The sequence below is a fragment of the Panthera tigris genome, chromosome C1 (assembly GCF_018350195.1).
Source record: "Panthera tigris isolate Pti1 chromosome C1, P.tigris_Pti1_mat1.1, whole genome shotgun sequence".
NCBI classification, from domain to species: Eukaryota; Metazoa; Chordata; class Mammalia; order Carnivora; family Felidae; genus Panthera; species Panthera tigris.
The window spans coordinates 15,592,156-15,708,597 of NC_056667.1; the positions used below are offsets into that span (position 1 = coordinate 15,592,156).

At 48.9% G+C, this 116,442-nt stretch overlaps 2 protein-coding genes and 2 long non-coding RNA genes across 8 annotated transcripts; 1 reads left to right on the forward strand and 3 right to left on the reverse strand.

Annotated features, from left to right (window-relative positions):
* Positions 1–12,424: 12,424 nt before the first annotated feature.
* Positions 12,425–110,145, forward strand: ALPL (alkaline phosphatase, biomineralization associated). 5 transcript variants are annotated; one of them, XM_042996281.1, is made up of 13 exons: positions 79,227–79,291; positions 90,325–90,489; positions 94,372–94,491; positions 94,820–94,935; positions 96,106–96,280; positions 97,052–97,227; positions 101,155–101,298; positions 103,235–103,304; positions 105,618–105,752; positions 107,706–107,897; positions 108,335–108,454; positions 109,182–109,382; positions 109,774–110,145. In XM_042996281.1, exons 2-13 carry the CDS (start codon positions 90,429–90,431, stop codon positions 109,830–109,832), a joined length of 1,569 nt encoding a protein of 522 aa, XP_042852215.1. In that variant the 5' UTR covers positions 79,227–79,291; positions 90,325–90,428; the 3' UTR covers positions 109,833–110,145. The 5 variants fall into 5 exon arrangements, with proteins under 5 accessions (XP_042852216.1, XP_007083789.1, XP_007083790.1 ...); XM_042996282.1 differs by lacking the exon at positions 79,227–79,291 and adding an exon at positions 12,425–12,501 and having other exon boundaries at positions 109,182–110,145; XM_007083727.3 differs by lacking the exon at positions 79,227–79,291 and adding an exon at positions 52,366–52,452 and having other exon boundaries at positions 109,182–110,145.
* LOC122241148 lies at positions 45,037–53,123 on the reverse strand. Its single transcript, XR_006221138.1, has 2 exons — positions 52,856–53,123; positions 45,037–45,252 (listed from the first exon to the last, which is right to left on the reverse strand). It is a non-coding gene; the product is annotated as an uncharacterized LOC122241148 (long non-coding RNA).
* On the reverse strand, positions 60,522–61,038 carry LOC122241146 (ATP synthase membrane subunit K, mitochondrial-like). The gene has a single exon (XM_042996283.1). The coding sequence runs from the start codon at positions 61,036–61,038 to the stop codon at positions 60,862–60,864; it is 177 nt and encodes a 58-aa protein (XP_042852217.1). The 3' UTR covers positions 60,522–60,861.
* On the reverse strand, positions 61,285–62,190 carry LOC122241147. Its single transcript, XR_006221137.1, has 2 exons — positions 61,955–62,190; positions 61,285–61,523 (listed from the first exon to the last, which is right to left on the reverse strand). It is a non-coding gene; the product is annotated as an uncharacterized LOC122241147 (long non-coding RNA).
* Positions 110,146–116,442: the final 6,297 nt, after the last annotated feature.

Sequence of the window (116,442 nt, forward strand, 5' to 3'; positions counted from 1 at the left end):
GTGTCGATAGTTTGTTCCTTTTTATTGCCGGCTAGTATTCTGTGGATGTGGATTTTTTATCCATTCATTCACCTCTTTGACTTCTGGATTGCCTCTAGTTTTTGTCTGCAGAATCGTGCCCCTGTGAACATTTGCGTACAAGTCTCTGTGTGGACAGATACTTCATTTCCCTCGGCTGAAATGTACACACCTGTGGGCGGAGTTGCTGGGTTATACGCTAAGCGTATGTTCACCTTCTTCAGAGACTACCCGACTGTTTTCCCAAGTGGCCGTATCACTTTACATTCCCACCAGCAATGCATGAAGTGGCACCACGTCTTTTTATTTACCAAACTATCCCCAGGATGTAGCCTGAGTACCTGCCACATAGTAAGTGCTCAATAAAATGAATAAAATAAATGTCGGCTGAATCGGCGTGTGGTTGGGCCCCTACTAGGAGCCCAACATTGTGCTACTTCACAGCTCTTGGGAGGCTGTGTGAGGCACCAAGTGGCTGTCCTCCTCTGGGAATGACATTAAACTAGCAGAACACTGGATACCACGGCCAGATTGGTGGAACCCCCATCCTCATCCCCAAGAAGGACCCTTAAAGAATGATGTCTTAAGACATCACAATGCCCTTGGCTCTCTGGAAGATGGTGGAGGAATGAACTCCACCCAGAACAGAGCTGCTCCGCGTTGTCCATAAAAGTCTGCTAAAGAGATCGTCCCAAACATAGATCCACATGGCACCTATGTTACAAATCTGTCTTGTACTTTAAGGCCGGGGTAGAGCATCTTTTCCAGCTGAAATGGCCTTCATTCCTCAATCACGAATCAGAGACAATACATTGTTTCCTTTCTTGCCTTGGCAGACAGGATGCTCTGAGCAACATCAGGTTGACTGTGAACTCCTGAAGGGCAGGTACCAGGGCCTGTTTGCTTCCAGCTCCCTGGAGCCCAGCACAGTCCTATCCCAGGGTGCTTTCTCAGCAAATGTTTGCTGGGTAGAATGAAATGGAAAAACAGTAACTTGACTTAGAATATTTGTATCGAATATTTCCAGTGGTCCGTGTATTTTTTTTTTTAACAGTCTGTATGTGTGGTTTACTGTCGATGCTGTAAATGTTGCTTGGTGGCGTATAAATTAGGAAAGAATAATAGTGAAGAAAATAGTTTTTGGTATGAAAATGTTTACATCTGGAGGGCAAGATAAATCTCACACAAATGTCTGCAGAGGAAATGAGGGCATGATGGGTGCCATACAGGAGTCATTAGGGGTTGTGGGAGTTCACTGGCCAGGAGAAAGGGGCAGGAGAGGTTAGGGTATAACATCGGGTGAGATTTCCAGAGGCCAATGCTTTTAAGGACCTAAGCAGGCTAGAGTTGAGGGAAACAGGCCCTCTTACCCCTGTAGGAGGTGGAAGGTAGTGGAAGGAACAGCTGGTTCAAGAATTCTCAAAAAGAAGGGGTCCCTGGGTGGCCCAGTAGGTTAAGCGTCCGACTTCAGCTCAGGTCATGATCTTGCAGTTTGTGAGTTCAAGCCCTGCGTTGGGCTCTGGGCTTATAGTTCAGAGCCTGGAGTCTGCCTTGGATTCTGTGTCTCCCTCTCTGCCCCTCCCCTCCCCCATTCTCAAAAATAAGTAAACACAAAAAATTTTTTTAAAAAAAATTCTCAAAAAGAAAAAAGAGGAAAAAAAAAAAGAATTCTCAGGGAAGCTGGTCTTGAAAACACATATCCCTTTGATCCAGAAGTTCTACCTTTAGGAATTTCTCCTACAGAAATAATTAAAAAATATGCACAAAAATGCAGCTGTAAAGATATTCCCTTGCAGAGTAGATTTTAATAGAAGCTAATTATGCCCATCATAATTATGCTGAGAAGGTTTTGGCAGAATCTCTTTAGCCATTAAAAATATATCGATGCAGGATATTTATTGGAATGGAAAAGTGTTCATGATTTGTGGCTGAATTAAGCAAAAAGAAGGTTATGACATTGCATGTACCCGGCAACTCAGCAATTCTTTTTTGGGTATTTATCCCAGAGAGATCTGTATTCCTTCCCATACACAAGAAGACTTGTAACCAGAATGTTCTGTAGCATGGTTTGCAAAAGTAATCATCAGTGGAGTAAGGAAAGAAACTGGTTGGCTCATCCCCCAGAACTGGGGATGGCAATATGAATGAACAAACTAGGGTGTCAGGGAGCAGCACGAACACAACTCTAGAACATAATGCTATAAAGTCAGAGGCAAGTTGCAGAAGGAATGTAAGCAGAATTCTGCTGTTCATCGGAAGTAACAATATCCACAGTGTGCATGAGAATAAACCCCAAACGTGTGAGAGAGACTGACTTGGGGTGGAGGGGGTACCTGGGAGGAATGGGAAAGGACCACCCAGGGGGCTTCAACCATATCTGTTAGGTGTTTTTTTTAAGGGGGGGGGTGAGGTAAACATGCTAAAAATGTTAAGATTCGTCAAAACTCAGTTAATATAAATAAATACATGGGTAGGGGCGCCTGGCTGGCTCAGTGGATAGAGCACACGACTCTCGATTTCAGGGTTGTGAGTTTGAGCCCCATGTTAGGTGTAGAGGTTACTTGAAAATGAAATCTCTTTAGCGGCGCCTAGGTGGCTCAGTGGGTTAAGAGTCCGACTCTTGGTTTTGGCTCAGGTCATGATCTCATGGTTTGTGAGTTCGAGCCTTGCATCGGGGTCTGTGCTGGCAGCGTGGAGCCTGCTTGGGATTCTCTCTCCCTCTCTCTCTGCCCTTCCCCTGCTTGTGCTCTCTCTAAATAAATAAATAAATAAATAAACATTAAAAACATATGCGGAGAACTAAAATTTAAAGAGTATTGTATGTATATAGCAAATAATCAGTGAATCACAAGAATTTCTGTGTTAACAAGATCATAGATTATTTTTATTCTCCTATGTCTGTATTTTCTGATTTTCCTATAATGAACATGTATCACCTGTGCAATGGTTTAAAACCTTGAAGCAAGTAAGAGTCTAAGAACCTGCAGGCAGCTGTAGATGCCACTCTTGGTTCAGTAAGGAAGCCAGTTGGATCCCACCGACTCTCAGCTCTGAACCAAGACCCAAATGGATAGGAAGTTCCAAAGACTCACAATGAGAAAGACGTGATGTTGGACTCTTGCTTCATTGTCTTCTTAGGACTCTACTTCTCACCCGTAGATACACGCACCAGACAGAACGCTCCTAGCTCTCCACGGGCCACCCACCTCAGACCTTCCCAAGTTGTTGCTCCGTGAAGCATGAAATATCCAAGGGCAGGGGGGCCAAATATAGATACATATGCAATTCACCTATATACGCACACGTCTGTAATCACAACCTCAAGAGGAACAGAAGGTACAACACCTGAGGTTTGGCTTGCGTCGGGTGCCTATGTCTGAACGAATCACCGGGATCTCAGAAGGGCTTTCCCGTGAGAAAAAAATGGTGGTGGTATTGTAACAAAAGGAAGAAAAGAAACTACTGTGTAGACTACAAATAATAAAAATGAAAATGAAAATGAAAAAATAATAGAAAACTCTCACAGTCCTTAATTAATTAATTAATTAATTTTAAAAACTGCAGGGAGAGATGCCTGGGTGGCTCAGTCGGTTAAGCGTCAGACTTCGGCTCAGGTCATGATCCCATAGCTTGTGAGTTCAAGCCCCGTGTCGGGCTCTGTGTTGACAGCTCGGAGCCTGGAGCCTGCTTCCCATTCTGTGTCTCCCTCTCTCTCTGCCCCTCCCCCACTCACACTCTGTCTCTCTCTCTCTCTCAAAAATAAAAATAAACATTAAAAAAAAATTATTGAAGAGGGCATCTTTTGGGATGAGCACTGGGTGTTGTATGGAAACCAATCTGACAATAAGTTTCATATATTAAAATAAAATAAAAAAATAAAGTTTCCAGATCTGAAAAATAAATAAATAAATAAATAAATAAATAAATAAATAAATAAATAGAATTAAAAAAAAAAAAACTGCAGGGAGGGCCTTCTGGGCAGAGACAAGAGTAGGGCCAAAGGCCGGCCGTGGAGAAGCTCCTAGCACATTTGAGTAGCAGGCAAGGGAGGGATGGGCAGAAGAGCCTCTGGAAGGCACGACCCGTACAACACGCGGGACTCACGTGGGACGTGGGGCCTCACCGCGGGCTCTCTGGCCCTTGGGAGCCTCGGGTATAGTCCCAGGAATCTGGCTCCAGTAGGAGTTTAGTGATAATGTCAAAATGAGTATAAGCATAGTGTGAGTCCCCCACGTGACCCGGGCCTCATGGCCCAGGGCCACCAGCCCTACTCCAGCACCCGTGTGGGGCTGTGCTCCGGGTCTGGTTTGTGCCAACAACGCTACTTTAATTGTCTCAGGCTGATGAGGAAAGAAAGACACAGGCCTCAGCCTGGCCAGTTTATTTTCCAGCACCATGAGCTCAGCCCTTGGGCCTGGGACAATTCCAGGGGCCTAGGAGATCTTCAGACCCGAAAAATAAATTTTATTGACTCTAAAATAAGAACAGAAAGAACCGAAATAACACACACACACACACACGCGCGCGCACACACACACACACACACACACACACCCTATTAACTGAAATAATTTCAACTGTAGAATTATAAAAATAAATTCCTTTTTATTATTTTTTAAAGTTTATTTATTTATTTGGGGGGAGGGACAGAGAGAGAGAAGGAGAAAGAATCCCAACCAGGCGGGGGCGTCTGGGTGGTTCAGTCAGTTAAACATCTGACTTGAGCTCAGGTCATGAGCTCACAGTTCGTGAGTTTGAGCCCCACGTTGGGCTCTCTGCTGTCAGCACAGAGCCTGCTTCAGATTCTCTGTCCTCCTCTCTCTCTGCCCCTCTGCCACTTGCTCTCTCTCTGTCTCTCTCAAAATAAATAAACTTAAAAAAAAAAAAAAAAAGAATCCCAAGCAGGCTCTGTGTTGTTAGCATGGAACCCAAAGCAGGGTTCCATCCCACGAACCGTGAGATCATGCCCTGAACCAAAATCAAGATTTGGATGCCCAACTGACTGAGCCACCCAGGTGCCCCCAAAATAAATTCTTTTTTAAAACAATAACAAAAAATAACATTTGTTGTGGAGTGTGGGTACATTTTAGTATGTTTGACGAGGGGTGCGGTAGAGCCTCCCAAGGTAAGAATGCCGGGGCCCGGGAAGGTCCTTAAAACAGTCCCGGTTAAAGCTTAAAACGTACAAGGACAGCACGCCCACAGCAAGGGAGGCCAATGATGAGCCCATGTGCTCACTTCCTGAGAGGTCTCCCCAGGCCCAAAGGGGAAAGAGGTGGCCAAATTGAGTCAGCCCACATAGCATTGTAGAAGCTCCAAAGTTAGAGTGCCTGGGTGGCTCAGTTAAGCATCTGATTCTTGGTCTCAGCTCGAGGCTTGATCTCTGAATACAAACCAAAAAAAAAAAAAAAAAAAAAAAGTTTGTAGAAGCTCCAAAGTAAAAACAAAAGTGAACAAAAAGCCCAACGCACTAGCAGAGTCTGTAAAACCCTCCTAATTCCACAAGGGTGATTTTGATTCCACGAAACATCATCATCCGGTACATGATATGAATGGCGTTCATCTGAATGTTATGGGTTTTGCAGCTGTGTTTGTGATTCAGTTTTAACTTGGTTTCATGGCAGGAGTTTGTGTGTAGCTTTACGTTGTAAGGAACAGTGTGAGGAAAACGACTCCACTCCGTGTCTGGCGGGGAGGATCTTCTTCCTCTGGGAGAGCCTGTTCGCATCTCACTCGAGTCTGGGAAACACTGGGAAGGGCACAGGCTGCGAGGGCTGGATGAGCTGGTGGGAGCACGACTTCGGGGAGATGAATGGGGAGCGTGGCGAGTGACCAGCAGCAGTGAGAACAGAGCCGGAGTGAGGCTTGAATACCAGAGGCCAGGGCAAGGGTCTTCTTTGAGCTGCCACAGTGCCGAGGCTGGGATCTGGAAAGCCACAGGAACTTGACAAAGACTGGCCACCACCCTGAAACTTCCTGCGGTGGGGAGTCCAGGGTCTCCAGGCTGAAGGCAGAAAATATGTCTGTCCTGGTTCCACGGGGTCCCCTGGGTCAAACCAGCACATGGAGGTCTGCACGTTCAGGGCCAGAAGGGAGAAGTGGTTTCTCCTTCTTCATACCTTGCATCCGATCCACGGTTAGTCATTTTGCTCTACCTCCAGAGGATGTCCAGACTCAGCCTCTCCTCCTCGCCTCCACCATCCTTCACCGGGACTGTGTCAGGGGGGTCCTCACCGGTCCCCCTGCTCTGCCCTTGTCCCCCGAGAGCCTCTTCTCTACACAAAGAGGGGGATTTTTAGAGTCTAAATGCTCTGCTTTAGTGGCTTCTCACCAAGTTCAGAATTAGGTTCAAACTCTTCATGGCAGCCTCCCAAGGCCTGCGTGACCCACCTCCACCCACCTCTGCCACCTCCTCTCCTCCCCTCTCCCTCGTGCTCACTTAGCTCCAGCCACAGTGCTCTTAATGTTCCCAGAAAACGCCAAACTCGTCAGGTCTCAGGATGTTTGCTCCTGCTGTCCCTGCACTTGGGATGCCCAGCCTCAGGTCTCAGTGGGGAGGCTCCTCCTTCCCTATTTCCTACCACCGATGTCACTGTCTCAGAGAGGCCCTTACGCTGATCCCCTAGAAGATGGAGGGGCCACCATTGCCCCTCCCCTGCCATCCATTAGTCTGTTTCCAATGTTCATAGCACTTACTGCTTCCTGAACTTGTCAACGTATTCATTGCTCTTTCATATTCAAATCTAAAGTGGATTTTGAGCCCCCGTGAGGGCGGGACCATCTCTGTCCTGTTCGCCTGGCATACAGTAGGTGTTTGGTAAAAGTTGACTGAGTGAACAATGAGGTAACCTTTCATACTGCTGGTATGGCTATAATAAAAAAAGTGAGGGTGTAGAGAAATGAGAGCTTTGATACATTGCTGGTGAGAGTGTGAAAAATGGTACAGTAGGAGTTTGTCAGTTCCTCAAAAAACTTTAACGTGGAGTTACCATATGATCCAGCAATCCCACTCCTAGGTACATGGGCGAGAGATACGAAAACATACGCCCGCATAAAACCTTGTTCACGAATGTTCAGCGCAGCACCGTTCCTGATTGCCAAAGAGTGAAAACAGCCCAAATGTCTACCAGCTGACAAACACGTAAAGAAAATGTGGGATGCCATTACAATGCAATATTATTTAGCAACAAAAAGAAATGAAGTAATGATTCATGCTATAACATGAACAAACCTCAAAAATATATAGTACTAAATACACGGAACCAGACAGGAAAGGCCACATATTACATGATTTCATTTATATGAAATGTCTAGAACAGGAAAATACATAGAGACAGACAGAAAGTAGATTAGTGGTTTCTAGGGTCTGGTGGGGTGTGATGGGGTGTGACCGCTAATGAGTATGTGGTCTTCTGGGGGATGCTGAAGCGCTCTGAAATTAGATAGTGGTGATGGTTGCACAACCTCGTGAATATACTAAGAACCACTGAATTGTTTTCTTTAAAAAGGTGGACTTTAGAATATGTGAATTATACCTCATTTAAAACAAATCTGTACACAAATTTTGATAGCAGCATTATTCATAGTTGCCAAAAAGTAGGGGGGAAACCAAATGTCCATTACCTGATGAAGCTATTTTATTTTTTTTTTTAATTTTTTTTTCAACGTTTTTTATTTATTTTTGGCACAGAGAGAGACAGAGCATGAACGGGGGAGGGGCAGAGAGAGAGGGAGACACAGAATCGGAAACAGGCTCCAGGCTCTGAGCCATCAGCCCAGAGCCTGACGCGGGGCTCGAACTCACGGACCGCGAGATCGTGACCTGGCTGAAGTCGGACGCTTAGCCGACTGCGCCACCCAGGCACCCCCTGATGAAGCTATTTTAAAAGTTTATTGAGGGGCGCCTGGGTGGCTCAGTCAGTTGAGTGTCAGACTCTTGATTTCAACTCGAGTTGTGATCTCAGAGTTGTGGGATAGAGCCCTACGTTGGGCTCCATGCTGAATGTGAAGCCTGCCGAAGATTCTCTCTCTCTCTCTCTCTCTCTCTCTCTCTCTCTCTCTCTCTCTCTCAGATTATAAAATAAAAAAAAGTTTGGAGCACCTGGGTGGCTCAGTCAGTTGTCGATTCAGTGTTCAACTTCAGCTCCGGCCATGGCTCAGGTCACGATCTCACAGTTCATGAGTTCAAGCACCTCATGACATTCTGTACTGTCAGAGGGGAGCCTGCTCCGGACCCTCTGTCCTCCTCTCTCTCTGTACCTCCCCCATTTGCACATTCTCTCTCTCAAAAATAAACATTAAAAAAAAAAGTTTAGGGTCACCTGGGTCGCTCAGTCAGTTGAGCATCTGACTCTTGATTCCTCAGTCATGATCTAATGGTTCATGGGATCGAGCCCCACATCTGGCTCTGTGCTCACAGCACAGAGCCTGCTTGGACTCTCGCTCTCCCTCTCTCTCTGCCCCTCCCCTGCTCACACTTTCTGTCTCAAAATCAATAAACTTAAAAAAAAATTTTTAACTAAAAATTTAAAAAACGTTTATTGAATGAATGAATGATAAAGTAGAGGAGGAAGATATGGGAGGAAAATCAACTGAGAAACTCTTCCCTATGTCTGGGCAGAGCTGATTCCCTCGCTGTGGAGCCCAGGGCACCTGTTAGTGCCCTTCTCTCCCCTCTTCTGCTTCTCACCTGCACCTCCTCTCCCCGCCCTCCAAGTCGGAGATTCTGGTGGAAAGAGGCCCTTGCTGGGCTGGCAAGGGAACGGGCTGAGACGGAGCACAGCTGCCCCCTGGTGGTGGCCTGAAGGGAGCACTTGGGAATGCGGCAGAGGGGACGGCCTTGGGAAAGGAGCCAGCATTAGCCAGCCAGGGAGGCCTCAGGGACAGGCTGGGGGTGGAAGAAACTTCCCAAATGCCCGGAGGCAGGGACTTCTATGGATGGCGCCTAGGACACTTTGTTAAGTTTCTGCGGCTGACATCAGGATTCATAATTATTACTGGACTTTTCTGTTTGTTTCCTCCTCCTCCCAAAGTGATGTGGGCACCAGGAGTGCGGGAATGTGTCTGCTGCTTCACTCTGCTTCCCCAGCTTCCAGCACGGTCCCTGGCACTTAGTAGGTACCCAACCAAAGTGCGCATGCTGTAGTTTGTTGTAGCAGAAAGAACAGATGGAGAAGCCAGGCTGTGAACCCAGCATCTACCTTGTTCACCCAGGGACTTTGGGTACGGCACGAGACCTCAGTAGGGATGGTGGGGGGTGCCCTCTGCAGGGTCTACAGACCTGGGGTGAGATCCCAGAGCTCCACTGACTCGCTGGGTGACAGCGGGCAAGGCCCTTGACATTTCAGCCCTCTGCCGTACCCCCTTTAAAAATTGGGAGAGTAAAACTTTCACCTCTGCTCCTTTGACCCCTTTAATGAAGATGTACTCAGAACCTACCGCATGTCAGGTGTTGTGCAAGTGCTGGGTTCACAGCAAACAAAGAGCCGTATCTGTCTCTGCTCTCAGGGAGCTTGTATTCCGGCGAATGGAGCCAACAACAGTCAATTATCACACGGCTAACATATTCCAGATGGAGCCTGCAGGTTATAAAGCACAGGTAGCTGTAGGAGAGGACAGAGGGAGACGGCACCCAGGATTAGGTCAGAGAAAGCTGCTCTGGAGAAGGACGTTCAAACTGAGACCCAAGGAAGGTCTCAGGACCCAAGGAGGCTTGCTGAGAAGAATGTTCCAGAGATGTGGGAAGGTATTCAGGAGAATAGCAGCTCCACCTCGCATCACAGGGAGTCACATGGAAGCCAGGGCTGTCCCGGCCCAGAGGAAAGGAAGGCAGGAGAGGCGGGCAAGGGGCCTGGTGGGCAACCTTCAAGATTTGGATTTCATCCTAAGTGCAACAAAAGGGCATAAAGTAAAGAAATGAAAATCATGGGCCACCTGGGTGGTTCAGTCAGTTAAGATTCTGACTCTTGATTTCAGCTCAGGTCGTGATCTCACAGTGATCTCTCGAGTTCAAGCCCCACATCGGGCTCTTCACTGACAGCACGGAGCCTGCTTCGGATTCTCTGTCTCCCTCTCTCTCTGGCTCCCTCTCTCTCCCACTGGCTCTCTCTCAAAAATAAATAAGCATTAAAGAAAAAAAAAAAGCAAAAATGAAAATCATGCTTCCCCCACCCAATGCCTCACCCTCCCAGATCCAGTCAATATTGACTTAACTCTGGAGAAGAGACCAAGTTGAGTGAGACGGCAGTTTGGCAGTATGGCTCGATCATCTTTATCAGTGTACAAGACCACCCTGAGAATCAGCTTTCTGAAATAATCTAGAACATTTGCTAGGGCAGGCATAAGATTCTAATTGCTGCACAAAAGATATAACAAAGTGTTGGATCCTCCCTTTGTGGCAAAAAATATAGAGGATTTGGTTCAATCAGTGGTTCCCAGCCCTGGTGTGCCTGTCAGAATCTCCAGGGGAAAATTTTAAAGTAGCATTACCTTAGGGTGCCTGGGTGGCTCAGTTGGTTAAGCATCTGACCTCAGCTCAGGTCATGATCTCACAGTCGGTGAGTTCAAGCCCTGCATCAGGCTCTGTGCTGACAGCTCAGAGCCTGGAGCCTCCTTCGGATTCTGTGTCTCCCTCGCTCTCTGCCCCTCCCCCACTCACACTCTGTCTCTCAAAAAAATAAATGTTTAAATAGATAGATAGATAAAAGTAGCAATACCTGGGACCCACATCAGAATCTCCTGAGTGTAGAGTTTGAAATCTGTATCTTAACATGCTTCCCAGATGTTCTAATGCAGCAGGCCCACTGAGAGAAAATCTATGCTCTTTACATATAATGGGATATTTTGCCGAAAAAACAATATTACAGAAATATACCTTCTGAGGCCTACTGGTCATGTTTTATTGCTTAGGATAAAAAGTAGTTTGCAAAATAGTATAGGAGTATATCTTCCTTGTTTTGTTTTTGTATTCTCTGGTTTTCCACAATAAGCATTGATTGCTTTGGTAAAAGGCAATGAAATATAAGAAGGAATGGAAAGGAAAAAAAAGAAGAAGAAGGAGAAGGAATGGAAGCAAAGCCTTACAGGGCCGGAAATGGGATAACTCAAATACTTCTTGGTGTGATCATTGTGTGTTTAGGTGGAAAGATTGGATTTCACTCACTCTATCCTTCAAAGGTTGTATTGACCCCCTCTATGCGCCCTGCCTGAATTAGGGGCTGGTGCGCAGGCACAGATGCGGTCTCACTCTAGTGGGCACAGAGTCAAGTCAAGAGACAGACATTAATCAAGTCATTGTGTGAATGAGCAGAATTACAGCCTAGACTAAATTTCTGGCAGGAAAGAAACATGGGGTTTTTTTTAGAGAGTTTACCATAAGACTTGACCTAGACTCCAGGGTCTCCAGGGTCATGTAGGATCTCACTGAGGAGGTGATCTCTGAGGTGAGATCTAAAGGGTGAAGAGTAGTTAACTAGGTGAAGGAGTGGAGGTGGAAAGGAGAGCAGTCCAGACAGAGCAGGAACAGCATATGCAAGGGCCCAGGGGTGGGAGGGAGTCCAGTGGATTTGAAGAACTGAAAAATAGGGCCAGAGTGCAAAGAAGTGTGTAAGTAGGGGCCCTAAGAGAGGCTGGGGAATTACCAGGGGCCAGAACATGAAGGCCTTGCAGGCTGTGTTAAGGTTTGGGGTCTTGGTCCAAAGAGCAACGGGAAGCCATCAGTGTTTCAAATGTGGAGATGTCCTAATCAGATCTGCATTGTGACGTGACCACCCTGACTGCTGTGTGGCGAAAAGCCTGGAGGGGGTCCCTGAGACAACGCCGGGAGACCACACAGGATGGTTACGGTCATGTTTCTTCATAAAAGCCTAGGCCGGAGATGATGGTACCTGGAGTAGTGTTGGATAGAGGTTGATAGAATGGGCGGTACCTGGCGATGGACTGCATATTGAGGTGAGCGCGAGAGAGGTTTCCAGGATGACTCGCAGGCTGATGGTGGGAAGGATCCTTAGACAATCAGGTTGGGGGAGATTACGAGTCGGATTGGACAGGCTGGGTTTGAGGTATGCTTGAGACACCCAGGTGGAGATGTGGTACAAGTGGCTGGATGTACTGACCTGGGGTTCAGAGGAGGAGCTAGGTTAGAATGGGGTCCTCAGTCTTGGCATTGCTGACAGTTGAGGCTGGGTAATTGTCACGAGGGCTGTCGTGTTCACTGCGGGATGTTTAACGGCATCCCTGGCCTCTGCCCACTAGATGGCAGCACCTTCCCGAGCTGTGGCAACCCCCCAAGTCTCCAGACGTTTCGCTGAAGGTCCCTTGGAGCATCCAGTCACCGGGGTTGAGACACCCTTGGCTAGAGGTGTTCGGGAGTCATCAGCACCTACGGGGGTGTGGCCACGATTGCCCAGGGCGAGAGTGCGAGACGGAAGAAGAGGGTCCAGGACCCAGTGCTGAGGAGTGCCGGCCGCAGGCGCAGGAGGCCAGGTCAGGAGGTGGGAAGAGGACCGCAAGGCAAAAAACTCTCAAGTGAGGGAGTGCTTCCAGAAGGAGCGTGTAGCCTACAGTGTTATGTGCTGCTGAGGGAGCGTGAGTGCCCTGAGCCTGAGCCGTGTCCACTGAGCTTGGTGACTTGGACAGTGTGGTGACCTCAGGGTGCTTTGGTGGAGCTGAACCCAAATGGCCAGGCCACAGAAGATAGAGGAGGAAGCAGGGAAATGAGTGCAGTGAGAGCAGACAGCTCTTCCGGAACTGTTGCCAGGAGGAGAAATAGTGGGGAGAAACAGGAGGGTGGCTTGAGTTGAGGGCTGGGAGTGGGGGAGGTGGAGGTTGTTTGCAGGTACTTTTAAGATGAGAAAGACTTAAGCATGTCAGACATGCGGGGACAGTCCGGCTCAGAGGGCAGAATGTGCTGCACAGAGGCAATAATTAGATGAAGACAGGAAGGAATGGGACCAGGGGGCTGGGCCGACTGGCCAGTGGTGGGCGGTGGGAGGGGGAGCCGGGGAAGGCGGCAGGGGTGGGGAGTTTTGCCTATTTTGTGGGTGATGTGAGGGTCCCCAGCTGAGGGGGCAGGCCTGCAGGCTGTGTTTGTGGAAGGAGTGCTGAAGACGTGGGGCAAATGGAGAACCTTGATAGGGTGGATACCAGGTTGCGGAAAGTGGGAGAGAGGGTTTAAGGAGACATATTTAAAGAGCCGGTGCAGTTCTGGATCCTGAGGAAGGGGCAGGTTATGAGCTGCTCTCCTTGTTATCCATTGTCTGGGGTCCAAAACTGGCTCTACCCTTTAGTTCAGTGGCATACCGTCTCAGTGTCTTAGTTTCCAATCTGTAAAATGGGGATGATACCAGAACCTACCCCGTAAGTTTGTGGTGAAGATTCGATTCGATAAAGTGCGTCGAGTTCCTACAACTTGAAAGAGCACCAGGGGTGACCCCATTGGCATCCCTGGGCCTGGAAAACCCAGCAGGTGTTACAACAGACTGACCAGCAAGGGGCAGCATGTCCATGCAGGAAAGCACTGGGAGCTTGCCTTTAGGTCAAGGCACCTAAGCCAGCAACGACGCAGGCCCAGGCTAGCATGGATCCCCATCTGGTGGGGAAGAAGGTTAGAGTGTGGTGGGGTGCCCCAGCTCAGGTGGGATGGGGAGCAAGCAGTGTGAGGGCTCACGGAGTGTCTCTGGGAAGAGGAAGGACAGCTTTGTGGGCAGAAAGGAGCAATAGCCTTGATGCGCCAAAAGGAAAACAGACGAATTCATACTGGCTGTTTTCCTGTGCCCAAAGCCAGACTATGCTGGGTGACCACGGATGTTCTGGGCAGAACAGGATGAAGAACGCAGTCTAGCTTAAGAAGTAGCCTTGCTGGATATCTGGCTGGCTCGGTCGGTGAAGCATGTGACACTTGATCTCAAGGTTGTGGGTTTCAGCCCCACATTGGGTGTAAAGATTATTTAAAAATAAAATCGAAGCGGAAGGAGGAAGGAGGAAGGAGGAAGGAGGAAGGAGGAAGAAGGAAGAGGAGGAGGAGGAGGAAGGAGGAAGGAGGAAGGAGGAAGAAGGAAGAAGAAGAGGAGGAGGAGGAGGAGGAGGAAGGGGGAAGGAGGAAGAAGGAAGACGAAGAGGAGGTGGAGGAGGAGGAGGAGGAGGAAGAAAAGGAGGAAAAGGAGTTCAGCTGAGCCTGGGGACGGGAAGGGAACTATGCTGACTTGAAGAGGGCAGAGTTCAGCCTGGGAGTTGGGGAGTGAAATGGCTGTCAGGGATTTGCAAGCTAGGAGTTAGAAAGCAGAGTGGGAACATGAGACAGAGAAGCCAGATTTGGGGGCCGGGGGCGGGGGGAGGGGTGGTGGTCTAACAGAGGAAGGATGGAGAGAACCAATCAGACTCCGGGAGGCCCAGGGCCCCAGACACAACCTTCTGGCAGAGTCTCAGACCCAGTAGCCAGAGAGCCAGGCTGAGCAGGCCTCACCTGGCCTGAAGTCCTCCCCTGCTTTAATGAAGCCTCTGTAGAGCCAGGGAGGTCCTGGGTGGGGCCGCTGCCCTCCAGGCTTGATTCCCCTGCCAGGAAGTAGTAAGGCGGCCTCTTCTTTTTCCTGGTCCTTCTCCCAGGTCCTTTTGCTCCCCTGCCTGTTGTCACAGGGGACATACCACCCAGAGCCTATTCTCTCAGATATGGGGATCCATACCAGGGTGCAAACTCAGCCAAGGCTGGGATTATAAACAAGGCCAAGGCTACCCGCGTGGACCATACTCCCACCTGGTTACTCCTCTTTACCGGATTCCATTTGTGCCTGGCCTAAAACCCTAGGAGGGTGCCTGAGAATGAGATGGCCTCAACTGTTTGGGACAGGGCAGTCCTCAGGGCTGCCTGATCCCATGCCCTCATTTTACAGGGGAAGAAACCAATGCACAAGATCACAGAGGCAAAGTCTTGTGGCAAAGCAAAGACTCAAACCTGAGACCGCAGTGTTCTTTACCCTGATTGGTAGAGCTAAGAACAGATAGCCATGCAGTGCCTGGAGAACTCCTGACAGAGGAGCCCAGGCTGGGTGTCATGTCCAAGAGGGATCTTTTTCAGGACAGAGCATGTCCCTAGCCCCCTGTGTGATCTTTGTCAAATCCATCCCTCTCTCTGGGTATCAGAGCCTCAACTCTAAAGTAGGAGGATCAGAAGAAAGGTGGGGGACAACTGTTTAACACATTTTATTACGTGGTATAATCTTACTTTCAAAATTGGAAAAACGAACAAGAAAAGAAAATTACAGGTTGATTTTACCTATGAACATGAAGATACAAATCCTAAATAAAATACTGGCTGATTGAATCCTTTTTTTTTTTTTTTTTAAATCATGGCCAAATGGGGTTTATTAGAGATAAGAAAGGAGAATTAACAATCAGAAAATTCATCCATTAGGGGCACCTGGGTGGCTCAGTGGGTCCAAATCTTGATTTCGACTCAGGTCATGACCTCTCGTTCATGAAATCAAGCCCCATGATGGGCCCTGAGCTGACAGCATGGAGCCTGCCTGGGATTCTCTCTCTCCCTATCTCTCTCTGTCCCTCCCCCTGAGCCACCCAGTCACTCCTAGGGCAAATACAGTCTTAATGGACAAACTTTAGGTGCCTCTAGGATCACAGACAACGCAAAGATAACTTGGTTTCACAGCTACTATTAATTTAGCCCTGGGGTTGTAGCTGAAATTACAAAGAAAAAGAAAAGAAGTGGGAGAACTGGAAGATAAGAGGTAACACTGTCATTATGTACAGAGTATATAGTCATCTACAAAAAAAAAATGCAATAATTACACAATAAAAGACTTACCTATAAGAATTCATAGCATTTTTCCATATCAGCAATAACCAACTGGAAAATATAAAGGAAAATAAAATACCTAAGTATCTAGGGAATTTGCTTCTTCTTCCTTTTTTTTCTTTTCCCTTTCCTTCCCAAAAAATCCAGCCCTAGAGCCATTAGATGGGGCACAAGGTGACATCTGTGCAGAGGGGTGGCCTATTGCGGTCTTGGGGCCCAAGTGGGGCAAGGAGGATCCAGCATGGGGGAAGCTTGGCATGAGATGTCAGAGCCTGAGCAGAGTGAAGAGAATGACATATATTCTCTTGTTCTCTCCACTGAGGGCGGGGAGGGGGGGGGCCGGGGAGGGGGAGGGCAATAATACTCCAGTAGCAATGAGCACTCCTAGTACTCAGATCTTGGCTTCTAAAGATCATTCTCCACTAGGGGCACCTGGGCGGCTCCATCGGTTAGGTGTCCAACTTCGGCTCAGGTCATGATCTCACAGTTGGTGAGTTCGAGCCCCATGTCGGACACTGTGCTGACAGCTCAGAGACTGGAGCCTGCTTCACATTCTGTGTCTCTCTCTTGCCCCTGACCCACTTATGCATGCTCTGTCTGTCTGTCTCTCTCTCTCCTCCCCAAAAATAAACATAAAAAAATATTTAAACATAGGGGCACCTGGGTGGCTCAGCCATGAGCCACCTGGGTGAGATCAGTCATGATCTCACGGGTTTGTGAGTACGAGCTCTGCTTCGGGCTCTGCACTGACAGTGTGGAGCCTGCTTGGAATTCTCTCTCTCTCTCTCTCTCTCTCTCTCTCTCTCTCTCTCTCTCTCTCTCACGTGTGCATGTGTTCCCTCTCTCTCTGCCCCTCCTGTGCTCTCTCTCTCTCAACATAAACTTAAAAACAATTTTTTAAACATCTTTAAACATAAATAAATAAATATCATTCTCCACTAACAGGAACCAGGTCTCCTTGGATGAATGACTGATTTCAGGATTGGGGCAAAGAAAGTAGAAAATAAACATAGCTCATGTTGTCATAAGAGAAAGCAAGGAAGTGCTCAGAGAATGATGAGACGTGTCAAACGGACATGTCCAACCTGGAAGGGCTCCCCCACAAAAATGAGACAATTTGAAAGCAAAATAAGTATTAGTGATACACTGAATAAAATAGAAAACCCATGACTCTATATTGCTACAACTAAATACATGAATAAATTGAAAGTTTGGTAAAAATAGAATATATATGGGCACCTGGGTGGCTCAGTCGGTTAAGTGTCAGACTCAATTTTGCTCAGGTCATGATCTCGCGGTTTCATGGGTTCAAGCCCCACATCAGGCTGTGTGCTGACAGTGCACAGCCTGCTTGAGATTCTCTCTCTCCCTCTCTCTTTCTGCCTCTCCCCTATTCATGCTCTCTCTCAAAATAAATAAACTTTAAAAAAGAATATATATTTTTTATTTATTTAAAAGTTTACTTATTTATTTTGAGAGAGACAGAGATAGCATGAGTGGGGAGGGGCAGGAGGAGAGAGAGAGAGAGACAGAGAGAGAGAGAAAGAGACAGAGAGAGATCCTAAGCAGGCTCCAAGCTGCCAGTGCAGAGCTGGACTTGGGGCTTGAACTCACTAAACTATGAGATCGTTTCCTGGGCTGAAACCAAGAGTTGTATCCTCAACCGACTGAGCCACCCAAATGTCCCAAGAATATTCATATACTTGAAAGAAAAATTTTTTTAATGTTTATTTTTTATGTTTAAGAGAGAGAGAGCGAGCGAGCAGGGGAGGGGCAGAGAGAGAGACACACACACAGAATCCGAAGCAGTCTCCAGGCTCTGAACTGTCAGCACAGAGCCCAATGCGGGAGCTCGAACTCACGAACTGTGAGATCATGACCTCAGCTGAAGTTGGATACTCAACCAATTTAGCCACCCAGGAGCCCCTAGAATATTTATATACTTTTAAAGAACCACTCCACAAAATACTTTCAATTACAAAGGGAAAAAGAACAGCTTGCCAGTGGCAACACCTGGCAGATACCGCCTTAATCAGATGATCAAAGTAAACACCGTTAGCAATGGGACAAATCGAAATTGTGTGCCATCTGATAGGATGCCATGGGAAGGATACAGCATTGTTACTGTGATGTTCCTGCCAAAGATGCACAATCTGAATCTAATTGTGAGGAAATATCAGACAAACCTAAATTCAGGGACATTCTGTGAAATAATGTGAAAAAACAAACTTGTCTGTGCTCTCCAAAAGTATCAGGGTCATGTAAGTTAAAGAAAGACTGAGGAACTGTTCCAAACCAAAGGAAATTAAAAAGACATAAAAACCAAACTCAAGGTGTGGTCTGAACACGTGATTCCTTTCACCATGAAGAATGTTATTGAGGGGGGCACTGGGGTGGCTCAGTCGGTTGAGCACCCGACCCTTGATTTCAGCTCAGATCATGATCCCAGGGTTGTGGGATGGAGCCCCGCCTTGGGCTTCAACCTGAGCATGGAGCCTGCTTAAGATCCTCTCTCTCTTTAACAAAAAAAAAAAAAAAAAAAAAAAAAAAAAAAAAAAAAAAAAAAAAAAAAAGAAAAGAAAAGAAAGAAGCAAGCAAGCAAGCGAGGGAGGGGCACCTGGGAGGTGGCTCAGGTGGTTGAGCATCTGACTTCAGCTCAGGTCATGATTTCACGGTTCTTGAGTTCAAGCCCCACTGACAGCTAACAGCAGCTTCAGATCCTATATCTCCCTCTCTCTGACTCACCCCCATTCTTGCTCTCTCTCTCAAAAATAAAACAGGGGAGCCTGGGGGGCTCAGTCGCTTAAGCATCTGACTTCAACTCGGGTCATGATCTCAGGGTTCATGAGTTTGAGCCCCACATTGCGATCTGTGCTGATAGCTCAGAGCCTGGAGTCTGCTTTGGTTTCTGTGTCTCCCTCTCTCTCTGCCCCTCCCCTGCTCGTGGGTTATCTTTCTCACTCTCAAAATTTCAAAAATTAATAAACATTAAAAGATAATTTAAAAATAAATAAAACATTAAAAAAAAAAGATTCTCTCTCTACCTCTTCCCCTCTTCCCTGCTTGTACTCTCTCTAAAAAAAAAAAAAAAAAAAAAGGGAGAGAGAGATTGAGAGAGAGAGAGAGAGAGAGGCACCTGAGTGGCTCAGTCAGTAGCGCATCTGACTGTTGGTTTCAGCTCAGGTCATGATCTCACAGTTCATGGGTTTGAGCCCCACGTCTGGCTCTGCTTAGCCTACCAAAGCCTGGTTGGGATTCTCTCTCTCTCTCTCTCTCTTTCTGCCCTTCCCCATGCTTGTGCTGTCTCTGTCTCTCTCAAAATAAATAAATAAAACTTTAAAAAAATGTTACTAAGATTATTGTTGAAACTTGAATAAGGTCTCAGGATGAGATGGAGATGGTAGTAATGTTTCAATGTCAATTTCCCAATTTTGATAGTTACATTGTGGCTACATGAGATTGTCCTTGTTTATAAGTACTCAATATTAAGTATGTGGGAATGATGGGGCATCAGATTGGCAACCTCAAATAGTTTACAAAGAAAACCTCTTTGTATTTTTCTTGCAACTTTCCTGTATAATTTAAATTGTTTCTAAAATTTTTAAAACCTAAACCTGACATTAAAATATCTAAAAGTTGGGGCACCTGGGTGGCTCAGTTGGTTAAGTGTCCGACTCTTGGTTCTGGCTCAAGTCATGATCTCTTGGTTCTTGGGTTCAAGCCCTGCTTCAGGTTCTGTGCTAACAATGTGGAGCCTGCTTGGGATTCTCTCTCTCTCTCTCTCTCTCTCTCTCTCTCTCTCTCTCTCTCTCTCCCTCTCTCTCTCTCTCTGCCCCTTCCTAACATGCACGTGCTCTCTCTCTCTCTCAAAATAAATAAACTTTAAAAAAATCCTTAATATCTAAAAATTAATTAAAAAAATTTTTTTTTAACATTTATTCATTTTTTGAGAGTGAGAGACATAGATCATGAGCAGGGGAGGGGCAGAGAGAGAGGGAGACACAGAATCCGAAGCAGGCTCCAGGCTCTGAGCTGTCAGCACAGGGCCCTACGCAGGGCTCGAACCCACAGACTGCGAGATCATGACCTGAGCTGAAGTCAGACGCTCAACCGACTGAGCCACCCAGGCACCCCTAAAAATTAATTTAAGGAATGGAAAAGATCCCTAGGGTGAAAGTTTTAAAATTCTATTAAAGAGGAGAGCGCCTAGGTGGTTCAGTTGGTAGAACATGCAACTCCTGGCCTTGGGGTTGTGTTCAAGCCCCACATTGGGTATAGAGATTACTTGAAAGAAAGAAAGAAAGAAAGAAAGAAAGAAAGAAAGAAAGAAAGAAAGAAAGAAAGAACTTAAAAGAAAATTCTATCAAAGGACATAAAAGAAGACATAAATTGGTACCTAATTCCATTTAGGGAGACGTAACATCATAAAGTTACTGGATCCTCTCAAATTCATCTACAAATCCAGTACCATCCCAAGCAAAATTCTACATGGACTTTGTTTAGGAGAAAACAAATGAGATTATTCTAAATTATATAGGGAAGAATGAAGCCCAGAAAGAGTCAATCTGTAAAAAAAAAAAAAAAAAAAAAAAAAAAGAACTAAATGGGAGAGGTTGTATTTCATCAGATATATAAATATAGAAAGATGGATACACAGATTATAGATATAAAGACAGATAATAGATGATAGAAAGGTAGGCAGGCAGGTAGGTAGATAGATCTGCTATAAAACAAGGATAGCACTGGGAATGCAAGCTGGTGCAGCCACTCTGGAAAACAGTGTGGAGATTTCTCAAAAAACTAAAAATAGAGCTACCCTGCAACCCAGCAATTGCACTACTAGGCATTTATCCATGGGATACAGGTGTGCTGTTTCGAAGGGACACATGCACCCCCATGTTTATAGCAGCACTATCGACAACAGCCAAAATATGGAAAGAGTCCAAACGTCCATCGATGGATGAATGGATAAAGAAGATGTGGTATATACATACAATGGAGTATTACTCGGCAATCAAAAAGAATGAAATCTTGCCATTTGCAACTACGGGGATGGAACTGGAGGGCATTATACTAAGTGAAATTAGTCAGAGAAAGACAAATATCATATGACTTCACTCATATGAGGACTTTAAGAGACAAAACAGATGAACATAAGGGAAGGGAAACAAAAATAATATAAAAACAGGGAGGGGGACAAAACAGAAGAGACTCATAAATATGGAGAACAAACTGAGGGTTACTGGAGGGGTTGTGGGAGGGGGGATGGGCTAAATGGGTAAGGGGCATTAAGGAATCTACTCTTGAAATCATTGTTGCACTATATGCTAACTAATTGGGATGTAAATTTTAAAAAATAAAAAATAAAAAATAAAATAAAAAAAAAAAAACAAGGGTAGCACCATAAATCGAAGAAGGAAGGAGCACACTTTTTAGTAGATGGCATTGGGGAAACTGGCTCACTATATTGGAAACAATGAAACAAAACTGGCTTCATACCTTTACCCACCACAAATGTAGATTTCAGATGTATGGAAGCCCTAAATGTGAATATCTTTATGATCTAGAGATGGGAAAAGTATTTCTTAAATTAGACCCAAAGCACAAGCCATAAGACAAGAAATACTGTATTTGATTATATCAAAGATTTTTGCTCAGTGAAGGACCATAAAAACAAAATTAACAGATAGAAAACTGGTAAGAGATTTTGCTATGTCTGAGGCTGACAACGGATGAATACTTAGAGTGTACATGGAACTCTTGCAAATCAACAAGAAAAGGAACTAAAACATTGGGGAAAATGAGCAAAGGATATGAATAGGCAACTCACAGAAGGGAAATCCAAATGACTAACAAGATGTGAAGAGATGCTTAGATGCATACATAATCAGAGACACACAAAGTAAAGCATCAGTGAGATGCCATTTCACATCCATCAGGCTGGCAAAAACAACAGAGCTGGACAATGCCGATCATTGGGGAAGACTTAGGGAAACACCCACCCTTGTGAATTGCGAGTGGGAATAGAGAACAATCAGGTAGTATGCAAGTGAAATTAAGCATGCATGTACCCCAATGACCCAATACTGAGTTGATATCTGTGTAGATGGAATAATGGTCCCAATTTTTCACCCCACGTCCTTGTCATAGCCTCAAGATGGGCAAAGAATTTCCCCAGCCCTTGATGTTGGGCTTGGCCATGTGAATTGCTTTGACCAATAATGTGTTAGCAAGTGAGACACATGTGGATGCATGAAAAAGACTTATGCATTTGAGCTTGTGCTTTTACACTTGTGCCATCACCATGGGAACACTGGAGTAGCCCCCTGCCCTTCCAGCCTAGGCTGGAGACGTGCCTGAGAATTAAATGAATATAAGAAGAAGAGAAAACACATGAAGAGCCACTGCTGCAACTCCATTTGGACACGTAGGGTCAACAGTGCTTTGCGCACAGAACTCAGAACTTTGCACAGAGCCAGAACTCACTCTGGGATTTTCACTTATGCAAACAAAAGGTCTCTGCTTAAGGCAATATGATTTTGGCTCTTCTGTCACTAAAACAGAGTCCAGATGAATTCATCTCCCTTTGCAGTATTTTAACTACAACCAAACTGAATTACTTATTATTCCTTAAATATTCAGCGTCTCTTTGCTCTCACTCAAATTCAATGTAACTAATACTTTTATGAGCATATATCAGTTCAAAGATAGAAGTTTCTAGAAATAGATACTACCAAGAGCAACTGGCTGGCTCAGTCAGTGGAGCATGCAACTCTTGATCTTGGGGTTATGGGTTCGAGTCCCAGGTTGGGTGCAGAGATTACTTAAAAAAATAAATAGAAATAAGAACTTAAAAAAAAAAAAAAAAAGGTTCTACCTGGCACATGTTCTGTCATGATCTAGCCTATGGTAGATATGACCTACTCAATTTTATTAATTCTTTCAAAGAACCAATTAGCATTGTTGATTTGCATTTCTGCTCTTTACTATTATTTTCTTTAGTTGATTATTCTTAGACTTTTTTAATATTGGATATTGTTCTTTTTTTAATTTTATTTTTTAAATTTACATCCAAATTAGTTAGCATATAGTGCAACAATGATTTCAAGAGTAGATTCCTTAATGCCCCTTACCCATTTAGCCCATCCCCCCTCCCACAACCCTTCCAGTAACCCTCTGTTTGTTCTCCATATTTAAGAGTCTCTTATGTTTTGTCCCTCTCCCTGTTTTTATATTATTTTTGCTTCCTTTCCCTTATGTTCATCTGTTCTGTGTCTTAAAGTCCTCATATGAGTGAAGTCATATGATATTTGTCTTTCTCTGACTGACTAATTTCGCTTAGCATGATACCCTCTAGTTCCATCCATGTAGTTGCAAATGGCAAGATTTCATTCTTTTTGATTGCTGGGTGGTAATACTCCATTGTGTGTGTGTGTGTGTGTGTGTGTGTGTGTGTGTATACACACCACATCTTCTTTATCCATTCATCTATCAATAGACATTTGGGCTCTTTCCATACTTTGGCTGTTGTCGATAGTGCTGCTATAAACATGGGGGTGCATGTGTCCCTTCGAAACAGCATAACTGTATCCCTTGGATAAATACCAAGTAGTGCAATTGCTGGGCCGCAGGGTAGTCTATTTTTAACTTTTTGAGGAACCTCCATACTGTTTTCCAGAGTGGCTGCACCAGCTTGCGTTCCCACCAACAATGCAAAAGAGATCCTCTTACTCTGCATCCTTGCCAACATCTGTTGTTGCCTGAGTTGTTCATGTTAGCCATTCTGACAGGTGTGAGGTGGTATCTCATTGTGGTTTTGATTTGTATTTCCTTGACAATGACTGATGTTGAGCATTTTTTCATGTGTCGGTTGGCCATCTGGATGTCTTCTTTGGAGAAGTGTCTATTCATGTCTTTTGCCCATTTTTTCACTGGATTATTTGGTTTTTGGGTGTTGAGCTTGATAAGTTCTTTATAGATTTTGGATACTAACCCCTTATCTGATATGTCATTTGCAAACATCTTCTCCCATTCCGTCATTTGCCTTTTAGCTTTGCTGATTGTTTCCTTTGCTGTGCAGAAGATTTTTATTTTGATGAGGTCCCAGTAGTTCACCTTTGCCTTTTGTCTCCCTTGCCTCTGGAGACCTGTTGAGTAAGAAGTTGCTGCGGCCAAGATCAAAGACGTTTTTGCCTGCTTTCTCCTCGAGGGTTTTGATGGCTTCCTGTCTTACGTTTAGGTCTTTCATCCATTTTGAGTTTATTTTTGTGTCTGGTGTAAGAAAGTGGTCCAGGTTCATTCTTCTGCATGTCGCTGTCCAGTTTTCCTAGCACAGCTTGCTGAAGAGACTGTCTTTATTCCATTGGATATTATTTCCTACTTTGTCAAAGATTAGTTGGCCATACGTTTGTGGGTCCCTTTCTGGGTTCTCTATTCTGCTCCATTGATCTGAGTGTCTGCTTTTGTGCCACTATTATTTTCTTTTTTCCGTAGGCTTGATTTGCTGTTTATTTCAGCCTCTTGAGATGGACACTTTAATCATTATTTTTCAAGCCTTTCTCCTTTTCTAGCATATACATTTTAAGGCTACAAATTTTCCCCTAACAGTTGTGGTAGCTACATCCCACACGTTTTGGTATGTCGTATCTTTTTTTTTCTTTTAAAGTTTTTTGTTTTTGTTTTCTTTTCTTTTTGAGCAGGGGAGGGGCAGAGAGAGAGGGAGAGAGAGAATCCCAAGCAGGCTCCATGCTGTCAGCACAGAGCCCAAGGTGGGGCTTGAACTCATGAACTGTGAGATCATGACCTGAGCCGAAATCAAGAGTCGGACACTTAACCAGCTGAGCCACCCAGGCACCCCAGTATGTCATATCTTCATTATCATTTAGTTCAAATGTTTTTTTTCTTTTTAATTTCCATTTTGATTTCTTCTTTGACCAGTGTAATGTTTAACTCCAGGCAATTGGGGATTTTCTATTTTTCTTTTGCTGTTGATTATAATTTTGTTCCCTTTATGACTACAGAATATAGTCTGAATAATTCCAATCTTTTGAAATGTGTTGTCTTTTTTTATAGCCCAGTTTATGGTTGATTTGGATAAATGTTGCATGCCTACTTGAAAATGCGTGAATTTTGAGTTCTCAGGCCAAATTCGTTTAGCAGACATCACTAATTGATCACAGCCCTTCTACCATTATATCTCAGAGACAACGTCAGAATCCTTCTTGATGCAGGGCTCCAAGCAGTCACTATCAATTGATAGGAATAGGCACTCCATATGGAACCTATTTCCTGCCTGTACAGTGTCGGGATTAGCGGCAAGGTGTCAGTGCTTGTCTTCAAATCCCAGCTCCTCCGCCTTCTAGCTGTGTGATCTCGGGCAAGTTGACCTAACCTCTTTGATTCTTAGAGTCTGGTCTGAAAAATGCTAATAGCTCCCTTGCTACCTGCAGCTGTGAAATGAAATGAGAATGAAGTGTTTCGCTCAGTGCAGATCATCTCGTAAACACCCTCTAGCCAGACATATCGGTGCCTGCCCAGATTCTAAACTCTTCCACCTTTCCAGCTGGGGTTCTGCTCACTCTTCAAGGCCCTGGTAGAATCAATCCCTCCTCTGGGAAGCTGTTGATACTGAGCCTCTGCTCATTCTTGTTTTGGCTGTCTGGCAAGTAAACTCTGGTTCCTATTCTAGAGGAATCCCTTCCTTAGGAGTCATGGCAGGAAATGGAAATGCCTCTCATTTTAAAGGCAAAAATCTTTAGATGTGTGTTTTCCCAGCGTCCTTTGCAGATTGGGCATTGTCATGGGACGCTGATTCTGCCAATCAGACATTCCTGCTTGGAATTCAAAGCAGAGACAGAAAGACAGTGCCCCGTGGGTTGCAGCAGCAGCTGGGAGGAAATGGCCTTTGTCATCTGGTGTCCTTTGTGGATGAGGATTAACACTGCAGGCTGTGGCTTTGGGGCTGGGCTGTTACTCACCTGACCACTTCCATGGGTGATTTTGGTGGTGAAGGGGTTCAAGACAGCCCATCTGCTCCTGAATGTGCCACTTTGGCAGTGGATTATTTAGAGCTGAAGGCACTTGAGACCCTGCAGGCTGAAAAGAAACTTGTCCCTCCTGTAGCCACATAGAAGAATCTAAATTGGGGGTCTTTCCTAGAATAAGGATTTTAACAAAGATAGATGTAATCTCAGTGACCCATCTGTATGGCACCGCAAACATCTAATTACCAAACATCTACTCTTCTCACTGCCCTGGAAAGGGCATTACCCTTTGAGCCGAGATCCCAGACTTCTACTCCCTTCTCCTTAGTTCAGAACGACAAGTATATCTCATTCCGCCTGTTTTTGGAATTTCCGTGTCTGTGTGGTTTCCCTGTACGTAGTCTATTCTTTCTCCTGTTAATCTGTTTCATGTCAATTTGATTCTTAGTCCAGCTGGAAGGGCTCTTGAAGGAGGACAGGAATTCTTGATTCCCGACAGTGGCTTCTTGGCCCAGAGGTCTGTAAGCCTGGTTCTCCCACATACCAATACCCTGGAACAAACCCAACACCCTTCCAACAAGTTCCCTTGCTGCCAGAGTCAGTTTCTGTCATAACCAAGATCCCCTCTGCTAGGCCTTCCTTCCTCCTCCTTTTCTCTCACCTCTAAGGCTCCTGTGGCACCAAGGGTTTCCCCACTCCCTGCAGCCAGGAAGCCCTGGCTTTGACCACAGCCATGTCATTTTATGCCCCTACAACAAGCTCAAAGTCCTCTATCCAAAACTCGATGGGCCAGAGGTCATTCAGAATTCAAAAACTTTCAGATTTTAGAAAGGTGATTTGGTGCTTATTCTGGGGCCAAATCCAGTATGTTCATAATAAATGGCTTATCCCACTAAGATTATAAATAGCTTGGTGTCAGTTCAGATTAGGTTTTTGCTATCAATGACTTTTGATTGCAAACTTACAAAAACACTTTGGAGTTTTCAGAGCTATATAAATTTCAGACTGCAGATTAAGGGATTGTAGATATGTAGAAAAAAAAACTTAAAAAACAAAAACTCTACCAACGAAACTTAAAGATCTAATTTGCTTTATTAAATGATTCATGAACCATGCAGCATCCTATCCGGCAAGTAGAAGAGTGCTCCAAGGAGTTTTACAAAATATAACTTTTTTGCAGGAAGCAAAGGGGCAAGAAAGTTGTAAGCAGAAGAAAAGAAAGGTTTATTCCAGCAAGATCACCTTCCCTTAGGAAAAAGAGCAGGAGGGGGTTACTTATCATGCAGATTACCTCTTCAGCCTTTGGGGAAAGGAGAGGGCCCAGGTGATAGGTAACTTCAAGAGTGCTTATCAGAAAATTCCTGATTGATAGGTTAAGATTTATTTTTCAGGGGGAAGTTGAAAGTGCAATTAGGTTAAGTACTAAGCTCTGGTTTGGTGATTGGGCCTGGCCCAAGAGAAACCATTTGGGATCTGTGGTTTTCTTTTTTCTTTCTTTCTTTCTTTTTTTTTTTTTTAACATTTATTTATTATTGAGAGACAGAGAAAGACAGAGCATGAGCAGGGGAGGGGCTGAGAGACGAGGAGACAAAGAATCCGAAGCAGGCTCCAGGCTCCCGAGCCGTCAGCACAGAGCCCGACGCGGGCTCACAAACCGCGAGATCATGACCTGAGCCGATGTCTGACGCCCAGCCTACAGAGCCACCCAGGCTCCCCTGTGGTTTTAACAAAGCTTAATGGCCAGTATTAGCTGGCATTTATTAAATACCTACTGTGTGCCAGGAAATGTGCTGGCAATCCTCACCTCCATGCTATGAAGTAGGTGTGATTTTTATATCCATTTACAGCTGAGAAAACAGAGTCTTAAACATGAGCATAAGAGCAGAAGCTATCTGACTTTGGGAAGAGATGTTATTTTATTTTAATGTTTTTATTTATTTTTGAGAGAGAGAGAGAGAGAGAGAGAGAGAGAGAGAGAGCACGAGCAGGGGAGGGGCAGAGAGAGTAGGAGACACAGAATCCGAAGCAGGCTCCAGGCTCTGAGCTGTCAGCACAAAGCCCGATGAGGGCTCGAACTTATGACCTGAGCCTAAGTCAGATGTTTAACGGACTGAGCCACCCAGGTGCCCCAAGAGATATTATTTTAATGGATGAGAAAATGGGAGGCTCAGAGAGGTGAACTGATTTGCCCTGGGTCACAAAGCAAGAAATTCACAGGACAGAATCCGGAACCGTCCTGCAGTCTCCCTTTGAAAGAGAGCATTCCAGTGCCCGTAGGGGTCCAGTCCAGCCCACTTCTACTCCCCCGCCTCCAACCTCCTCCCCCCACCTTGCCTCTCTCCTGCTACCTAGAGCCTCACCTCACCTTTGCTCTACTCTATCCCAAATCTGGTAACCCGGATTTGGCAGGCACAGGAAGGATGTGCCAGCTGCCTACCCCTCCCAACCCCACAACTGTTCAAACAAAAGATAATGCAAATACCTTCTCAGGAACAACCACGAGCAAATGTCTACGCTTCCCTGACCGACTGGTTATAAACATGCAAATGTCTGGGTCATTTCAATTTATTGACTCCTGGGCTTGGCTATTTCTGGCCACTTTCTCCTTCACTACTCCCAAGCCCCACCCCCGATTTCCAATATCTTTTGAATCAGTGGTTCCCAGACTGGGGGTTTCACAAACCTGTGTGCCAGCAAAACAAAAAGAAGCAGGGGGTGGATGTAGAATTGCCATTAAGGGCGTTAAAAACCACAATTCCTGGCAACCTAGCTCTACCCTTCCAGAAACTCGAGACATTTAACATCAGCATAGGGGCACACTTAACTTCACCGAAGAGTCACAACACTTGTTCTTTGTTCTTTTGTTGCCGCTGACACAAAGAAGCCACAGTTGCCAGGATGGCTATCCTGGTCCCCCAGCAGATGGCTGACCATTTGACACTGGAAACTCCTCAAAATAAGAAGCTGGGCTGGTTAACCTGCAGTCTCAGCCAGCCCATCTTTGTTCACTCTAGAGCAACCCTGGCTGCCTATAATTATGGCTCGTTTTGTGCTAGGACCAAAGATAGGAGCCTTCCATAGAGCAAGAGGCAATTACTATTCTCAGCCTCATTTTACAAGTGACAGCAGGGATTTAAATGTGAGTCTTTCTAGCTCCCAAACCACTACCCTGTAATACCTCTCCGAGAAATGGGGATGAACAGGGGTACGCAGAGCATCGCATACTATGCACATACCTCACTGTAGGGAGAGAGGACTCTGGGAACAAAGTGTTGAACAAGCAGAACAGACTGTTGGGAAAAGGATCTAGAAGCTGGATCTAGAAGTTGCCCAGTGTAGGGCTGGAACTAAGAACCATGAGATCCTGACCTGAGCCAAAGTCAAGAGTCGGACACTTAACCCACTGAGCTACCAAGGCGCCCCTGCATGGGGAATTCTTTGCCATGTTATCATTACTATCCCTCTGTTGAAAGGAAGAGTGATACAAGAAACTGTGGAGGCTGCTGTTAGGCTACGGGCTTGAGCAATGGAAACCTAAGTAAGTTAAAAGGCCCACAGTGACCCCCTAGCTGAATGCGAATAGGCTCCTTAGGTGACCCGCCTCAAGGTATCTATAGGCCCTAGTTGATCAGTGGGCTACTGAAAACCAGGCACAGGTACCAAAAAAGGAAAATTCCACATGTTACCGTACCTCCTCACTCCCCCCTTAACTGTACTCCTCACCACTGCCTCCCAGCAGGCAGTCTCTCCTTTGCTGTCCGGCCTGCACTGCCTTCTTGTGGTGTATTCAACAAATTTCTATCGCCTTTGTTCCGCCTCAGGTGAATTCTTTCACCACCCACGCTGCTGGCTTCCACCTGATCCGGCTGCCCCACGGAAACCCCGATATACGTTTCACCACGTTTTACCATTTGCGAATATTTTACCACATTTGCTTTATCTCCATACATGTCAGCACTGGTCAGTAGGAATTTCTAGGATGATGGAAATGCTTTATTCCTGCACCGTCCAATACAGTAGCCACTAGTCGCATGTGGTTACTGAGCTCTTAAAATGTGGTTAGTGTAACTGAGGAACCGAGTTCTTTATTTTTAATTAACGAAACTGTAAAGAGCTACATGTGGCTAGTGGCTACCGCTTTGGATGGCACAGCTCTATGTGAACACGTTTTAATTTTTTTCTTTTAAGAGAGTGCGAGTAGGAGAGAGGGGCAGAGGGAGAGAGAGAGAATCTTAAGCAGGCGCCACACTCCGAGTGAAGCCCGACACGGGGCTCGATCCCACGACCCTGGGATCGCGACCTGAGCCAAAATCGAGTTGGACACTCAACTGACTGAGACACCCAGGCGCCCCTTGTTGCAAATTGCTATATTATACACATGAAACTGATACAACACTGTATGCTAATTATACTGGAATTAAAATAAAAAACCTTTTTTCAATGTTTACTTATTTTTGAGAAAGAGAGAGCACAAGTGAGGTAGGGCAGAGAGATAGACACACACACAGACTCTGAAGCAGGCTCCAGGCTCTGAGCTGTCAGTGCAGAGCCAGAGGCAGGGCTTGAACTCACCAACTGTGAGATGATGACCTGAGCTAAAGTCAGAAGTTTAACACACTGAGCCACCCAGGTGTCCCTAAAATTAAAAACCTAATTAAAAATAAATGGGGTACCTGGGTGGCTCAGTTGGTTAGGCAGCTGACTCTCGATTTGGCCCAGGTCATCTCACAGCTCATGAGATCGAGCTCCAGGTTAGGCTCTGCACTGACAGCATGGAGCCTGCTTGAGATTCTTTCTCTCTCTGTCCCTCCCCTGCTCATGTGTTCTCTCTCTCAAAATTATACAAATAAACTTAAAAAACAAGCTTAATGAAAAAGAAAAGAAGTTGCAGACATCATGACGCTTAAATACTTAAGTTTATATATCTTCAGAACAAGGACATTTGCCTATATAACTAGGGTACCAATTTCATACCTGAGAATTTTTTTTATAACAAGTTTATTGAGATACAATTCACATACCATACAATTCACTCACTTCAAGTTCACAATTCAGTGTATTCACAGAGGTGTGAAACTGTAGGGGTCTAGGGCAGGCTGCCCCAAGACGAGCCATTCCGGCATAAAGATTATTTTGAGTTAAAAGTAATATCCCCCCCAAAGTAATAAAAACCCAGCAGATGCAGGAAAAGCTCTCTGCCTCCCCCTCAACTGCCTAAATTTATGTTGGAAAGGAGAGCCTGTACCAGGAAGAGAGCTATAAAAAGAGACTCCCTTTACCTAAGAAACTTATCTGCATAATAGAGAAACTTTTTCCAAACATCTCCCTTCACCTTCTTGCTAATGGTCTTCCTCCCCTTTGTATCCACAGCCCCCTACCCCTCTCCTTAGCTCACATAAACTTCATGTTACCTCACTGTCTTTGGAATTTCTTATCTGTGTGGATTTCTTATTCTGTGTGTACTTGTGCCTGTTAAATTTTATTTTCTCCTATTAATCTGTCTCAGGTCAATTTGATTCTAAGTCCAGTTAGAAGGACGAAAGGGCAGAGGGAGGTCTTCCTCCCCGGCAAAACTGTCACCACAATCAATTTTAGAACATTTTTATCACCCTAAAAAGAAACCTGTGCTCATTAGCAGTGACTCCCCATCTCCTTCTCCAATCCCCAATTCCTCCCTCAACCCCAGCCCTAGGCAACTACCAACCTACTTTCTGTTGTTATGAATTTGCCTGTTTGGGACATCCATAAATGGAATTACACAGTATGTGGCCCTTTGTGACTGGCTTGTCTTACAAAGCAGAACGTTCTTGAGGTCCATCCCTGTTGTAGCAAGCCTCAGACCATCATTCCTTTTTACTATCACTAGTGAGGTAAAATGCATATGACGTGAAATTCGCCACTTGAACCCGTACAATCCAGTGGCTTCCAGTAAACTCACAATTGCCGGGCAACCAAAACTACTTTCTAGTTCCAGAACATTTTCATCACTCGCAAACCCACAAACGAATCCCTAGATCCATCAGGCAGTCCCACCCTGTTCCCCCACCCCACCCCAGCTCTAGGCAACCACTAATCTGCTGTCTCTGTGAGCCCTTTTTCACCTTTGTGGGTCACAGAAATGGTATCATGCAGTATGTGGCTTTTATGCCTGCCTCCTTTTACTTACCACGTTCAGCATAATGTCTTCAAGTTCAATCCAGCTTGTAGAGTGTATCGGGACTTTGTTCTGTTATGGCTGAGTAATATTCCCTTGCATAAATGTACCACATTTTGTTTATACATTCATGAGCTGGTGGACATTTGCACCGTTTCCACCCTTTGGCTATTGAGAATAATGGTGCGATGAACATGTGTGTAAGTTTTTGTTTGAACATCTGTTTTCGATTCTCTTGAATTACTCATCAGATCCTAATTCTATGCTTAACTTTTTGATTAACTGCCAAACTGTTTTCCAAGCAGCTGCACCATTTTGTATGTCCCACAAGCAATGTGTGAGGGTTCCAACTCTCTGCATCCTTACACTTGTTATTTTCTGTCTTTTTCTTGACAGCCATCCTGGTGGGTATGAAGTGGCACCTCACTGTGGTTTTGATTTAAATTTCCCTAACGACTAATGATGCCGAGCATCATTTAATGTTACTGGCCCTGTATATCTTCTCTGGAGAAATGTCAATTTAGGGGTGCCTGGGTGGCTCAGTCGGTTAAGCATCCGACTCTTGCTTTCAGTTCAGGTCATGATCTCACGGCTTCGTGGGTTTGAGCCCTGCATTGGTCTGCGCTGGCAGTGTGGACAGAGCCTGCTTTGAATTCTCTTTCTCTCTGCCCCTCTTCCACTTGCGCTGTCTCTCTCTCAAAATAAAAAAAATAAACTTAAAAAAAAGAAAGAAATGTTTATTTAAGCCCTTTGCCCATTTTTAAAATTGGGTTGTTTTCCTTTTTGTTGTTGCACAGTAAGTATTCTTTATACAGCATTCTGAATACTAGACCTCTATCAGATACATGATTTTCTCCCATTCTGTGGGTTGTCTTTTCACTTTCTTCATGGCCTCCTTTGATGCCTAAAAGTTTTTCATGTTGATGAGGTCCAGTTTATCTACTTTTTCTTTTGTTGCTTATACGTTTGGTATCATACCTAAGAATTTACTGCCAAATCAAGGTCATGAAGATTGACCCCTATGTTTTCTTCCAGGAATTTTATGCCTTTAACTCTTACATTTGGGCCTTTGATCCATTTTCAGTTAATTTTTGTACATGATGTGAGGGAAGGATTCAACTTCATTCTTTTGCATGTAGATACCCAGTTTTCCCAGCACCATTTATTTGTTGAAAAGACTCTTCTTTCCCCTACTGAATGGTTCTGGCACTCTTGGAAAAAAAATCAGTTAACCATAAATTTATGGGTTTATTTCTGGACTCTCAGTTCTATTCCACTGTTCTCTGTCAGTCCTTATGCCAATACCACACTGTCTTGAACAATACAGTTCTGCAGTATGTTTTGAAATCAAGACTTGAGTCTTCCAACTTTGTTCTTTTTCAAGATTGCTTTGGCTATTCTGGGTCCCTTGAGTTTCCATATACATTTTAGGATCAGCTTGTTGATTTCTGCAAAAATGGTTGGAATGTTTCTAGGAAATGCAATCTTTAGATCTGGGGAGTTTTGCCACCTTATAAATATTAAGTCTTCCAAACCATGAACATGAGACGTTTTTCTATTTATTTAGGGGTTAATTTCTTTCAACAATGTTTCATAGTATTTATGTATGTATGCCATTTTTCTTTCTTTTAAATTTTTTATTTGAGAGAGAGAGAGAGAGAGAGAGAGAGAGAATGAACTGGGGAGAGGGGCAAAAGGAGAGAGAGTGAGAGTAAGGGAGAGAGAGAAAGAGAGAGAGAGAGAGAGAGAGAGAGAGAGAGAGAGAGAGAGAGAATCCCAAGCAGGCTCCACACTTAGCATGGAGCCCAACATGGGGCTCAATCCCATGACCCTGGGGTCATGACCTGAGCTGAAATTGAGAGCTGGACACTAAACCGACTGAGCCACCCAGGCATCCCATTATTTTCTTTCTTAAGTTCTGTGCCCAACATGGGGCTTGAACCCACAACCCTGAGATCAAGAGTCACATGTTCTGCCCACTGAGCCAACCAGGTGCCCCTGTTTTGTAGTTTTTAGTGTATAAGTCTTGCACTCCCTTGGTTAAATTTATCCCTAAGTATTTTATTCTTTTTGATGATAATGTAAATGGGATTATTTAATTAACTTCACTTTTGGATTATTTATTGCTTAGTGCATATAAATACTATTTATGTTTGTATAGTAGTATTTTATATTGTATTTTGTTTTTATCCTACAAAACTGTATCCTGCTAAACTTGTTTATTAGTTCTAATAGTTTTTTAGTGGATTCCTTAAGATTTTCTATATACAAGATCATGACATTTGAGAATAGAGATAGTTTTATTTCTTCCTTTCCAATCTGGATGCCTTTTATTTCTTTTTCTTGCCTAACTGCTCTACCCAGAACCCCCGGAACAATGTTGAATAGAAGTGGTGAGAGCAGACATCCTTGTCTTTTCCTGATCTTAGGGAGGAAAGCATCACCAATATACCAGCTGGGAGTTTTTCAGAGATGCCCTTTGTCAGACTGAGGAAAGTTCTCTTCTCATTAGTTTGTTGAGTGTTTTTCTCATGAAAGGATGTTAGATCTTTTGGACTGCTTTTTCTTTTTTGCATCCATTGAGATGATCCTGTAGTTTTGTTCCTTTATTGTATTGATATGGTAAATTTAATTGATTGGTTTTTGTATGTTAAACCAATCTTGAATTCCTGGGATAAGTCCCACTTGGTTATAACATATTCAGTTTGTATTTGGTTTGCTGTTTCCTTGAGGATTTTTGCATTTACATTCACAAGGGATATTGGCTTTGTAGTTTTCTTATGTCTTCATCTGGCTTTGGTATCAGGGTTATACTAGTCTCAAAGAATGAACTGAGAAGAGTTCCCTCCTCTACTTTTTGGAAGTGTTTTAAAAAGACTGCTGTTAATTCTTCCTTAACCAGCTGATATAATTCACCAGTAAGCCATCTAGTCCTGAGCTTTATATGTTGGCAATTTTTTGACTACTGGTTTATTCTCTTTACTTGTTATATGTCTATTCAGATTTTCTTTTTCTTCTCTTTTCTTTTTTTTCTTTTAACTTCAGTTTTGGGGGCGCCTGGGTGGCTCAGTTGGTTGGGTGACCAACTTCGGCTCAGGTCATGATCTCGCAGTTTGTGAGTTACAGCCCTGCGTCGGTCTCCGTGCTGACAGCTTGGAGCCTGGAGCCTGCTTCGGATTCTGGGTTTCCCTCTCTCTCTGCCCCTCCCCTACTCTTGCTCTGTCTCTGTCTCAAAAATAAATAAAACATTAAAAAGAAATTTTTTTAAATTCAGTTTTTGTAGTTTGAGTCTTTTTGTTTTTTTAAAAAAAATTTTAATGTTTATTTTTGAGAGAGAGAGGGAGAGAAAAAGTGTGAGTGGGGGAGGGGCAGAGAGAGGAGGAGACAAAGAATCCAAAGCAGGCTCCAGGTTCTGAGCTCAGAGCTGTCAGCGCAGTCACCCAGATGCCCCAATCCTTTTTATCTTTGTAAAATACTCCCCATGTTAATTTCTGATTTTAATAATTTGAGTCTTCTCTTTTTTTTTTCTTGGTCCGTTTAGCTAACGGTTTGTCAACCTTTTCACAAAACGGATCTTCTTGGGGCGCCTGGGTGGCTCAGTTAGTTAAGCATCTGACTTCAGCTCAGCTCATGATTTCATGGTTCATGATGTTTGCAAGGTTCGTGAGTTCCAGCTGGATGCGGACAGCAGAGAGCCCTGTCAGTGCAGAACCTGCTTCAGATCCTATCCCTCTTTCTCTCTGTTTCTCCCTCACTCTCTATCAATAAGAAAGAAAGAAAGAAAGAAAGAAAGAAAGAAAGAAAGAAAGAAAGAAAGAAAGAAATTTTTTAAGTAAAAAAATTTAATTGAAATTTAAAAAAAAATTTTAAAAACATGTTGGTCTCAAAGAACCAAATTTTGGTTTCATTGATTCTATTGTTTTTTTTTTTTCATCCTATTTTTTCTTTCTTTTTTAATCTCCACTCTAATTATTTCCTTCTTTATACTTGCTTTGGAGTTAGTTTGTTCCTTTTTTCTAGTTCTTTAAGGTGGAATATTAGGTTATTGATTTGAGATCTTCTTTTTTCTTCTTCTTTTTTAGTGTAGGGATTTACAGCTATATACTTCCCTCTGAGCACTGCTTTTGCTACATTTTTATTGCCAAATAACATTCTACCAAGTGGATATGCCACATTTTATTCTTTTCAGACTGAGAATCTGTCTTTGAAAATTATTCATACTCTTTCAAGAAAACGTTTAACCACATTTTATTCATTCCTTCATCAGTTGATGAACATTTGTGTTGTTTCCACTTTTTAGCTATTCTGAATATGCCCCTATGAACATTTATGTACAAGTATTTGTGCAGATATGTTTTCAATTCTTTTGGGTGTATAGCTAGCGGTGAATTGCTAGGTCATACGGTAAGTCTGTAGTTCTCTGACACTCAAGAATTTAACTTTGATACAATATCATTTACATATTCAAATTTCCCTAGTTGTACCAAGAATGCCTTTTATAGCTGTTTTTGAAATGCAGGTAAAGTTACCTATGGTGGAATTCGTACATCTTAGGTGTACATTTCAATGAACTGCAATAAATATATACACCTGTGCTACCACCACCCCAAATATAAGCAAAGATACAGAACATATCTATTGCCCCTGAAAATTTCTTTTTCCAGCTACTCCCCCACCTCCCTCCATATCTATTGTTATTATGGTGATGGCAGTTCTGGAGATGGTCATAAAGGGCTAATATTTATTTCAACTTCAGAATCTGCAAAACACACTCCCTTCACTTTCTTTGTTATTTATTTATTTATTTACTTACTTACTTATTATACTAGAGAAAGAGAAAGCATGTGCAGGAGCAGGGAAGAAGGGTAGAGGGGCAGAAGGAAAGAAAATCTCAAGTAGGCTCCACACTGAACAATGCAGGGCTCGATCCCAAGACCCTGGGATCATGACCTGAGCCGAAATCAAGAGCTGAACACTCAACTGACTGAGCCACCCAAGTGCCCCTAAAGATTGTTATTTTAAAGTAATCTCTACACCCAGCATGGGGCTTCAACTTGCAACCCTGAGATTGATCACATGCTCAACCCACTAAGCCAGTCAGGTGCCCCTCTCTTCACTTTTTCTTTTTAAGTTTTTATTTATTTATTTCGAGAAAGACAGAAACAGCATGAGTGGGGGAGGGGCAGAGAAAGAGGGAGAGGAGAGAATCCCAAGTAGACTCTGCAGAACTTGATGCGGAGCTTGAACGCACAAAACCATAAGATCGTGACCTGAACGGAAACCAAGAGTCGGACGCTTAACTGACTGAGCCACCCAGGCACCCCTCCCCTCCCTTCACTTTTTAACTTGGAGGCAGACTGTGGGAAGGGTGAGACCATGAACATTGATGCTAAAAAGACCCTGCTCTCATCCTAAGTCTACCATTTATTAGCTGCATCCTATGGGTTGGTTACCTAAAATCTCTGAATTTGTTTTCTCAAATATAAAATATACCATTAGTGAAAACTAGTTAGAACAACGTATCTAAAGCACCTGGCACCATGTGGTCACCTACCAAACATTAATTCACTCTCCATTTCACCTTCTTTTTCCTTATTTAATTCTCAAAACAACCTTCATTCAATCAGTTATCTACTGGGTGTTAGGTGCTAAGCTCTGAGGAACAATGTGAGTTAAAACAGCCACCATCCCTGCCTGCCTGAAGGTTCCAGTCAAGAGGGAAAGATGGAAGAAGGAGTGTTAACTGAATAACCATACTGAAATTAGGAATATGAACCCAGTTCTCTAAAAGGGTGTAATGGCAACCTGAACTCTTTCAGGACTGCTAATCAGGGAGGACATTTGGAAGGAAGTGACTCTTTAGCTGAAAACTGAATAAATAGGAGAGAATAAGGCAAGGCTTTTGGGGAGTAAAGAGGGCTATCCAGGCAGAAAACACAGGATGTGCAAATGCCCAGTGGCAGGCGAAAGCATGGTGCATTCAAGGAACCAAAGGAAGGCTCACAGCAGCAAGGAGCTAAGTGTAGCTAAGGTGGTGAGAGTGAGACTTTGCAAGGCCCAATCAGCCAAAGGAAGAAATCAGGTCATTAGCACGAGAGCAAGGAGGAGCTATGGATGGCTTTTCAGCAGGGATGGAAATAGGAGCATAATGTGATCAGCTTTGCCCTTGGAATAGGAAGCAGGGTTATATCCTGAGACCACCGGGAGGCCTTGCAGTCATCCTGAGGAGGAACTGGTTGCCCTGAGTAGGACGGTGGGTGGGGTGATGGAGGGGAGTGGTCAGAATTTAGAAATATTTAGGCATTTATTGTGTAAATCAAACAGGAACTGGAGATGGTCTGGACACAGGGAGGGAGAGGCAAGGAGGCCATTCAAGTTTCTGGTGTGACTGCCGATGAAAGGCAATTCCAGTGAGATAGGAACTCCCAAAGGGGACCAGGATGAGGTGTTGGGGAGAAGCTGGGTACTGTTATCTCCACTGGGTTGAAGAAACTGAGGTTCTAGAAGGCAGAGAGACTGGTTATGGCCAGGCAGCTGGATGAGGTGGGCGGGGGGTGGGAGGGAGGTAGTGATGCGGTTCTGAGAACCTGCTGCCACTGAGGAAACTTCCAGCTGGTGTGTTTATGACAGGGAGTGGGGGTGGGTGTTAGAAATACTCTATTGCTTAAGATCTGGAAACATCCCTGTCTGGGCATTCTGGAAAGGATTTCAAACCTCATATGGAAGACAGAGCCAGCAAGAATGATGCCAAGAAATGGTTGTCCGAGAGCACAAAAATATTCTGGGCAGCAGTCACCCTGCTGACAGTGTGCAGTGCCTGGAATACAGTAAGTGCTCAGTAACCAGTGACTCTCTACTGAGGCCGGCCTGGCACTGAAGGCTGGGGCCGTGGAAGTGATGCTTTACCCGCTCACTCTCATCTACCTAAGATTCAGGGATCATATTGGGAATAGTGGTCCCTTCCTCCACTGGGAAAACCTATGTGCCAGGACAAAAAGGAAAGGGAAAGCCAACTTTTTTGAATACCTGCTATGTGCCAGGGATGTGTTAGGCTTTTACAGCTATTGTGAGGATTTGATAACTAGATTGACCTAAAGAGTAAATGAATTCCCATTTGAAGTTCAGAGCAGTACTTTTGCTCAAGGACACACAGACTGCTAGTGGCCAAGGTGAGATTCGAACTTGGCTGTCCAACCCCTCAGGCAAGACGGAAACTATGTATCAGACACAGAGATCAAGGTTGGTTCTCAAGCCCCTCAGGCTTCAGGGATTTGAAAAAGTGAAACTGATGCTGCCATAATTGTCAAAGCTGGATGTCAAAGCACCCCTCCACCCAAGGATGGGGAGGGGATAAAATTCCAGAACTGGGAAAATAATTACATCCCACTCAAACCCTTGGCAATTTGCCCCCAAAGGTAATTAGCACTGAATGCTGGAAATAGGGAGAAAGCACACACTGGCCAGGGGCGTGGGGAGAAGCAAAAAATTATTGTTCCTTTAGAATTACAAATATCAACTGGCCAATTCAGGGATTGTGTTGGGGCCTTGGGCTCCCAGAGAAGAGATGTGCCTCACCCTGCCCTCCAGTCAGACTAGCCTGACTCAAATCCCTAGTCCCACCCTGCTTGTAAGACCCCCAGGACCCAGTAGCAGTTCAAGACAATGATACTCTGCTCCATTCTTCTGCATAGGCTCCCCCACCCCTCACCTAACTAGACTTCCAAGGGAAGAGCTGGCCCTGGGGGCTGCTGTGGTCATAAAGGACATCCGTTCATTGCTCTCCCTCGGGGAACTCACAGTCTCATAGAACCTAGGGTAGGAAAGTATTTGGGGTGATACCAAGATGTGGTCTTAAGTAACCTCAAATCACATATTGAGAAAGCTTTCCTTTTCCAGTTTTACTTCAATCTATCATCTATCAAGATCCCTTCCACACCTCCCTAACAGGTGCTCAAAGGCAACAGACTCAAGCTAGAACTCACTGAATCCATGGTCATGGCTACCTTCTATTTAGGGAAAATGAGATCGGTTTTCCATTTACAACAGAGATGTTAATTCTAAAATAAATCAGCTGCATTTAAAGCAAGGGAAAACGCATCTGCTGAAGAAGTATGCCAGGTGCTGACACGGCATGTCATCGTCTAGAGGGAAGCAGAAGAAAACACTGTTTCTAGCCAGTGCCACAGTCTCAAAACTATCCTACGGGATCCCTGTCCCACCTAGTTCCAAAATACCCTAGAGATTAAAGTGTCTAGAGTTCTCTCTTGTCCAGCAAGAGAGTGGACACAGAATTGAATACGAGAGAGGCTAATGTCCGGGAGGAGATGAAAGCCCCAAACAAGGGTTTTGTAGGGGTTTTGTCTCTGTATTTTTGAGCTCACAAGATATTACCCACGTGGTGAACGTGAAGAAAACAAGATCTTACACACGTGAGCATGGAGAAAACAATCAGACGGTAATCATTAACTGTGTAAGAAGCAAAGGGTCTAGGGGCTACGTGGTGTTTGTGATCAAGGTACATTGGTGCCAGATGGAAAGTAATTTCCTGCATGTGATATAGCAAGTTACCCGTGGTCCCATTATAATATCTCACTAGCTAAGCTCGGGTGCTTTCACCCCCACCCCGTGGTGGTGGCTTTCTGCCCTAAGCTTTTTACTAACCCATTTATGTAAGTAGAACCTATTTCCCCACATTAAAGGATTTTTCTTTTGGTCTAGGATCAACTGGCAAAGGACCAGCTTGGGATAAAAAAAAAATAATTGAAACGTTGTTATTGTTTTCTTTAGGGACTGTTTTCCTCCCTCCCACCCCTACCCCTGGGAAAAAAATAATATAAACAAAACTGCCTTGTTTTGCAACTATGGTCTTAAGATATTTTAAGAGACAGTGATAAGAAAACAGACAAGTCCTTCCAATCAGAGACAGAAAGGTGATGGCTTGGGGCCACCACTCCCAAGGCTGGGGACCTGACTCCCGGCACCAGGACCCCACTTTAGACCTTTAGATGCCTAAGCGCTGTAGTGTCCCTTACCAAACTCTTCTTGTGAGATTAGAAGTATAAATAACATTAAACCACAAATATATACCTAACAGGTATGCCAAAATTAAAACTAGTTTATACCTCTGTATTTTAAGTTTACTGATTGCAAAGTTCTGAATAAGATTGTCAAAATGAACTTTTGTTCTTGGTTTTTGTTTGGATTTGGGGAGATTCCTTTATTTTCCTGGTGTCCTGGGCCTAACCACTGCTTGCTAAGGGAGGGTGGGTTGGGATGGGAGTATGACACAGCCCCGCCCAGGGACTGCTGCTGCACCCAGGATTAGAATGTTGGTATGTCACCTGTCAGGTGACAGTCAGTCTGACATCAGTCTTTTAGCCAGCCAGTCAGGAATTTGGGATTAGCTGGATTCTCAGCAAGCAATCAGAGTTTCCTCCATACACAACCTCTGTGTTGGGGACCTGGAGAGATCAGGAACCACAGGTGTAGAGAAAGGTCAAGATTAAGAAATAAAATAGTCTTAGGGGCACCTGGCTGGCTCAGTCAGTACAGCATGTAACTCTTGATCTCAGCGCTGTGAGTTGGAGCCCCATGTTGGTGTAGGGATTACTTAAAAATTTTAAATCTTAAAAAAAAAAAAAAAAAAGAAAACAGCCTACCATTCATTACCATAATGCAGATCTCACAACTGATGAGATACCTCATTCCTAGTCTATCAGAACAGGACAGGGCCCAAGATCATGCCTTGTTCAACCTTGTCATTTCACAAATACAGGAGTTAAGATTTCAGAGTTACTGGTGGCTCCTGAAAAGGAGGGACTTGGGGCATCTGGCTGGTTCAGCCAGCATAGCATGCAACTCAACTCTTTTTTTTTTTTTTTTTTAATGTTTATTGATTTTTGAGAGACAGAGACAGAGCACCAGCAGGGGAGGGGCAGAGAGAGAGGGAGACACAGAATCCGAAGCAGGCTCCAGGCTCTGAGCTGTCAGCACAGAGCCGGACGTGGGGCTCAAACTCACGAGCTGTGAGATCATGACCTGAGCCGAAGTCGGATGCCCAACCAACTGAGCCACCCAGGCGCCCCACAACTCAACTCTTGATCTTGGGGTCATGAGTTTCAAGCCCTGTGTTGCTCCTGGAGCCTACTTAAAGAAAAAAAAAAAAAAAAAAAGAGGGACTAAGTAAGTACATGTATAATTTAATTATGGACAGGTCCTAGCACACAGTAGGTGCTAGAAAAACAAACAAAAACCAACCAACCAAACAAAAAAACCTTCACTGAATCTGAATAAATCTTCATCAAAGATCTGCTGGAGGAAAGAAGAGGGTGGACGGGGGTCTAGGTTGAGCTTCTTAGGCACGGTGAGGAGCTAGGTAGAGCCACTCCCAGGCATTGTGACCCCCTCCCTCCCAGTGAATGGTTGTCTGGCGGGCAGTGGCTTCGGTATCAGCTTCTGCATATACATGCGGAAGCACCGACAGTGGTGGAAATAGTTTCCTGAAAGTCCTTACTCCAGTCCTGCTTTGACGTGTCATGGCCGGCCCAACTCTGAGGCCCGGAGAAGGTCCCCCCACCCCATGGACCCTCCCCTGCTGCCCTCAGGAATGCAGTGCCCACGCTCTGGGGTGGGAAGCCATACTGTTCATTTCTACAGGCCATTTTGGGCAAGTTGCTTTCTGTCCCCTCCCCCCCGGGAAGATCAGGTGATACTGGGACAAGAAGAGTATTGTGGTGCGAACCAGCATTGAAGTATCCTTAAATGGCCGTGGTTCTGGTGCACGCTCTAGGCACACACATGGGCACATGCCCGCACATCCCCCACCGGCTTTGCCCAGGAGAAATAAGGGGGTGGGTTGGTTGTGCCTTCTCTCCCTGAAGAAACGCGGAAGTTGGATGATTTGTGGCTCATTTTAAGGAGAAATGGGGAAGTGAATTTTCCTGGGTAGGGCATTTTTGGTAACACAAAACAAAAATCGGGGTGAGAGGGAATTGTGAGGCTGGAACTGGAAATTCCAGGGATCTCCACGAGCCCGGGAGAGTAAGCTCTGCCAGGCCTCCTGCGCTGGAGGTGGGGACTGGAGAGCGGGAGCCTGGGGGACTCGCTCAGGGCCTTGGGCAGTAGGTCGCTCTTACCTCAGTTTCTCCCTGAGTGACTGTGCTCTCCTCCTCCCTCCGCTGGCCCGCTCCACGTCCTGTTTCCACTCGGTTCCACAAGGCGCCCCGCCCCAGGAGAATCTGACGTTGCCTCTCTCTTGATCGACAACTGCCCTCCCCTCAGTTTCTTAGTTCACATGGCCATGGGGTCAGCAGACCAGTCTAGGTTTGGGCTGAACCTGCAGTGTGTCCAGGTGTGCGCGCGCGCGTGTGTGCGTGTGCAGGGGTGTCCTGTGGTGGCTACTAAGAGCAATGGGTAGGGCGGTCGGGCCTCCCCCAGGAGGAGGGAAACTGCAAGCAGGCCCATTACGTAAGTCGGGATGAGAGCTCGGCCTCTCGCTGCGAGAACCGAGCAGCAGCAACAGTGGCTTCCAGGAGGAGGGAACTCATCATCCGGGTGTCCTGTCCCAGCGCTACGCCGACTACTTCCTCGGGAGCTGCCATCTTGGCACTGTGTGACTCCACCCCCGCCCAGAGTTGATTGGCCCAGGAGTGGACATGTGACCCAACTGGGCCAATCCGATTCCCTCCTCTGGCCACCCCAAAACTGCTGTACCATGTGCACTTTGGTAGGCAGCCGTGGGGAGGCCAGGTCCTGAGGCATAGACTGGGAAGAGGGGTCAGGGGGTCTGCAGGGAGAGAAATGAAGCAGGTGCAAAGAAACTCAGAGACGGGAAGTGGTCTGGTTGGTGATTGATCAAATCCCTGCTCCTAATTTCTTCTGGAGGCCTGGCAGCCTCCCTGCCTTTGGCTCCTTTGGACAAACTTCCTTTTAATAAATTCCTCCTTGCGGCAGTGGTTTTCTATTACCTGCAACTAGACTCCTCATTACAGATATCTAATAAAATAATAGTAATAATCAGTAATAGCTCATATTTATTAAATGCTTATTAGGTATCATACACTCTTCCCAGGTGTTTATATAGTTTGTCTTCAGCTTCTCAACAATGCCATGTGGTGTGTATTAACATGCCCATTTCACAGCAGACGAAATTCAGGTCACACAGCTCACTTGCTCAGGGTCACGTAGCCAGTGAAGCCAGATCTGTCTGAATCCAGGTAGTCTGATTCAGAGTGGGCTGATCATCACTACAGCCTTTCAACTAGAAGCTGTTAGGAGGTAGGGACTCAGGCCTTCTGAGGCCAAGTATCACATGCTTTTACTCCAGTCCTGCACCCATAACTCAAGCAGGGGGAGTTGGCAGCTGAAGTGAAGTGTTTGCCCTCTGCCCTACCCCCAACACCACCCCCACCCTTCGAGGTAGAGGAAGAGTCTGGAGTCCCTGGGTTTCCATGACACTGCACTTTGGGGTGGTAAAGATTAAACCACGGGCGTTCCTCCGAATGCCCAGAGCCCTCTGGAACCACCAACGAGGAGGCTGGAAAGGAGACCGAACTGTCCCGGAGGTATGGCATGTGGTTAGTCTTACCTTCCAGGAACACTTGCTGGCACTTTGTAAAAGAGCGGCAGCGCACCCTTCCTCCCCCGCTCAGAGACTGTGAAGCACCATGGTTAGGGGCTAGGAATTGTGTGCCAGCTGCCTGCTCTTGACTTGTTCTGCAAGCCTCTGTTTCATTGTCTGTAGAAGGGGATCATGATAACCCCCATCCAGAGGAGAAAGTGAAATAATGGCATCCAGAGGATTTAAGAACCTGGGAGGGATTGGGAACATGTGTACAAGTTACACGAGAAAAGCAGGGACCTGCCGTCTGTCTCCTATGATCCCATGCTTTTAGAGTTTTTGTTTTGTTCTCTTCTGTTTTTAAATCTGGAAAGATAAATACCGAGGTGTTAAATGGGATATTTCTGTGTGATAAGATTACAGGCCATTTTCATTTATTTTTCCTTTTTGCATTTAAACTTTAAACTTTCTAGCATGAGCATAAATGAGCATATATTTGAAAACCTATCACACTTTACACATATCAAATATTTTTATTATTATTTACTTCTAAGTGCTTTGGCAAGTACAAAGTCATCCATAAATGCAAGAGTGTGAGTACTTGCCTGAGTCCTAAAGCCATTGTGTGTGGGGGTGCTTGTGAGCTGCCTCCCCAACACGCACTCCCGTCTTCCTTCAGAGCAGACTGGGTGAGCTGAATCCCATTCCACCTCCACCAGCGGGCCTGGATTGGCTGGAATCAATCACTGTGGTGACTTTGTTAGGGAGTCCATGACGGACATTGGGTCAATCCTAAGATCTGTGTTTGTTTGGGTGAGGAGATAGATTTCTACTTTTTAAAAATATCTTAAAGGAGACTTCTGTAACTTGCTAACGTTGGCCTGAGTGAGAGAGGAGCTGAGACATGGAAAAACAGAGCAAAACCAAGTCCTGATTACGTCACTGCGCCACTGCGAAAAGCCTCTCTGAACGTAGACTTTTTGTTTTTGTTTGCCAGAGAATTCCCTTTATCTTCAAAACCCGTCTGAGAAGTTGGATTTTCTATTAGTTACAACTTCCTAGCTGATGGAGAAACCGGGACCAGAAGTGGGAGGTTGTGAGTAATAGACCCAGAGCTTGTGGGGCTCAGGAGATAGGAGGGGCACAGGTGGACCCCAGGCTCCTGGCTGAGATGTTGGCAAGTCTAAAATAGAAGGTGAAGGAGTTGGTTGTGCTGTAGTCTGTTGAATCTTGGAATTCAAACCGGTGCCTATAAGGCTGCTCTTTAAGGAGACTTGTGGGGAAATCTCAGGATTTTGGAATAGGTGTTCATTTTTTGTAGTCATTAGTTAATTTCTGCAAGAGACAGGACTCCGTGGACATAGGCCTGTTTTTTTTTTTTTTTCCGACGTTTTTTATTTATTTTTGGGACAGAGAGAGACAGAGCATGAATGGGGGAGGGGCAGAGAGAGAGGGAGACACAGAATCGGAAACAGGCTCCAGGTTCGAGCCATCAGCCCAGAGCCTGACGCGGGGCTCGAACTCACGGACCGCGAGATCGTGACCTGGCTGAAGTCGGACGCTTAACCGACTGCGCCACCCAGGCGCCCCGACATAGGCCTGTTTAAAAGGAGGGAAGGAAGTAGGAGGGCTTTGCCAAGAGAAGCCCTTTATACCCATGGTCTGCAATCCAAGTTGACGGTGAGTTCAGGATTCCTGTTGAAAAGCAGAATGTTCTACGTCAAGCTGTATTTGGTGTAAGCAGAGCCAGGAAGTAAAAGCCTTGGCAGGAGATAAAACTGAACACCCCTCAGGTCCCTCACAAGCATATCCTGTTAGGCATTCTTTGTCTGACAAAGATGCCCAACTCCTACTCTTTTGCTTTTGCTGGGAGTCAAGAGGCCAGCTAGTGGTACCTCTCCACCCCTGCCATGGCTTTGGCATGTCAAGGTAGAGGTCATTGGTGAAAGCAAGGGCAGGGGGATGCACTGAACCCAAGGCCAGTCGTCGGGAGATAGATATCCTCAGCCCATGTTCTGGAAACAAATATGTGGCAGTCACATCTGGCTTGGGTTACTAGTATATGTATTTGATTAAAAGCAAATAGATTAGACACCTACTAAGCCTTTATGAATATCACTAAAGTAAACCTCAACCTACCAATATCGGCCTGCCATTGTCCACACCCTAAAGCATGCTCGGGTCCCTGACTGTGTCTAACAGGAAGTGAGGGGCCAAAGTGGTACAACCTCCAGTGAGAACATGTCCGAGAACCATCTCAGATGTATCCGTTGGAAGACAGGGAGGTCATAGATAGGCTGAGGCACAGGCAGGAGGACAGACAAATCTTCAAGGAAGATTTTATCAGAGATGATGAAAACCTGGTGTGTTAGGGCAGGATGGAGAGTGGAAAAGGTCTCTCCCCTGCCATCCTGGGTACAGCCAGCTTTTCTTCTACTTATTAGGGATGGCTTGTCTCCTGCCTCCATTCTGGAAATGCCACGGGACTGCTAAGGCCAGGCCTGCCTGAATCTGCTCTGGCCTCTGGAATCCAACCCCCAGTAGATGGCCTTAGTCCTTCCTTTTGGCCTACGGGCTTCTCTGAGGCTGAGAATAGGAAGCAACATGCTCCCTTTCAGAGCTGGGAGCTCAGAGCTCAGAGCCTGCTCGCAAGCCCTTTTAGAAATAAAGGACAAAATGGGGACATTGTTCCCTGGACAATGGGGTTTCTCACAAGCGGGCTTCCCCTTTTGTGAGGAGGGCTCCCTTTAAGAGCAGCTGGGACTGGCCAGTTCTTAGGGTACTGAGCGCCAGCTGCAAAGCTGACTGATGGGAGGGACCCGGACTGGGGATGGAGTTGTCCGTGTGAAGGGACGCCTTGGGGTAGTACTGCCTGAAAGATTGGACTAAGAGAAGATGGGGACTGGAGCAAGCGCTAGGCTTCAGATGGGATTCAGACAGGGGTTGGGGCAGGATTAGGGAGTAAACCTAGGCCTGGGGCCGAAGCCAAGGCTGGTGTGAGGCTTGGAGGGTAGAACTGGTCCGGGAGGGCATGTCACACACAGCGCAAAAGCCCAGGCATGAGACATAGGCAACTCAGGTTCTCCGTTGACTGGTTGTCCTCAGACAGGCTCTCTCTTGCCTTTCATCTTTGTTCCAGTGTTATCTTCTTGGCCTTCAACACCCTATTTAATGCCACAATCTGCCCCCGGGAGGCACTCTTGTTCTTCCTTATAGCTCTTTATCCACTTCCTTAACATTTCTTTTTAAAAAATGTTTATTTATTTTGAGGGAGGGGGAGGGGCAGAGAGAGAGGAGAGGGAGACTCCCAAGTAGGCTCTGCACTGCCAGCTTGGAGCCCAACGCAGAGGTTGAACTCACAAACATGAGATCATGACCTGAGCCAAGGTGAAGAGTCGGTCGCTTAACCAACTGAGCTACCCAGGCGCCCCCCCCCGCCCCCACTTAACATCGTCTAATGTACCATATAACTTAGATATTTATAATGTTTATTATCTGTCTTCCCTAACTAGAATGTCAACTCCATAAGGACAGAGATCTTTGTTTTATTCACTTGTGTCCCCAGTCCCTAGAAGAGTGCCTGGCACGGAGCAGTCATCCATCTGTTGGACGAATAAAATTGTTAAGCCTCTCTGAGCTGAGAGCTTCCTCCTTTGAAAAGCGAGGAGGACATTCATGACGCAGCCTCAGCGTTGCGGATTTAGTGGACATAGCGTTTTACACCCGCCCGGCAGGCACTTGTGCAAATGACAGCCTGTGTATGCCTGAGCTTCCTCACCTGTCAAGTGGGAATAAAAGTCCTACTTTGTAGGGTTGTTGTGAGGATCAGATAGGTTAACAGGTGCAAAGCACGTAGACCAGGGCCTGTCACGAAGTCAGTGTTCAGTACTGTTGGGCGTCATGTTGGTCGAACGAGACCGTCTTCTCCTTAGTCTTCCAGAGCCTTTCAGTTCATTGTTCTATGGAGCTGAAGGTGGGGCTGAAAGTGGTACCGGGACACAAGTGGCTGAAACTTTGGTTATGCCTGGGCTTGAGATGGAATGATCCTTTGAATACAGGGGTCAGAATAGACAAAGCATTTCCAGAGCCCAGCGCCCTTAAATGTCAACCTAGAGGGGCTCCGGGATGGCTCAGTCCGTTAGGCGCTGGACTCTTGGTTTTGGCTCAGGTCATGATCTGGTGGTTTGTGAGATCTAGCCCTGAGACGGGGTCTGCACCGGTGGTACAGAGCCTCCTTGGGGTTCTCTTTCTCCCCCTCTCTCTGCCCCTTCCCTGCTCGTGTGCTCTCTAAACAAACAAACAAACAAACAAACAAACAAACAAACTTTGAAAAAAAAAAAAAGCTAAAAAAAATATCCACCTAGATTTCAGGCAGTCTTTCCCCAGCCCCAGGTCAGAGCCCACTCCTCACTGCCCCCTCTCCCCCCACCAACCCCTGGAAACAGACCTCAGAGTTTTGTCTCTTTTCTCTCTGTCCCTTCTCCTTCCTCTCTCTCCATCCAGGGCCTGAGCCACCAGTGCTCTCCATCTCAGCATTTCCCAGTGAAGGAGGCTCCCCAAGGGGCAGTGGAAGTCAGAATTAGAACTCTGGACCTCCTGGCCTTCTCATCTCAAACCTGGCTTCTAAGGCCTGGTAAACTTCAGGCCTTGTTAAAAGCAGGGGGCTCATCGCATGTTCTTAATAAATATGGAGTAAATAGATGAGTAGAAAAAAGTAGAAGCCCCAGCTTTGACCCTGACCTTTATTTTTTAATTAAAAAAATTTTTTTAATGTTTATTTATTTTCGAGAGGGGCAGAGAGAGAGAGGAGGATAGAGGATCTGAAGTGGTCTCTGTGCTGACAGCAGACAGCCCGACGTAGGGTTCGAACTCACGAACTGTCAGATCATGACCTAAGCCGAAGTTGGACACTTTAACTGACTGAGCCACCCAGGTACCTCGACCCTGACCTTTAAGTAAATAACATCTTTGGACTTCAGTTTCCTCATCTCTTGTGGGGACTATAAATGCCTGCCCTGTCCACCATATAAAAGTGTTGTGAGACTCATTAGATCATTAGTTCTTTGGGCAAAGGGGATTTGGAGGTCAGGCAGTCCAAGTTGCTTACTTTTCCAATAAGGAAACAGAGCTCCAGAGACAGGGGATGTGTAGACGTAGAGAAACCTAATATAATGAATTGCTTTCTACCAGCCAAGTGGTCTCAGAATCCTGGACTCTCCTCTGGATTTAGATATTGTCAGTCCATCCAGGCAGAGGGCATCTGAGCCTAGGCAGGGAAAGTGACTTTCTCAGCTCCCCCAGAAAGCTAGGGCAGAGCCGGAAGGTGGGGATCCTGGTTTCCCATCCAGGCCTCCTTCCTGCTTCACTGACAGCACCGGGAAGGGAGGTACCCAGGGAGCATGGGCAGCAGTGGCTGCTGGGTGCCCCCTGCCCCTGCTTCAGTTGAATTTCCTTGTGGGACAGAGCCCAGGAGCAGGCTAGGAGAGGTAAGGCAGGAAGGAGGTGGGGTTGCCCAGGCAGTGGTTCCTCTCAGTGGACTCCCAAAGTGGGATAGTACCTTGGGGAAAATCATCCAGACACAGGGGCCCCAAGCTGGCCATGTGGTGCACCCAGAAGATCCTATCCCTCATAGCTTTGGGGAGATCAGAAGTCAGGTGCTGGGGACCCATGACAGGTGGAATAGAGTTCCCCCAACTTCCTGCTGGCTCAGCCTCCCAGCATCTGTCTACGCTGTGACAGGCACACTTACCATGCCTGGGGATTTTCCCCTGGCTCACTGATGATGACACCATCTCAAGCCTCCTCCTATCCCTAAACCCTTGCTTGGAGTTTGTAAGCAATGACAGAGGCCTTCTTAGCTTCTGGTCAGTTCTGGATGTTTTCAGCCACAATGTCTTATACAAACGTGTATTTCCTAAACTTCACTCATTTACCACATCCATGATTTTTGCTGTAATAACCTAAGCCATTAAATATATAAATAATGCTCTTGAAAAAGAAAAGGGGTGTGCATGGCACCTGGGTGGCTCAGTCAGTTGAGAGTCCGGCTCTTGATTTTGGCTCAAGTCATGATGCCAGGGTTGTGGGATCGAGCCCTGCATCAGGCTCTGAGCTGAGCATGGAGCCTGCTTGGGATTCATTCTCTCTTTCTCTCTTTCTCTCTTTCTCTCTCGCCACCCCTCTCCTCTGCTAAAGAAACCTTGTATTACTCCTGTAAATGAAGAAACAATATCAATTGTTAAAAATACAGAAAGCCAAAACAAATGCAAAGACATTCTTGGTTTCTGGTGCCAGGTCCCACTTCTGGCTCCAGTCTTACTGGCAAGTCATGTACTCTTTCTGGGACTCTGTTTTCTCTTCTGTAAAATGGGATTGTTGGGAAATAATATATGCAAGATGCCTGGCCCTGAGCTGCCATGGAGCAGGTCAGAGAGTTCTGGGCTGGTATTGGGTTCTGCTGGTGCTGACACCATCTCCCCTCTGCTCTAGACTTGACCCCCTTCTCACTTTTAGGACAAGGTGGCTGCAGGAAGATTGGGCTTAGATATTGAGGATGGCAGAGATCTGGGGGACCCAACGTCCGTGCCTTCAAATCTCCAACTGGCTTTTGTGGGTTAGAGGCACAGATTGCTCCAGGCAGCCCTAAAGGCCACCGAAAATACCCTTTTCTCGGGAGGCAGTCAGGTCTTTGTCACTGAACGCATTCAGACATTGCTGGGAGACTTGGCAGAACATTGTCAGGAGAATTCAAACTCAGTCTGGTTCTCAGGGAAAGGAGGCAGATCCCCCCTGCTCATGGGGCTGGTCACTGGGGAGTAGGGACGAGGCCTATAGTGCTGGGATCTACTCCTGTCCACCCCCCTCACATTCATCCAGAATTTTAGAGTTTCCTGTGCGCTTTTCAACTACTCTCTCATATGACTCTCCCAGCAAGTGGTGAGGGAAGCCAGGGAATACAGTGGCTATGGAACAGGGGGATCCATAGGGGCCAAGTGACTTGTCCAAGGTCACCAGGGTGGAGTCTTGAACCCGGGATGTCTGACTCCTTTTCTTGGGAAGTGTGGTTCACTCCTCTGTCACCCAGGAGGCTAGTGGCTGGGAATCTGTCTGGGACAAGTCAGCATGGACCCTGGCTGGCCCTTTCCCTCTCAGGAGAAAAGAGGTAACAGCCCCTGTTTAGCGGAGGCTCCCCTCTGGAAGCCACCCCTCCTAGGTCACCCTCTGCTTCCTGTGGCCCTAGCCGAGGAGAGAACCCAAGGGCAGGGAAGAGAGCTAGCCGGGAAGAGTGTTAGCCGTCTGAGACAGAGGACACGTGCATAAAGACGAATAGAGATATGGAGAGACCCGAAGAAAGGTAGACAGACACAGACAGACACACAGAGAAGGGCAGAAAGACAGAGGGTAGGAGAAAGACCCACAAGAGACACAGAACGAAGTTAGAACCAAAGATAAAGACAACTGGGCTACGCGCGCGCAGAGACCTGAATCCGCCAGACCTCGCAGAGAGGGAGGCAGAGAAGGCCCCGGCGGGAGGAGGACAGGGACCGAGAGAGCGGGGAGGGGAGGGGGCGGTGGAACAAGCCGGCAGCTGGGTCCCCCCGCCGTCCCTCCCCCGCGGGCCGAGGAGCCCGACGGAGCTGGGGCGCCCCGTCTCCCGGCAGGGGGCGCCCTGGCCGCGCTGCCAGGTCAGCCAACACAACTCCGGCGGGGGGCGGGGCGGGGAGGACCGGGCCCGGGCCGGGGGAGGGGGCGGGGGCGGGCGCGGGGGAGGGCTGCCCTGGCCTCCCTCCCGGCCCCGCGGCCGCCTTTATAAGCCCGCGGGGGAGGTGGCCCCGGCAGCGTCGCGCTCCCGCCACTCCGGGCCCTCGGTCCCAGCGCACCGGCCCCACGTCACTTGTGCCAGGACAGACCTTCGCCCACGAACTGTGCTCAGGTAAGGACCCGATGCCATCCCCCGGCTCTCCGGGATCCCTGGGGACGTGGTCGACCCGGGCCCCTCCCACATCCTCCCTTCGTCCGGGACCGGCGGCGAGAAGGGATAGAAATGTCAGAGCGCGGACCTCCGCGCCTGCACACCACCCAGGGCGGCCCGTTCGCGACCCTCAGCCACCTGTCCCGCTCCCGAACTCGTGCACATCCGAGGCTCTCGGCAGCGCGCTGGGCCAGGCTGGAGGTTGGACGTGGCGCCCACGGGGACCGCGAGCTAAGGGGACCGCGCTCGGGACCGCCGCTGCAGTCCTAGGGTCTCCTGCCTCCTAGGTCTCTGCCTGGGACCTACACCTGTCTTCGCGCCTCTCCCCGGTGTCCCGTGACCGAGCTGCCCTGATGATACCCACCTGGTGGGAGATCCAGAGACTCAGGCTGCCAACCCCAGCACCCTGCCTGGTGTCTTTTCATGCCTCCCACCTAGGAACCTCTAGATCACGCTCAGACGCTTGGGGAGGAGGCTGGTGTGTCCACGTGGGGTCCAAAGTAGTTTGGGGCAAAGCTGGAATGAGCAGAGGGAGGGAGGCTCTGGGGTCCCAGAGCCGCGTGGTGGCGGGGGGAGGGGAGAGGGGACAACTGGCCTGTGAGTGTTTGCTGGGAGTTGGGGTGGCCACAGCAGCGGGGAGGGGGGGGGGGGGGTGGGGGGGGCAAAGCCCTGGACCCCTGGAAGCAGAGGGAGCCTACCCCTCACCTCTGGCTGCCCACAGGTAAGTGGGTTGCCCAAGGCTGATTCCCATGCCCAGTTTAGGTTAAATGCATGGTCACAATGGTGGGGGAGGAAGCTGAGAAAAGCCCCATCATTGTCCCTTCTGACCCTTTTCTAACACATAATGGGGTTGGGGGAGGGGGGCCTTTACAAAGACCTCTGGGTGGAGGAGGAAAACGCTGGAGATCAAAAGAAGCTTCTGATTCTGAGGCCAGAAAGGGCTTTTGAGCCCTGGGGAAAACTTGTACAGGTGGGCAGGTTTCCCAAGGAGGCAAGGGTTGGCTCCTTGACTTAGTGAAGATGCCAGAGACTGCACTGAGGGCCTGATGTGTGCCAGGCCTGCCCCAGCCCTTCACGTGCACCATTTGGTTTACACATGGGGAGACTGAGGCTTACAGAAACTAAGCAAGTGAGGACACCAGGATTTGAACTCAGAGTTCCAAGGCTCCTTCCCTTCCCACCCTCCAGACCTGCCTTCTCCAAATGTCCAGCCCTCCCCACCTGTGTTGTCCTCTCTCCACCCACTCTACTGCTCCCTGCCCCTGCCCATCTTGTCCCTCTGTCTCTTTTTTTCTCCCTGAACTTCGTGCCTCTGAAGTCCCTAGGCAGAAGAGGTCCCTGGACACAGCTTCCCAACCTCCCAGCCCCTGGAGTGAGACAGGCTCTGTGTCCGTGTCACCCCCTGTAAAATGGGAGTATGTCTCTCTCCTAAGACTCTTGTGAGGAATAAAATTGAACTGAGGCCAGAAAACAATGCTATCTTTATTCAACAAATACTTATTAAGCTTTGTGCCAAGCCCTGTTCTAGGTGCTGGCAATGGAGCAGGAGAGAACAGACAAAAGCCCTCTTCGTGGAGCTGATATTCCGACATTCCCATAGAATCGCAATCAAGTAATTCACAAGAGAGAAGATGAAAATGCAGTAATACAGGGGCTCCTGGGTGACTCAGTTGGTTGAGCATCTGACTGGATTTCGGCTTAGGTCATGATCCCAGGGTTGTGGGTTTGAGCCCTGCCTCAGGTTCTGTGCTGAGTGTATAGTCTGCTTGGGATTCTCTCTCTCTCTGTCTCTCTCTCTCTGCTCTCTCTCTCTCTCTCTCCCTGTCTCTCTCCCTGTCTCTCCCTCTCTCCCTCTCCCTCCTCCTCCCCTCCCCCTCCCTCTGGCCCTCTCCCCCACTTTCTCTCTCTGTCTCTTGCTCTCAAATAAAAATAAAAATTAAAATGCAATAACATGTATAAAGTTGATTGGCCAAGGAGCTCCTGGGTGCCTCAGTCGGTTCAGGGCCTAATTCTTTGGCTCAGATCATGATCTCACGGTTCATGAGTTTGAGCCCCATATTGGCTTCTGTACTGACAGTTCAGAGCCTGCTTGGGATTCTCTCTTTCTCCCTTTGCTCCTCCCGTGTGCTCTTTCTCTCTCAAAATAAATAAAATAAACTTTAAAAAACGTTAAACATTTTTTTTAAAGTTTTTTTTTGAGAGAGGCAGTGCGAGCAGAGGAGGGTCAGAGAGGGAGACACAGGATCTGAAGTAGGCTCCAGGCTCTGAGCTGTCAGCACAGGGTCCGATGTGGGGCTCCACCCACGAGCCGTGAGATAATGACCTGAGCCTAAGTTGGATGCCCAACCAACTGAGCCCCCCAGGTGCCCCAAACTTAATTTTTTTTTTAATTGGGGGCTCCTGGATGGCTCAGTTGGTTAAGCGTCTGACTTCAGCTCAGGTCCCAATCTTGTGGTCTGTGAGTTCAAGCCCCGTTGGGCTCTGTGCTGACAGCTCAGAGCCCGGAGCCTGCTTCAGATTCTGTGTCTCTGTCTCTCTCTGCCCCTCCCCCACTCACACTCTGTCTCTCTCTGTCTCTCAAAAATGAATAAATGTTAAACAAATTTAAAAAAATTGATTGGCCAACATTTAATTCTAACAGAAAAAGCAACCTAGCTGTGTGACCTGAGACAGGTTCTGTCCCCTGCTGTGCTTCAGTGTCCTCCTTGAAGCTGAGGACATCGATAAACAGTACCTACTGTAATTTGAGGCATCTGAGTGGCTCACTCAGTTAAGGGTCCCACTTGGGCTCAGATCCGGCTCAGATCATGATCTCACGGTTTGTGAATTTGAGCCCCGTATTGGGCTCTTTGCTGTCGGTGCAGAGCTCTCTTGGATCCTGTCTGCTCCCCTCTCTCTGCTCCTACCTACCCTGCTCGTGCGTGTGAGCTCTCTCTCTTTCTCTCTCAAAAATATTAAAAAACAACAAACCGGTACCTACTGATGGTGAGGTCTATACATGATTAATGCATGCGAGGTGTTTAGCTAGTGCCTGTACTTAAAGAAAATATTGACTATGATCAGCTCTAATCTCAGCAAAAAATGCAACTCTGACCCTGGGTGTGAGGTTATGTCACTACCCCTGAACCCTGGCCACCCACCTTCGCCTCGGCTCAACCCATTCTCTGACTGGCTGCCCCATAGGATGGCATGATGCCCTCACTACCATCTGAGATACAGCCTGGCTCAGCAGCCTGGAGCTTTGTGCCGGGCACAGGTTTGGAGCTGTCATCACGCATTGCACCCCGCCCTCTGCCTGTTCTTGTGCCTCGCTGTGTCCCAGCTTGGAACTGGGGTGAAACCAAGCTCAAGTCCTGCCTGTCCCTTGGCTGACTTATCTGACATTCCCTGCAAGCTAGATGCTGTCCTCGATTTACCTATGAAGACACTGGTCTTAGAGAGAGGAAGGGATTTGTCCAAGGACACACAGATGTTACCTGGGAAGTGGGGGTGAGGGCCCAGGTGGCTAAAATTCCAAGTCTGGTGATCTCCGTGTCGTACCCATCTCTGGGGATGGGCCTTCCTAATCCAGGAGTAGGATCCAGCAGCACAGCTCAGAGTTCTCACCTTGAAATAGGTCCGACTGAAGTTATTAATACAAATCCCAGAGCTCCGAGAGAGCTTTGCGGAGAGAGTGAGCAAGCTGGGCTGAGGACCAGTGCTCAGAAATCTTCCTGCGTGGCCACAGGAATGCTGACTAAGCTTCCCCGGGCAACGTAGTCACAGGCAGGCTGGAGCTAGGCTAAGAAGCATGGCTTCCTTTTTTTTTTTTTCCTTCTAGAGGTATCCTGACATTTAGAGGGCAGCTGGGGGCAGTAGATGAGAGGTTCATTCCCAGCAGTTCTTTGTGACCCGGAACGAATCACTTTCCCTCTCTGAATCTCAGATGAAGAAATCATCGGCAATGTGGGTTAGTAATATGTACTTTGCAGCTGCTATGAGGGGCCAGCAAGATCATAAATGGTTTTCCAACACTGGGCTAAGTGTTGGTGGCTTAGGAGTTCTATTCCCAGGGCATTTTCCTTCATCACTGGCAGATGGTCCATAAGGGCCAGAGGGAAGGCCCTGTTTAGGTTAAGAGGCCTAGAGAGCAGGGAAAATACTGGCTTTGGGGTTGGCATTTTGGCTTCCAGTCCTAGCTGTGTGACCTGAGGCAAGTCACTTGGCCTCTCTGAGTGTTGTGTTCACAGCCGGCCCTCAACAACTTTTATAGAACGTTCACTGTCCAAAGAACATTTAAGAGTAGTCTCTACGTTTTCCACCTCCCCATCCCACCCCCCAACATTTCATAATTGCTCCCAGAAAAAGTTCCTGCTTAAAGTTTTCCATGCTGAAATTCTCAACCTCACTGTGGCATGAAATCAATTGTTTGCATTTAATTTGACTTCTCAAATTAAGGGGTAAAATTTGAGATGAGGGTAGGGGGTTGGGGGAGGAGAGAGGAACATGAAGTTAAACCAGATGTGTTTTTGTTTAACTGTCGGATGGTGGTTAAACTGCCTGAGTATTACCCTTGTTCTTTCTGAATTCCAGTAACCAGGAGTTAGGTTTCCCTAAAAATTGTAGTGTTCCTTCCCAGCTAATGTGGACTTGTCTTCCCCATTATTATTATTATTTTATATTCATCTGAGGCCACAAAGTACTGACCAGTGAGGATACCTCATAGATGCCTGGGATTTCAGAGCTGGAAGGTGTTTAGAAGCTGACGCAGTCAGCTGGCTGCTTTGCAGACCAAAGAGACTGAGGCCCAGAGAAGGGAGTGCATCTGTAGAGTGTATCTATTTTTTGAAAAGAATTGTTGAGGGAGGATGCAGGGGGTGTGGATTAGTAGAAAACGATCCTCATCTCAGGAGGGCAGAGTTGATATACTAACTACCAGTGTGACCTTGGGCAACTCACTTCCCCTCTCTGAGCCTCAGTTTCCTTATCTGTAAGCCAAGACGCCTGACTTCTCCAAGACTTGGAATGGGTCTAATTCAATCAATTGGCCTTCAAATATTTATGGCCCAGGTAATGGCAGGTCTGGCACAGGCTGCCCTCCAAAGGTGGCAGGGGACAGCTGTGGCAGCTCAGTGACTCCTGCGGTGATTTAAAAACATTGATTGAGTAGTTGTTGTTGTTGTTCAGCCAAGTGATTTCATTTTACTTCTCTTGAGAGATCAGATGTGGCCGCACGGGCCCACATTCCTGCCTGGCCACTGTGGCTGGAGTGGATTAGCCGCTGCTCTGTCCATGTTACCACAGTCCTCACGACTGCCTTCTCCCTCACACCCACCTGCCTCACTGACATGACCTGCCTGCCTTGTGAGTTTGCAGTTTCTGAGGAAGGTGCTGTGAGGCCTTGGAAGGAGGGCTCAGATCTCATCTGAATGACTGCATGAGGCTTGGGCCAGCCCTCAGGAGGCTGGCAGTAGGAACGTGGGACACGTGGACATCCTTCTGTGGCTACACGTAGGGGTTTTCTTCCAGCTCTAGTGGTCCCCGGGGAGAATCTAAGGGCTCTAGAGGTCTAGGGGTGCCACCATCAGCCTGTCAGGACGCAGATAGCTGGGCCTGGGGCCTATCTCCTTGGGGACAGGCAGCCCTGGGTGCTCCAGGGTACAGATTAATGCAGCTCCCTCAGGAAGGGACTCCCTGGACAAGTACCGGCTCACCTAATGCTCCCAACAGCCCTGTGCTCTGGTGTCACTCCACAGACAAGAAACGCCATCTTGCGCTCTGAACCCATGACTCTGTTGCGTCCCCTTTCCTCGGTGCCAAGACCCGGCCATGATGGGCAGGCACCATGGTGGCAGCACAGATCTCCAAGTCCACGTGACTGAGCTGGAGGGCAGTGTGGGAGGCCGAGAAGCCTCGTGGTTAAATACAGGGACTCTCGAGGCAGCTGCCTAGACGTGAGATTCTAGGCGTCCACAAGTGCTCTGGGGATACAAGATGAACAAGCGGGAGCCCTCCTTCCTGGGAGTAACCACGGGCCCCCTGGTCCTTGCCTTTTGGAGGAGCTCAGAAATGTGCCCTGTGTGGGTTTGCATTTTGTGAGTGCCCGCTGGGTGTCTGTACCTTCAACATTATCTCTGATCCTCACCTCCCCACCTCCTGCTGCTTTGCTGTTAAGACTGAGGCTCAGAGGGTAGATATGTGGGATTCAAACCCTTCCCCCCAGTACCTCTGACCCAGGGAAGGGAGGAGAGGGGGCGGGGCTGGGAAGCTATTTCTGGGAGTAAGACCTCCACCCACCCTGTAGTGAGGCCCTGCCCCCAGGCGTGTTCCATAGAAGTATCTTCATCCTCCCAGACCTCATTTTGACTCAGGGGGATGAACTTCGCCAGGTCAGGTGCGCAAGCCTCTGGGCAAAGATCAGCAAACATTTAATGTTCTTTAAAAAAGTGTTTAGGTGGCTTTTATTTGAAAAGCCATAAATCTAATCTTTATTTTTTTATTTTTATTTTTAAAGTTAATTAAAAAACATGTTTTTAATGTTTATTTATTTTTGACAGAGAGACAGAGCATGAGCGGGGAGGGGCAGAGAGAGAGGGAGACACAGAATCCGAAGCAGGCTCCAGGCTCCGACCCGTCAGCACAGAGCCCGACGCAGGGCTCGAACTCACAGACTGAGAGATCATGACCTGAGCCGAAGTCGGACGCTCAACCGACCGAGCCACCCAGGCACCCCTAAAGTTTATTTATTTTTAAGAGAGAGACAGAGCCCTAGTGGAGGAAGGGCAGAGAGAGAAGGAGAGACACAGAATCTGAAGCAGGCTGCAGGCTCCAAGCTGTCAACACAGAACCCGACTCAGGGCTCGAACTCACGAGCCATGAGATGATGACCTGAGTCGAAGTCAAGACACCCAACCGACTGAGCCACCCAGGCGCCCCCATAAATCCAGTCTTTAAAAAGGATCTACCGGGTGACTTTTTGTTAAGTCAGCCTCTTGCCTTCTTTGGTCCGCCTTCTCACTTTGTCTCCGAAACAGCAGGGCGGGTACCCTTTCAGATCCCAGGCCGAGTTTCCCGGGTTTTCTGTCCTGTGATCCCCCAGGCCTCTTGTTGGCTGTCACCAAACTGTGTCAGGCTTGGCCTTTCTGACTATCATTTGTTAATTTCTCCCTCCACCTGTCCCCACATTGACTTAATGGTCTCTTAACATACAGGAGTTAATAACTTACCCGTCTGCCACCCTCCTGGGCAGCAAGTGCCTCAGTGGATTGAGTCTCCCTCTTCTCGCCCATTCCTATTTAGCAGTGCAGTAACTGCTCTCTTTTCTCTGCCTCCTTAAGTGAGGTCCCCACTTACTTGCTAACATTGCCAGGCCAGGGGTGGCCCAGTGGCCGCACCTGGAACTGCTCATTTGGTGTGGCAACAGCCCTGTATGGCCAATGCTACATTACAAACGAGGAAACTGAGGCATGAAGTCAAGCAGCTGGAAAGTGGGAAGCACACCCATTTGTCCCCTCCTGTTGCGAATCCGCCACTCGAGCCTGCTTCCTCCTCTGTGACACGGACGACAAAATCCATTTTCCTAGAAGAATCTGGTTCCTTATTTATTTTGAAATCCTCAAACAGTAATTCATATTTCAGTTCAGTTAGGCAGATATCAAAGATGAACAGGCTTGCTCTCCAAACCCTTGCCTGAATCACCTGAATATTTTTGGTGTGAAAATGCTGGATTTTTTTTTTCCTCCTTTGACCTAATCCTTACAATTAACATTTAAGGGTTTACTCTGTGTCAGGACTGGAGCTAATCACTTTCAATGATCTTATTGTATTTTTGTCCTCCTCCATTTTACAGAGGAGGAAACGGAAGCTCAGAGAAGCTAACTAACTTTTTCAAGGACACACAGCTGGAAGGCGGAATCACCAAATCTGGGAGACCCGCCTAATCAGATAAACATCTGAATTCAAATCTTTGGGGTGGGATCCAAGCCCTTGGGGGACCTTGGTATCTACATTTGTTTGCACTGGAACCATCTGCCTCTGGGATTTGCTGCAGGTGGGGTTGAAGGCTGTGGGTTGGGGGGAGGGTGGATGAGAAGGAGGTGATGGTGCTGAGGGGAACCAAGCTTAGGGGGCCCTGTTTGGGCTTTTATTCTCTCAGACAATGGGTCTTGGGGCCTGGACACCCCCTCTTCTAGCCAAGAGGAAGGAAATGACAGTCCTGGCAGGAAGCATCCTCAGAAAGCCAGAGGACCCTGGGTGTGGATCCCAGCCCTGCCATTCAGGCTGCGTGACCTTAGGCAAGACCCTTTCCCTCTTGGCTTTCAGTTACCCCACCTGAACACTAGCTTCTCCAGGCATAGGAACTTAGCAGATGAAGTACACTTCAAAATCTGTTTATGTTGCTTTCACAGCTGGTGTTTTTTTAGACCTTGACTTGAAGTATGAGACCATCAAAGCGATGCCTCCGTATGTGGCCAGTACACAATTCATTCTACCTGTGAGAGTGTAAGAGTTGAAATATTTTCTGATATCAGTGAGTTGGAATTGGGTATTAGTTTCTGGACCTGCCATGATTTCAGTCTTGCAAAAGACACCAGTTCCGCTTGTGTTCTTCAGCCTACCGCCTTAGGACTTTTCTAGTTCATGTATGGTGAGCAGTTGGCTTTCATGCTGCTACTTGCTTACTTTACGCCCATGTCAGACATCACTAATCAACCACTGCTCTGTTTCCTTCCAACCTCCAGTACCTTCTAAACGCAGCGCTCCAGGCAGCCGTTATCAACTAATTTGAGTTGGCAAATAAGACTGAAGGATGTCACAGAACCAAATTAGATTTAGTTATTGGGTGGAAGGTGGGGAAGGGACAGGCCCAGGGTGGCCTCCAGGTCACTGTCACCCTGCTCCTCCTTTGTATGGGAAAGCAGGAGGAACTCAGCTAGATTGGGCCAGAACTCACCTCTGGTGCAGGGTGAGGGCCTTTCCAGGGCCATACAGTTGTGCCCCTGTTTAGTCCTCAAGGGGGCGGTGCTGGCTTCTAGAGCTGGTCACAGCCCAAGCTTTAAAAGTAAGAGTGGAAAGACAGAGGCTGGTTGCAGATTGTCCTAGAGAGTTAGGCTCACTCCTCCCCCACCCTATGTACTGGTATCAGTAGTAGGTAATAATGGTCATAATAAGAGTTGTTAACATTTTATGAATATTTATTATGCACCAAGCCATGCTGCTAACTGCTTTATATCTATTCACTTTTAATCCCATTTCTCAAGTGAAGGAAATGACTCAGAGGTGAAGCAATTTGCCTGAGTTGCCCTGGCTGGTGACCCAGCGGAGGCTTGGTGAACTGGTGGGGCCGCTGAGATTTTAAGTCACAGCTGTGCAAGTCTGCAGCTGGCTCCCTCGCCGGCTCCGCGTGGGGACTTCCAGACTCCACACTTGCTCTTCCCCAGCTCACCATCCTCATTTCTCGTCTGTGACTGTGACCCTCCTTTACCTGTGCAGAGTGCTCTTTCTCATGCAACACCTCTGTTCCACATACTCCTGGGGGCAGCACAGCAAATGGCATCTCTGCTTTGACAGGTTAGAAAATTGGGTCTGGGGTCCAAAGGGAGGAAATGGTAATCCCCGTGCCAGGGGATTCCATGTTCTTTCTGCTTGTTCATTCCTTTGTTTATTTATTTTTGAGAGAGAGAGAGAGAGAGAGAGAGAGAGAGAGAGAGCGCGCGAGAGCATGAGCAGGGGAGGGGCAGAGAGAGAGAGAATCCAAATCCCAAGCAGCCTCCACACCATCAGCACAAGTCTGACACGGGGCTTGACCTCACAAACTGAACTGTGACATCATGATCTGAGCAGAAATCAAGCTTAAATGACTGAGCCACCCAGGTGACCTGGATTCAATGTTCTACCTGTTCCTTGGGACTTTCTGAACTGATGACTGGGCAGGAGGTGGGAACCCAGGAGTGGTACAGCTGAGGTGGGGTGGGTTTGATCCCCCATCCTGGATGTACCAGTCCTAGCTCCTGTTCTTTTTTTTAAGTTTTTTTAAAAGATTTTATTTATTTTGAAGTTTATTTATTTTGAGAGAGCACGAGCAGGAGTCAGGGAGAGCCAGACAGAGAGGATCCCACTAACAGTGCTGAGCTTGAACCCACGAACTGTGAGAACATAACCTGAGCCAAAGTCAAGAGTCGGGAACCTTAGCCGACTGAGCCACCAAGGTGCCCCTTAAGATTTTATTTTTTTTATTTTTATTATTTTTTTAATTTTTGGGACAGAGAGAGACAGAGCATGAACGGGGGAGGGGCAGAGAGAGAGGGAGACACAGAATTGGAAACAGGCTCCAGGCTCCGAGCCATCAGCCCAGAGCCTGACGTAGGGCTCGAACTCACGGACCGCGAGATCGTGACCTGGCTGAAGTCGGATGCTTAACCGACTGCGCCACCCAGGCGCCCCAAGATTTTATTTTTTAAGTAATCTCTACACTCAACAACGTGGGGCTCGATTGAACTCACAACCCCAATATCAAAAGTTCTCTACCAACTGAGCCAGCCAGGTGCCCCCTTAGCTCCTGTTCTAATCAGCCACACGACCCTGGATAAGTCACTTTGATACTCCCAACCTCAGTTCCTAGGCTCCTATCATACTTTTCCATTTTGAAAGCCCATTCTTTTCTTTATGCTTAAGTAAGCTCTACACCCAACATTGGGGCTTGAACTCACAACCTCGAAATCACAAGTCACATGCTCCACCTACTGAGCCAGCCAGATGCCCCCTTAAAGCCCTTTCTTATTCATGAACTCATTGAATCCTTAAAACAGCCTGAAAAATTATCTTCACTATGCCAACAGGGGAAGCTGAGGCTCAGGTCAAACAATGGCAACATCAGCCCTCAAACTCCGATTAGGATCCCAGACTAATGGGCTTTCCCCACATGTGTTCCCTAGCCTCTCTTCTCTTGGCCTTTGCACCTGCTGTCCTCTTCTTTGCAGCGCCCTCTTTGCCTGTGTCGTCTGTTGGTAGCATGGTTTTTTTTTCTAGATCTGGCTCAGAAATCTTGAGCTCTTTGTAATCCGGTCATCTGCGTAGTGTCTGCCTCTGAGTATGAGTTCCTAGAGGGTAAGAACCTCATCTGAATCCTTTGTGAAATTCAGTGTCTATCAATCCAGGTGTCTGTGTGCAGCAAATGCTTGATGTCCTTGGGTTAATGAAAGGCTGCTACACCCGGCAGGGTTTTCCCCAGCTCGGTTGCACTCGGTTCACTGTGGGGAAACCTGGGGAGGCTGTCCCACTGGGTTTGAACACCAGAGCCACCCCAGGACGAGCTCGGCTGCCCTTCCTACATCTCCATTGGTGTCCTCACATCTCCACCGATGACACCAGCTCATAAATCGTTTGTTAACGATTGGCAGCAGGACAAGCCAGTTTCCCTGTTGGCGGCCCTTGGTCGGGAATGGGTTCCCCCAACGATTACCACTGCCCCGTCTTTTTGTACATTTGGTTCACAGATGCACCCTCGGTGCTAAACAACCTTAATTTCTTTACTGATAATAGTAATGGCCATCGTGTGCTGCATCTATATGAACCATGCTTCTCGGTGCATAGTAGACACTTAATATATATTTGGTGAATGAATGAGTACTTGCACATCATACACTAGGGCTGGGCCTAAACAGACGTTTCCAGGAAGGGAAACCAAGCTGTCACCTCACCCCTGCCTGGGATAGTCCTGGCATGTGTCAGCACCCTGGTTGCCTGGAACTGCCCATGGCCAACAGCAACAGAGACTAGAAGGACCATGACTGCCCTGAAGGAGGTATTGCTGTGGTCTATAGTGCACAGAGGTAAAAATGAGGCTCAGTGTGGTTAAATAGCTTGCCCAGGGTCGCAGAGCTAGTAGGTGGGGGAGCTGGGATTTGGACCCAGAGCCTAGACTCTTTCCCTTTTGCCTCTCAGTCTGCTGAGCAGGTTGGTTTTGGCTCCGGTGAGGGAGATAATGTCTGTTTGGGGATGTCTGGTCCAGAGTTCCAGACCTGGCTCCAAACAACGTTAATTTATTGAATAATAATAGTAAGCACCATCGTTCACTGAATCCCTACGTGTGGTATGCCCTTTTTCATCGGGTCCTCTTAGCCTCCCCACAGAGTAGCTACTGGAATCCCTGTTTTTAAAGGTGGAGAATAGAAGCACAAAAGAGGACTGAAGGTCATGTAGCTAGCTCATCAGTGGTTAAGCCAGAATTTGAACCTGGGCAGCCTGGCTCCAGAATATCAGTCCGTGATCATTTAAAACTAGATAAATCTATGTAGGCCAGATGTGTAAACTCCTCTTGAACCCCATGGTTCTTCTGGAGCCAGACTCGGGGAGGAGGTGCAAGGCAGGAACAGACTACAGGACACTTCCTGGCCCCCTGAGCTTGAGGAGTGCAGAGTTTATCTGTCCCTTGCGTGATTCCTGGGGGAAGGGAGAAATGGGGGCTGGGGTGGGGGGGTGGGCACAGTAGGGCAGTCCTTGTGTCTCCAGGACCAGGGTCAGGGGGAGGCCAGGGCAACCAGCCTGGCTGAAGCCACTGTTAACTCAGAGACCTCAGCGGGATATTGGCCCCAGCCTCAGTCCAGGGCTCTGGCCTCAGGCCTGACTCTCCTGGGTTTCTATCCCAGCCTTCCAATGTCTTCCTGGGGTGGGGAATCTCAGAGCGCTGGCTTATGTGAGGACTTTGCTCTGAAATTTCCTCCTTCAACACCAAATCCCTGGGCTGGCCTGCCTGTCCCACTTCCCCCTTTTGGAGGAAGTGGATCCTTTCCTCTTTTGGGTAGCTGTGTGATTTGAATAATTGAGTGTTTCCCAGCTGGCACCTGGCCGTGGAGGGCTCAGCTCTGCAACGCCTCTGGCTGGGGCTCTGAGGCAGGCCTGCCAACTTCCTCATCCAATCATGGTGGGCAGAATATAGGGAGAGTGCCTGTCTTGTTGGTTTGGCCAGGCCAGGCCCCAGATGATTCCTGGGAGAGGCAGTGCCGGCATCTGGCTGTGTCTCCTCATTTTCTGAAGTGGCAAGTGGCTCCTGGTGGGGGAAGAAAGGGGCTGCCCCTGCTTCAGTGGCCTTTCTCATCAGCTCACCTGGGTGTCAACTTCTTAGCACCTGTCTGGGTGGAGAAAGGAGGAAGCAGAGTCAGGAAGGGGGAAAGATAAATGCAGAGGACAATATTCATTCATTTGCTCACTCATTCGACAAACATTGTCTTAGCCCAACTGCCTGCTAGGCCCAGGGCTGGGTGCTAGCATTCAGGGATGAATCTGGTCTAGTTTTTGCCTTCAGGAAGCATCCAGCGTGTGAGGAGATAGTCATGTAAGGAGTCCCTACAGAGACCCATGAAAGAGTGTAGGAGCCATGGGACTGGAGGAGGCCACCTAACCAAGCCTTGGGCAGAATGACCACAAGGGATTTCTGGACGAGGTGCAGGTGGTATTAGATTTTTTTTTCCCCCCTCCAACAAATATTTACTGAGCATCATCTATAGGCAGGTGTGGTTCTAGGTGCTGGGATACAGCAATGAATGCCACCAAAGTCCAGCTGGAGCTCCATTGTACTGGAAGAGACAGACGATGAAGTATTTATGTTAATTTCAGACAGTGGTGAGCACTGTGAAGGGTATGAACAGGGTTGTGAAATAGTGAGGAACTGGAGAGGAGCGGAGGCCTCTTCACCCCGCGTGGGCAGGGAAGGAAAGGACACAAGAGGTGGTCTTTGACCTGAAGAAGGAGGAATGAGCCAAACATCTTCCTGGGGGAAGAGTGTTCCAGGCTGATGATTGGCCAGGGTAAAAGCTCTGAGGGGAGAAAGCAGGGCAGAGAAGTTGTGTGTGGTGCGGGGTGGGGGCCAGGAGGTGCTGTCAGAGAGGCGGGCAGGACCCAGAGATGGCAGACATCTGACCAGCTGTGGAAGAATAAGCGGGGCCTGCCAGGAGAAATAAGGGGTTGGGTGACCTCCTGTTTGCTGGATGGCCCCTTGAGAAATGTGAGTAGGAATAGCCTTTGGGACCTGACATTCTGTCCCTCTCTAAGTACACATGGTGTGGGGCAGCTGAGGCCCAGAGAGGGAAAGTGACCCTCCTGAGGTCCACAAGGGGAGGTGGTGGGACTAGATCTAGGTCCCATAGTCATTAACCAGTTTTTCTCCAACGTGCCCACACAGCCCCTCTGCATTAAGGTGGACATTAATTTTGCCAAGAAAGTTCCATACGTTGCCTAGTCTGACAGAAAGGCGAGGCTCCAAGAGGAACAGGGACCTGGTTAAGAGTCATTCAGACCTCGGTTCCATATAACTGGCCACGGCCAAGTGACTAAACCTCAGTTTACTCATAAAATGGGGACAGTAATGGTTTCTAGCTCATAGACTGCTGAGGACACAGTGAGAGAATAGGTGTCGAGCACTTTCTATGGTGTTTGGCACAATGCAAATATGGGGAGCACTTTTGTTTCCATTTTAAGTTATTGTATGGACCCTGGGGTCTTTTTCAATGGATTAATCATGATCCTCATCACTGGTCCACAATGGCTCTTTGTCTATTTTATTACTAAAAATAAATTAAAAACTCCTATGAACCGTCATCCACACTACCAGGACTAGGATATTGACAGTAATTTACATCTTCCTCCAGTCTCCTCCAGCTCTCTGCCATCACTTGTCTTCATGTGGGGTCACCACTCTCCTGAATCTAGGGTTTCTCATTCCCGCTCTTTTTTTTAAAGTAATCTCTATGCCCAATTTGGGATTGAACTCACCACCCTGAGATCAAGAGTCACATGCTGTACTGACAGAGCCAGCCAGATGCCCCAAACTTTGACTTTTTTGACTGTTATTTAAGATCACATATGTGAGTTTCATACACATGAGTCATACATAAATATATATATTTAACTTCATAAAAGTATCATACTTTATGTAATCTCCTTAGACTTGTTTTCTCACTGAATCCTATAGCTGAAATTGACTCAATTGTTGCATGTAGTTATATATATTTCTTTACTTTTGTATATATGATATATACCAGATAACTATTTCACATTTATTTATTTGATTTCTTGTTGGTGGCATTGGGTTACTTTCAGGTGTTTTTCTAGTGTGGAAAAAGTACCTATGAATATTCACATACACATTTTACAATGCATGCATATAGGAATTTTCTCGTGATACATACCTAGCCATGGATTGTTGGGTCATAGGGGTATGTGAAAATTTGTTCAGCATTACAAGACAAGAACAAAATGGGTTGGGTCTGTTTGTACCCCTTCCAGTAACATATAAGAACTGTTCTGTGTCTCTGTAACACATGGTGTTGTCCGACTTACAGTTTTTTCCGATCCAATAAGAATAACAATTTCTCTTTGTAGACTTGATTTGCAATTCCCTGATTACCAGCAAAGTTGAGTGTGTAGAGTATGTATGAGTCCTCTTCTGGTGACGTCTTTTGCCCATTTTTCTTTCTTGTCCTTTTTTTGTCCTTTTCTTACTGATTTGTCACAGTTCTTCATATTCCTGAGTCTAGTCATATTTTGGAAACAGAAATTCTAAAATTTAACAAAGGTCAGTTTATCAATCTTTCTTTCTTTCTTTTTTTTAATGTTTATTTATTTTGGAGAGAGAAAGAGACAGAGTGTGAGCAGTAAAGGCGAAGAGAGAGGGAGACACAGAATCTGAAGCAGGCTCCAGGCTCTGAGCTGTCAGTACAGAGCCCAATGTGGGGCTTGAATTCATGAACCCTGAGATCATGACCTGAGCTGAAATCAGATGCTTGACCACTGAGCCACCCAGGTGCCCCTCCTTTTTTTTTTTTAACAGACAATTTTATTTTATTTATTTTTAAGGTACAAATTAAGACTTTTTTTTTTTTTTAAAGCAGCCTCCATGCCTAGCATGGAGCCCAATGCAGGGCTTGAACTCACAACCGTGAGATCAAGACCTGAGCTGAGCTGAGATTAAGAGTTGGACACTTATCTGAGCCATCCAGGAGCCCCGATGATAGTTTTCTTTTGTATTTTTAGATCTTCGTGCTTTTGAACTTTTTTCTTAAAAAGTTCAGACAACCTTATTACACTGCCAGTACAATCTTAAATAAAAATGGTGATACTAGGTATCTTTGCCTTGTTTTTTTATTTTAGAAAGAATATTCTAATATTCCCCTTTTAATATATATGTCTTGTAGATTTTTAAAAAATGTTTATTTATTTTAAGAGAGAGAGACAGATAGAAAGTGAGCAGGGGAAGGGGTAGAGAGAGGGAGACAGAGAATCCCAAACAGGCTCCGCACTGTCAGCACAGAGCCCTATGTGGGGCTCGAATTCACAAACCGTGAGATTATGACCTGAGCTGAAATCAAGAGTCTGATGCTCAACTGATTGAGCCACCTACAAGGAGCCCCTTGTAGATTTTTTGTAAACTGATTTTTTTCAGGTTAAGGAAGCTCTCTTCTATTCACAGCTTACTGAGAGCTTTTTGAAAATAATAATTAGTGTTGAATGGTATTAAATGCGTTCAAAAAGTATCTTGAGATGATTAGATGGTTTTTCTCCTGTAATCTGTTAATGAATTTAATTACATGTATAGATTTTCTAATAAACTATTCTTGCATCCTAGGAGAAACATAACATTCATTATGTATATATTGGTTATGGTCTGATAATCTCTTGCTTGGAATTATAAATAGACCTCTAATTTTCATTTTTATACTGTACTTTTTTGGCTTTGGTATTGCAATTATAATGTCCTCATAAAAGTAGATAGTAATGTTTTCTCTTTTGCTTTCTTCTGGAAAAAGTTTGGGTAAATTTGAGATGATTTGTTTCCTTAAGTCTGATAGAACTGATCTGTAAAATCACCTTGGCCTGTTCTCTTTGTGGAAAGATTTTTACTTTCCTGCTTCAGTTTTTATTTATTTATTTATTAAAAAAATTTTTTTAATGTTTACTTTTGAGAGAGAGACAGAGTGTGAGCAGGGGAGGAGCAGAGAGAGAGGGAGACACAGAATCTGAAGCAGGCTCCAGGCTCCGTGCTGTCAGCACAGAGCCCAATGTGGGGCTCAAACCCACAAACCGTAAGATCATGACCTGAGCCAAAGTTGGACACTCAACCAGCTGAGCCACCCGGGGGGCCCCTGTTTCAGTTTTTAAATTTAGGTTTTTTATTTCTTCTTGAGTCAGTTTTGGTAAGTTATATCTTTAGGAATATATGTATTTAATCTACATTTTCAAATTTACTGGCATCAGGTTGCTTATAGCATTTAAAAAAATCATATCCCCTTTTCTATAAGTGTCTTATCTCTTTTATTGTATTTAAAAATTTTTTTTCTTAATCTTTATTTTTGAGAGGGAGAGAGAGAGACAGAGCATGAGTCGGGGAGGGGCAGAGAGAGAGGGAGACACAGAATCCGAAACAGGCTCCAGGCTCTGAGCTGTCAGCACAAAGCCCGACGTGGGGCTGGAACTCACAAATTGCGAGATCATGACCTGAGCCAAAGTCAGACACTTAACCGACTGAGCCACCCAGGTGCCCCTCTTTTATTGTATTTTTAAAATTAATCTTGCCTCAAGTTTATGGACTTTTTAAAGGACATACTTGTGGCTTTGATCTTTTCAATTGAATCTTTGTTTTTTGTTTTGTTGATTTCTGTTCTTTATAATCTCCTTTTATTTTCTTTGGGTTGCTGTGTTTTCTAACTTCCTAAGTTGGACACTTAACTCGTTAATTTTTACCCTTTCTTTGCTGCATTCTATAATTTTTGGTGTATAAATGTTTCTGTGATCATTCAATCCTAAGTAATTTTAAATTTCTACTATGACTTTTCTTTGATCCAGTTTATTTAGAGATGTTTTTAATCTGAGTGTATGGGGAACTGTTTGTCCTTTTAAAAATATGACTTCTAAAAAACAAAAAACAAAAAACATGACTTCTAAATTGTACCATTGTCAGAGAATGTGGGCTATGTAAAAACCTGTCATTTAAAATGAGAGGCTTGCTTTATGGCCTGGTATGTGATCAATTTTTAAAATGTTTGAGTGTTTCTGAAAAGAATCTGTTTATGTACTTTTATTTCTGCCTGCCTGCATTTTTATTTCAATTTATCTTGCCTTTTCTTTTTTAATGTTTTATTACTTTAAAAAAATTGTCAGCTGTAGTTTTTCCCTACAAAGACCAGATTAACATTTTCTCATCTCTCTCCATCTCCCTCTTAAGCCCTCATATTCTTCACTGACTTGTCCTTCAGCCCCTGTGACATCACATTAAAATTGTTTTTAAAAAATAAACTTTATTTGTTATTTGCTCAGCCTTCAGATATCTTTAGTTTTATCTGTTCACTTTATTTCTATTAAGTGGTTACTTCCAAAAAAATTGGGGGGTGGGATGTCTTTTTGGACAAACCTGAGCCATGTAGTGTGATTTTCATTAGCCTTTAGTATTTGAATGACAGTTTAGCTGGATATGAAATTCTTGATTCAAATTCTTTTCCTTTGGTACTTTAGTCAATTTAATTTGATTATTCCTTTGTAAGTAATCAAAATTTATGTATTTTGAGAGAGAGAGAGAGAGAGAGAGCAAATGGGAGGAGCAGAGAGAGAGAGAGAGAGAGAATCCCAAGCAGACTCCATACTGTCAGTGTGGAGCCCAATACAGGGCTCAAACCCAAACCATGAGATCATAACCTGAGCTGAAGTCAGATGCTTACCTGACTGAGACACCCAGGTACCCCTTCACTATAATATTTCTAAGAGTTCATTTTTCCTTCTCTGTCCTATTTAGTATATTTGAGGCCCTTTCAAAGGGAGATCTTTCATCTTTCTTTAGTTCCAAGGTTATCTTCATTATTTCTTGAAATATCTCCTCCCTTGACTTATTTTCCTTTCCTGGGACTCCTGTTATCTAGATGTTGGCACTTAGATATCCATCTCTCTTTTTGTTGATGCATAATTTCATACAATAAAATGCATAGATGTTAAGTGCACAATTCAGTGTGTTTTAACAAATATACATTACCTTGTAATCATGATCTCAAACCAAGATTTAAAGAGAGCAACATTTCCATCTCTCCAGCAAGTTCCTTCATGCCCCTTTCCAGTCCATTTTGCCTCCAAAATGCAATCATTGTTCTGATTTGTTTCACTATAGATTAGATTGGTCTTCTCCGGAGTTTCATATAGATGGATTACGCAGCATGTACTCTTTTATGTTCTGCTTCTTTCACTTGGCATAGTGTTTCTGAGATGCATCTATGTTTGTTGTATCCTTTGTTCACTCTTCTTGGCTGAGCAGTTTTCTGTTTTATCACTATACCACCATTGTTTATTCATTTGTTAATGAACATGTAAACTGTTTCCAGTTTGAGGTTATTATAAATAAAGCTATGAACACTTATGTATAAATCTTCATGTAGGCATATTTTCATTTCTTTTGAGCAATTACTTTGGGGTAGAATTGCTGGATCATGTGGTAAATGTATGTTTACCTTTATATGGAACTGCCAAACTCTTTTCCAACTTCATTGTACTATACTATATTCTCATGAACAATATATGAGGCTTCCGGATTTTTCTACATTCTTGACAGTGTTTAATTTTACAAGGCATACTTTCATTTGGTTTCGGTTGTTCTGGTGGGTGTGAAATGGGTTTAATTTTCATTGATAGCAATGATGTGGAACACCTTTCCATGAACTATTGGTTATTGGTTACGTTTTCTTTTTTAAGTGGCTAAGTCTTTTGCCCATTGTGTGTGGGAGGGGAGGGGCTGCTAATCATTTTATTCTCAACTTTAGTATTTTTAAATTTACTGGATACGGTCTTGCAGTCGTGTGTACTATGCAAGTTCTTTTCCATTATGTGTCTCGTGTATTCACTTTTTTTTTAAGTTTATTTATTTTGAGAGAGAGAGAGAGCGTGCCCAAGTGTGGGGAGGGGCAGAGAGAGAGAGAGAGAGAGAGAGAGAGAGAGAGAATCCCAATCTGGCTCCTTCCTGTGCTGTGATGTCATAGTGCAGAACCCCACACAGGGCTCAATCTCACAAACTGTGAGATCATGACCTGAGCCAAAGTCAAGACTTGTATGCTTAACTGACTGAGCCACCCAAGCGCCCCTATTCACTTTTTTAATGGTATCATTTTTTTTTTACCTCTTTTGCTTTTTTTTTTTTTTTAATTTTTTAAAGTTTATTTATTTTTGAGACAGAGAGAGACAGAGCATGAACGGGGGAGGGTCAGAGAGAGGGAGACACAGAATCTGAACTCATGACCTGAGCCGAAGTCGGCCGCTTAACCGACTGATCCACCCAGGCGCCCCCTTCTTTTGCTTTTTTAATTTTCTTAACGTTTATTCTTTTTTTTTTTTTTTTGATAGCAAAAGACAGAGTGTGAGTGGGGGAGGGTCAGAGAGAGAGGGAGACAGAATCCAAAGCAGGCTCCAGGCTCCGAGCTGTCAGCACAGGGCCTGATGCAGGGCTTGAACTCGTGGACCGTGAGATCATGATCTGAGCTGAAGTCGGATGCTTAACTGACTGAGCCACCCACGTTCCCTCCTTTTTTTTTTTTTTTTTTTGTTTTTTTAATGCTTATTTATTTTTGAGAGAGAGGGAGAGGGAGGGAGGGAGCACTCATGCATGTGCCTGTGAGCGGGGGAGGGGCTGAGAGAGAGAGGGACAGAGGATCTGAAGCAGGCTCCACGCTGAAAGCAGCAAGCCTGCCCAACTGGAACCCACAAATCGTGAGTTCATGACCTGATCAAGTCAAGACTTGGACACTTAACCGACTGAGCCACCCAGGTGTCCCCTTAATAGTATCTTTTGATGGGCAGAAATTTTAACTATTGATGAAGTCCTATTTATCAGTTTTTTCTTTTTGAGGTGTCACCTTCCCCAAAGTCACAAAGATAGCCTCTTATGTTTGCTTCTAGAAGCTTTGTGGTTCTGGCTTTTATAATTAGGTTTATGATCCATTTCAAATTAATGGAGTAAGGTTGGGGGCGGTGTTTTAGCTTATTTATTTATTTATTTATTATTTATTTATTTATTTATTTATAGTGCAAGTGGGGGGTGGGGGAGAGAAAGAAAGAAAGAAAGAAAAGCAAGGAGCCTGATGAGGGACTCAAACTCATGAACTGGGAGATCATGACCTGAGCTGAAGTCCAACACTTAACCGACCAAGCCACTCAGGTGCCCTGATGTTTAACTTTTTAACTGAAGTTTTACCATCTCTTTCATATTTTCTGTTTCCTAAAGTTTCCTGGCCTCTTCTTGGAAGTGTTCCTCTATCTGGTATCCCAGTTCCCTATTTCTACTCTACCTATTACGTTTGTTATTTCGACAGGCTTTTCATGCAGAATATTTTTACTTGGGTCCTCTAACACTTTACTGTTTTTTTATATTGTGAATATCTTCCCTTCTTTTCTGTGTTTCTAATGCTTATTTAATTTTTAAAATGTTTATTTATTTTCGAGAGAGAGACAGAGAGTGAGTGGGGTTGGGGAAGAGAGAGAGGGAGACACAGAATCTGAAGTAGGCTCCAGGCTCTGAGCTGTCAGCACACAGCCCTATGCAGGGCTCGAACTCACAAACTGTGAGATCATGACCTGAGCTGAAGTCGGACACTTAACTGACTGAGCCACCCAGGCACCCCTCTAATTCTTTTTTTTTTTTTAATTTTTTTTAATGTTTATTTATTTTTGAGACAGAGAGAGACAGAGCATGAACGGGGGAGGGTCAGAGAGAGGGAGACACAGAATCCGAAATAGGCTCCAGGCTCTGAGCTGTCAGCACAGAGCCCGACGCGGGGCTTGAACTCACGGACCGCGAGATCATGACCTGAGCCGAAGTCGGCCGCTTAACTGACTGAGCCACCCAAGTGCCCCCAAAGTGGAAATATTTAATATGAAAAACTGGCCTCATCATCTGCCCTTGCCCCTTTGCATGCACCTCACAGCTCACTATTCTCAAAAAAAAAAAAAAAAAAAAAAGACATTCATGGCCCCCAGAACTTTGCATGGGCTATTTCCTCTGCTTTGACTGTCTTCCCTCCACTTCTGGAAAGATTCCGGTGCATACTTGAGACTCCTTCCCTGATGGCCCCTTATGGTCACTGTGATACTCAGTGATGGCATGGGAGTCTGGAGTTAGGAAACCTGGCTGCTTGTCCTGATTCTTCAATTCACTGGCTGTCAGTTTTGGGGACGGTCACACTACCTCTTTAGGTTCCTGCTTGGGAAAAAAAAAATGAGTGTCAGGGTAGATCATTCCTTTTTTTTTTTATTTTTAATTTTTTTTTTGAGACAGGGAGAGGCAAAGCATGAGCAGGGAAGGGGCAGAAAGAGAGGAAGACACAGAATCTGAAGCAGATTCAGATGTGGGGCTCGAACTCATGAACTGCGAGATCATGACCTGAGCTGAACGAAGTCTGCCGCTTAACTGACTGAGCCACCCAGGAGCCCCTAGGGTAGATCATTCCTAGACTCTCTTTCAGCTCTGACCAGCTGACGCGGTAGTGAAGAGTGAAGGTCCTGGAGTGGGGCTGCTTATGATCCCTTCCTGGGTTAGCGCTTAGTGACTGTACTTCAATGCCTCCTTTGCTAACCTAGCATCATGGTTAAAAGTTTCTACTTCAGAGTTGGACAGTTTGGGTTCCTAGTCCCAGCCCTACCACTGCTTGCTGTGTGATCATTGGCAAGTGACTTAACCTCTCTGTGCTTTTTTTTCCTCTTCTGTAAAATGGGGTTGATACTAAGGGTGCCTACCTCAAAGTGTGAGAGCACAATGAATGCAGCTATTGTTATGCTGTTGGTGGTGGTTCACCATTATGCAAATCTCTATTCGGTTCAACAAATTCTTTGTTTGTGCCCTGCTAAATGTTTTCTAAATACGCTTTCTATTGGATTTTATCTCTTAACAGATACTCTCCATTGCATCTTATCTTTACAACAACCTTGCAAGATGGGGATGACTAACCTTGTTTGACAGATAAGGAACCTGCAGCCCCAGAGGCAAAGTCACTTTCAAAGCTGCACCGACAGGACTTAACCCTTGTCTACCTTCTCCATGGCCAAGATCTTTCCACTATGCTCCATGTTCAGAAAGATTAGTTGGGGGTTTTGGGGATTACCGGATAAACCCAGATGGGAAAGCTCAGTGAGAAGCTCCCCCACCCCCCTACACATGTATTCCAGCTGTCTGCCTGCCCTTGGCCATTCACAAGCTGTCTTTTGTAGATTTCACGCAAATGTGGGTTTAGTGATGGGCCAGAAGTTAATTGAGGAGGCAGAACAAGGGTGGGTTGGACAATTAGGGGCTCCTATGACCTGGGATAGAGAGCCAGAGGGTCTCTGGGAAAGGGAGGGGGACTCTCGGAGGACAGGAAATCAGCAAAGAGGCGGTCTGAGTTTCGACAAGCCCAGAGCTGAAGATGGAGGCAGATGTGGGCCTTGCCAAGACGCAGCTCCAGAGGGTGGCACTGGGGTTGAACCCTGACCTCTTTGTGCTCCTGCGGGTCTGGGCATGTGGCTTCACCTCTGAGAGCCCCAGTTGCGTCATCTGCAAGAAGGCTGCTAGTGCCATTTGGTAGAGTTAGGGGAGAGGGCATAGGGGAGCCCAGTAACCCCCGGTTAGATTAGCATATGCAGGTGGACCTGAGATTTAATCCTGAAGCTTCCTGAAGTTTCCTTATCTACAGTTTGGGAGTCTCCTGCTCAGCTGTGTGGGATTATTGCAAAGCCACGGGGTGAGGGGTGAGGAGTGAGGAGTTCTGCGTGAGCCTTTCTCTGTCCTCTCTATTTAAAACTGCAAACTGCAAACACCATGTCCTCCTCCCCACCCCCCTCCTTTTCCTCCACCACGTGGTATCCTATTGACTTTATTTCTTCTTTGTTGTCTGCTCCTGCCGGCAGCCCAGCCAGGATTTGGGTTGTTTGGTTCTGCAAGTAGAACAGCCCCCGGCTATAGCAGGTGCTCAGTAAATAGCGGTCAACTGATTGATTGTTGGTTCGATAACAAGTAGGGAAGGGCCCTCGTGTATAGGGATGAGTCAGTATCAGTTGGATCTTGGAAATGTAGAGTAGAGGTCCGAAAGCTTGCTTGAGGTGTCCAGGACTGCCTGGGAAAGCATTTGGGGCTTCGGGGCCTAGATTTCAGGGTGGTTCCTGGTCCCTCTCTGGCTACAGCCGGTGGGAGGTGAGTCCCGTAGGATAGTAAAGGTGTTGGGCCTGAGTACTGGGGCTTCTTGAGGAGCCAAGAGCCTCAGGCAAACAGGGAAGCCATGATACTTGGCTTTCTCTTTAGCCTTTTTTTTTTTTTTTATTGAATTTTTAAATTTTTGTATGTGATTTTTTTGTTTTGTTTTGTTTAAAGTAATCTCTATACCCAACGTGGGGCTTGAACTCACAACCCTGAGATCAAGAGTTGCTGGGGTGCCTGGGTTGCTCAGTTGGTTGAGCATCCAACTTATGCTCAGGTCGTGGTCTCAAGGTTCATGAGTTTGAGCCCCTCATCGGGCTTTGTGCTGGCAGCTCGGAGCCTGAACCCTGCTTTGGATTCTGTGTCTCCCTCTCTCTCTGCCCCTCCCTTGCTCATTCTCTCTCTCTCTCTCTCTCTCTCTCTCTCTGTCTCAAAAATAAATGAACATTAAAAAAATAAAAATAAAAGAGAGTTGCATGTTCTACCAACTGAGCCAGCCAGGTGCCCCACTTCTTTAACTTTTTAAACCACTCTGACTTCCCCTAAGCAGAACAGACTACCTCAAAGAAATGACAGCCCCCAATGCCAACCCTGCACCGAAAGGCCTAGGAGAAAAAGCACTGGGCTTGGAGCCAGGCAGATCCCACAGCATGGCCTGGCCTTGCCCCTCTTTAGCAGAAGGGTCTCGGGCAGGTCACTTCACCTCTCTGTGTTTCCTCTGTGAAATGGGTGTAGCAGGATCCCCCTGTACTCCGACCTCCTAGGGCTTTTGTGTAAAACCCAGTAAAAATGTGTATTATGACCAATCGTCACTAGACCGAAGGTCCCACAAGGAAGATCTTGCACCTGCAGCCCCTAACACAGGGGCACTTGGAACGTGGTGATCCAAGAGCTAACGTCCACTGACAACAACTTCTGGAAGGGGAGGGTCTCAGTCCTGCCTGTAGTAGGGTTGTTACGTCCTGTTCAAGGATCTCCCACGGTTCCGAGGGTTTATAGATTCCAAAAAGAAAACCTACCTTGTGTTCAGCTGGACTTTTATTTAGCCATGCATTTGAACTTTACTGACCCATCTCTAACTTGTTTGCAAGCTTTTTCCTTTGGTAGGAACAGCTGGCTGAGTATGACACGATGCGGTTGCTTACATTATAAGGGGCTCAGAGAAACCGACTGAACTGGAGTTCTAAGGTCAGACTGTGTTCCAAGTAACAGTAAATCCAAGGCAAACAATAAGGGGTATTAATTGGCTCATGGAACCTGGATGGTCAGAAGCGAGCTTCAGGCATGGCTGCATCCAGGGACTCAAGCAATGTTACCCAAGACTCCAAATTCTCTGTGTCTAGTTCACCTTCTAAGGAGTTGCTTCATCTTCAGGCTCCTCACAGCCCTCCTCCCCACTGCCTCACCCTTACAACACACCATCCAGGCGGAGAGAGTCTTCCACTTTAAGCCAGTCAGGACCCACCTGCAGCTGCTGGGGGTGAGATCAATCCCATCCAAACCACATGGCCAAAAGGGGGAGGGTTGCTGTCCAAGGAAACTGGGGCATTGTCAGGAAGGGGAAGTGGATTCTGGGTGGCCAGAGATTACAGCAAATATCCACGATCGTCATCAGAAGGAATGTGAAAAGCCAGAGGAACATCTGCAGAGCACTTTACAGTTTGCAAAGTTCCTCCCTCCCAAGAAGCTGCTATTGGAGGCAGAATGGCATTTATTATCCCTGCTTCACAAATGAGGAAACAGCTCTTGAGTATTTGGCCAGGACACTGACTTGTACCCCCCCTGGCCTGCCCCTGCCCGTCTCAGCCCCTCTGGGGAGTTATAAACCCAGAAAGGCTGACCTGGGAGGGAGGGGGCCCAGGGGGCGTGGGCCAGGGGCGGAGGCCTGACTTCAGGACCTGTGGTGGGGGTGGCACTCACAGCCAACACTGCAGGGCACACACAGACACGGGCAGAATGAGATCACGCAGCACACTGGTGCGGGGCTCCCCGTACCTAGCGGTGGCTGAGGCCTCCGCTGTGCCATCGGTGATGGAAGCTGCCCTGGCAGATGACCCGGATGGCGGTAGCAAGCTGGATGTGGAGCCAGCCAGGCCTGGCCCGGATCCCAGCTCTCCCACGCGGTTGCTGTGTGACCCTGCTCCTCCCGCCCATTTCCTGAGTCTCCGTTTCGTCTTCTGACCCAGGGCTGATAATTCCCACCTCCCAGGATCCTTGGAAGGCGGAACCCAAAGCTCCGGCACATAGTAGGTGCTCCATTAAGAGTCCTTCCCTTTCCGTCTCCGCAGCGTCCTGTTAATAGCTGTGTGACCTCGGCCAAGCAACTGAACTTCTCTGTACAGTGGGAGCAACGATCGCACACGCGAGAGTGCTGCTGTGAGGGCTAGGCGAGTCGGTGCATGCGAAGCACTTAGAACCGGGCCTGGCACGCTCACTGTACCTATTACTACCAGCTAACGTTTATTGTGTGTTTCATGGGCCGAGCCCTCGGTATTTATCTTCCGGTTTTTTGGTCGTGTTCTCATGCTTACAATCGCACAGTGACAGCGGCACTCACTGCGATGACCTCCCTTGCACGAGTGAGGAAACTGAGGCCCAGAAAGGTGAAGTGACGTGCCCAAGGTCGTGAAACCAGTAAGCAATGGGGACTCTGCCGAGCTGTGCACCCTTGGGTGGGACCCTCGCTTCCGCCCGCCCAGGTTTCCTGTTGGGGGGGTGGGGGGCGGTATCCCTGCCCTGATACCTCCTGGGGTCACCAGCAAATGCAAATAGCAGCAGGAGCCGCCGCCTCCTGCTGCTGGAAGGTTCTCTGGGAATGTAAGGAACGCTGTTATCCAGCGCCAGCTGCAGAGTGCTATCTCTGGGAACATCCGTGTCCTCCCTGCTCTGACGCGAGCAGGGTGATCGCGACACCCCCCCCCGCACATGCCACCCAGGGATGCTGCTTGTGTTGGCTGGCACCCAGCAGGCTACAAGTTCACCGCCTATCTCCCCAATCCGGAGTTGTCACGGCCTCTCTCAGGGCGCACGTGGGGCCTGTGGAATGGCGGCTTCCTCTCCTAGGGGAAGGCCGCCAGGGTGCGTGGGCCTCGAGGGGCGGGGAGCAGAGAGAGCCATGGTGGTCCAGTGACCTGCCTGAGGACCAGCTGGAATAGGAGGCTTCGGGGGGGGGGGGAGGAGGAGGCGTGCGTCTAGGGTGTCACCATGTATGACCCCGGGTAGATCCCCTCACCCGACCCCTCTTCTGTAAGTGGCGCTGAGGAACCCTCCTCCAGGGGCTGGGGTGACATGGGATGTAGTGAGGGTGTCCAATAGCAGCTGCAGGCGGTCCATTCGTCCACAGACGCACAGTGTCCATGCCATAGCCAGAACAAATGTGGTTCATTTCCAGGCTGCTTGGGAGTTTTTACACTTGGCCCTGGAAGACAGAAACATCCACAGGGAGCGTTGAATACTGGCGGTGTGACCTCGGGCAAAGGATTTAACCTCTCTGTGTTTCTGTTCTGTCACCTGTAAAATGGTAATAATAGCACCTATGGGGTAGGTTGTTTTAGGGATTAAATGAGGCAATAGAGGTAAAATGTTTAGAACAATGGTTGGCACATAGTAAGGGCCATGAAAAGGTTTGCTATTATTTAAGGGTACAATGACAAAGTGCGAAACAAGGCCTTTTTTAGAATAGTCTCAGTTTGAATTGTTCTTTTCAATTGACACAAATCATTCATGTCTGGAATTCCAAGACATTGGCACCCACGCGAGGCCTCCCAGAGTGCTTTGTGCTTCCAGTAATAGCCCCCAGATTGTAGCTGGTTACTGTGGAGACTTGTGCCTGCCGTTGGTGTGCTGTGTGGCCCTGGGGAGGTCGTGTACCCTCTCTGTGCCTGCCTTTTCGTGTTGTCGATGATGAGAGCAAGGATGGACAGTCCTGTCTGTCTGTCTCCTGGTAGCAGAGGGGCTTCTGCTGCAGGAGTGCTGAGTGAAACACCCAAGTGCAGGGGGTGGCAAACACCTTAGAAACACACAGCACATGCTCCCCTCCCCCTCCCCTTGCCCTCAGCTTCCAGGCTCGGCCCAGAACAAGGTGGTCTGGGACAGAACGTAACTTCTCCGTGGGATGGTAGAAGCCCGTGTGCCCATAGAGGAGCCATCCCTGACCCTCCTGTGCCCAGGCGCCCCAGCCATCTGAGCTCCCAGGAATGGGTTTCTGGGCCCCGCCCCCCACCCCCCACCCTGCCAGCTCTCCTACCAGCTGAACCTTGACTGGCTCTAGTCTTCTGCCCACAGAGCCAGTTTGTGGCATGAAGACCATCCAGATGCCCCAGGGAGCCCCAGAAAAGCTTTGGCTGCAGAGCCCAGGCCTTTGGGGCTTCTGATTCTGGCTCTGCTGTGTGGTCTTGGGCAAGCAGCAGACCGTCTGAGCTTCAGTGTCTTAACCTGTAAGATGGGCTGGCATGTAAGCGGGCAGGAGACATGCAGGGTGTGCTCTTGACCCCGTGAGCTCAGCAGGCAGAGCCCGTTGTGGCTGGTCTGGGCTGCCCCTCCTCCCTCCTGTCAGGGGCACCCTCTCTCTCTGTTCACCTCAACCCCCACCGTCCTTCCGGCCTGGCTTTCCTCCCACTCTGTCCGTGGAACCCTCCTGGCTGATCCTGGGGGTTCTCTCTTTCTCCCCTTCAAGAGGAAAAGAACACGTTGCACTGCTTCTGGTGGGTTGTCTCTTCCCATGTGGAAACATGGAGCCCCTTGACCATGAGAACTGGAACCTCTACCCCTTGCCTTTAGTTAAATACCCACCTCCTGCCAAGTGGAGGTCCTGTGGGGCTTTGCAGGCAAGCAGGTCTGTGGGAAAGCCCTGGGGGCTAATGCCTGCCTGGCCAAGCTGAGCCAGCAGAGAAGGGTCTGTCGGTTTTCTGCTCCAGGCGTTCAAGGGCTCCTCTTACCCACCGTCCCGCCCCCCCCCCCCATCCTAGCTGCAGGCTGATATTCACTGAACACTTACCATGCCCTGGGGGCTGTTTGAATCCTGTCCGTCTATTAACTCACACAATCCTGACAGCGACCCTGTGGTTTCTGTTAGCCTCCCACTTTGCAGACACAGGCCGGGGGGCCGTGGCCCTTAGCTACTCTCCCTGGCTCAAGAGGGGCAGAGGCAGGATCTGAACCCTGTGGCCTGGCTGCACAGCTCGCTCTTTCTGCGGCTGAGCTGTCTTCAGCCGCTCACGCCTTGACCCCACCACCCTTCAAACCCACCTACCGACATTCCCTGGCCACCCAGCTGTGTGCCAGACTCTGCCGGCCACGGGGCGGCCACCATCAGCAGAGCTCACGCCACAGGAAGAAATGACAACTGATGGCTCTCTTAAGGCTCTGATAGAGGTGACCAAGGCCTTGAGCGCCCCCGGTTCCAGAAGCTTCAGGAAGAGTCAGAACTACCACATGGGCTGAGACGGGGGTGCAAGGCAGCTCTGTGGAAGGTGGAAGGATGATGGGAGGGATGCGTGGAGTGGACAGCAGGGAACATTCTAGACCAGAGAACGCTGTGTACAGAGCTGCTGAGGCTGGAAGTGCTCAGGGGACAGCTGGTGTCTCAGCTGAGCCCTAAAGACAGCAATGGCTTGGCAGTGAGCAGGGTTGACATCGTGCCTCCCTGGGCACTCCCACATCTGCTTTTTGCCGGGAGAGAGTGCTGTCAGCAGCTGAGGTCTGAGCCTTGCCCTGTCCCTGGCATCTGGCCCTCCTCCTTCTGGGGAAGCCCCTCCTTGGGTCTGACCTGCAGCCCACTGTGACCACCACGCATTCCTTCCTGAGCCCTATACCCAGAGGCTGCCTCATGGCGGCCATAAATAACTTACGTCAGTGAATGAATAAAGTCCTGGCCAGCAAGGCTTGCCAGAAACGCCAGACTTGGCTGAGAGAGGGATCCTGTGTCCCCTCTCTCTGACCCTGCAGCTGAAATGTTCCTCCCTGGGCAGCTGCCTCAGCCCAGTTTGGAATTGTAGGCGGCCCCCAACCCCCATCCCAATCCCCAGCCTGCTGGGAGCTCAGGGAGCACTCAGCACTTCCTGCAGCCACAGCTCCCTCACAGAGCCAGGAGGGCCCAGCTGACAGCCCAGAGGGCGCTGGCTCTGGCCTGTTCTGATTGTTCCCTGTGTGGGGGGAGTAGGAGCTGGGCACCCAGGCTAAGTCTTTTCTCTTTAGGCCTCAGTCTTCCCATCTGGGCAATGGGACACTGCGTAAAGGTGTATTTCCCAAACTAATCTGCTCACAGAATGACTCAGCACGTCTTGCCCTAGGAGATTCTGACTGAGTAGGTCTGGTGGGGGGGGGCGGGCGGGCAGGGGAATGGGAATTTGGGGGTTGGTATGTATCTTTAATCTCCTTTTTAAAATTTGAATACGTCACACCCTTTTCTTCCTGTACACTCCCTTCGCTCAAACCTCATCAGGTCCTCAGTACCTAGCAATCCAGGCAGGGTGGGGGCTCCTGGCTCCTGGGTGGAGTTTTGCATATATGGGAACCTGCCCTTTAACTGCCTCCCAATCGTTGTAAAACACCCCCATCACTCATTCTTCCCAGTCTGTCTCTCCCCACCCCCCCCCCCCCAAACCACTTGGGAATAGGGCTTTTTCCAATTTGTCCCCAGGTGATTCCTGTGGCCTGGTAGGTTTGGGGAAATGTGCTCAAAGGACCCGCCACAGCCCAGACTTTCCAGGTCAGCGACTTCTAGTCTGGAGGCTCCCTAACGACAGATAACTGCCTTCTGGCCCAGCAGAGTAAGGCTGGGGAGCACAAGGTGATCCTCCTTGAGACTTGTATTGATTTGTGAGGCCGGTGGGTGGGGGAGCCTTAGAGCTGTCCCAGCCCTGGGAGCTGGGTGGGCCCGGAGGGTCTCTGGGTGAGCTGTGGTGGAGAGACCCCGCAGCAGGGGTGACCTCCGGGTAGGTCCTGTGAGGAGTCCCATGCAGGGCGTGGCTTAGCACCTTTCATCTGTGTAAGCCTGGATCATCACCACTGTCTGCCCCCCTCCCACATCCCAACACTGCCCAGGCCGCTCTTCCCTCATTGGGGAGGGGGACAAATTATCCAGCTCAGGGTTGTTAATGAGGACTAAACTGAGGCCCCGTATGTCACACAGTGTCTGGTACACTACAGGTGCTCTCCTGAAAGGGCAATGGGTGTCAGGGTCAAAGGTGCAGGGACTGACCCAACATCACGCAGCGGGGGGAGGTGGGGCCGGGCCCAAACATGCTGGCCATGTGACAGCTGACCAAGTGACGGTACTGATGAGTCTTAGTTTCCCTGTCAACAGGGCCAACGAGCCAACCCTGCTTGTATCACTGGGGTGTTGTGAGGGTCTGACACGATTTGAGGTAAGGGCCTATTGAGAAAGACAAGGCTTTCATGGAGTGATACCACTGGATTTCCTGTGTTCGTGGTGAGCTTAGTGGCCTTTCTGGGACCAGAGAGAGGGGCCCTCTCTTGGCATGAGTGCTGACCTTGAGTGCTTTGTGCCATGACCTTGAGTGCTTTGTGCCATGACCGTGAGTGCTTTGTGCCATGACCGTGAGTGCTTTGTATCATGGGGTCTGAGGTGTCCCAGATGGCAGGAAGTGTAATCAGAAAAGGCCTGGTCTCACAGGCACACAGGCTGGTGTTCATCTGGGCTCTGGACGTGTCTCATGGCTTCACTTCTCTAAGCCTCAGTTTCTTTCTTCTTTTTTTTAATGTTTATTTTTGAGGGAGAGAGAATCTCAAGCAGGCTCTTCACTAGCTGTGAGATCATGGCCTGAGCCGATAGCAAGAGTGGATGCTCAACTGACTGGGACACACAGGCACTCCTGAGCCTCAGTTTCTGAATCTGTAAGATGGGAACTATCACTACCATCCTCACTTGATGAGATGTTGGAACGCAGGAGAAAGGGAGATGAATATGGAAAGGGGGGACTTTGGAAGCAGAAAGGGACCCTCCGGGCAGGCAGCATCTCAGCTACCTCCAGCCTGTGTGTGTGACAGGTGGCTTTGAGCCAGCACCTGGCAGTGATTCCCTGGAGCCTCCCTGCTGTCCTGCGGGGCTGCTGCTGTCCCAGTTCTGAGGCAGTGCAGGGCGTGGGGTTACAGGCTACGGAGGTTGGCAGATCTGGGTTCAAATCCCAACTCTGACGTCACGCCTCTGAGCTTCTATTGCCTTCATTTGCAAGCAGCGTTGCTAGAGCCTCTCTTATGGGGTGAGGCACACGGTTGGCCCCCAATAAGAATAGTTCCTCTTAATCTGGACATAAGTTCACCCCTCTGGCTGATTCGGTGCAGTCTCATTCCTGGGCTTGTAAACGGGGGTGGAACAGCCACTGTTGCTGCTTCAGAGGAATAGCCAGCCATGACCTGGGCCGGCCAGGCATCCCTTCCTTCTGTGCTTTTATCCCACAGGGTGACCGGCACAATGGCTGGTGCGTCGTAGTAAGTGCTTTTTCTACCCTGGCCAGTCAGGAATCTCCAAGATGACAGAGACCATATCTATCCTGTTCCCCCAATGACTCCTTGGTACTTAGAACAGAGCCAGGTCCACAGCAGGTGCTCACTGAATGTTTGGGAAGGAAGAATGAATGAACAAAGTTGAACAGGCATCATGTGGGGAAGGCCTGGCTTGGGGGAGGGGAGCCTCACGGGCTGCGCCCCCCCTTCCTGCTTCATCCCCCCTGGGCTAATCCCCAAAGATTAACCCCAGGGAACAAAGCCAGGTCACAGCCACTGAGCCAGGGCTTTGGAGCGAGCATCCAAGGCTAGGGTGACCGGGTGTTTGCAGGGTCCTGAGGCTGCCCTGTGGGGCCCTCTGTGCCTCAAGATGACCCTTCTGTCCCCCACCCTGGACATGGTCCTCACGGCGGTCCTCAGCCTCCTCCTCCTGATACTGACATTAAGCCTGCTCTTTTTCTTCACCTGCCGCCTGGCCAGGCCCCTCAGGTAGGAGAACTCACCAGGGCCCAACTCCCCTGCCTGCAGATCTCCTGCCCTAAACTCATTTGTCTACTATTTGCTCTTGTGGAATAAAGGGCGGGCGGGCGCTGGTCTCTCTCCTTCTCCGTGGTGGGGAAACTGAGGCCCAGAAAGGCTGAGTCAGCCTGGGCTTGAATTGCACTTGGCCACGGATAGCTGAGATCCTCTGCTCAGTTTCCTAAACGGTAAAGCGGGCTAACAATACTTGCTGTGAGGACTAAGTAAAATCACAGATGTCAACAGTTAGCACAGTGTTCAGCACAACGTGTGTGCCCAAGGAATGGTAGTGATTTTTATCTGGCAATTGTCCTGGGCGTTTTGAGACCTAGACGCCCAGGACTGGCTTTTTCCTGACTCCTAGGGGCTCCCATGTCCTCTGCCCCAGCTCAGTCCTTAGGGCTCAGGCCCCACCCCTCTGCTCTTTCTCCTGACCTGCCAAGTAGTTGCTCCTTCTCCAGGGGCCAGAGCCCAGTCAGGACTTCTGCATAATTGTCATGAATAATCAGGGCATGTAGCTGGGAGCCTGGCAGAGACCGTCCAGCTGGGAGGTGGGGGGCAGTGGGGCTGGCTCGCCCTTGGAGGCTCCATTCTGAGCTCGTAGAGCATTGGCAGAGGGTGGTGGGCAGCTGGGGCCTCTGCGGCCCCAGACTGGGCCCCACGGAGTCCATCACCAGGGCTGCGAGAGAGCAGACTTGGAGACTCAGGGTGGGGGCAAGAGCGGGAGCCAGCAGAGCAGATTCTGGCTTCTGAAGGCTTTAGATTCCAACCCCCTCTCCTTTTCGGGCAGAGGCAGTGGAAGAAGGCACCTGTCTGTCTCTAGGACAGGGGTCTAAAGACCACATCCCTGGGGTCAAAATTCCAGAGCATTCCAGCCTGAATCCTGAGGCTTTTCATTAAGTTAGCATTTACAGAGCTGCTTCTGTGTGCGTAGGGTTGGGGATTCAAAGATGTGGAGTGGTGTTTACTCTCACAGAGCATCAGGCTAGCAGGGAAGAGAAATAAGAATAATCATGCAGGCTGGGTGAGCCCTGTAGATCTCCTGGAGCCACCCTTCACTTTTTTTTTCCCTTATTTTCTTGTTTGTATTGGATGGAAAGAGAATTAAGTCCTATTTCTCAGTGCATGGTGCACTATCATGAGCCTTGATTTTTTTTCACAAAGGAGATTATAGCAAATAATAATAATAATAATAGTAATAATAAAGGAGATCATAGATCCCCTCTGTCCACTACATAGGTTATTAGTGAGAAATCATGGTGAAAGTCATTATAAACAGTGAAGTGCAGTACACAGGTCATTTTCATGTTGTCTGTGTTTATAGATTATTTATAGATCGTTTATGTACGCTCTCAGAGAGTAGAGCTCTTATTTTATTGAAGTATAATATACATTCATACAGAAAAGTGTCCTCATCGGGGCGCCTGGGTGGCTCAGTCGGTTAAGCGTCCGACTTCGGCTCAGGTCATGATCTTGCAGTTTGTGAGTTCGAGCCCCGTGTCGGGCTCTGTGCTGACAGCTCAGAGCCTGGAGCCTGTTTCAGATTCTGTCTCTCCCTCTCTCCCTGCCCCTCCCCTGCTCATGCTCTGTCTCTCAATAATAAATAAATGTTAAAAAAAAAAAAGAAAAGTGTCCTTATCAATACATTGACAGCTTATTGGGTTTTCAGACAGAATGCACCCATGTAACTAGCTCTCAGATCAATCACAAGTCCTCTGTGCCCCCTTCGGTCTCCACAACCCCAGGTGTAACCTTTATCTTGTCTTCTAACGCCTAGCTTTGTCTATACTTTATCGTGACTTCCGTACTCTCGGATTGGCTTCCGTCATTCAACCTTCCCTTTGCAAGATGTTGTTGTATGGATTTGTCCATACTCACTGTTGTGTAGTTTTCCAGCCTGTGAACCCACACAACGTATTTATCCATCCTGCTGAAGATGGAACTATTCTGAGGCCGTTACAAGCAGGGCTGATATGAATATTCTCATAGATGTCTTTTGGTGAACACACGCGTGTGCGTGAGTGTGTGTGTGTGTGTGTGCGCGCGCGTGTGTGTGTGTGTGTCTCTGTTGGAGATAAATGGGTTAGAGGGCATAGGTACAGTGTCAGCTTTGGTAAATGCTGCCAGTTTTCTTTTTTTTAATGCTTATTTTTTTTTTGAGGGAGAGAGACAGAGTGCAAGTACGGGAGGGGCAGAAGAGGGAGAGAGAGAGAGAGAGAGAGAGGGAGACACAGAATCTGAAACAGGCAGAGCCCAACATGGGGCTCATACTCCAGAATGGCAGGATTGTGACCTAGGCTGAAGTCAGACGCTTAACCGCCTGAGCCACCCAGAAGCCCTGATGCTGCTGCTTTTCCAAAGTGGCTGTACGAGTCTACGCTCCTCCAGCAGTGAATGGCTGCTCTAGGAATATCATCTCCTTGCATTTTCTGCACATGCAAAGGAAGGATTTGGGGTTGCTTCTTCCCTTCCCCCTGCCTCCCTCTTTAGAGCATTAGCTTTCAACTGATGTCAGTATTTACTGTGTCAAGCACTGGAGTATGAACAAACAAGGCAAAGTCCCTGCCTTTAGAGACTCCCAGTGTGGCGGCGGAGATGGACCAGAAAAGAGTTACTTTCAAAACAGATACCTTCATACGGTGATTGAAGTGGCCACTGGAACGAGTGGCCATCCTGAAGGCTTCCTGAAAGAAGGCGACTTTGGTTTTTAAGCCATTTGGAATAATATTATAATGTATTGATATTGTGTAATAATTTTTTTAAGTTTATTTATTTTAAGAGAGAAAGTGAGCACACGTGAGTGGGGGAGGGGCAGAGAGAGAGAGAGAGAGAGAGAGAGAGAGAGAGGGAGAAAATCCCAACGCACAGCTCCATTTCACAAACCGTGAGATCATGACCTGAGGTGAAATCAACAGTCGGACACTTAACCGACTGGGCCATCCAGGCGCCCCGATATTGTATATCAATTTACTAACATTTTTTTCTGATGTTAGGGTTTACTCTAGAAACACTTGAAAGCAAAAGTAGAGTAAAAAGAAATCAGGGGGCCCCTGGGTGGCTCGGTCGCTTAAGCATCTGACTTTGGCTCAGGTCATGATCTCACAGTTAGTGAGTTCAAGCCCTGTATCTGGCTCTGTGCTGACAGCTCAGAGCCTGGAGCCTGCTTCAGATTCTATGTCTCCCTCTCTCTCTGCTCCTCCCCTGCTCACGCTCTGTCTTTCAAAAATAAAACATAAAAAAAAAAATTAAAAAAAAAAGGAGAACTCAGAAATCGTCTGAAATTCCACCTCAGAGTTAAGTGCTGGTAGATGTCAGATGTAGAGTATTTCCCTTCAATTCCCTCCTGCCCCATCAAGCTGGGTTTTTAAGGGAGCCAGATGGATGTGGAAGAGGGGCGGTAAAAAGCACAGGGGTGCAAATGAATGGCACATTTGGTGACTGCTGGGTGTTTTGTGGGTGCGATACCGGTGAGCCCTCACCTCTGGGCACTGAAATGCAGGACGCACGTTTTAAAGATTGAATCAAGATCCCCTTTTCTAGGGGCAGAGTGGTTTCTTATCTAACGTGACACTCAACTGTACAATGTCGAGCATTGTTGCCGTTTCCCACGACAAATGGAATGATCATTTTTATCTGGGTTTTGGTGGCAGTACTATTATCCTGTGAGACTCTTGCCATTTAAAATTTCTCATCTTCCAGCAACATTTGTGCACAACAGGGTTAGTACATTTCTCAGCTGCAATTGGGGTTATCCTTTGTGATCCTGACAGTATGACCACAGTTTAAAAACTTTCTTATGCCATTTCATACATGCTTATTTTAGGCAATTTGGAAAATTCAAAAAAATAATAATAAAGAGAAGAGGAAATGATCATTCATAGTCTTCCTGCCCAGAAAAAACCACAGTTAATGTTTTGATGTATTTCCTTCTAGAGTGTGTGTGTGTGTGTGTGTGTGTAACAGTTTTTTAAAATTATAAAGGTAACATCTTTATTTGGGAAACGCAGAAAAGACAATGAAAAAGCAACCGAGTCATCTGAAATGTCACCACCCAGAAATGGGCACCTTCAGCAGCCAATCTTCCTGTATATCAGTTCTATTCCTTTTATATCTCTCACCATAAATGACAAGCTCTAGAAGAGAATGTGGCAAGTGTGGTTGTCTCTAACAAAGGGTGGACTCTGTTGTGTCTCCAATGTGCTTGGGAAAGGTAATTCAAAGGCTAAAGACTGGTTCAGAATCAGGACCAGGAGCATCCTTACCTGGGAGCTTGTTGGAACCGCACTCGATTCTGGGCGATGGCAGGTGGATACTGGGTCTATTTTAGCAAACCCTCTAAGAGCCCAAAATGCATGCTGCATTTTGGGAAGCATTACACAGAAAGACTGAACTCCGGTGGGTTCCAGGCTCCAGACGGACTGAGAGTGGGAGTTCACTTGGAAAATGGGGAAGGAACCATTTTGCTTCATGGAACTCGTGTATTATACTGCCACAACTGTATGTGATTAAGCTTCCTGAGGGAGGGACCACTGGGGTTTACATCCTAGCGCCTAGCCCTGCGCCTGATTGGTGATAAGTGCTCAACATATAATGAATGAATAAGCGAAAGTATGAGTGGATGGATGAATGAATTCTGGAGCTGTGGCCCACGTGTCTTTTTTTTTCCCCCCTTTAATTTCTAGGATCGGAACATCGGTTAGCATCTGACCACTGCCAGCCCATCCCCTCCCACCCACGTTGGTCATACCTCTGGGCCCAAGAGAGAAGGCAGGTCTTGGAGTGCACCATGATTTCTCCATTCTTGGTGCTGGCCATTGGCACCTGCCTTACCAACTCCTTAGTGCCAGGTATGATGGAGGACCCAGGCGGAAGGGTGGGGAAACCTGGTGCAGGTGGGATAGGATGAGGGCAGTGTCTATGTTGAAGGTCATAGAACTGTCCAAGTTAACAGCTGCAGACAAATGTTCACAGAGCAGGAGCCCCCAGCTCTGCTACTGCACGTCCTAATGTTGGACGGGCCACTCTTTTTATATTATCCTCCTCTTCCTTAATTGGGGCATAAACTATCCCAAGTCTTGGGAGGCTAAGTCTCCTGTTGGTTTTGTCTATTTAACTCTCTCTCATGGTGATACGTTTCCTTGTGGTTGGTGATATTTGCTGATGAATTTGATAATTTCATTTTTTGTTAGTTATTGGAGACTAACCTAGAAGTGTTTCTATGGTGCAGTGTTGTGTTTGATTCTTCAACTGATTCTGGACAAGTTTTTTCTAGACAAGTTAATTCCTCAGTTTTGAGTTCTTACACTATAAATTTGGACCCCCACTTAGACCGGGCTCAGATCTGGAGTGTTATCCACGTTTCTCAAGACTGGCTTTCTTTCCCCATCCCTTCCATAGCTCCAAAGTAACATATGCACGTTACCAACCTAGACCTGTATCTGGTCAGACACCCCAGGGCCACGCAGCAGCAGCCCCAAGTGGAAGAAGGGAGCCCATCTTGGCTCAGTCCACTATGTGGGTAGAAGTCCCTGGTTGCCCTCCCAGAATCTTAGTTTCTCCATCTGCCGGGTGGAGACAGTAATTCCTCCTCCTTACATCTGTTATAAGAATCACACAGTATTGGGGCACCTGGGTGGCTCAGTCGGTTGAGCGGCCGACTTCAGCTCAGGTCGTGATCTCACAGCTCGTGAGTTTGAGCCCCACGTCAGGCTCTGTGCTGACAGCTCAGAGCCTGGAGCCTGCTTCGGATTCTGTGCCTCCCTCTCTCTCTGCCCCAACCCACTCGAATTCTGTCTCTATCTCTCTCAAAAATAAAAAAATTAAAAAAAAAAATCACACAGTATAGTCAGTGTCAGGCAGGGAGTGGGTTCTCTTAGGAAGAATATTTTCTTCTTTTTTTAAAATGTTTATTTATTTTTGAGAGAGAGAGAGAGAGGGAGGGAGTGGGGGAGGGGCAGAGAGAGAGGGAGACACAGAATCTGAAGCAGGCTCCAGGCTCTGAGCTGTCAGTACAGAGCCCGACGTGGGGCTCAAACTCGTGAACCATGAGATCATGACCTGAGCCAAAGTTGGACGCTTAACCAACTGAGCCACCCAGGCACCCCAAAAATATTTTCAACAGATGAGGAAATTAGCGTTCAGGGAAGGGACTGGCCTTCCTCGGGGAGAGAGTCAGGGCTAGGGATAGAACCTGAGCTGCTGGATCCCCAGGCCATCACCCCCTCTGTGGTCCCATGGTGCCTTTCAGTGTGTATCCTTGGGGACCAGCAGTGGCTCTAAGACCAAGTCCCTGCTTTCTCAGCACTCATAGCCCACCTGGGTGAAAGGTGCATGAAACAGATGGATGAAAAGTGAAAAGATGAAAAAGCAACGAAATGAAAACTCTTCAAATATTCAGCAATTCATTCTTTGGTATTTGTTCCTTTTTAGACATTCCATTGGGTGTGTGATGGCATTAGCTTGTCCTCTCGCTCTTTTTTAAGTTAAGTATAGCTTAAAGTAAAGTGCACCAATTTAAAACGCATAGCTTGATGAGTTTTTACGTATTGTATGTCCTTGTAACCACCACCCAGATTAAGACAGAACATTTCCAGTCTTGGGACACTTAAGGGCCTTCCTGTGTGCTCCCCAAGCAACCCTACCCCCAAGCCAAAATGACACAGGCTCACTCCTGCCACCATAGATGAGTTCTGCCTGTTTTAAACTTCATGTGAATGGAATTATACAGTACACATTGACAAGTACTTTTCATGTGGCATTATATTCTGAGCATTTGTGCATGTCATTTAATGTTCTCCAAAAACAATGGCCTTTTGATACTTGGTTGTCCAAAGCCATGATTGCTTAAGTCAGTCCCCTGACAATGAAGTTGGTTTGACATCCACTAAACCCTTCTCAGGTTCAGGCCCTAGGGTGGCTCTGGTGAAAAAGACCGAATAGTCTCTCAGTCCCCAGGGACCAACCACAGTGGGAAAACTGGCAAACTGGGATCAGAGCTTGAGTCAAGACGAAGGAATAAGTGCAGGGAGGCTGATGCCAGTCCAGCCCCTGGGGGTCTGCCAAGCTATTGGGGAAGGGGGAGGGAGGGCCTGGTTATAGGAAAATCGAGACGGCAAGAAGTTCATCACCACCCAGATGGCACCCAAATGGCCGAAGAAGCTCCTTGACCAAAGCCTTGCCACTGTGGTATGCGTGGAGGGAGGCAGGAAGGAGATGGGAACCAGCGCTGAGCCAGTGGGATCCCTGATCAAAACCACTGGCTCAGGCATTTGTTGAGACAGGCATTTGTTGAGACGTCATCTCAGTCCTAAAACTGTCTATGCACTCCCGTTTTCCTGGGGGGCAGAAACTCAAATGGAGAGAATTTGCCTAAAGGTATACAGCTAGATAGAAGGGCCGAGGCTCTCAAGACTCCAGCTGGGGACTCCGCCTGTGGGGTCTGAAATTGGTGAGCTCAGCAGATACCTTCGGAAGAGTGGCAGCATTGGAGGCTGCCATGGTGAGGAGGTGGGCTTGGCTCCTGGGCCTCTGCTTGCAAGAGAAACGGATTCCAGGCGGTGCCTGGGTGGCTCAGTCAGTTAAGCCTCAGACTCTTGGCTTTGGCTCAGGTCACAATCACATGGTTCCTGAGAATGAGCCCTACGTCGGGCTTTGTGCTGACAGCACGGAGCCTACTTGGGATTCTGCCTCCCTCTCTTTCTGCCCCTCCTTCTGCTTGCTCTCTCTCTCTCTCTCTCTCAAAATAAACAAAATAAACCTAAAAAGAAAAATAAAGGGTGAGGGGATTCCAGTTCTGGCCTGGAATTACTGGGGGTGGGGGCGGGGAATGTTGATCTCCTGTGGGTCAGGAAGTCAATTTCTCGAATCCAGCCCTCCTCGTGACCCTGGGAGGAATAGACAAAGAACCACATCTGACAGGGAAGGAAATGGAGACTCAGGGAGGTGACCTGGCCACACGGGGGTACTTGGCGTAGTTGTGGTTTCCACTGAAGTCTGTCAGGCACTACAGTTGCATTCTTTCTGGACTACTGGACACATGGGGGGCGGGGATGGGGGCAGGGAGGAGAGCATTCCTGGTTCCCGTGGTTTCTCAAGGTTAGGGACACAGAACAGGCTCTTTGCTAATTTATCCTAACAGGAATAACATTGTGCGTGGCTACTTTAAATTTGATTCATTAAACAAAAGGCAAGTCCTGCTTTCCAGTACTGCTATCGATGCTGTTGGTAACTCAGGTTTCTGCTGACTTTAATGATTAAGCCAAGCAGAGTTGATCATTGATGGCTGGATACATCTGGGGACTCCTTCAGGTGAAAGTAGTTCTCTCGGACAGATTAAACATTACCCTCCCGATTGTGCTTGCACAATTAATTCATTTGCTGCCTTAGCAGAATGTCTCTACTGGGTGGAAGGAAACAGCATGGGTTTTGGAGAGTGGAGCCAGAGCTGTGTGGCCTTGGGCAAGTTGGCTGGCATCTCTGGGCCTCGGTTTCTTCAGTCTGAGACATGGGGAGAAGGCCCAGCGTCCACAGGCTTGTTTGGAGGGTTGGCCTGGCAACTGTCGACAAGCCACCTGGTAGCTGTCTGAGACTGTCTGAGACTGGCTGCTGCTTCCTCCTCCAAGTCCAGGCAGTCCTGCCCTCGGGCACGAGAAGTTGGGGGTCTGTAATGTCTGGGGATGGGAAGCTGCCCCCCATCCCTGCCGGATAACTCTGCCTCTCTGTCTGTATAGAGAAAGAGAAAGACCCCAAGTACTGGAGGGACCAAGCTCAACAGACCCTGAAAAATGCCCTAAGGCTTCAGAAGCTCAACACCAACGTGGCTAAGAATGTCATCATGTTCCTGGGAGATGGTGAGGCCTGGGGGCCCGAAGGAGAGGGCTGGGTGGGGGCACCTAGGAAGGGCCTGGGGAGCCAGGCTGTGTTGAAGAGGCTGGGGCCCTGGGAGGCATGTTTAAAGGGGATGGGGGTCCAGGCTGTGGACCCAAGAGGTCTGCTCTGCCAGGCGGTCCCTGAGGGTCTGGGGAGGGAAGGGAGAAAGGGGCCTCCTGGTCACATTTACAGAGCCGTGCTCCGGTGCCCACTGCCCAGCCAGGCCTGGCAAAACTAGAGTTCTATAGGTGCCCGAGATGGAGAGGCGGGGAGCCCGAGAGACTGAGGCGCCCCCTTCCCCTGCCGCAGGGATGGGTGTTTCCACGGTGACGGCCGCCCGCATCCTCAAGGGTCAGCTCCACCACAATCCCGGGGAGGAGACCAGGCTGGAGATGGACAAGTTCCCTTACGTGGCCCTCTCCAAGGTGAGCTCCGGCCCCAAGCCCGCAGCACCGAGGAAGGGCAGGGGAATCCAGCCTGCGGGCTAGGCGGTCAGCCCTCCTGGGGTCTCCGTGGGGGGGGCCCCCCTGTGAAATGGGCATGGCAGCAGCTGCTTCCCGAGACTTTATTTTGAGGGTTTTAGCCATTGATTTAAAAATCAATTGAAGTATGAAGCGCACAGAGGAGAGCGTGCGTGCGCCAGCGTATAAACCGCACGTGTCCGTATGACCAGCGTCCAGGCTGCGACACTGAACGTGACAGCCGCCAAGAGTCCCCCAGCTCTCCTCCAGTCCCTCGTTCCACCCCCCACCCGACGCCCACTAGCTTCCGACACCGCAGATGAGCTGCTCTGCTTCTGTCCTTGCTGTTGACGGAATCGCGCAGTTTATATGCTTCCGCGCCGAATCCGGATCCGTTGTGTTCGTTCTCTCCCCAGGCGCCTCCGGAAGTGAATTAGATTTCTCCCTACGGCTCTTGCTGCTGGGGTCGTAGGGGCTGGTGCTGGTGGTGCTCTGTGATACTGATCCTCTGGACCCTCTGGATCAGGCCCAGGGCTCACTGCTGGGGGAATGGCAGGGCCTGGAATGTTTTCCGTGGCTCTCAGGCTGGTGGGAAGGAAGACGGGCAAATAGTTTCAGGATCTCAGCTAGAAGTCTGAATGGGGGAGGGGGACTCTTCCCCATTTCCTCCGTTCTAGATCTTCCTTCTCTTCCCTTTTCCTTCCTTTTCCCCAGCCTCCCTCACCTCACTTTTTCAAGAACTCAGCAGCCCTGTCGCCCCCTCCTTACCCCCCCCGCCCCCCCGCCCCCCGCCCTGCTCTGGACTTACTTGCTTCCGCCTCCCCGTTGCTGGCTTCCATGGCCCCAGACCTGGAGGGAGGCCTGAGTGACCAGCCCCCACTCCTCTGCATGTTGGAGGGTTGTATTCGCCCCTTCCTGCTGCCCTGGCTGCCAGGGCACAGGGAGTGGGGGCAGGAAGCTGGCATCTAGGTGATGCTGTGGCTCTGGGGGGACCTCTGCAGGTAGCAGGGCTCAGCCAAGGCCATAGGAGGCCTCTGTCTCCATCATGCCCCAGCCCCCACGGTGTGAGTGGGGGTGATGTGAAGGCCACCAGCAAGGCCCGGCCGACTCCTGCCCCTCCTTTCCCACCTGCAGACATACAACACCAACGCTCAGGTCCCGGACAGTGCAGGCACCGCCACCGCCTACTTATGTGGGGTCAAGGCCAACGAGGGCACCGTGGGGGTGAGCGCAGCCACCCAGAGAACCCAGTGCAACACAACTCAGGGGAACGAAGTCACCTCCATCCTGCGCTGGGCCAAGGACTCTGGTGAGTGGGGGTAGTGACAGGGAATGGGGCCCAGCTGTATCTGGGCCTCAGTCTGCCCCACTGTATAATGGGGAGAGGGCAGAGAAAGATGCTCTCCAGGGATCTTCTAGCTTTGATGTCTGGGCATCTGTGAGATATTCATGGGATCCCTTCCATGACAGGGTGGGCTAGTGGCTTAGGGGGTTACTCAGCTGTGGGTTCTGGTCCCGGCTCATTTGCCTGAGTCTATTTATTTGACTCTAAAACGAGCATGAAAACCTTGCCCCCTCATACATCTGGTGTGAGGAAAAGGTAAGGGACGTAGCCCGGTGGGAGTTCAGTGTCTACTTCTCCCTTCTTCTCTCTGGAAGCAGGGGAGGCCCTGGCCCGTGTCCCAGGACCTCTGGGGTCAGAGTATGAGGCTGACTGGGAAAGTGACAGAGCCACACCACCTGAGGGCCCCTAGGAGAGCCCCCGTGTTCTTGCAGGGGACCCAGGCAGGGTCCATGGGGTGTGTGATGGAGGGGAGGATTCTGGCCCAGGCGCTCACAGCTTGAGGGCTCTCAAGAAGGGGAGGGCCACAGAGGCAGAGTGTCTGAGCTGTGCTGCCCAGATATTCAGAAGCCACCACTCCCCCTACCAACCCCTTCCTTCAGTACTGGTGGGGAGACTGAGGCCCAGGCAGTCTGTTGAACTGACGGGAAGCCAGTCTTTAGTCAGGAGAGGGAGGGAGAAGGCAGCTGGGACATCCCCATTCCCAGACAAAGCCAACTGTCCTCTCCCGCACCCCAGGCAAATCTGTGGGCATTGTGACCACCACGAGAGTGAACCACGCCACCCCCAGTGCCGCCTACGCCCACTCTGCTGACCGCGACTGGTACTCAGACAACGAGATGCCCCCGGAGGCCCTGAGTCAGGGCTGCAAGGACATCGCCTACCAGCTCATGCACAACGTCAGGGACATCGAGGCGAGTGTGGGGGTGCAGCTCGATCGGGCACGGGCGGGCTTGTGAGGCCGGGCCTCCGGTGGGCCTCGGGCCTTGGGCCTCAGGCCTCTGCTGGCTCAGGAAAAGCAGCTCGGCCTGGCTCCCCACACACCTGGGAGGCTCCCAGCCCATTAGGGGATTTGCGGTTGGGGCAGGAAAGCGCTGGAAGCTTTCTCCGCGGTGGGGCCGAGGGATAAACCCTGATGTGGCTATACCACCACACCCCAAGAATCAGGCGCCCAGGGATTATTCTGTAAATTGGAATCTGGCACTGCACCACCAGCCCCCCACCCCCACACGGGGAGGTAGGGGTGACACAGTGGCCATCTGAGGGGAGTACCTGCCCTGCACACTCACACGTGCACTGACAGGCACGTGCCCCACACACTCAACTAGCGAACCCAGAGAAAGGGTGGTGTGGGCCGTGGTTAGCACAAGCTCTCGTTTTTAAACTTCCTGGCTTCAAATCCTTGCTAGCTGTGTGACCCTGGGTCAGTTGCTTAACCTCTATACCCATTCCTTTTATAGGCCGTTTGTAAAACGTACCTAACTTGTAAGCCCATTGAGAGATCCAAATAAAATAATCCCTCAGAGTTGAGTAAGTCCCTGACACCTAGTGAGGACTCAGAAAGTGCTAGCCTTATGCACGAGCCACATACCCCTGCCCTGCAACATAGCTTCGGCAGACTGAGCAGGCTTACGCGTGCAGGTGCACACCTACAGCCCAGATACTGTCCACGTGGTGCTCAGAGGGGTCCCTACGCTGTTCTTACATGAGGACGTCCAGCTGTTCTTTTTTTAGGCTCTTGTTACCCACTGCTGGGGTCTGGTGAGGGGGCGAGGGGACTTTAGCTCCCTGAACCTAAAATGGGGTTTCGGCGAGGCTCAAAGAAAGCCCCCGGGTCCCACCTACCCCTCACCTGCTTCTACCACCACCAGACACCAGCCAGTTTGCACTGGCTCCCAGACCTGCCTCTGTCCCCCATGCAATGCTTCCCCCCAGCCTCCAAGGCCCTTCTACCCACCCATGACTTCCTTTTCCCAGGCGGTGGGTTGAGCACCCCGTTTCAGGACGAACAGTCCCGTTGATCCCTCCTCGTGAGCCTGTATCTGTATCTGAGCCTCTGTCCTGGTTTTGCCTCCACCTGACGCGCATCCTGGGGCAAGCTGCTTCTCCTTCCTGAGCCTCAGTTTCCCCACCTGTGCAACAAGAATAGAGAGCCCCACCTGCCCCCTCCCGGGGCCGCTGGAGGCCGAGATGAGGTCATGGATGTGAGAACATTTGTTTTACAAGTGCAGGGTGTAATTACGGGGCTGCTCCTTGGGGAGATGTGCCAGGAACAGCCGGAGAGGGGGACAGGAGCTTAGGGAAGAGTTCTCCGTGGGGTGAGGGTGGATGGGGGTCCTCAGGCCGCTGGGGCGTCAGCTGGGGCATGAGTGAAGAGGTGGGCCAGGGTGAAGACTGCCCTCCTTCCTCTCTCCTCTCGCCCTTTCCCTCCCGTCTGCTCGCGCATCTCAACCTTCCCAAAGCCCCCCAGCCCCCCGGCTGCACATGAAACACAACTCCTGGTGTCCGCCCTGAAAATAAATATCTTTTGCTAAAAAAAAAAAAGGAAAGAAAGAAAGAAAGACACAAACCCAAACCCCAAAGCCAAACAGCAAGTCTGTTATTTGGGAGTTTAATGAGCGTGTGAAGTCCCTGCTGGGGCTGGAAATGATGAGGCTCCAGGCAAGAAGATTGGGGGCTTCATTTTCCACTCTGAAAATGCCAAGGGGTCAGGTTCTGTGGGAACAGGGGTGGGGAGCCGGGGCCGGTGACCCGGGGTCCCCTCTCCTTCCCCTCGCAGCCTGCCCTGCCCCCAGAGCTCCTGGCTGGGGCTGGCAGTGAGGAACTCGCCTCTCTGGAAATACTCCGATATCCACCACTTCTGCTAGCGAGAACACTGCCCACTGGGGCTGCACCCGGGTGCTGGGACTATATCGCATCACTGCATTTCCTTCCGTGGCAATCCCGTGGGTGGTTGTTACTTCCATTTTACAGATAAGGAAACCGAGGCTCAGAGAGGGGAAGTGACCGGCCCTTGGTCAGTAAGCAATAGAGTCAGAATCAAACCCAAGTTGGACTTCCAAGCCCGTGCCCTTTCCAGCTCCCCGTGACCCAGGGTGGCCGTGGGTGCCATCCCCACCTCCACCGTCGGCCCGGACCCCTGGGTTCTGAGGAGGGAATGAAGCGGAAGGGCGAGAACAGTACTAGGAAATGCCAGGCCTGGGACAGTGGAGCTGAGGCCAGCCATGGCCGGGTTCTGCTCTCCCAAGGTGTCGAGGGGCGGCGGCCTGGCCTGGCGCCCGCGGTGACAGGAGGACACCGGTGTGGCGGTCACCGCAGGCGGCGGCTGTTGTGTTCTTGGCCCCATTTTAAAAATAGTCAGGACTTCAAACATGGACTCCCAAGGAAAACAAACAGTCCCGCGTCCGTCCGCCCGCGCACGCCAGCCGTGGTGAGTAAAATTAGCCTGGCGGGGACTACACAGACGTGAGCACTGGCCACTGTTTGCCCAGGCTTCCAGCTGGGCTGTCCCGAGACCTCCCTGGCAGAGGCCTCTCGCCTGTGGCATTCTGTCTCCCACAGGGGAGAGGAGGCTCTTGGAGGCCCTGTCCTCGGCCCTGCAGATGCACCAGGGTCCCAGTGCTGGGGTCAGGGAAGCCTCACGATCAAATCCTGGCCGTGTCCCTTACTGTGTGGCCTTAGGGGAGAAAGATCACATTTCTGTTCCCCTTTCTTTAGTTGGAAAATGGGGACACAGGTTCCTCTGCAGCTTTGGTATGAAGTGGATTAAGATAATGTATCTGAAGGGGCACCTGAGTGGCTCAGTTGGTTAAGCATCTGACTTCAGCTCAGGTCATGATCTCGCGGTTCATGGGTTTGAGCCCGCGTCGGGCTCTGTGCTGACAGCTCAGAGCCTGGACCCTGCTTCCGATTCTGTGTCTCCCTCTTTCTCTGCCCCTCCCCCGCTCACTCTGTCTCTCTCTCTCTCTCTCTCTCTCTCTCTCTCTCTCAAAAATAAACATTTTAAAAAGTTTAAAAAAAAATGTACCTGGAGTGTTTAGTACCTGACATGCGGTTAGTGTTCTGTAGACGTGTTATCTTATGCAAGTGGGAGCTGAGTCAGGCTTCTGGAAAACCAAGTAGGAGAAGTTACCAGTACCTCTAGTATTTCACCCAGAAGCCCCAAACCGTGGTCTCAATAGACTCATGATTTCATCTCCCCGCTTGGAAAAGCAGAGGCTCAGGGCAGGCAGTGTGGACCGGAACCAAGACTCTCCAAGCTGGAGTCACCTGGGTGACTCAGTCGGTTAAGCGTCCGACTTCGGCTCGGGTCATGATCTCACGGTTTGTGGGTTTGAGCCCCGCATCGGGCTCTGTGCTGACAGCTTGGAGCCTGGAGCTTGCTTCGGATTCTGTGCCTCCTTTTTCTCTCTGCCCCTCCCCCAATTGTGCTCTGTCTCTATCAAAAATAAATAAATGTATGGGGCGCCTGGGTGGCTCAGTCGGTTGAGCGCCGACTTCGGCTCAGGTCATGATCTCGCGGTCCGTGAGTTCGAGCCCCGCGTCGGGCTCTGTGCTGACAGCTCAGAGCCCGGAGCCTGTTTCAGATTCTGTGTCTCCCTCTCTCTGACCCTCCCCCGTTCATGCTCTGTCTCTCTCTGTCTCAAAAATAAATAAACGTTAAAAAAAAAAAAGAGAGCTTTAAAATAAATAAATAAATAAATAAATAAATGTAAAAAAAAATAAAAAATAAAAAAAGACTCTCTAAGCTGGAGAAGCATTCACACTATTCCCGGTGCCTTTAGGAGCCCAGCTCTTGAGGTTTGGAACCCTGGGGTACTGATGCTTCCTGTCCCCTTTAGGTGATCATGGGGGGTGGCCGGAAGTACATGTTCCCCAAGAATAGAACCGATGTGGAGTATGAGATGGACGAGAAGGCCAGGGGCACGAGGCTGGACGGCCTGAACCTCGTTGACATCTGGAAAAGCTTCAAACCGAGACACAAGGTAACCCATTCAGGGGCCAGGTGGCTGCAGGAATGGGGCTCTGGGGAACCTCTCTCTGGATCTCAGTTTGTTTCTTCCTCTGTAAGTGGGGGGTCATAATTCTTACCTTGAGGGGCTCCAATGATCTAACAGATACATGAATGGCACATAATACATGCTCAATTAATCCCTCCCTTCAGAGGAGGGCACCCAGAAGAACTAGGCAGTGAAGAGAGGGGGCCAGAGAGTCACCTGCATGGACATTGAGGCCACTTGAGCCCCTACTGTGTGTGGGACCCCTCGCCGGGCATGAATTCCAAGGGATGAATCAGATGGTCAAAGGAATGTGGATCTCTGTGTGCTTGGATGGCTGGAAGCCCGGGACCTACGGGAACCCAGAGGGGACAGACCACAGGGAGGGGCTGAGAAGCCTTGAGGAGGAGGAGTAGAGGAGGAGGTGGCAGGAAGGGGAGGGTGCGAGCCACGGTGGGAGGTGGAAGCCGTCCATCTTGAGTTGGCTTTGGCCCTGGTGAGGGCACGTGCTGGGGACGGGAGGCTGGAGCGTTGGAAGGGCCTGAGTGCTGGCTCCCTGGAGTGGTTCTGGCAGCCGCTGGGCCTGGGGCAGCTGGGGTCTGGAAATGACTGTGGTCAGGGCTGAAGACAGTGGGGAGCAGCCTGGGAGCCACTTTGATGTCACTCTGGGGTTGGGTTTCTGAGGGTTCCAGGACTGGCCCCCAGGGACGCCTTGTGGGATGGGGCTGGGCCAAGAGCGAGGTGGAGGCAGGGGCCTGGGGATGGCCCCCACAGGGTAGATGAGGGTGGGACTGAGTCGCTTTGAACCTTTTCCGTTCCTCTGAGTCAGCTCTGGCTGGGCCGGAGCCCCTTCCTGGCCCAAGCCAGAGAGACACTGCCCCTCCCAGCCTCAGTTTCTTTATGCGGGACATGGGGCTAGGATTTAGTCCTTCTGGCCTGGGCAGGTGCTTAACCCTGGAGCTCAATCTACACTCCAAGAGGGAGAGACAGGACCCACACCAGTCAACGGACAGGGTGTCCCTGTGGGTTCCCAGGTAGGCCATACATACCTCGAAAATCATGCCTGAACAGTGGATGCTGAAGTCAGACTCCCAGTGGCTCTGTCATCTGTGACTCAGTATCCTTGTCTGCAAAATGGGAATAACAGTATCTCCCTCGTAGGGCTGACGTGAGACCTGAATGAGGTAACACAGGAGAACCAGCTCAGCAAAGCGGGGGTGGGGAACCCCACTTCCTCAGCCTTCCCGCCCTCCTTCCCTAGCAGTCACTGAGGCTCCAAAACCACAGATCCCAATGCTATTGCCCAGAGAAGGCAAGGGGCTGTCCTGAGGATGCACAGCTGATTCCTGGCGGTACTGTAGCCCCTGGCTCTGGTGCTGAGTGGTGACATCTCCAGTTAAGTCAGCCAGCCTCTTCCTGCGGCCTCTGTCCGCATTTCCTTTATCAGCCTCTTAGATGAGGTTGCTGGGGGAGACCTAGGGTTTCACTTCCTCCTTAGCTCTCCACAGCTTCTAGAACACACACAGCCCACACCCCTCAGTGGGTGCTCAAGGCCCCTGGTGACCTGCACCTTCCTCTTCTTGGCTCCATGATCCCTCCCTGCTATTTGAAACTCTCCTCCCTGACCCCAGGCTGATCGATGGCTTCTTGTCCTCCAGGGCCCCATTAGGACATCACCTCCACCAGGAGGCCCTCCCTGATCCTGCCTCTGGGCCCACAGTGCCCCCTGGTCTCTCGGAATTCTCTTCCCTTGCATTAGAATTGCCTATATGTCACTTCTTGAAGGCAGAGATGGGAGGTCCTCAGGGAGGGGTTAGTAAATGACTGAAGGAAACAAATATGTGCCCCGGTCCCTGAGACCCACTGGGCTCTGTCCTCCCAACCCCCCAGCTCCCACGTGGCTGACACTGGCCTTTCCTCCTAGCACTCCCACTATGTCTGGAACCGCACCGAACTCCTGACCCTTGACCCCTACAGCGTGGACTACCTCTTGGGTAAGTGGAGGGTGTGGAGTAGGGGACACCCAGCTGGGTGCCCTGGGGCTGGGGCTGTGAGTCCAGCACCTGAGGGGCCAAGGTCCCAGCCCTCCCTCTACTTAGGGACCTTTGCTCTCAGGTCGAGGACCTGGGAGAGGTGAGGAAGGGGGTCTGGTTCATAGAACTGGGCCTGAAATCTGCTGGCTGTGCAAAGTGAATGGTTCCATTGAGCACAAAGGGAAAGGAACGCTCAGGTTGGGGAAGGGACCTGTGGTATCCCACTCAGCTCATTAACATCAGGGCCCAGGTAAATCCAAACCCCGGCTGGGGCAGGAAGCCTGGAGCCAGCCCTGCTGTATGGCCAGGGCAGAAGCCAGCCGGGTTGTCTCTGCTGGTCTTGACTGGGGGATGTCCCCCAGGGAGTGGGGAGCCAGGGCCCTGGTGAGGTGGAATGAGGCCCTGCGCACCACCACGCCGACACCTGGGTCCCCTTTCCCACCTGGCTGCTGTGCCCAGTGAGTGGTGGCAAAATTTCCTACAAACCTTCTCCAAAGAGCACACCTCTAGGTCCTGGGTGTATCATTGGAGGTTATGGGCTCAAAGCTGGGCACCTGGGAGGATCCCCTAGACAGACCACACACACACAGCCCTCTGCTTGCCTGGGTCACACAGCACACACCCTATAGCACACACAGGTGTGTAGAGTTATACATGTTCCTGTGCAGCACAACAGGCCCACTCATGGATCTTAGAGCCAGAGTGCTGGGTTCAAATCCCGCTCTACCACATATGAGCTCTGCAACCTTGAGCGGGTGGTTTCTCCTTTCAGCGCCTCAGTTTTCTCTTCTGTAAAGTAGGAATAATGTAAAATGAGGCTAATGATGGGGCCTACCTCAGGGCTGCCATGAGTACACGTGAGCCAATGCACTGTGTAAATTACTTGTTGGGGCGACTGGGTGGCTCGGTTGGTTGAGCGACCAACCGACATTGGCTCAGATCATGATCTCGCCATTCTGGAGTTCGAGCCCCGCCTCGGGCTCTGTGCTGACAGCTCAGAGCCTGGAGCCTGTTTTGGATTCTGTGTCTCCCTCTCTCTCTGCCCCTCCTCCACTCATGCTCTGTCTGTCTGTCTCTCTCTCTCTCTCAAACATTTAAAAAATAAATAAATAAATTACTTGTTACCGTGTAGCAAACGATCTCCAAACTCAACAGTTTAAAATATGAGTTAATATTATTACTTCACACAGTTTCTTGGGGTCAGGAATTTGGGAGCAGCCCCACTGGGTCTCCCATGAGGTTGCAGTCATCCGAAGGCTTGACTGGGGCTGGGGCTTCCGTAATGGCTCACTCCTAAGGTTCACAAGTTGGTGCAGGCTGTTGTCAGGAAGCTTCAGTTCCTCGCCACATGGAGATCTCCATAGAGTTGCTGAAGTGTCCTTATAACATGGCAGCTGGCTTCCCTCAGAAGAGTATGCACGGCTAAGGCTGTAATATCTTATGCCCTGGCCTGGAGGTCACATACCATCATTTCTGCGGTATTCTGTTGGACACACAGGATAGTCTTGGTGTGGGAGGGGACACACAAGGGCGTGAATTCCAGAAGACAGGGACTATGGGGTGCCATCTTGGAGGCTGGCACCTATGTGCTTCCAAAGCACTTAGGACGGCCTGTGGCACACGGTGAGCATTCTGTTCATTAGAGCTCTTGCTTGACTGTGCCCCCACTCACAGAAGGGGTAAGGTGTTCTAAAAGAACATCCCGGACTAGAAATACCACCCCGGTACATGTGGAATCTTGTGACATGGTCAAAGAATGGATCAGTCTTATTTCACAACTGAGGAAACCAGACAGTGAGCCAAACCTTCTACCATTTTACCACACAGGACACTATACCCTTCACACCTGACCTGTAAATGACGCGTAGGTGCACACGCAATCTGCCCCATTGAATCCGTGCCCTGAGCCTGGGGGCTGCGGTGCCATGCCTGGAGGCCTTCAGGCTTGGGGCTGGGCTGATGGGCTTAAGTCCCAGATCTCCCACTTAGCAGCCGAAGATACCAAGCTACTGAGCACCGGTGCCTCAGTCTCCTTCTCTGTAAAGTGGACTTCGGTGAGCCCTTCCCCATAGTGTGGCTGCAAAGGTAAAAGGAGGCATGTTCTCAAAGCACTGGGCACATCTGGGCCCACAGGAGCTTCCCCCTGTCCCCCTACTTGCTCTCACCCCAAGCTGTATGCGCCCAACCTGTGTTCCCTGAGATAGCCCGGGCTCCTTCGGGGCCCTCCTTGCAGAGTCATGAGAACTCACCATCCATATTGTCCTGTGTCCTCAGGTCTCTTTGAGCCGGGGGACATGCAGTACGAGCTGAACAGGAACAGCACGACTGACCCGTCACTCTCCGAGATGGTGGAGATTGCCATCAAGATCCTGAGCAAGAACCCCAAAGGCTTCTTCTTGCTGGTGGAAGGTAGGGCCCCAGGCTTGGCCTCAGGGCCACTTCCCTGGGAGCTTCCTGGGGTCGGGGGATGGGGTAGACAGCTGTCTACTTTTGGGGAGAAGGAGATTCCTTTTGGGGAAGATGGGGTACGCAGGGTGTTGAAGCCCCCAGCCCAGCAAGCCGTTCTCCTTTGGGCCTGAGGATGGCCCGTCAGGCTGACTAGTCCAAGAAGACTTCCCAGGAGCCTTCCTTCTGGGGGTCCCTCCCCGAGGCCCCTGAACTTCACTCCTTCCAAAAGACAAATTAGTAGGCCCTGATGGACCCCCCTGCATCTGAGTGGCTGCCTGGCTGGGCTCAAGGAACAGGCCCAGGGTCCTTGTCCACACACGCCCATCAGTCTGCGGGAGCCCTCAGCTGGATGGTGCGTATCTGCCGTTCCTAGGCACGTGTGGGGCCAGCGTCAGATTCGTGAGTCCTGTGCCTGAAAGGAGACCCAGGGCAGGCCCTGGGATGTCCCGGGTCCCCCAGATTGGGACAGCCAGAACTTTGGGGATTGGCAGTGCTGCGTGCCAACGTTCACAGGGTTTCCCAGCGCTGATGGGAAGCACTGGAGTCGGGCTTGTGTTCTTCGCTGCTGCGGCCTCTACCTGTACATTTCTGTAAAATGAGGCCAAAAATAGTCTTCGAAGGGTTATTAGCATCCATTGCGTTCAGAGACATAAAGTACTTGGAACAGGGCCCAGCAGAGAATAAATCTTCCGTGTTTCTATTATTACCATTATTATGATTACACAATAGCTAAGTCAATAACAATAGGAAGTGTGAGGAAGTGATAAAGTTTCCGGAATCTTCCAAAGTTCTAATAGCCATTGTCTTCTGTGGTTCCTGATGTTGCCTCACTGAACTCTAGAGGTACACACACACACACACACACACACACTTGCACATATACTCTCACCACACATATACACACACTCAGGCCCCTCTGCCTTCCAGAGGCCAGTGGCAGCCAAGCCGGCTTGGCCGCTTTCTCGCCAAACCCCAGGGTTCCCACTTAAGCATGGCAGGTCTCAGCCTGGCCTGAACAGGCCTCTGACGCCAAGGACCCAGCCAGGAACCAATGGTGGTGAGCACAGGCTCCCCTGGGAGCATTTCTCTTTGTGACTGCTCCCAGAGCCACAACAAAGGGAGGACCCACCCTGCCAGCCTGCCAGGCCAGAGTGGTGAGGCTCAGGCCAGTGGGAAGCGAGGGCGGCCAGGCCGCCCCGGCTCAGGACCCTCAGAGTTGGGAGTGTCCACTCAGGCATCCTTCTCCTGTTAGAGACAAGGAGGGGTCCCCTCAGGTCATGTAGCCCTGAGCCATGACCTTTAAAGCCAGGCTCAAAGCCAAGCATCTTGCACTCATATAGGAGAGGCGGCACAGGATCCAGGCTTCAGAGGCCTTTATGAAGGCTTGTCATGGGCACTGAGAATGGGAGTCATGCCTGAATTCAAATCCCGCTACTCCCACCTTGGTCGCGTCACTTCTGCCCCCAGGCCTCATTTGCTCCATCTGTAAATGGGGCCGATTGTGCCCATTTCTGCCCAGGATTGTTGTTACGGGGAAATAAGACACCGGCTTGTTGTGCCTGGCACTCGGTAGGACCTCAGGCTTGCTGGTTCCCTTCTCTGTCTGTCTGAGGTCTCAGACTCCTTCAAGCAGCTGAAGATGCCGCACTGAGAGCCCCATGGGGTCACAGACAGAGCACAGAGTTTTCAGTCAGGTGGATCTGGCTTTGCTCTCTCTGTGCATGAGCCCTTGGTCTACAGCCTACCTTCTGTGAGCCGCTGTAAAGGTTGAATGCCGCATAAAGTGCCTGGCGTGGTACACGGCACATGGCAGTTCCCCATCAAAGAAAGGTTGATCCAGCAGTAGTGTGGTGGGGCCTGGGGGCACCGATTTTCCCTCCCCTTCACCCGAGCCCTCTGCCTCGGTGTCTCAAGGAGGCAGGATTGACCACGGGCATCACGAAGGCAAGGCCAAGCAGGCGCTGCATGAGGCAGTAGAGATGGACCAGGCGATTGGACAGGCAGGCGCCATGACGTCTGTGGAAGACACACTGACCATCGTCACTGCAGACCACTCCCATGTCTTCACTTTCGGCGGGTATACCCCCCGTGGCAACTCTATCTTTGGTAGGTGGGCCTCTGTTGGGGTGGACACTGGGCACTCCCAGGGCTGCCCGTCTGGGAGCAGGCGCAGGGTGGGAGAGCCAGCAAGCTCGGGGCCTGGCCCGTGTGGGATCCATGAGAATTGGGTAGGACAGAGAAGTTATGGATGGGTGGGGGGTGTAGGGTCAAGTGCATGAGTGGCTACCTGTGTGATGGGTGGATAGAAGAATGAGAGAGAGGATGGATGGATGGACTGGTGAGGGCTGGGTGGATGGACAGACAGCCAGGTGGAATACCAGATGAGGGGGATGTGGGCACAGTGAAAACTGAGGGGTGGTTAGTTGGAAGTAAGCCAGGTTTAGAAGGTGGCTTCATGGAGTAGTTCAAAGGGGACTTGAGGGTTGCCAGGCTGGGGCTTGGGGACTCCAACATGACTCTGGGGCCAATGCCTTTCTGTGCAGGTCTGGCCCCCATGGTGAGTGACACAGATAAGAAGCCCTTCACCTCCATCCTGTATGGCAATGGGCCTGGCTACAAGGTAGTAGGCGGTGAGCGAGAGAACGTCTCCATGGTGGACTACGGTGAGATTGTCAAAGTCCAGAGCTGGGAGGGGACACGGTGCCCCTTGGGGATGGGCTTGGGAACCCTGCAGGCTCCCTGTAGGAGACCCCAAGGTCAGGGGTCTCCTAAGAGCCATGACTTGAGTCAGAGCAATCCCAGTTCAAACCCCCTTGTACGATTGAGCAGCTCTGTGACCTTGGGCATCAACGTGGTCTTCCCCAGCTTCCCTTTCCTCCTTAAAAGAATTCTAGCTCCCAAGGTTGTCTGAAGGACTAACTGGGTCTGAGGAGCTTCGTGTAGTGCCCGGCACGTGCAGGTGCCTGCTCTGTTACACTGCCATTTTTATGGGCTATATAATATTCCAAAATCTGAGCCTTCTCAGTGTATTCATCTGGTTCCCTCCTGTTGAATATTCATTTGCTCATGATGGCCCCAGTAGCCCATGGGGGTCTAACTGTGCAGCCAGTGGTAGGAGGCTCTCCCGGGTTGACTGTTCCCTTCTAATTGAAACAGTCCAGCTGAGGTTGATTTTTCTCTTCTGGGGGTTGAGGGTACAGGCTTCTGTGTCAGAACGGACTCAGGCCCAAATCCCGTGGCCTTACACAAAATGACTTCCCGGCACTGAGCCTCGGTTTCCTCCTCTATGAAACGAGGGCATGTGAGCCAGCCTGAAAGAGCCGGGGGGAAGTGGCTGCAGACTGCCAGTCCCCTGGCAGGCTCTCAGCAAGTGTTTCTTCTGGCCCACAGCTCACAACAACTACCAGGCGCAGTCTGCTGTGCCCCTGCGCCATGAGACCCACGGTGGGGAGGACGTGGCGGTCTTCGCCAAGGGTCCCATGGCGCACCTGCTACATGGCGTCCACGAGCAGAACTACATTCCCCACGTGATGGCTTACGCGGCCTGCATCGGTGCCAACCTTGACCACTGTGCCTCGGCCAGCTCGGCAGGTGGCCCTTCACCAGGTCCCCTGTTGCTCCTGCTGGCCCTGCCCTCCTTGGGCATCGTGTTCTGAGGGCCCGCGGCCCAGGCACCCACTAGCCTATGACAGATGGCCAGCCTCCCTCTCTCAGCACTGCCCACCACCTGGGAGCCCACACCTCAAGGGCTGGGGAGGCGGGGGGCCTTCACAGCCTCAACAGCTGCCAGAAAGAGGACCCAGGAAACCAAAGTCTGCTGCCCACCTCGCTCCCCTCTGGAATCCTCCACTGGCACCAGACCCATTCCTGGCCTCTGGCCTCTGCTCCCTCCCTGCTGCCCCTTTGGCCAACAGAGTAGGTTTCTCTTGGGCAGGCAGAGAACACAGACTGCCGAAATTCTCAAAGCATCTTATTTTTCTAGCAAACATATTTCTCCAGGCCTGGAGGCCCCGAAGCTTCCATGGAACATTCCGGATCTGACCTTCCCACTCCCCTCCCCTCTTGGAACCACCAGGCCCCATCATGCTCATGTCCCTACCCGCAGGGGAGACCGAGTCCTTCCCTGCAGGATGGGGGTTTGCTCACTCATTCCGAGGCCGCCAGGGGCTCCCAGGAAGTAAACTGGGACTGGCCATCCAACCCCAGGGTGGCCGGACACTTCCCAGCTCTTAACACGCACGCCCACTCCTCTCTGAAGCGACACCCCTGTTTGGAACAGCAAAATTTTTTTTTTCTCTTTTTGGTGTTGGTTAAAAGGGAACACAAGACATTTAAATAAAACTTTCCAAACATTTCTGAGGACAGAACTGAGTCTTTGTGGTCAGTGAGGAAGAGAATGAAACAAGCTTGTTTCTCTGGGAAGAATTGGACTCTGGGCCCAGGAGGGCAGATGGAGTCCGGCGGGGAGGAAGGGGTATCCTGCTGACCCGGGGGCTTCTTCACTCGTTACCTGCATGACTTTGGACAAACTGCTTTGTATCTCTGTGTCTCTGTCTTCTTAGCTATAGAATGGGACGCAGTCCGGTCTGGGTTGCTATTAGAGAAAAGTATGCCTCTGGGTCCTGAAACTCACAGCAAGAAGGCCTTCAAGGGCCCTGTGACACTCTTGCCACACAGCTCCGACAGACAGAGCTCCATGTCCTGGTCCAGTGGAGCTGTTCGTTCGTTCATTCATTCATTCATCCAGCAAATCCAGTTGACCCTTGAACAAGATAGGTTTAAATTGCATGGGTCCACTTACATGCAGATTTTTTGGGGATAAATACAGGAAATGTATTTTCCTTAAGATTTTCTTTTCTTTTTTTTAAAGATGATACTTTTTTTTTATGTATTTATTTTGAGAGAGAGAGAGAGAGGGGAAGGGGCAGAGAGAGAGGGAGACAGAGAATCCCAAATAGGCTCCACGCTGTCAGCGCAGAGCCTGATGTAGGACTCGATCTCACGAACTGTGAGATCATGACCTGAGCCGAAATTAAGAGTGGGATGCTCAACCAATTGAACCACCCAGGTGCCCCTCCTTATGTTTTTTTTTTTTAATAACATTTCTTTAGCTTACTTTATTGTAAGAATATAGTATACGGTGCATATAATATCAAATATGTCAATTGTTAACATATTTATTTTAACGTAATACACACAACATAAATATGTTAACAGTTAATTGACTGTTTTATGTTATCAGTAAGGCTTCCAGTCTTTAGGAGGCTATTTGCTAAATTTGGGGAGGGGGTCACAAATTATACACGGATGTTTTACTGCGCAGGGGGTTGGTGCCCCTAACGCTCATGTTCAAGGGTTGATTGTGTTGAGTAGGTGCCAGGCACCAAACCAGGTCTTAGGAATTTTGTGGGAAACAACACAGACATGCTCCTTGCCTTCACAGAGCTTCAGCCTAGCTTGGCGATGGTGATCTTTCCATTCCTGATTATCTGGCCTGAGAACTGGGCTCAGGATTGCACCTGATATTGGGTATACAGGGTTCTCCAAGTCTGCTCCTTGCCTCATTGGAATGATAGTCCCTATAAAGGTAATAATCATAATCGTAAACATTGAACACTTACCAGCTGACAAGCTCTGCTTGGTGATCTATATGGATTCAGTTCATTTGATCCTCACTAGGAAGTAGGCCCCTGTCATCCACATTTATAGATTAAGGAAGCCGAGGGTGCAAGGCGTGGCGTGATTGCTCAAGGTCCCCAGGTTGTGGGGCTGGGATTTGAATCCACATACATCCGATTCCAAAACCCCTATACTTAATGACATCCTTTGTTTATAATACGTTTCCGACTTCCTGACAACATTCGAACGCAGCCAATGCTAGTGACTCAACACACACTAGTCAAATGTGAACTCAGAAAGATGAGAAACCACGTCAGAAATGTGCCCTTCTTCAGGGGAGAAAATGCAATCAAGCTGATTTCTCTCTGAACTTTCTGGCAGTCCTGGCAGAAAGGGGAGTCCAGCCATGCCGATGCTGGGAGAGAAAATTAAAACTAAGGGGTGCTTGGGGGCCCCTGGGCAGCTCGGTTGGTTAAGCATCAGATTCCTGATTTCGGCTGAGGTCATGAACTCACAGTTTGTGGGTTCAAGCCCCACATCAGGCTCTGCACTGACAATGTGGAGCCTGTTTCAGATTCTCTCTCCTCTTTCTTTGTCCCTACTCCGCTTGCACTCTCTCTCTCTCAAAATAAATAAACTTAAAAAAAAAAAAACCAAAAAACTATGGGCACTTGGGTGGCTCAGTCAGTTAAGCATCTATTCTTGATTTCAGCTCAGATCATGATCTCTCAGTTCGTGGGTTCAAGCCCCATGTCGGGCTCTGTGCAGAATGTGGAGCCTGCTTGGGATTTTCTGTCTCCCTCTCTCTCTGCCCTTTCCCTTCCCTTTCTCTCTCTCTCTCTCCCTCTCTCTCTCAAAATAAATACATACACATTAAAAAAAAATTAAAACTACACGCGTACATTCTTGCCAGGGCAAAAAGACAACTCCTACCACCTTCACAATTTATATGTTATCTCTACTATTATGTCCTAAACAGTTGTTTAAATCCACACGGGAGCTGTTGAGCTTTAAACGCTCCCCAGTACCACCTGAAGTCCGCTTACGTGTCTCCAGGATGTGCAAGCCATACTTTGTGTCTTGGGTTGGGTTTTCCAAAGGCAGACCCTGAGAAAAGGATTTGTGCACCTGTGGTTTGTAAAAGGAACCCAGAAGGCACCAGGCGGAGAGTGGGGAAGTGGGACAGGAGAAGGAGGGAAGCTGATAAAAGGTAAGTTATGTAGCAGCTCGCCATCAGGGGCAACCAGGGCTCAACCCCCACCCCTGCCCCCCCGCCCCGGGGCCACCAGGAGGCCCAGCAGAAGACGCCCCTCCATCCATCCTCCTGCCGGCAGGTGAGGGAGCTGTGGCGTTTACTCACCAACTCTCATCCTTCATTGGCCAAGGGCTGCTCCCGGAAAGATGACAGCTCGGCACTTCCAACCTGCCCTTGCAGGGCTGAGAGAAAGCCCCAGGGCACGTGCTGGGACCTTAAATGCTCAGAGGATACAAACAGGGCACCAATAACATCTGTTTAACTTTGCGATACGCGGAGGAGGCTAAAAAGCACGGACTGTGGGTCAGAGAGACGGGGGTGCCTGCCTCTGCTCCATTGCACTGTCGTTTCTATGAACGGGGGCAAGTTCTTTCACTTTGCTGCTGTTGCATGCCTACACTGGAATGACAGTACCCACAGCACAAGGGTTTCCAGAACAAAGAAAGGATGGCAACTCCACAGGTATTCATCCAGATAACCCTGCCTTCTGTGAAAGATAAATCCGGAACTTAACACAGGAAGAGTTTATTTCTATCTTAAACATCTGGTGCTTCTGGTCGGGCGCCTGGGACCCAGGCTCTTTCCACCTCGTAGTTCTGCCTCCTCCAAGTCCCGGATGCACCATCTCACTGGGACTACCGAGGTTCTGCGTGAGCAGCACATCGATGGGGGGGACCCTCTTTTTAGCCACTTCTTCCTGGAAGTGCCACACGTCACCTCCACTCATGGTCCGTTGGTAAGAAGTGGTCACATGACCACCTAGATGCAAAAAAGGCTGAGTAGTGACATCTTCAGCTTTGGAGCAGGTTTCCAACCTCAGCATTATGGACTCTCGGAGCTTATGCTCACTCGCTCCCCAGACATCACTACATCCTCAGGGTGTTTGAAAACATTGGGAGATTTCACATCACGTGATATTTGGACTTCTGGCTTTTTCGAAAAATTGGAAGGTCTGGCTGGCACGGCTGCACGTTTCTGCAGGGCAGTGGCTGATCTGAGCCGAGAGATGGCGGCCCATCCAGCGTGTGGCTCTCCTGTTTGCCACCGTCCCCAGCACTCAAGGAAATCACACTAAGCCCCTTTCGGCAGACGTTACCCCTCCGGTCCGGGTGGAGACAGAGCTCAGGACCCATGCCTGTGAACGGGCCGTGGTTCTGTCCTTGGAAAGCTCACATCTCACGACAAGATGGCCAGAAGCAATCCCAGTGCACAGGCGAAGCAAGGAGCTGTGGGGGCAGCTAACCAGCAGGGGGCACGGTGGGGCGGGCACTGAGGCAGAGAGGGCAGCAAGCAGGCTGGGGCCTGACGGGCCAAGGAGCACTGAGGCAGAACGTGGGGGTACAGAGAGGATTCCAGAGGAGACCTTGTGGGGACAGATGGGCAGGAAGGTCTCGAATGCCATTCCAAGAAGCTGGAGGTGAACGAAGACCCTGGGGAGCCATGGAAGGTTCTGGAGCCTGGGAGTGAGCCTCATTTTTGAAAGATCATCATGGCTGCCCAAAGAAACTGTGACGGTGGACCAGGCAGGAGAAGATGGGCCCATGGAGACGGGAAGAGGGAACAAACCCCAAATATGTGCCTGAGAGTCCCAGCTCCTACCTGTCCAGAAGGCGGCTGGAGCAGCCGGTGAGTGAATAGTTCGTCAGCAAACTGACTGCGCTGATATTGAGGGACGGAGGGAGCAGCACATCAACTGCAGTGAGGTTGACACCTTGCGGGCACATGTGTCACGTACACGCCCCCCACCATCCTGTGAGGTGGGCAATATCATCCCCATTTCGCAGATGAGAAGGGTGAGGCGTGGCAGAACACAGTGACCTGCTCAGGGCCCATGGCTTGTAAGTGACAGCTGCAAGTTGAACCTAGGTGTGCCTGACTCCCAGCCCGTGTCCCCTCCCTGGCCTCTGGGTGCTAATCCCTTCAAGGAAAACAAGCCAGGCCCCATCAGCCACAGAAGCCCTTCGATGGGGGAGTAAGAGCCCCAAGCCAGCAGAGTTTATAATTAGCCTTGGTGGCTAACCCAAGACCTCCCACCAAGATCTAGCACCAGCCGATCGGGGGGTGGGGAGGGTGGGCTGGGGAGATTAAGTTCTTAGGAGAGGATTTGGGCTCCCGAGTTTCTGGGTGGCTCCCTGGGGCCTCCTTGTGCTGCCGCCGTGATCATGACTCCAGGCTATGGAGTCCTGCTCCTCAGCCATCTGCGCCGGCCTCAGGATGGGGAGGACACACGTGCCCCACCAGCCAAGCGGGGGGCAGGCGGGTTGGGGTCTGCCACCAGCCAGGGCCACGTGTCCCTCCTACCCGCGGGAACAGAGGCCTACGATCGTTGAGGTAGTGGGAACCCAAGCCAAGGCACGCGGGCGAACATTTCTATGGTGTCCCCAGAGTGCCAGGCACTGTTCCTGGTGCCTCACAGGGCACTTAGCCTATTTAGCCTCCCCACCACTCTCAGAGAGGGCAGGACTGTTTCTGTCTCCATTTTACAGAGAAAGAAACGGAAGCAGAGAGAAACTGGTCACTTTATGTAAAGTCACACACCACCAAGGGACGAAGGACGGGAAGCTGAGCGCCGTGGCGCCCCAGTGCAGGATTCAATCATGCCCAGACCTCCTCTGGGCATGGTGAGCAGCCAGGAGAGGTCGGGAGTGTCACTGCAAAGGCGGCAGGGGCGGGACATCACGGGCGGAGATCCTGGGCCCTTGTCCTGGTGGGGAATGCCCGTGGGCTGCCAGCAGAGCCTCTGTCCCCACCTGCCCCCACCAGGGTGGCTGGCTCCAGGGCGTCGGAGGGCAGCCTGGGCTTGCACACCCTGGCTGAGGGCCCTGTGATTAGGCTCCTGCTCACTCAGGCCACCTGATTGGGAGAGGATGGCAGCTGAGAGGCTGAGCCCTGAGGACCGTTGGCCGGGGCAGAGTGCAGGAGGGTCCTGAGGCAGGATCTGGAGGAGCGTGAGATGTGACCATTCACCCCGCTCCCTCCCACAGCCCCCGGGGCCAAGGCCTGAGGGGCTGCTGCCCGCTCCCCGGGCATGAGCAGATGCCGTCCTGGCATCTTCCCTCATGGCAAGTTTTGGTGCTTCGTGTGCCCTTTGCCTTCGCTCCTGAGGGATCTCCTGGGGCACAGGCCCCTCTCCACAGTCCCCCAGACCACGCTCAGGGCTGGAGGCCAGGGAGGAAGGCAGCCCAGAAAGGGTCAGACACCAACTTGAAGTCACACACTAAAATGGCTTAGACACAGAAGGTGACGTGGTCCAGTTTGTGCTTTGGAAAGATCACTCTGGCCACCGTGCAGAGGAAGAACCGGGAACACCAGGAGTAGACGCTGGAGGCAGTCTGGAGGCCTTGCTGTCGCTGGGGGTGGAGCTGGCTTGGGCCAGCTAAGTGTGGTGGTGGCGGGAAGCAGCTGGATCCCAGACAAGTTTGGGACTTAAAGCCAGCAGGGCTTGCTGAGGGACTGAATGTGGGGAGCAGAGGAAGTAGAGGAACCGGGGATGCCCCCTGAGCTTTTGGCCTGGGCACCTGGGAGGAGTGCATTTATGGACATGGGGGAAGAGATTTGGAGGGAAAATAGAGAAGTGGTTTGGCTCACGTTGGCTTAGAGATACCCGTTGGACTTGGGGGTGGACATGCCCGTGGGTAGGTGGGAAGGATGAGTCTGGATTCAGTGGAGGAGCTCAGCTAGAGACACAAGGAAGAGGGTCGTGACGGTATTTAAAGCTGCAGGGCACAGAGAGAACGTGATGGGCCCAGGATCACAGCCAGCCAGTGGCCAGGATTT

What these genes read in the sequence shown, in the direction of transcription:
- ALPL (XM_042996282.1), top strand. Translation starts at nt 90,429, where the DNA reads ATGATTTCTCCATTCTTGGTGCTGGCCATTGGCACCTGCCTTACCAAC. An exon ending in CTTACGTGGCCCTCTCCAAG is followed by an intron (nt 94,936 to 96,105) that starts GTGAGCTCCGGC and finishes TCCCACCTGCAG; the next exon opens with ACATACAACACCAACGCTCA. An exon ending in ACAACGTCAGGGACATCGAG is followed by an intron (nt 97,228 to 101,154) that starts GCGAGTGTGGGG and finishes TGTCCCCTTTAG; the next exon opens with GTGATCATGGGGGGTGGCCG.
- LOC122241146 (XM_042996283.1), bottom strand. Translation starts at nt 61,038, where the DNA reads ATGGCAGGTCCAGAAACTAATACCCAATTCCAACTCACTGATATCAGA.